The sequence below is a fragment of the Dipodomys merriami genome, unplaced genomic scaffold (assembly GCF_024711535.1).
Source record: "Dipodomys merriami isolate MVZ:Mamm:240054 unplaced genomic scaffold, mDipMer1.0.p SCAF_11, whole genome shotgun sequence".
Lineage (NCBI taxonomy): Eukaryota > Metazoa > Chordata > Mammalia > Rodentia > Heteromyidae > Dipodomys > Dipodomys merriami.
Genome location: NW_027202382.1, coordinates 11,276,413 through 11,420,591, shown reverse-complemented (window position 1 = coordinate 11,420,591; position 144,179 = coordinate 11,276,413).

Here is a 144,179-nt window from a genome sequence, read left to right as displayed (position 1 = left end):
CCTTCTACAATTTCATGAATAGACATTATTTCCTTGTATTTATTTTTATGATTAGCTATAAAAAATTCCCTAAAATGGATTTTATTTTGATTTTGTTTAAATTTATAACATAAACCCATTACTTAATTTTTTTTGAAATTGATTATTTTGTTGCATATATTATTAGCCTGTCCATTTCTGCTTTATGACTATCCAAAAGTGTATTGTGCACTTACTGATGATGAGCATTTTGCTGTAGCATAGTTTTTTATTAGTAAACAATATGGGTATTATAGTGTTTATGTTTTACATATGTGTACTTGTGTTGTAAGATACTAGGTTGCCAATATAGTTAGAATAAAATTTCTGAATTTTCTGCGATTCAAATTTATAGAGCAATACTGCTAAACTGGGCAAGGTGGGGTTATGCCTATAACCCTATCTACTCCAGAAACTGAGGCCTGAGAATTATGTTAGGAAGCCACCTTAGGCAGACAAATCTGAATCCTTTGTTTGCATAAAACCAGCAAAAAGCTGGAGGTCTGACTCAAGTGGGCTGGTGCTTGCAGTGTGCAGGAAAGTCAAGTGAAGGCAGGAGGCCCTGAATTCCTACCCCAAACCTACAAACAAGTAATACCTCCTCCCCCTCAAAATACCACATTTTCTGAGATGGATTGCTAGTTTCTATAACCTATCAGAGATCTCTAATGTTATTAATCCTCCTCATCTCCAAAAAATAACATATTAATGGTTTCCAATAAACCAAATTCTGTGATATTATGTCATTATAATCATGATATGAATTTACTGACCATTTCTGACATCTAACAAGCAATCTGTTAATTTTTTTGTTTCTCATTTACAAAATTTTCAAATAAGATTAGAGCTCAATGAATTTACCCAGGTTGAACAAATGTTCATGATCAACACTGAGAATAAAAAAAAACTAGTAGATTTAGCTGTATTTTATCCATCAAGAGTTAGCTCTATCTAGCCACCATAGATATACTTGTACTGATATGACATTATAGAAAAAGAAAACACATATCAAATAAATGTATCTCTTCTTTTTGCTCACTGTTTGTGAGTAATTCATATTTTATGTAACAGTCATCATTTGTGTTGTATGGTTTGTGATGCTTGCCCATTTGACTGCTGATAGTCAGTTGGTGTTTTTTCAGTGTTAAGTTATCATGTGATCCCTTGTTGGTGTGTATACAGAATATGATTTGCTGGATCTCATTAAAGTGAGAGCCAGCTCTGTAGATAACGACAAACATTTTCATATGATTGAGTAATATTCGGCTTTTGGTTCGCATACCGGCAGTTTAAATGATTCTGATCAAAATCACATCATGATGTTATTGTCAGTCTTTGATGTTGATTTCACCAATAGGCATGCGTTGGTATGCTAGTAACTTTACTATGCAATTCTGTTTAATGAGTTGACACTTCTTCATTTGTTGTTGAAGCTCATTTCAGCATTCTTTTTGATGGAGTGACTTTTCAAACATTTTTTCTCTATTGTGTCATTTGTGTCATCTTATTAATTAGGGACATTCCTTTAAAAAACATTTGGAATATAAATCTTTTCATAGAATATGCATCATTGTTTCCTATTTTCATTTTCACCTACATCTCTCTACCTTTTTTTCAGTGATACTGTACAGTGTTCTCATGCGATTCATAAACAGTTTGAATGATGTTTTTTCTGTTATAGAGCCAACCAAAATAGCTTTAGGACAGAGAGCAAGAGATTTATTTTTTGTTCATCCCTTTAGTGAAGAAGTAAAACTATTAGGGACTTATTTGTGATTTCTCCTCAAATTTTATTACATCTTGGAATCACATCTTTTCCCATTTTAATGTTCCAGATTGGGTCCCACTTCCCTTCTAGCTGTGCACCTGAGTGCCCACCTCAACCACTTCACAGCCACCATAATTACTTGACCACAGGTGTGTGCCACCATGTCCAGCTCCCTTTCATGGATACAGATTTTCTCTGTCTCTCCTGCCCTGACTGTCCTGCATCTGCCATCCTCCTAGTCTCTGCATCTGACAGAGCTTGGATCACAGCAAGGCAGCCACCGTGATGCCTTGAGGAAAGGGTCATCTAGAACTTTCTGCTCAGGTTGGTCACGGACTACAATCCTCTCATTCTCAGCCTCTCAGATAGCCATTGTGCCTGCTCAAAATAATCCTTAGTGAACTAAATTATTCGAACTATCAGAAGGAGGACAATTAAGGACTTCTCCTGGGTACCCCACTCACCCCACACTTCAGGTACTTCGGAGTAAATTAGCTTGGTGGAGTCTAAACACCTATCGGATACCAACTGAACTGTGCTTGACAGCAAGCTCTAGAATAGACGTCCCTAGTGTTGTTAAAGAATTATTATGCTTTACTAAGAAGCAAAATTATTATCAAGAAGCAAAATAATAGGACCCACTAATTAAGAACTCATTTTGTGATTAAGCTGGTTCTTTTAGAGATTCCAATATAATTTTCCCATTAAAAGTTCTTTTATACACTTGAAAGAGGGTGTGTTTGAAGTCCCGCTTCATACTGAAGATATAGAATTCTAGGCTTTGTTACAGTGTTTTTGAAAAGTAAAAGGAATTAACTATGGCAATGATGATTTGTGTTGTTTGCATATGAATTGCTGCACTCCAACTATTCCTATTTCATACCAATTAGACACCAGTGCAATTGTCTTCTAAATCTGTAAAGAGGAACTTTTGAGGGCTATATTTAAAGCAATGGATACTGTTCAAACAGAGATTCAGAGCCCAGGTATTAAAAAAAAATGAATTTGGAGCTCCTTTCTCCACTCTGTGTTTTATAAGGAAATCTTAGTGATAAAATTACAGTGAGAAGTCAGGCTGCATAATGTGTACTTTATATAGTCTTATAAAAATAGCCTTGAAGTGACAGGATTTATTAGGGCAATGATATTAAACTTAATCAGTTGAAGATCAATATCATTTTGTTATTGTTGTTGTTAAGTGTTTGGGAACACCTACTGCCTGCTAATTCTCCTGTAATATATTGGGAATTAGTATTTGCGCTTGTTAAAAAAGGGGATTAAAATTAAAAACAAAAAAATTATTTTAATTACTTCAAGTAAGTGTTATGAAGACCACCACAGGCTACATGCTATCAAGGGACAGAAAATAAATAGGAATGACTTCTAATAAATAAAACCAATCTAAAAATCCAAAGCAGACAAGAATTCTGAGAATTGTAGTAATTTACAGAAAAGAATAATAAGCAAGCAGAAAGTTTGTTATAATTCTTAGATATGAGTAGTAAATTAATATTAAGTGGAACAGGTTACTAAATTTGACTTTTCAGTCAAAAGTAAGTATTAGTGAGAACACAACTCAAAGTCGAATTAAAGTATTCACAATGACAAAGTATGGGGTTAGTATTAGCTAGATCTCAAGGTGTGGTGCCCCTTAGAATCACATATATCAATCAGATAGAGTTTTAATTTTGATCATCACATAATGATGAGTTCTGGAATAATCTTGTCACTTAACAGGTATAAAGTCTAAACAGAAAAAAATCTGGATGCTCTAAGTGTGAGAAGAGTCAGCAGAAAGAAGCAATAACACATATTAATGAATTTCTCAAGAAGACTGTTTAATTCAAGCCACACCAAGGATGATAAAACTCAGTTTAGAGTCCAGTATTGAAATCCAGATCTTCCAGAGTCTAATAGGAAGACAATGGAAAGAGGGTACCCTATCTACCACAATGTTCTTCCTTCTTTTCAGAAGGTGAAAATGTAGGTCTTGTGTAAATAAGGGATTGCTGGGAGCTAGGAAGGGTGAGGGGACAAGGGGCTAGATAGATATTGGATAAAACTATAAAAACTGAGGCCTGTTCAACTTCCATCTACTACATAGGAGCATGACATGTTTCTCATTTTCCCCCCATCTCTCTACTTTATCATGTTACACTAAAATAAATCTTTACTAAAAATTAAAAGAAATTTTCATTTGATCTGGAATGTTTTGTACCATTTTAGGATAATGCTGGTCTAGAATAGCATAACTGGATAGATAAGTAAATGAAAGATTACTCTGAAAAAGGAGGCTCTATAAAGCCTGCTCAGCTTTTCACCAAAGCTTGAATGGTTTCTCATTTTAAATTCTAAGGGACAAAATCTAGGGAACTCATGAAGTTTAAGGACTAGAAGAATGAAAGTTCAGGTAGAGATTCCAGGGACTAAAAGTGCCTGCCAATTTTGTAAGCTTTGTAACAAACTCTGATAAAAACTAAACCTATCTTTTGAAATTTCAGAGAAGGCTCAGTTTAGCTCCACAAATGGCTTTTTTTGGTGGTTAATTGGACATAGAGTTTCATGCTTATCTTTTGTTTGAATAATTAACCTTTACTTTAAAAAAATGCCTGGTAAAATCAGATCAAATAAATATACTTATATAGCAAATATATTAAATATAAATATGAATTTATATAACTATATATGGGTCAAATACAAATTGTATGTGTGTGTATGCGTAAAACATAATTGACATGAAGGTCAATAAAAATGTCATTTCAATTAAAAAAACACACAAAAAAACAAAAACCAGTATGATGAGCTATGGAACAAATATTATTTATTTATTTATTATTGTTAAAATTCTGTTGTTTGAACTCAGGGCTGCATGTTCTCCCTTGAATTTTTCACTCAATGCTGGCGTGGGCCACATCTCCACTTTTAGCTTTGAGTTGCTTAATTTGATATAAAAATCTCAAGGACTTTCTGCTCAGGCTGGCTTCAGAGAGACATCCTCAGCTTCATACATGCACACATACATACATACATACATTCGTACTTGCATACATGGAGGATAGATGAGAAGTGGATGGATAGATGATGCCTAGCTAGCTAGCTAAATAGATGATAAATAGATGAAACTTGAGGATTTCTGTTTGATATTTAGTAATTGTTTCCATATCTTGATAAATCTGTCTGTTAAACTATTGAATCGATTATCTGTACTTTCTCAAATCTCAAATCTCTCTCATGCAGCCGATTTAATATTGCATTTCACAATCTTTCCAAGAACAAACAACTATGTGATGAGTTTCTGGTGCTATATTTTGACACCTAGATGACACCGTTATTTTCTTAAAGATCTTGATACCTGCTGGTATGTGAAGTCATATATGCACTGGAGAATTAGGCGTTTATTACAATCTTAAACTGCCTTTATTTATGCTATTTCCATGAATTTTAAGCCACCTACTTTATTTCTCTAATTGCATCTTCATTTGTATCATTTTAGTGACAGAATGGGCTCAGGTTTAGGTTTGCAGACAGTCCAGAGCTGATGTGATACAATCGTTTTAGCAATAAGGGGTGATCTAAGCCCATATTAGTCTCAAATATCTAATTGGTTAGTTGTTCAACATGAAGTGGTGAAGTTTATAAAGGGTACTCAATCCCCATGTACCTCTTCTGAGGCTGAGGGGGGCCACAGGCCTGTTGTAGTCATTAGTCTTTGGTCAGGCTCTGTGGAATTCTAACAGCTGGGAATGGCCCGCTCTAGATTCAATGCCATACCTGTGGCTAGTCATGACTATGAGCTGGGCTCATAGCATACCAAGACCACCTCATAAGTAAAATAGGATCAAGGCCTATAGTGCTATAAATATACCTATTCTTTGGACAGATTATGGTCCTCCTTTTCAATTTGCCACATTTGATTCTGAATAAAATATATTCCAATATACTGACACCATCTGTATTTGCCCAGGCATTAGAGTTAATCCAGTGGCTCTGTCCACTATCAGACACAAAGATGTTAGACTCTGACCATTAGTAGATTTCACCAGTCTGGTTTTGAGTTCCAAGTCAGACTTTTCACTTATTATCCTGTCTGACCCCCAAGTGAGTGGAGTTTTGCTTGACATTGTGCTGCTGTCAGATGACAGTAGATGACAGTAGGGATGAAGATAATCTTTTCAGACACTGATGCTCAGCTGGTGTGAACCTAAGCCATGGCTTCCAGGACCTGCAGAGTGCCATGGACAAACCCAATTCTATGCTACAGCTGATAGTGAGGCAACAGGAAACTCATATCTGGCCCAATATGGTGCAAATATTTCCCTGGAGCCAAAGTAATTCCGAAGGTCATGTCTTCCAGCACTTGACAGGGGATGGAAGAGGAGAGCTATGTGCCCTAACATTAGGAAACAGATAGAGAGACAGTCCTTCTGCCATCTTTGGAGCAATATTAAATCCCAGAATTGGAGTATCTAGAGATCCATAGAATCCTCTTTGTATCTGGTAACTTAGCACTTTGATTCAGTGTTTCCTCTGGAAACAGAGCCTTTTAATTTCATACTTACAAATTGATAAAGTAAAGCTATTAAACAGCTGTTTTACACATGTAAGTTTTTACTTTGTGAATTTCCTCTGATTTCCTACCAGGCTCTCTGCCTAGAAGTAAAGGAGGACAACAAAATGGAGTGATATTATGTAGTCTGAGAATAGCACACACCTCCATAGTGCAGCTCTTTCTGACCTTTTTCTCCTCAGCAGGGAGTTAGTTCCAGACTGCTCTGCACACTGAAGTCACTTTTTCACTAACAGGATATCTGAAATGTGCATCCTAACAGTCTCATTGGTAAACTGTGCAGAATCCATGAAATTAATAAGAAGAATCATAATTCCATTTCCTTAAAACATTATAAAATTTATGTAATCAGAAAAAATGAATTAAGATATATAGTGAGTTGTTCTACTGAAACTTCATCAGTATAGCAATACATTTTTTTCAAATTTGTATTATATCCTGTAATCTTTTTTGTTTTGTTCATTTTGTTGTTTTTCTTCTTCTTTTTCTTTGTGTATTAGTCTTGGGGCTTTAACTCAGGGCCTGGGTGCTATCTTTTAGCTTCTTTGCTCAAAGCTAGTGCCCTAGCCACAGCTCCATATCTGGCTTTTTGATGGTTAATTGGAGGTAAGAGTCTCATAGACTTAATAGCCTGCGCTGGCTTCAAACTGATCCTCAGATCTCAGCTTCCTGAGAAGCTAGGGTTACAGGTGTGAGCCATTGGGTCCTTGCATGGCTTTAGGATGTCCTCTCTTTTATTTTTAACAAAAGAAGCCTATTCTAGTCTAGACACCCTCATATTCAATAACATGTAGTCTAGCTTCTCATCGCTATCCTCATTTTAAATTAGGGGTCAATTCTTAACTGTTCCTTACCATATGCAGGCACCCCCGAGTTTGCACTCGGCTTTCCTACCCTCTGCTTTCCTCTTTTGGATGATCGAAAGCCCATTGCACTTCAGTGATCTCAGAGTGGGGAGAGATGAGGTGAAGTACTTATTCTGGGACCTCCTTTTACCTCTGCTGCCATCTGGCAATTGGCTATATGCTATTGAAGACTATGGGTTTGCCTTGGTGCTTCACTGTTGAAAACTTCACTGCATCCACTAACCTTCATCTACGCTGCATGTCCTTCAGGATTAGATGCATTTTAAATGTCATTGCATAGTACTCCTTGCCAGCATTCATCATCAGGTTTTACCATCCTTCTGGGCTTTTACCTTGACTCACCTTCTGCTAGATATTGCCTTCATCCAACTCTCTAAGTCTCTCATCTCTTTTCTACTAGAATATAGAAAAAACAACCTCAATTTTCTGTTAACCCATTATATTCAACTGATTAATATTAGAGTTATTCAAATAGTGTGTGTATAAGTGTGTGTGTGTGTGTGTGTGTGTGTGTGTGTGTGTATGTGTGTGCGTGCATTTTTCACAAACAAAATTGGCTGGTATTTTTCATTTGGTAACTTTTTTTTAAGTATACTTATACTTGTGACTTTTGAAAGAGTAAAATATAGTCTTTTTCTGTGTGTTCTGAAATAACTTAGATATGATGGAATGTTCATACAGTACTGAAATTTAAATAGTGGCTGAAGAAATATTTGACCCTAGCGTATATATCCAAAGACCTTGATGTTCTTTTAGACTTTAGAGAGATTTCTTCCTGGCTCCAGTACCCTGACATCCTTTTTCTTAATGCAATGTTCACTCAATAAAATTGGTCATTTTTATTTAAAGTTCTTACTCTACTCATTGGAAATATAAATCCATGAGAAGCTTCATGCTAGCTTTTTAAGCCAACCAAATGGTTGGGAGCCAACCATTTGATATGTAACTCATATGGCTTGGATCTTGAATGTACTTCAGAGGTACAGTGACGTTTTACTGCACCAAGTTTTTATTGTAATTACCTACAAATTACTCTGGTGATAAGTGAGTAACATTTCATATCTTTGGGGTTGTGTTTTAGTTTTGTATCTTCTGTTTCTTTGAGATGTAAATTTGGTGAGATGTAAAGGTATTTCTTCTAGTTTCTATTTTGTAGAATAATATACCTTTCTTTTCTAGTCAACATGAGCAAACATTAGATGATATTTATAATAATATCTATGGATACAATGAATATTTAAAATGTTTGAAGTAATGTTTGAAGCTTTCTAATATGTATAGTTTTTAATATCAAAAATACATATAACTTTATTAGTTGATATATATACATATATATGATGATATTAGTATGCATTTTAATTCCAACATGGTAAGTAATTGCATTGTTGTGGGGTTTTCTTTTGTCAGTCTTATTCATAAACTAAGGATTTGTTGGATTCATGTGGATTATGGAAGTCTCTTAATTTAATGCTTCATCGAATTTTTTATTTTGAGTCAATTGTTTGCATATAGTTTTATATATCATGATGATCATTGGTATGTCTGTTGACCTTTCTTTATTGCCTAAATTTTCAGTCCTTCCTTATGATCCTTCTGCATACATTGTTTGGGTTTACTTTGAGGGTGAAACTGATTTGAATATTTGTTTGGGCTAAATTTTGATATATTCCTACACATACAACATTTATTAATTAACATTGAATATTTAGAAGAGGATTTCCTCCCTCTGTGCACCCACTTATGCTGTATTTTTGAAGCTTTTTAATCTGCTTTTCAGTTACTTTAAATCATGTTCTTAATCTTTTACAAAATACTTCAACTTGAGAGAAAAGAATTGTTGTCATCCCTACTATTATCACTTACAAAACCCGAAGCAACAGGTGATCTTTTCTCTTTGGCTATTTATGGGTTCTGACTTCTCAGTATTCCTGTATTTTAGAGGCATATTTGGCTCATTAAATCCAAGTTTTTATTTCGTCATTATAGCACAAAAAGCAACAGTTGTGTTTATTGTATTTCATAGGTATTTATTTGAAAACTTGTAGCTCTAATTATTTTTTTGCTTTATTGCATTTAGTACTGTTAAATATTATTTTACTTCTGCCCTTGATGTCTGTGAATATGTGTGTGTGTATCTATCTTTAATTATGTGATAAGCTCTATGGGAAAAACAAACACACACATTTCTTGTGTGTTTTTCAAATTCCTCACAATACTCTGCACATTGCCTCCTGGTAAATAAAACTGTTTTTTTAATATTACTAATTCTTAAAAGCTGGAGGGAAAGAAAAGTCAAGCTTCAAGTAGTTATTGAAAATTCTCATCAATCATCATTAATATTTTCCACTTCTTTTATACTTTCCTGAAAGCAAAACAAAGTTTTACATATCACAAAAAGATTGTTAACTACAAAGACTACTTCATGTCATTATGGCTATGCTAGAAAATCATATGCTGATAACATAATCAATAATTGGCATTAGAATTATAATGCTCTGATTCTAAAAACAGAAAAATAGCTGTTTGGTCTCTAAGAAACTCTAAATACTTAGCACAAGGGAGAAACTGTAGTAGCAAATTCTCTGTGAAGTACTTTTATTTATATGTGGTGATAAAAGTGTGATAAGGTAATGGAAGAACATTTTAAAACCTAAACTTACTTAAAGCATATTGGAGAATTTTGATATTTCTCAGTTGCTGATAAAATGCACAATTCACATCATCTTTGGAATTGTCATGAATCACTGGGTCATACATTTATACAATAAATTGAACTTAAAAGACACATGATGTTTAACTTTTATCCACAGGTAACTGTAAGATTTTACTTACCAAATGGCTTAGCTTTGCTAAATATGGTTGAGCACCAGTTACTATGAGACAATTTCATCCTTGATGTGCCTAAATACTGACCCATGATGTATACAGAAACTCCTCATATTTCCAAAGATTTCTATGGTAAACAATTCTTAAACACTTGACTGATTATCCTCCATTAAATTGCTTTCTCTTCTGCAACAGTACTGTATTCACACTTGCAGTGTTTGTGGTGTTCACTTGCTGTCCTTGTTGATAGTAGTGCTGTCCAAACGAGAACAAGACTTTCCACTATCCAGTCAGTAATACCTCACTAATGGAGCAGTATTGTGGAGATTGTTTATTGCAGCCCTTTTTAAAAGAATGTTTGTAGCTGTACATCTACCAGTGCCAGTTTAGCTACAGTCATCCAGTTTGGGCTTAGAGGGCTGCTGAGTCTTGTTAATGCTTTGTCAATATTTTCATCATTATTACCATCACTGTGAGAAAGTACCACTTGATTCTGTCATTGCTAAGAGGAAAAAATTATATTAAGTGAAGTAAGCCAGGCCCAAAGAAACATAGGTCCCATGGTTTCCCTTATTTGCAATATCTAGTATATGTATGAGTCAAGCAGAAAAGGTCAGATAAAGTGATGTTAGGAAAATGGACCCTAAGATATGTATTTAAATCTGTTTTTTCTTTCATGCATTTGTTTCTAATGCATTTATAAGATTATTTCTTTGTTGCTTTGTATGTCCCTCCCCCACAGTATAACCCCTACTTTCACTATATTTGATGTTGGTATAATTTGTGGAGGGGAAGGGGAAAAACAAGTCGTTTAATAAGGACACAGGAGGACCCGTTGCAACAATGAGAAGTACAAGTTGTCATGTCGAAAACGAACTTTACAACTTTGGTGGGGGCGGGGGAAGGCTGGGAAGGGATGGGAAGGGGAAACAAAGGAGGAGACTACAATGCTTGATAAGAAATGTACTTAAGGTCAGATAATGTGATGTTAGGAAAATGAACCCTTAGATATGTATTTAAATGTTTTTTTTTCTTTCATGCATTTGTTTCTAACGCATTTATAAGATTATCTCTTTGTTGCTTTGTATGTCCCTCCCCCACAGTATAACCCCTGCTTTCACTATATTTGATGTTGGTATAATTTGTGGAGGAGAAGGGGAAAAACAAGTCGTTTAAGGATACAGGTGGACCCGTTGCAACAATGAGAAGTACAAGTCATCATGTCGAAAACGAACTTTACAACTTTGGTGGTGGGGGGGGGAGGAGGCTGGGAAGGGATGTGAAGGGTAAACAAAGGAGGAGGCTGCAATGCTTGATAAGAAATGTACTCATTATCTTGCCCATGTAATTGTAACCCCTCTGTATAGTATTTTCACAATAAAAAATAAATAAATTTTAAAAAATTCGATAGAATAGTTTCCTAAATTTGGATGGAGGAATATTAGTTGTATTAGTAAAAGGCAAAAGTTATCCATAGTTCATAACCTGGACACCAGTGTAAAACATAAACTGATTGTTTCTTAAAGAACTTATTTTTTTGTCGGTAGGGGTTTGAACTCTGGGCCTGGGTGTTGTCCCTCAGCTCTCAGCTCAAGGCTAGCTTGCTTTGACTTGAGCCACAGCACCACTTCTGGTTTTCTGAGTGGTTTATTGAAGATAAGAATCTCAAGGACTTTCCTGCCTAGTCTGGCTTTGAACCGTGATTCTCAGATCTCAGCCTCCTGAATAGCCAGGATTACAAGCATGAGCCATGGGTGTCCCGATGTCTTAAGAAATTTTTTGCAATTACTTAAATAAGAATTTTATCATTAATTTTATATTTTATTTATACTTTCAGTAAATTTAATTATAATTAATGTAAAAGAATTATATTTTATTTTATATGTATCTTAACATATATAAATTAAATAATTATAAGTTATGAATATGTAAATAACTACACAAATAAAACAATATTTAAGTTGTTTTAAAACAAAAGTATTTTTTGTGATAAAAGAATTTCTGAATTTTCTATAGTAAAGCATCACTGGATAATATATCTTTGAAAAATAAGATTATTATTTGAATGCTATGGGTAATATGACGAAGTTATTCTCAATCCATTTTTTAAATTGTCTTTAATCTAAAAAATGAAGTTTCTCATATATACATTATCCATAATTTTGGATGATTTTCCCTTTTGAAATTTTGTATTTCTAATGAGGCAGGCTGGCATATTTCTGTAATCCTAGCACTCAGAAAACGGAGGTAGAAGAACCACAGGTTACATTGTACTACTTGCTTCAAAACAGGAAATGTTCGGGTGGTGGCTAGAATTAGATCATTTACCTAGCATGCCTGTGGCTCAAGGTTTGGTCCTCAGCCACCACTGTAAAGAAAAAACACTTTTTCTTTTATTTTCTGTAATTTTTCTTGATTTTGATTTTTTCTAATTCAGAGCCCAAATAAACTAGTACAACTGTTATATGTGCTTTATTCATAAAAAGCTTTTGAATTTTCTAGTATGGTCCAAGTAAAGCAAAGGATTTTTCCATCTCCTTAAAAAGAGAACTGAAAAGCAGGGCGCCAGTGGCTCATGCCTATAAACCTAGCTAGTCAAGAAGCCGAGATCTGAGGATCATGGTTCAAAGCCAGCCCAGGCAGAAAAGTCTTCCAGAGATACTTATCTCCAATTAACCATTCAAAAACCAGAAATGGCACTGTGGCTCAAGTGGTACAGCCCTAGTCTTGAGAATAAAGAGGCTCAGGGACAGTTCCCAGGCCATGAGCTCAAGCCCCATATCTGAAAAAATTGACTAACACACAGAAGGAATTTTAGCATCACTGATGTATTTAGACCTAGACTTTTCAAGTTAAAAGCAAAGCACTTTTTGTTTTTGCAAAATTCAAAGACTAGAAAGCTATTTACAATTCTTGCTCCAGATTTCAGTAATATTTGCCAATCAGATCTAAAAGGTGACAATTTGTAATAGAAAAATTTATGATTGATTGATGATATAAATCAAAAAGTCTTGGAGACCTGTCAGCATTCTTCCTGTTGATGCTTCCAATCAAGAATAGAAAACGATTAAATCCTCACAAAGTAATTGGATATCATTATGAAAATGAGGATTCTTCCCACTGTTTCATAATTGTTAAAGAGGTTTTTGATGGTGGCTTGTCACAGGCTGACACATGTTGAGGTGAAAGGCAGGGTGTTTTCTTCCTCACTGCTCCAAATGATAAAAGGCTGGTCAGCAGGGCCACATCAGACTTTGCATTGCAGGAACACAATGTAACAGCAATCCTGAACTTGTTTAGAAAGCAGCTTGTATATAGTGTGTGGAGTGAGCTTAAGTAAGTTACCCAGGAAAGTTGTGAATTGAGTAATTTGAATAACTCGCTTAGATATAGAGTATAGACACATAGGGACTATCCACACTGGGCGATGGAGGTGGCTTTTAGTGTGAAATTAGTAAGAAATGTGGCTTGATGAATGAATGGATTTAACCAGCTTTTCAGGGAAAACTAGGCTTCAAGATGACATTAAGAAATCAGCTGAAACCACTTTGGAAAGCAGTATGGAGGTTCCTCAAAAGACTTCACATAGATCTCCCCTATGATCCAGCAATCCCACTTTTGGGCATTTACCCAAATGTTTACAAACAAGACCACACTAAAGCTACCAGCACAACTATGTTTATTGCAGCATTATTTACCATAGCTAAGATATGGAACCAACCCAGATGCCCCTCAGTAGATGAATGGATCAAGAAAATGTGGTATATATACACAATGGAATTCTATGCCTCCATCAGAAAGAATGACATTTCCCCATTTGTTAGGAAATGGAAAGGCTTGGAAAAAATTATATTAAGTGAAGTAAGCCAGGCCCAAAGAAGCATAGGTCCCATGGTTTCCCTTATTTGCAATATCTAGTATAGGTATGAGTCAAGCGGAAAAGGTCAGATAATGTGATGTTAGGAAAATGAACCCTTAAATATGTATTTTAATGTTTTCGTTTCTTTCATGCATATGTTTCTAACGCATTTATAAGATTATTTCTTTGTTGCTTTGTATGTCCCTCCCCCACAGTGTAACCCCCGCTTTCACTATATTTGATGTCAGTATAACATGTGGAGGAGATGGGGGCAAACAAGTCGTTTAAGGATTCAGGTGGACCTGTTGCAACAATGAGAAGTACAAAATGTCATGTCAAAACCAGCTTTACAATGTCGGTGGGGGGGGGGGAAGGGGGGTATAATTTGGTGGGGGGAGGGGGGAGGCTGGGAAGGGAGGTGAAGGGTAAACAAAGGAGGAGGCTGCAATGCTTGGTAAGAAATGTATGCATTATCCTGCCCATGTAATTGTAGCCCCTCTGTACAGTATGTTCTCAAATAAAATAAAATAATATTAAAAAAAAAAAAAAGAAATCAGCTGAATAGAGAAAATACATCACAACTAGTGACTGGATGGCAGAAAAAAAAAATCTTGTCCATCAGACCACGAGTCATTATTTTAAGAGAAGAGCAAAAAAAAAAAAAAAAAAAAAAAAAAAAAGCAAAGAAAGGAAGCACACTGAGAGTCAATAAAGATGGTCAAGATAGCTGAAAAAATAGACAAACCAGAAAGAAAACTGAAGAAAAAAAAAGGAAATCAGTTTATGGTCACAGTCTGACCCCTGTGGACCAGACCAGGAGACAAAAGCTCCACTACAAGGTAGCCTCTACCATGGACTGGCCAACCTTGCTGAAAGACAACCTGCTCCTTCTCTAGGGTGTGGCTTAAACATCAGTATGTGGATTTGGAGAGACGGTGACTTGTCTATATATCCAGGCAGCCTGAGACAATCTTCCCTTGTCATATCTTGGGTGGCTACCATGAGCCTTCAGACTGATACCCATGGTTCTGAAAACAGGAAGCAATTACAATTTGGGGTGTTTAGAGTGGCTAAGAGAAATATGACTACAAATGGCTCGAGGAGAAGAATTGGCTTTGACATGGGCCAGCTGAGGGTAAGCTGAGAAATTAATGAAAGCAAAAAGTGCCATATTCAAGGGTAGTGGCCTGAGTTAATTTACCTAACTATCAAGAGACACAGGTTTTAACCAGCTGCCTCTGTGCTCAGATTAGATTACAGGTGCTGCAGAGACTGAGTCATTTAGGGTGTAGAAGAAAAATAAAACAGATATATAAAGAAACCAGAGGCAATCACAACTCAAAGTGCACTAAGATAGTCAGCTACAGTCTCTTATCTCTGAGTGGCAGAAGGACACAAGAGGTGGTTGGTGCTAGAGATGGAGACTTTTTGAATCAACCAAGCTGAGTCCCAGAGCCCCAATTCAGGAAACAGTGAAAGGCTCAGTGGTGAGAAGCTTCACTCAACCTGGTACGTTTTATTACCTGAGGACCAAAAGAGTTTACAATTCATCCAGAAGAAATTCACCATTATCAACCATGTTAAATTCATTTCAGCTAAATGTGTTATTTATTCGTACAAGACACTTCCCTGAAGAGTAAGATAGAGAAGTACTTGGGTGAGGTTTATTGAGGACCTAAAAGTGGCTCTGAGCAAGACTTGTCTGAAACCTTATTGGAAGATACCCCATCAGATGCAGTTAACATGAATAGTATAGTAAACATCTGAGAAACAGATCATTAAGTTAATATCGCTCGGTGGAAAAGACTTACTGCACTTCAGTCCTGATAAGGGAACTAAGTTTCAAAGGACGTAAATTAAGCTAGAGAATGTTCAATACTCTAAGACTGAAAGCCCAACTACCAGAAGCCAATTACTGTTTCAACATTTTTTCTATTAAACTTTATCTTCTCTTTTCCCCTCCAGCTATGTTCCCCCTTTGTATTAAATTAAAATTTTATTGTCTTCTAGTTTTCATTATTTTGCATGGTAAAATGCATATGATATTTGACTTAGTGATCATTGGTTTTTTCAATCCTACAGAAGTAAACATGCTTTAAACCTGGAAAGTCACTCTGGTTCTTTCTTCAGGCTCAACATATTTATATAAGAAAGATACACTCTGTTTTTGATGGTTCAAATATTTGTAGTATCATATTTGTTGTACATGCAATCTGTTAATGTCTTAGCGCAAGAAAGACTTGATTAAATATATTACAAGTGAGATATATCCTATGTTTCATGCAGAACAGAAACTATCAAAATATGATACCCTTGTTTTTAATGTTGTGGGGCTTGAACTTCTTTTTTTGGGGGGGTCGGTTGTGGGGCCTGAACTCTGGGCCTGGGCGCTGTCCCTCAGCTCTTCAGCTCAATGCTAGCACTCTACCACTTGAGCCACAGTGCCACTTCCGACTTTTTTTTTCTGCTTATGTGGTGCTGAGGAATCAAACCCAGGGCCTTAGGCATGCAAGGCAAGTTCTCTACCACTGAGCTATCTGGGTGCTGTCCCTGAATTCTTTTTTGCTCTACCACTTTGGGCCACAGTACCACTGCCAGTACCACTGCCAGTTTTCTGGCAGCTAAATACTTTCCTGCCTGGCCAGCATGACCCACAATCCTCCAATGTCTGCATCCTGAGTAGCTAGGATTATAGGAATGAGCTACCAGCAGCCTGGCTAAAATTATTATATTCTAAACTACTCAGCTAATTAAATGTTTATGTGTTTATTTCAAAACATGTTGTATAAGGTTCATCATATTGTTGGGTGAATTAACAGGGAAATTATACTGATTAACATCTGTAACATTTGCAGCAGGCATAGTTTAAAACGTAATCTTCCTACCGAGAAGACCTCTGTGCAAAGGCATGAACTACACTGAAACCCATGAGCAAGCTGCACCAAGACAGATTAATTTCCTTACCTTACCTCGGTGGGGTGACTTGGAAAAACTAACAGAAAATGCTCAAGTCTTCTAGCTTATTTTTTGTTTCCTTTATTTGAGAGTGAGACAAGAAATGGAATTCTAGTGTTTCAGAGAGGGGATTGCATTCATTAACAAGTAACTAATTAAGGTATCTAAATATGTAGTCAGTGTAGCTGTAACCTGATCTATTCTATTAATAGAACAGTTGCAGCTTCATGATCCTGAAACATTAAAATTGTTTACCAAAATCCTTGAATTTTGTCATCATTCTGACTGAAATTTCTATATGAGTACACACTTTTCAGTTTGTTAAAATATGCATTTTTATCTTTCTTTTTTTTGTAAAATCTTTTTTATTGTATGGCTATGAATACCAAAAAGGAAATCAATGAACATAGTTAATCTTATTTGTTTTTCTTTTGTTTTCAAGTTGGAAAAATTTAAGGATCATTCACCAAAAGTCACAGAAGTATCTTCAATGGTAACAAGCACAAATGACTCCACTAGTCATTTTGTTTCCACATCCTCCATGGTGAGCCTCACAAGTGGAAGTTTCTGGTTGCTTCATCTATTAAAAACCAGAGGTAAGAAACAGCTTAAGTATTAGCTTAGCATCTTTATGCTTCACGGTGAAACCATAAAAGTTCTCTTACCTTTTTGTCTCTCTAAAAGGAGCATCTCTATCTAAAAGTGGAGAAGGCTCATTCACAAACCTTCCTCTAGTGTATTATGTATTTATTGTGCTTTGAATTAGGGGTCTGCTGCTTCAACTTCAGCCTCCAGGCACCCTCATGTATTAGAGCTCTAGCAGTGGCCTTTCTCCCCACTCCCCACTTTTCTCCATCCTGGCCTCCCCCACCCTGACCTCCCCACCACACACATATATCCAGGGTTTCTTCCATTACCTTCCTTACACAAAAAAGTTGGAACTAACAGATATAGAAATAGCATTCTGGGATACAGTGGTGCCAATAATGGACTTTTAATGGCTTCCTTAGGAAAAATTCACTGGCAATACATTTCCTCACAGTTCCGCTATTCCTCAGTAAATGAAGAAACCAGGATTTGCATCTTCTGAGTTCTCATCGTGATTCGCCTTTTGCTTCTTTTCTCTCTTTTTTGGGTATCTATTTTTCAGCTTTTCGGCTGCAGGAGTAAGTAGGTAGTGATGTGTCTTCCCTTTAAGCTGCTGTTAAATCTGAGGCAAACCTGCCTCTTGAACTTGCCTTCTTTGGCTGGGGCTTCCTTCAGGTCTAAGTCTCCTCAAACGGTTTCCTCCAGTTGTGTTCATTGGTAGGCTATCTGAGCAGCTCTGCTTTTGCCACATCCCCTTCAGCTCGGGAAGGAGCCTCAGTGGAATACCTATTCTCCTAGAGGAGAGTGGACAATTTAAGGTGAAAAGACTATCAGCCACCAATGTTATCAGAGAGCTTTTTTTTTAAACTTCATTTAGGAATGGGATGACTGCAGCATTTTGAATCATGCATGTGGATATTATATTGGGCATTACTGATTGGCATTTATTACTTTATTTTCATTTTTAAAGTGTGAGTAGTTTGCTCAGGAGAATTACTCAAACACATTCCCTAACACCTTCTCAAATATGTGTTTTCTGTTCATTTAGCAAAGATCCAGAGAAGTTGTTAATAGCCACTTTACACAAGCTTTGGTGCCATGGGATTCTCTAGCCGTTATCTTCTATAGACCTAAAGACTAGGATCTTCATTAAGACCGAAACACAGATATCTGTCTATATGTCTGTCTGTCTGTCTGTCTGTCTGTCTGTCTGTCTGTCTATCTATCTATCTATCTATCTATCTATCTATCTATCTATCTACCTATCTATCTATCTACCTATCTATCTACCTATCTATCGATCTATCTATCTATCTATCTATCTATCTATCTATCTATCTATCTATCTATCTATCTATCTATCTATCTATCTATCTACCTACCTATTTATCTTCAGTAACATCCCCTTGTGTATCTATTGGGCCCATATATTATCTCACAAGTATATAACTTCTTTTTGAGCATTCTACAAAATGAGGGCCATAGGATCATTCCTTGAGCCTAACCTGAACCATACTTTCTCTGAAATCACGACGCATGTTTACTTTAAGACACAGACAGGTCAAAGCAAAGACAAAACTTGGATGCTAGATAGGAAATGTACTCATTACCTTACTCATGTAACTGTAACCTCTCTGTACAGTATTGTTACAATAAAATATATATTAAAATATAAGAGAAAAATAAATATTGGTTTGAAACAAACAAAAAAACAACTTGGCATCACTAGAAACTTACCAATCCTTTCCTCCTCTCCTTAATTTCTAAGTTAGATGGACATACCTATAACAGATTTTCATCAGAATTAAACAAAAGCAATCAATTCAACACAAGTCAAAACACAAGGTCATCTATAAGCAGAGTGATGCTCTCACATACAATATGAAAACAAACGTGCCTCAGTAATGAGCCAAAAAAACCTACCTATAAATAAAGGTCTTAAATGGTCGTTAGTCAGGTGAGTAGTGGAATGGGCAAAAGGGAAACAATGTTTGTGCTTTAATACCTGCTATGAGATTTACCTAAGGACAGGTCTCTTACATAGACTTGTGTGTAGTTTAAATGTTCTTCTGACTAAAGCAGCATGTGCAGGCTTTCTTAGCCACCAATGAAAAGAAAGTAGTAGAATTACCTTGCTCATGTAACTGTAACCCTTCTGTACAGTATCTTTATATAAAAATATATATTTAAAAAGGTCGAGCATTAGAAAATCAGCAACCCAATATGAAAACTTCCATCATTACATCAAATGGATGTGAAATGTCAAATCTTCTGTTAAATAATCATCTTTTGTCTCAAAATGAGCATAAGCTTTTGAGTAAGACAAGCCAGAGATTTTAAATCATTCTCTGCTTCAAGGCCGTTCTATGATTATGAAAGATTCATTTCATAGGTGCTAAATTCAAGCTGTCTTTCATTTTTCCTTCTGGAAAGTAAATATCTAACTCATGTAAGCATAGAGAGAAGAAGTAAATATATATCAAGTCATTGACAGTATTTTTATTTATAAACAAATACTAGTGTTTATGATTCACAAAATTGATTTCTAGTACAGACTCATTATAAGAATGAGAGGAAGCTAAGGATTTTGTGAAGTAGGTTAAGTGGGTTTCTAGTTTAAGAGTTATCTGAGCCAGGTGCTTTGGCTCTTACCCGCAATCCCATCTACTCAGGAGGCTGAAATCTGAGGATCGAGCTTCAAAGCCAGGAAAGTCCATGAGATTTCCAATCTACCAAAAAGCCAAACTTTAGAGCCATGGCTTAAGTGGTAGAATGCTAGCCTTGAAGAAGAAAGCTAAGAGAGTACTCAGACCCTGAATTAAAGCTCCAGAACTGGCACACTCACAGAAAACATAGAAAGAAATCTATCCCTTTCTTTCTGCATATGGCTAGGTACAGATACAGGAAAGCTAGCACAATAATCAGGAAGGAAATGCACCAGAAAATGTTGATAATCAGTTCTTAGATTCTGCTACCAGCAACGAAGAAGTATTAGGTATTAGATACTGTAAAACAGAGTCTTAGTTATTAGAATGGAAATTTATCTGACATAGGAAGTTTCTGTATATGGTTTTATCTATGAGATTCAAAGACATATGATATAGATTTGGAGTCAAAATGTATTACTTATCACATACACTTACCTATTCATTACAATTTAACCCCTTCCAAGTAAGAAAATGTGTAATAAGTCATTTTCCTTAGGGAAAATGATATGTTGCTGGTAAAATTTGCATTTTTTTGTATTTCATTTCTTTTTTCTTATTGTGAAAATATGTACAGAGGGGTTAAAATTACATGAGCAAGGTAATGAGTACATTTCATATCAAACACTGTTGCCTCCTCTTTGTTTCCCCTTCCCATCCCTTCCCATACTCCCCCCACCTCCTCACCCGATCAACCCCCCCCCGCCCCCACCAAAGTTGTAAAGTTTGTTTTTCGACATAATGCCTTGTAAATCTCATTGTTGCAATGGGTCCACCTGTATCCCTAGTTAAACGATTTGTTTTTCCCTTCCCCTCCACAAATTATACCAACATCAAATACAGTGAAAACAGGGGTTATACCATGGGGGAGGGACATACAAAGCAACATAGAAATCATCTTATAAATATGCTAGAAACAATTGCATGAAAGAAAAAAAAACATTTGAGTACTTGTTTTGGGGTTCATTCCCCTAACATCAACTTATCTGACCTTTTCTGTTTGACTCAGACATATGCTTGTTATTGCAAATAAGGAAAACCATGGGACCTATGTTTCTTTGGGCCTGGCTTACTTCACTTAATATAATTTTTTCCAAGTCTTTCCGTTTCCTAACAAATGGAACAATATCATTCTTTCTGATGGAGGCATAGAATTCCATTGTGTATATATACCACATTTTTTTGATCCATTCATCTACTGAGGGGCATCTGGATTGGTTCCAAATCTTAGCTATGGTAAATAATGCTCCAATAAACATATTTGTGCTGGTAGCTTTAGTATGGTCTTGTTTGTGATAATTTGGGTAAATGACCAAAAGTGCGATTTTTTTTTTTTTTTTTTTTTTTTTTGTCGGTCGTGGGGCTTGAACTCTGTCCTTCAGCTCTTCAGCTCAAGGCGAGCGCTCTACCACTTGAGCTACAGCGCCACTTCCTGTTTTCTGGTGGTTTATTGGAGATAGGAGTCTCACGGTCTCTCCTGCCCGGGCTGGCTTTGAACCGCGATCCTCAGATCTCAGCCTCCTGATTAGCTAGGATTACAGGCGTGAGCCACCAGCGCCCGGCTCAAAAGTGCGATTTTATTCCAACATTTATTCAACTTTTTTTTCTGTACATAAACAGTTCTAAGCATTATTTTTATTGTTCTTTTAAAAATTTCTTTCAAATATTGATCAAATACTACATTATATATACTGTATAATAGAATAGTATAGATAAAATGTAAATATGTAATATTAATGCATATGAAGTTTCAGCACATATTCATTGCATATGATATTATATTTAGAATGTTTCACATATTAAATCATTTGCTGTGTAAAATTCAGGTATAGGCTAGTTTCCTTTTTCTCAATGATTTACTAGTAGGAAAATATATAAATATTTTTTGAAAATATTAAGTGTTAATTCCACTGTCTGTCTTTTCCATTTCATATAAAAAGTCAACTCAACACATCAGAGGTATTACTGACTCAAATAAGCATGTAAATTAAATAAAATTGGACAGATACTGTGTGCAGAGTAATTAATGATTGCTAATATTTGAAGTATAATGACTTTTTAAATGATTGGCATAGTTGCTGTATAATTAGCTAAAATAACTTTCATTAAACCAGTAATTGGTTTGGAAACAAGGGAATTATATTAAAATCATCACGATATTTGATGTATGCATCCTCATTTCATTAAGATCAGGTTTCCAGAACAGAAGAGAAAAAAATGAAAAAAATACACCTATTAAAAAAATCCTCTACATAATCTATGTGTCTAGACACTGAATTTCTTTTTAATAGAGAAAACTCCTATTTTCAGCAAATCATTATATATGCATGCTTAGGGAAACTAAAATATCAAAGACAATCATATTTTGGTGCGATATAGTATATGTAAATATTATGCTATCACTTACCACATCACTTACCAATCTCTTCTTTTTCAAGCCTTGGCGATTTGAAAAATACTGTGTTCAAGCTACCTTTTATACCTAAATTTCAACAAGCCTTACTTAGTCATGGTTTCATTGTCATGGTATAATTGTTGCTGCATACAGTAGAAGATCACTGCATTGACCAATGCAGGATTCTTCATTCTCCCATATATAGTACTTCAGCAGGTTCTGTTCTGAGATGTATTCAGTTGGAAAAGTCTGTAAATATAAATTTTAATAGAAATGTTGAACAGAAACAGGGAACTTAATTTCCATTGCAAATGACTTTTGGCTTTACTTTTATTTTGTTGACTATGGCAACATATTTTATAATCATCATGCATATTTTTCTAACATTTGAATTCAAAGAACAATAGAAGAAATCTATAGGATACAGCGATTGTAGTACAATTTATTTGAGACTCCAGTAATCTCTTAAGTAGAATTTTTAATTGCTTTATCTTGAAGTTCTTGAGATTTCCATTATGTCAATCAGAAGGTTAAATGCTGAAAATTGTGTGAATGGCGCTATTGTTGAAAACATTCTAATGTGAAAGACAGATAGGCTGGGGCTGAGGACATAGCCCAGTGGCAGAGTACTTACCATGTGTGAGGCCCTGAGTTGGAGCCCAAGTACCAGAAAATACACAAATTACGTAAGTCGACAAAACTTTTTACAAATAAATTTCTTCAGACTTCTAAGTAATAAGAGATTAAGACTGCCCACTTTAAAGCTCAAAACAAATATGAAAACCTAAGAAACTTTAGGAGTGCAGCAAATAGAAGTGTAAGAGTATGGAGTAGCTGGGTGCTAGTAGCTCAAGCCTATAATCCTAGCTACTCAGGAGGCTGAGATCTGAGAATTGTGGTTCAAAGCTAGCCCAAGCAGGAAAGTCTATGAGACTCTTATCTCCAATTAACCACCAGAAAATTAGAAGTGGTGCTGTGGCTCAAGTGGTAGAGTGCTCCCCTTGAGCTGAAGAGCTGAGGGATAGCGCACAGCCCAGAGTTCAAAACCCACAACTGACAAAACAAAACAAAAACAAACAGTATGGAGTACATAAATAAAGCAAAACTAAAGCTAAAATAAAGCATAGACGGAAATGACCATTCCATGTGTCCACGATTTACTGAAAAGAAAAACAGTGTGTGATTCTAAAAGTACTTCAATAAAAAATTTCTATTCTTTTTGCTTTAGAGCAAGACAGTGTTGAAAATGAACTATACAACTTGTATGTCAGGACAGAAGGAAAAATAGGGAGAGAGGAAGGGAAGGGGTCTAACAATATCCAAAAAGAAATGTACTCATTACGTGACTTATGGAATGGTAACTCCTTTACAATAACAATAAAAATTCATGAAAGGAAAATATAACTTAAAATGTTTATCTCTAAAAACTAAAGCTTCTTCAGCTTTTTCAGGATAGACATAGAATCTGTCAAGCATCTAAACCTCAAGTAAATGTTTATACCAAAATTAAGTTGAAAATATTGACTGACATGATCTGTGTATTTTTACCTTCAAATATCTACCATGAGAAATGTAGCACTTAGAGAATGGGGAGATAGCGTATAGATGTTATATGCACAAAAGTCAGCTAGAAATTTACAAATACATTTACTTATTTTTAATTTAATTTTATTGTCAAAGTGATATACAGAGGGGTTACAGTTACATCCGTTAGGTAGTGAGTACATTGCTTGTCTAACATTGTTACACCCTCCCTCATTTTCACCCACTTTCCCTCACCACCAAATCCCCCCCCCAAGTTGTAAAGTTCATTTTCAACATACTGTCTTGTGAGTATCACTGTTGCATTGGTTCACCCTTTGTTCTTTGTCCCACCATTGTGTTGTTGCCCTTCCCTTCCCTAATTCAGATAAATGTATATTGAATACACAGAGCACCAAATCAAATACAGTGACAACAGGGGATAAATCACAGGGAAAAAATGAAAGAAAAAAAATACCTCTAGCATACCGATATTTAGAGTATGATGTTGATATTAAACCTCTAGTGGTTATTTTCAGGTTATTTTGGCATTTTTAATATCTGCATTCTTAAGTCAATTGAGCAGTTCATCATGCTTATTAGTGCTTTTCTTGTAGCAAAATGTACATAATTTTTTATTCTATTCATATATTTTGTTTCCTCTTTTAATAACTAATGAGTCGCTAGTTTGATGACTGTTATGTAGAAACTTTTGTATGCCATCTGAGTTCTCATACACATAAAAATGGATGAAATATAAAGAATCCTTGCTAACAACCTATTTTTATCTACAGCACAGCTTGTTAGATTTTACTTTCATTTGTAATGACATGCAATGTGGAATATCAGATTCCTTTTTTGTTGTTGAAAATGTCACCCTTTATATAATGCTTGCGGTAGTAAAACAAACACATAGTGGAATAATTAAAACTATAAACATACAATGACTTCATTAAGGTGAGTATCAGGTAGGATATACTGAAAGGTGTCGATTTCTGAGATTCCTTGATGAAGTTGTTTTATAATTTAGTACATCTTCGGGCAAGTAAAGCAAACTGGAAAGAAAGTCTTTTGTTTTCCTTGAGCAAGAGCAAGGATTTAGAAATGTCCTCTTGTGAGTGGTGAAGTAGTATAAAAAAGTACTAGAGGCCTGGTGTTAGTGGCTCAGACTTGTAATTTTAGCTACTCAGGAGGCTGAGATCTAAGGATCCTGGTTCAAAGCCAGAATAAATACAAAAGTCCTGGTGAGATTCCTTTTTTTTTTTTTTTTTTTGTACTGTACAGAGGGGTTACAGTTACATGAATAAGGTGAGATTCTTATCTCCAATTAATCACTCAAAAACCAGAAGTGGCACTGTGGCTCAAACTGTTAGAGAGCTGGCCTTGGGCAAACGAGCTCAGGGACATCGCCCAGGCCCTGAGTTCAAGCCCCACAACCACCACCACCACCACCACCAAAAACAATTATTGGCGATCTATAAGAAAAGATGGTTTGGAAAAACTGGAATTATTAAATATACTTAAGGAAAACTTCCAGATAAATGCTCATTGAATATTAGTGAATGCCAAGAAATATTTTCTAAATATTACAAAATTACCAAACTCTTAGAAAAATCTCTGAGCTGGGAATTCTCACCCTTATATTTTTAAAAGCAAAGAAACCGAGGCACAGAGTCTTTATTTCCACAGTCACATAGGATGCAAGTCAGTGCCAAGTTTAAATATCAAGAGTCTGATCATCAAGCTTTTTCTGAAAACACATCTTTATAAGGGCACTCAGATTAGAATCTTCTTCTTAGATCCCAGACAGAGGCAAGAGAGACCAACTCCTGCACACTGCCTTGCAGGCAATCAGTAATAAGTAGTTGAATCATGCATCATACAAAGATTAGACTAACTGACCTCTAAAGTTCCTTCCAATTTCAGCATTAGACAGCCCTATGAATGTTAAATTAATGAATTTCACTAGACTGCTGGGCCTAGAGCCAAAATACATTGAGAAGTTGCAATGTGGAGAGAGGCCAGTAATTGCCTGCTCTATAGACAGAAAAATGTGTTTCAAAAGTCTATTTTCAGGACAGTCCAATTACGGAGTACCACCATCACTTAGCTATCAGTGGACCCTTGGTAGCTAAAGGTATCATTTACTGTTCATCTCTGTTCCCTGGATCACCTTTTCCTGGACCGCTACCCTAGGGTATGACCATGGCAACTTTCTCTTCCCTTTAGCTGATCAATTTGATAATCCATCTCAATTTCTAGTAAAGAACAAATTACTGAAATTTCTCAGTTTTAAATTTATGCCAGTTTCTGCTTGTATCATTGGACCTATTTAAGATTGTGGAGTAATTACAACATTTAAAATATGAGTTTAATTTTATAGGTTTTAATAGCATCTCTTAATCTCGTTTTCATATACATACATATGTGTACATAAAAGAAGGTAGACATTCTCACTTTTTAGTACATTTGTGCTCATGAAAGCTCTTTCTGATGGACAACTCCTAAGCTGATGCTTTTATTTAAAAAGGTATAAGAATCTGTAAAATATTAAAATGGCACATTAAGAAAATAAAGAGAAGAATGAATGAATACCACCACTTCTTTCCATAATAAAAGTCTATGGAACTAATCACAGTACTAGATAATATTGTTAAACAAGATGACCAGGAATTAGAAGGATTTTGAGTACCACATTAGTTGGTTCAGTTTTACTCTGGTGTGTCTCATTATTAAACTTAATTAGACTTACAAACAAAAAGTCTCCTATGGTTCAAAAAGTACCTCTTGCCAAATTCCATTTGCTCATGCTTGCAATTCTAACTGCTCAGGTGGCTGCAGGAGCTGCTCAGGAGGATTGCTGTTCAAAGTCAGCCCAGGGAAGGAAAGTCCATGAGACACTTATCTCCAAATAACCATTGAAAATCCCAAGCAGACCTGTGATTCACTGACAGAGTACTTTTCTTGAGAAAAGAAAGCTGAGCGATAGCACCCAGGTTCTGAGTTCAAGCTCTAGTACTGGCACACACACACACACACACACACACACACACACACACACACACAGTGCCTCAACTTTAGAATCAGACTAGAGAGTCTATAAAGAACAGCTTGTTAACTTGTTTTGGTTATGAATAATAATCAAATGTATTTTAACATTTTTTCTAGAAAATTGTGCTGTTTATGTACTGTATGTTTTCCTCCATCCCTCTACTGGTCCTTCTTCAAAGTAAAATATCCTGTTTACTTTTGTCATTCTTGCTTGTCTTTCAGAATAGGCTTTAAAGGACATCTCTTACCAGCTGCCAGTGGCTTATACCTATGACCCTAAACTACTCAGGAGGCTGAGATATTAGGATCAAGGCTTGAAGCCAGCCTGGTCAGGAACAACTCTGAGACTCTTATATCCAGTAAACCCCTAGAAACCCTAGAACCCCTAGCCTTGAGTGTAAAAGCTCAAGGACAGTGCCCAGGCCCTGAGTTCAAGCCCCATGATCAACAGAAAAACAAAACAAAAACAAAACAAAAAACATTGCCTCAAATATGGCAGGATTTCTCTGCCCTGCCCTTTATCTGCTAGTTGACTACATACACTCCTCTGTCATAACTTCCAGTATAGTTTTATTACAACATTTTTTCATTTGTCTGTCTAAGCAACCTAAGCATAATAGCCCAAAGTCAGAGACAATTTGCTGTCATTGAAGTATAGGAGAAATGCCTATAAAAATGTAGCTATTTGTTCTTCGATGTTAAAATAGTAACCCCTTCCTTAAATTTGTTTCTAGTTACAAGCAATGACTCTTCCATAGGATGGAAATTCATACGGATGAGAAGAACATATTAAAGAATCAACCTAATTTTAGAGTGATAGGCATCTATCCCTTTAAAACGTATTTTTTTTAATTTCCAAGCACCAGATTTGATATCCTAATTTAATGTCTTGAATAACTAAGCTATAAGTTACCTGTTTTTTCAATTAAAGAAAGACAGCTCCCTTATGATGTTGTCCTCCTGAGTTAAATATAGGGATTATAATCATGATAGGTAGCTGAGTAATGACTCAATAATTTCCTTCAGACATGATGAATTCACATCCAAGAAGATGACAGTATTTCCTGGTGACTTCATCTTAGTCAGATGATAGGAATAAAGCCTAGTCATTTTTTAAAAAAAAAAGCAGGCACCGATCAACACTCATATTGACTTATTAAAAAAACAAACAACAAAACCCACAATTCAGTATTTGACACTCACATTCAGTTACACAAGCATTATACCACTAAGCTACAACCCCAGGCTCACAAACCTCTTTAGATGAAATGTCTATTACCAGCATCACATTCAGTCCATTTCCCTCTGATTCCAGTCTTAGTCACTGTGAAAAACTTTTCTGTCAGTCACATCGACTTTGATCTCCTATTGTTCAAAGTGAGGCTATTTGCATCTTCCTTTATCAACTCTAGTACAATCTAACATGAATTGGCTGAGGGGCAGCCAAGAAGTCCTGTGGTGCTCTTGCCCCAAGCACCAATCATCAAATGACAGGAACTGAGGATGTTGGTTAAAGACTTCAGCTTCTGTTATTTTAAACAGATGGTACTGTGAGCGTCCAACTCCTGCAACATCCAGGTGGAATTTGAAGTCAAGGCCTGCCACAATGGGCTTGATAATTCACCTGTACATTATTTTATTTTACATTATTTCATTCCTTCTTCTCATACCATATTTTCTTACTGTTTCACTTTATCCTTTGCTTTAGTATCCATTTTTAAGGAAATCCAATGAATACACATTCTCTAGTCATACAGAACCATTTAGCCCTGCTTAAAATTCATGATTAAGTGATAATCAATGCTAAGCAATCAATAGGAAGATACATTCTGTAAAATCATCCTGAACAAATTAATTGCATCCTGGCTTTATTACCCTCAATTCGGTTATTTTAGCTATATAACATGGGAGCACTGAAGCAAGGCTAAAGCTCGTCATGGAAGAAAGTCTTGGCACTCCTGAAAATCCTAGGAGGCAAATATTCAAATGCTTCAAGCAAAGTAACATTGATGGCATCTGCACTAAAGCATGTGTTTGCCATCACTAATAAAATTATTTCTATGTCAGGCTACCCATACATTGTGAAAAATGCCGTATCTTTACCTAAGTACACACACACACACACACACACACACACACACACACACACACACACACACACACACACACACCACACCACACTCACCCTGAAACTAACACAGGGTATATAGTTCCAAAACATACTAAGTTGTGATCATAATTGTCCAAATTTTACCTACCATTTTCCCAGTCCCTTTTGTCTAGAAAATATATGTGTCAGATACAGTTTGGGTATTTTTTGTACACCTTGGAAATGTGTATCATGAGCCAATAGTCGAAATGATGAACTTTCATCAAATAAATAGATGAATAAATAAATACAAATGAAATGCATGTCTTTATTTTGCATAGTACTTTGTATCCTTCTTAGTATTTCATGTCTTTATGTTTGAAGTTCTACAAGGTAAACTGAGTAAAGTGAGAATAAAAATTAGAAAAGAAATTGACAAATTAGCAAATTTCCATTTGTGAATGAAATTCATGTTTATTTGTTTTCCTCCATTTATATGTTTTGCCAGACCATTGAGAAATGAGCTATGTTTATGAAATAAATATTTTTCTCCAACTAAATCTTTAATTTATATGCCGTACTTCTGATACCTAAATTTCTATTAGTATTAATTATGCCTTTTTGAATATCATGGCAAAAATTCTATGAATTAAAGCAGTTAGAATATGAATAAAATGTGATCAACTCAATTAGCAAAATTATTTTTCTCATTAAAAAAAAATTAACAAAGATCATCTCAATAACTATGGACCTCCTTGTTGGAATTCCATTAAAACCAATCATGCTAAGTATGTCCCCCCAACCACAGACAATGTTTCATACATTGTTATAATAAAAAATGGAATAGAAGTAGTGATTTCAATTTGCATTTTAGATTGTCTTCTAAAAGTCTTACATTTAAATCAATTGAGTATATGATAAGGCCCCATGATTGTGATAGTTTTCTGCTAATCATTCAGTAATTTATTGAGTTCATCTGACTTTCATCATATTCTATTTAATTAGCTTATTACAGGAAAACAAAATCCTAAGCAACATGCTTCTCTTCCTGTCTGCATATAGAGACTCATGTTTAGTTTCTTAAGGCAACCTAAATACTTAAGAGAATACAAAAGAACTGTCCACAGTGGTCATGATCCTGACAATAGGGAATGCTGCTTTTGATATGTGTGTGGGGTAAGAGTTGTACTGTTAAATGAAGCATCAGTCTTTTTTTTTTTTTTTTGGGTCCGGTCGTGGGGCCTGAACTCTGGGCCTGGGCGCTGTCCCTCAGCTCTTCAGCTCAAGGCTAGCGCTCTACCACTATGAGCCACAGCGCCACTTCCGGCTTTTTTCTTTTTGCTTATGTGGTGCTGAGGTATCGAACCCAGGGCCTCGAGCATGCAAGGCAAGTGCTCTACCACTGAGCCACCTTCCCAGCCCTGAAGCATCAGTCTTAAAGAAGCAAGACTGAAGAAGAAAATCCTCATGAAACATAGTGATGCCTTTGTTAATCTCTTGGCAGTCAGATGTTTGTTTTTACTTTTATTCCACTTACATTTCTGTGGTTATAGTAGATGTAATCTGTGGTACCAGTAGATCTCCATTTCTACACAAGAGAAAAATGTTATTAGTGATTAAGCATAAAAAGTAAATTACGGTTATTGACCAATTTTTCATGCTATTTTTTTAAATGGGAATCTGACAAATAAGATAGGTTGCAAGTGAAAACGTAAAAATTTTGAATAGGTATTATTTACCCTTCAGAATAAAGAAGCAAAATACGAATAAAATAATAGTTTGGGGAAAAATTTTATTTCAGTTATTTGATGTTACCTACCGTGTATATATTTCATTTCTCCTCAAATTTTGCAACCACCAACAGCAATCCTCAGCTATTACATATCATCTGTACTTTCTCATCTGCTACTATGAAATGCTGAAGCATCCCATGGAGGCTGATGTGGCCATGGAGCTTGCAAAGCTCTGCCATCACAATTTACACATTTCTGTGTGTGCAAATTCATTGTTCATACTCATTCTGTTAATGTAGTCAGTGATATTATCACTGCTAATACTGCACTAGGGAAACAGTGGCACTATACATATTATGTTCTAGTTCACCTCTCTCACGTTTCTAATGTTTCATGTTTCTAATGAATGTCTGTAAAACGGCATCAAAGGTAAAACAGGCTTAGGTACCATTGTATTGTATTACAGTTAGACTCTGCTTCTGGCCCATCATTTGTTGAGCTAGAATCTTTCCTTTTAAATTTCCTCTAGGATGAATTCAATACAAATATTGAAATTGACATATTTGTTAAATATCAACATTAACCTTGATGTGTTTACTTTCCAATGACTTAGATAGATATAAAAATATCCTAATGATAAATGAATAAAATACAGAACCAAATAGGACCTCTTATTTCCTTTAGTATCTTGGGTCATGAAAGGTTGAAATTGAAAATCAAACGGCATGAGGTAAAATTCCAACTGAATGAACACAATAGTGTGCTTTAGAATCTTTATTCTGATATCTTAGATATTTACTCTAATTTCTCCACAATAATTTTCTGCAAAGTCCTCACTGAACTTTTCAGCTCTATAAAGGCCCTATTTGTTCACACTCAATATTGACTTTTTTCCATATTTAAGAAAGACATTGATTCCTAGGATATGCAAAAGAAATATGAACTAAATAAATGTTTACAGAAAAGACAGTTGAGAAGACAAAAAGGCAGTTGAGAAACAATCTATGGGAAACTGCATCAGCATCTCTATTTATTATGTATATAGTCCACTTACAATGTCATGAATTCACAATTGTTATGAGCTTTGCTAGTGACAATGTTATTTTTCAACCTTAATAATAAATTTACCCTTTTAATGATTATTATCCATGTCATTTGGAGAGTCATTGGAGATTTTTAATAAATGTAAGTAGAAAGCTGTTTATGATATTCCAATGCATAAATTACTGTATTTCAGAAAATTCCCCTGAAACTTTCTTGTGAAATAATGGAGTTAAAAATCATTCATTTCTTGAACCCATAAGCACTTACTATTGATGTGTTCATGAATTAATATAAAACTTGTGGGAAACAGAATGGAGAAAACTACAAAGTTGTGCAGTGGAACAACCATATGATCCAATAATCCTACCTTTGTTTACAGTTTACATCTCCAAGGAATTGAAGTTGAGATGTAGATAAGATACTTGTACTCCCATGTCCATTGCAACCTTATTCTTAAAAAGTAAGGCATAGAACCTAAGTGCTTAATATCAGATGTCATATATATATATATATATATGCACACACAATGGAATAAAATTCAACCTTAAAAAGTAATAAATTCTTTTACTTGCAATATGAATCACCTGGAGGTCATTATGCTAATGAAGCAAGTCACATACAAAAAGACAAATACTGTGTGTAACTTTATTTATCTGTGGACTGGAAACAATCGGACTTTTAAGAGTAGGGAGTGGAATGGTAATACCAGAGGCTAGACTGGTAGGGGATGAAAAGGTTTATGGGAAGTGGTTATCCATAATACAGAATATCAACCTCACTCTATGCCATCAAATAGTGACAATAACAAAAAAAATGCATTATATATTTCAGAATTGCTAACAATAAGTACTAAGTTCTTCCATATAAATAATTAAAGCTATGATATTTTAACATTAGCTTGCTTTAATCATTCTATGTCAACATTTATCAAAATATCACTTTATACTCCATAATTATACAAGTGTACAATCATTATTTGTTGATTCAAATTGATCATATAATTTCTTCTCTAAAATCTATAATACATATATGAATAACCATAAAATAGAATGTGAATTCTAAAATATTATGAAATAATATACTCATAAATCAAATTATGTCCCTGTTGATCTTTAAAATATATAATCTATTATAGAATCTATCTCTGTGAGCCTCTAAATGAGGAATTCATGATTTTAAGCAATAAAGATAAAATCCTCATGATTTATATAAATGCTAGGTAATATGTATATCTTAAATTTTAGACTACAAGCATGTACTAACATGCCAAGGAAAATATATATAAAATATATATTGAATAATTTTTATTTTGTATAAAGCAAAGATAAAGCAAAGCATATAGCAAAGCAAATAAAGTCATGTTTAGCAATTTGAGTTACATTTATCACCCTTTTTCTACTTTTATATTTAAACAATTACTTAAACATCTGTAGGCATCAATTCTATTTTAGGTACTACTGGAGATTTAAGTAATTTATAAGGTAGCTTTCATTTGGAACACTTAATTTGCATGAGCTTTAATATTTCACCTCTAGAAAGGAGAAGAGGAGCTCTATAAATCCTTCTCCAGTATAACAAGCATGTCTAGTGATGAATATGATAAATAATTCAAAGTTTTAAGATGTTATAAAATGAATAAGTTCTGGAGACCTAATGTACAGGTGATGACTATATTTTATAATTTATATTAGACATTTGAAATATGCTCGTAGTGCTTAAGTGTTCTCAACACATACATGACTACTTAGGAAAGTAACTGCAAGATGATGAGCATGCTAATCTGCTTGATCATGGTTATGATTTCACAATGCATATCCAAGTGCCATGTGATGCACCATGAGACTATACAAATTTTATTTTCAGTTACACTCAATAAAGCTAGTAAAAATACCCATGTATAGGACACTAAATTAAATTAAATCAGTGTAAAATAATTTAAGTTCATGGTATTGTAAAAAGAATACAGAGCAGTCAGCTGGGCAATTCATGGAGCCTAAAATTGAATGGGATAAGTGAATAAGGCAGCAAAAACAGTCTGGCCAAAGCCACTGCCCCCAGGGCTTTGATGCCAAAGGCTGTCCCCATATGAAGCCACGTGAGAGGTGTCAGTGGTGCTGTGGGAATGATTCAGGATTCTTTACAGAAAATAATTTAACCAGTCACGAAAATACTGAAGAGGGAGACGAGAAGAGTAATTTATAACTATATGGAGTTTATATTAGTCAGACATGGTGTGTGGTTATGGATGAGTTTAGTGGGTTTTACTTGTTCTTCCTGCTATTGACAGAAGTTGTGGAGAATGAAAACCTTCAGTTTGTTCAACTTTAAGGATCCATTATAATGTGAAGATCTTTATTTCTCCATAGTCTTCTGTAATTGAAATAAAAAAATGTCTTATTGCAATAACAATACTCGCAAGACAATATGTTGGAAATCAACTTTACAACACGGGTTGGGGGGAGGAGAAAGGGGTAGGGAAAAAGGGAGAAAAAGGAAGAAGTTGGTAACAATGTTCAACAAGAAATGTACTCATTACATAAGCAACTGTAACCCCTCTGTATATCAACTTGACAATACAATACAATCAAAAAAATTGTTTTCTTGTTCTAAATATCAGGATCAACCAAACACTTTTAGGTATGGTAATATACCTGAGACTTTTAATAAAATTCCTTAAAATACTGACTTCATGTAAATAAAGAAGAAATAAGATAGTAAATATTCCATGAAAGAATATTTATGCGTTTATAAGACAACATAAAAACCATTTCCCACCTCCGTATGTCTTGTGTCAGCATTATAGGTCATGCTAGCTCCTCCTCCTATCATTATCCACATAGTACAAACAAAATCCCCTTCTATATGGTGCTTCCTGGGACCTTAATTTCTCTTGTTACCATAAATGCGTGACACACAGACACTGATTTTTCTTTTAATATTAAGTTCACAACTTTGATAAAGGTATTAAAACTGCTGTTGTGAGAAGAAGTTATGAAACAAGTAGCACAGAAACATATAAAGCAGATTGCATAGGCTGAATAAACCTTAATGAAAGCCATATGAGTACATTGTAATATCATTTCCTGACGACCACATTCTGAAGGGTTGGGAAAAGGAGCAGAAATAAAAATAAAGCAAATCCACACATTCAGTGTCAGAGTAAACCCCTTAGGAGAATTTCCCCTGCAAAAAAAAAATAATAATAATAATCATAGCTGCTTTGAGGCTAATTTCAACATCTCTTTTCTCTGATTTTTCAATAATAGTGTGATTAGGATCATGCACTCTGATTTTAAATATAGTGTTGCATATTTCATTTCTAATTATCAATTTCAATATTTACCATCACTTTTCTAATTCGATCATATCCAAATGATAATGTTTCCCATTCAGATAAGCCAAGGCAAAAATCATTTTTATTCATCTATTTTTGTATATAGTTTACAAAAATCACTATTTTCTAATTAGAGATTTCATGTGGGATAAAAATGAAAATAATAGGCATAATTAAAACACTACTGATATAAAACTGATTCCAGGACAAACAGAATCTGAGGTCATATAGGGTTTAACAAAAATGCAAAAGAGAACACACATTAATGTCAGTCTTACCTGAGATAGGCATCTACATTTTATTTTTATCTACTATAGAGAGCTTAAGATTGCTACAAATACCCCACCATGATGTACTTTACTTAGAAGACATTCATTATACCTCTACTTGAGAGGTGAGGGTTTATCCATTCACTATACATTTACAGAGAATTAATTATGTACTTAGCACAGTAATCATTAACACACATATTAAAAAAAACAAAAACAGAAAACAAAACAAAGCAAAACCAGCCAACCTTTTGTCTGTGGCTCGTTTCTGTATTCTTAGCTATTCAGGAGCCGGAGCTCTGAAGAGCACGGTTCAAAGCTAGCTCAGGCAGGAAAGACACTGAGACTTTTATCTCCAATTAATCACAGAAAAACAGGAAGTGGAGCTTTGGCTTAAGTGGTAGAATGCTATCCCTAAACAAAAAGAAGCTCAGGGACAGCTCCCAGGCCCAGAGTTCAAGCCCCAAGACCAGCAACAAACAAACAAAAAGTAAAATGTGCTCTTCAAAGAGCTTACCATCTAGTGTAACAAGAAGTACAAATGTGAGCAAATCTACAGACTTATGTACACTAGCAACTGTGAGAAATACAAATAGGATTAAAGGAAATCCATTAACGAAGGTAAAGGATTTCTTAAATTGTTTTATATAAAAGGCACATCTTCCAACCAGCAAAGATTAAGAAAGCTGTAGGAATTAACTTGCTGAATTATCACTGTACTTGCAAATGATCACACTATTGCAAAACCTCATTTAAATTTGGCAAAGGAATTGAGTTAGGATCATGTCTAAAACTGCAATATTGAGAATCAAGCCAGAGCAAGAATTCAGTGTTACATTAGCAAAAGATGACTTGATGCTAAGATTTGAGTAAGGACTGAAAAAGATCTAAAGAAGCCTGTACCAATTTGAAAAGACAAGACCATGGGACAGAAGTACTCACAAAAATGTGATAGACTGGCAACCAAGGGCCAGGTTCAAAGTTGCCAAGTGTGGAATATGACACACTTTATGCTGGACCACAACAACCTTAGCCCTGCCCCAATTCCAACTTCCATACCTTGACATGTTATAGAACAGAAGAGTGTATATGGACTTTTTTTCATTTAAATTTCTTGTGGATCAACAAAGCAGTTTATAAATAAAAAAGTATCCTGATCAATGTCACTGCTTTCATCCTTCTCCTCCTATCCCTCTTAACTTCATCCTTTGCCTCAAATTTCTTAATTTTGTAGCACACACATTAAATTTTATGACTGTATTCTCCCCTTCTTCCTCTCCAACCTTTTCAAATATCTGTTTCCTTGTGTTGATTGTGTTGGACTGTGATTTAATATTTCTAAGGAATTATACTGTTGGAGTTCTCCCCTGAATCTACCATATTTCAATCAATGCACTTGCACACTACCCTAAAGTATTTACTTAAAATATTCATAAATTAATTTTAGTTTCCACATATGTGAAAAAAACATTCATCATTTGGCTCTTTTGGCCTGACTTACTTCATTTAACATGATTTTATACAGGCTCTTTCATCTCTTTACAAATGGTACACTATTCCTTTGAAGGAATGAGTAACATTCCATTGTATATCTATACCATATTTCCTTGATCCATTCATGCATTGAGGAACACATGGGATGATTCCATACCTTGTCTATGGTGAATAGTGCTACAATGTACATGATTGTGCCGGAGACTTTACTGTATCCCAGTCTAAACTTTTGGATAAGTGCCTAAACAGTGGAAATGTTGAGTCATTGGGTAGTTTTTGTGAGGAACCTCCATACTGCTTTCCAGAGTGGTGGGAAAAATTTCCATTTCCACCAACAGTGTACTAGGGTTCCTTTCTGCCCATCTTCGAGGCAGCATCCATGATGGTTTGTATAGTGCAGAAAACAGGCAGACATGAAAAAATCATTCTGAATAGCAGCTATAAATAGACACGTGACTATAATGTCTCAAGTAGGAGAGGTATAGAATACATTTTTAATTGTTGTACAATTAAATATCACTAAGTTTTCATTTAGAGGTCTTTCATTTAGGTCTTTATCTTGGATAATGGAAGCTATCTTGCTAAGAATCCTGTGAAGATGCAGAGACTTTTTTCATTCAGCATTCTTAAGTGTTTTTTTTTTTCTTTCTTGTTATTGTTTCTAATGTATTTATAAGGTACCATGTGATTTTTTTGGTTGCTTTGTATGTTCCTCCCCCAGGGTATAATCCCTGTTTTCACTGTATTTGATGTAGGTATAATTTGGGGAGGGGAAGGGAAAAAACAAAATGTTTAAATAGGGATATAGGTTGATGCATTGTAACAATGAGATGTACAAGATACTGTGTTTAAAAATGAACTTTACTGTTTAGGCAGGGGCGGGGAGTTTAGTTGAGGAGGTGGGAGGGATAGGATGGGAGGGGAAAAACAAAGGAGGAGGCAACAATGCTTGATAAGAAATGTACTCATTACCTGGCTCATGTAACCTTAACCCCTCTGTGCAGTATTTTCACAATAAAAAACTTATTAATAAATTCAGGCCTACATATCTGGGTCATTTTACTTTGTAAAGAGAGGTAAACTTGTTTCTAAATGACCTAGGAAAAGCATGTGAGGTGAATGATTATCTTTTGAAAACTTGGAAGTAAATAAAAAATATCAGGTGAGAAAATCTACTCTAATTAGATTTTATCCTTTGTTTTCAAAAGTGAAATGTGTAATTGGTGATCAGTGTAGGAAAAGAAAAGAGAGATGAAGAAATTCACTCATTTGTTCAAAACTCAGAATTTTTAAGTGACAATTTAATTTTTTCAACAAAGTTTATATTTTAAGAATAATTATTGGGAGATAGTTTAGATGTAGTACCATAAAAAAGTTTATAAAACTATATTTTATCCTCATATTTCCTCTTCCCTTTTTTCAGGATGTATTCAGTGAAACACTGTCAACATAGTCACTTCTTAGCAATGTATTGGCAGTTTGCTCAGATGAAACTACATTCTAGAAAGTACTTTTTAAAAGGACTGTTTTCTTCAAAAGTCTCTGATTCGTAGTAAGCTTTATTATTGTGCTGGTGGCCTTCTTATTCTTCAGTGGGATGGGGGCAAGCTGTATAGTGTCTTCTAATTGCAAGCTAGTTTGCACATTGCTTTCTGATTGTTTTTAGGCTGTCATGGACAGCATTCAAATGACATTTCTTAGATTCTATCCTCTGTCTCTGGTGTTTTAGGAAAGTATTGGGATATTTTAATGATCTTGAAATTCCCCACTTCCGCAAAGAAACTTAACAACAGACAGAATATGTGTTTGAAATCATTTTATGAAGGAATTTTTCCCATATACATATACATACATATATACTTACATATACATGCATGCATATACACATAGATACATTTGGAAATAGAAAACTTTTTACAAAAATTTTCTTTAGAACTTCATTTTTGTTATCAATTATTTGGCTCTTCAATTACAGCAGACATTAAAATACAGTAGATTTCTAAGATGAACAAAGACAAATACAATGCAGCCTTATAGATGAATATTTCCAGTCATAAGATTTGAAGGCTTATGATTCCTCCTTAAAGGAAGATAAGTAAAATTAAGGCTGAGCAAAGCATACATCCCATCCCATTTACGTTGTTTGGCTCCTTTTCTTACATTTTTTATTTCATTTTCTTTACGTTTAGTTTAGAATTAATAAAGATTTGTCATCCTTAATCTCTTTCCAATAATAAAATCTGAGATTTTTTGCTGTGAGGACCAATCTAATCATTTGCTTTTCAGTAATATGTCTAATGATAATTTAGTATTTGTGATTGACAATGTGATTTCAATTGTTTTCTCCCTGTTTTTATGCCAGCTTTACACCTAACTTAATTTGGAAAATTTATTACTCCCAATTAATTTTCCTTAGTAATACAGGGCATTAGGCTTAATACGTGTGTGTAAACCTGTTTTTTGGGCCTGCCAACATTGATTAACCGATGTCATTTTCTTGTTGTTTGGCTGACATGTTTTAAAAGATTTCAACATCTTTATTTTGGGCTCTGAGAACAGGGTAGAGATAGGGTAAATGTTTTAGGCATAACAATAACCTTGGGCCCTTCTTGTGTAAATTATAAATAGGGAGACATTTCTACGCTATAATACTACAGGGAGATGAATCATATTTTATAGGAATCAATGAGTGAATAGAAACTACTGCCTGAAAAGGCAGTAGCATCTAGAACTTGAAAGCCTCAGAATGTGAACAGACTGTAGAGGTTGATCATGTTAAACATCTTAAAAAGAATACATCCGGGCCTCCTGATGTAAAACAAAACAAAACAAAAAACATTTGTCCATCTTACATAAAATTGCTTTCACTTTGACCTTTTGCTTCCAAGAAAATTATGAGTGTAGAGAAACTGCCATGTAGTATCTTTTGGCGTGCAAGGCCTTTATTCATCTAAACAGATAAAAATCTTACAAAAAACCTTTCAACTATCTGGGGAACTTTATTAAATGACCCCCTTTTCATTTTTGCCACGTTGAGATCTACACATATTAATGTTTTCTCTCCCATGTCAACTTACTTTTATCTTAACGGACATTGAGTTGTATCATGATCTTTATAGATTCTTTATGTAGAGATTTCGATGGCAAGAGGGTTGGATTTTTAAAAAATGAAAAAGAAAAATTGTGTCAACTAGCTTTAGGTAGCTTTCCTATTGCATCATATAAATATTAATGTGCTCCTTACTTAAGTCTTGAAGATGTGTTAAATACCATACTTGTATGAGTTTGCGATGTGCGAATAAACCATGTTATGAGTCTACTGTCTACTGTCCTGAACAAAAAGGTTGCAGCTTCTAGTCTACCTTTTAACAGGTAGAGGGCTCCCTCCTGTGGGCAAGAAGCTAAAATAGTCTCCATGGCAACAGACATTCCAGACCTTGACATCAAACACTGGCTGAGAAACCCCAAGGTTATGTAGCTAAGAAGAGAGAAGAGAGAACCTGGGAAAGAGAAGATTTATGTGAAAAAAGAATGTGATGATAATGTTTTGAAGTACCAAGAGAATATTTACTAGAAAGAAAGGAACTGAAAGATCAAGTGTGTATGTATGCAGCATTTAGATACTGTAAAGAATGGAAGGGGAAGGGACAGGAGGAATATAGTAGTCTGTTGATGAAGTCTGTACAAAGTTCATGAGCATGGCACAATTACTCATTCCAATGCACGATAACAAACACTGGAAATATGAGGGAAAAATCATTGTTAGTGAAATTGCTGTATTAGACATTAAAATATTTATTCAACTTTATATAATACTTGCCAGATTATAGAAATGGTACATGACCATGTGCCATGACGTCACCTTACAGGATCCTCATCATGAAATGAAAGGTGAAGAATATTGAGTATACTGGAGGTAATAAGACTGATACTTGAGCAATAAAAAAAAACTTCAATTCTGAAGTGGCAAATTCTAATTATGCTCCTACTGTCTGTGAAGGCTATGATCAAAAATGTACTTGATTATCTAGCTAATAAATTACTAAAATGTATCAAGTAAGAGAGCCATAGTATATGAGAATGTTTGATATACTTGATGCCTAACAAGGGGGGGACTGTTACTAGTGATGAAGATTTTGTGTGGGACAGGAAATTGGGGTTCATGAAATAACAAGGGCTTAAAATAAGCAGGGACTTGTTAAAAGATACTGTCTTTGCTTCATCTTGGGCCTGTGTTAAAGCATTTGAATGTAATATGAAGAATACTTATAAAGTTCCCTTTGAAAAAGAATCTTTTATCTACTCCAAGGAAAAATATGAACAAAAGAAATGAAGGAGAAAGATGCTGAAAAAAGATGTCTGAGTACGCGTACTAGTTTGTATATGGGAGACTGTGGTATAGAAAAATGTATTTTTCCTAAGTGTATTTTGAAGGTGCATGCAGTAGGAATTGCTAGTGAATTATCTGCAAAGTATTAAGGAGAGAAGATAAGGATTATTTCAAAATTTCGAGCTTCAGACTCTTGAAAAATGGAAGTGCCCTTTACTAATACTGAGAAAAACAAATTTGAGGAAAACAGCCCTTCACTTTTCAATATATTGGATATTTTATTTAGTACGTCCCCTAAAATGAGATTCTGAGAAGAATTTGAAGCAAAGTTTATTTGTGAATGTGTTGTTGGAGAATGCATTCACTGAGAAGCAAATGCTAAGATAAAATGGGAGAAGGTAGGATAAAAAGATAAAGTGTCAGATGCATAACAGAGTTGTTCCACTCTTGATCGATGCAATACTATGAATTCAACAGCACTGGTCATCCCAAAAGCCATGGAAATAGAGCACCACAAATGGGCTATCCAGAAAGAAGGAAAGAAATATTTATCCAGGGATTCCCTGTACACAATTTTCATATTCACCTCAAGAATAGCAGAGCAAGGCCATATCTTCAGACATTGTGGAGTGGCATGAAGGCCATGTTGGTTTTTGATTCAGTGACAGTACAGCAGCTCTGTGGTGGGAAACAAGGATCTGTACTAAGGGCAGGGAGTCAAGCTATATCCAATTGTTGCAATGCGCTATTTCTTTCCTCAATGATTCATTGGATTAAGATCAAAGTAAATATTTAACCAAAGCTAAGGTAGAAAACAATTGTCTAATGCTTTAGATAAAAATAAAGCTGGGCTGACAGGTTATAGGATGAGGTATTACTTGTGATAGGAGATAACCAATAGGTCATTAATTATATGAACTAGATTTTAACTTGAGCTAATAAGTGAAAGAGTGTTAGATTTGACTCCATAAATATCAAATGGAGTGCCATGTGCTGTGTCTTCTGCCTCCTTATCTAGCTAGTAACTGTTTGTTCCGTGTTCTAAGTGTTTTTTCCCCTCTATTAATGGGTATTTTTCTAAGAGACCAATAAATACAAATGTATTTATTAACTATATATTTAATTGTTTTCCAAGTGGTTGCTAGGGGGATTAGAAACAGCATCTTAGTTTTAGAGAATGTAGTTTAGATGAACACTAAATTTAGTATGCAGACATGTCCCACTTTATGTCTGTTTCCTCTCTTATTTTGTACTACTAATGTACAAATTGCATATTTACATGGCATAAAACCTCTAACATTGTTTTATGTTTTTGTATTTGTTTTTACAAACAAGGGTATAAGTGAATACAAACAAACAATTTGTTTTGGTTTGATAAATGTCTTTATCATTAATTTAATGGGGCAATTTATTTATTGAAACAAATTTCATTAATTGTGTTGGTTTTGTTTTTTTTTACCCTGAATATTTGACTTTAATTTTTTGTGCCCTAAAGACATACCTTTAGTTTTTCATGTAAGAAGTATCTATAGAAAGATTAATTTATTTTTCTTTCTTTGTTGAGAATGTCCTAAAAATTTTTGTCTAAGTCAGATGAGTTTCAATTTCTTCTTCATTTCTGATGGAGAGTTTAGCTAGCTATAGAATTCTTAATAGACAGACTTCTAACACATCAAATGTGTCACTGAACTATCTTCCAATTTTCACACTTTTTGATGAAAATCAGCTTCTAAACAAACTTTACATATAAGTCATTTTCTCTCTAGACTTTTAAGGTTTTGTTTTTCCTTTCAATTTAATCACATGGACTATCATGTGTTTGTATATAGATGTTGTTGAATTTATTCAAGAGATGATGAACTTCTTAGCTTTGAAGGTTAATATTATTCATCCAATTTGGTAGTGATGGTTATTATCCCCTTATGTCACACTTTTCCTACTTTGCCTCTAGTATTTCTTGGTACATAGGTGTACTTGCATGGACCCACATATCTCTGGACAATCTCAGGGACTCTGTAATTGCATGAACACAGGGCCTCACCACATGCTGTACTAATTTGAACAGACTTCAAGTTTAATTTAAATGAGATACTAGAATATCTGAGCAAGGTTAGCTATAGGGATATATCTACCCTATATTTGTGGGAAATAGTGGAGTATATACATATTGCCAATATAAAGCAATGAAAGCTGCTTGAGACTCAAGCAATATAGATTACTGAGGATTAACAAGAAACACCAGATACCAATTTGAAAGAATCATTGGTTATTGAGAAAAGAAAGGAGGATGACAGACGAGCATGCTTGAAGAGAATATAGAGTATAAATGACTCTCTACCTAGAAGCTCATTAAAGAGATACATCCTGCCACGACTTGCTGAACTAGATAGAAAGGACTTCCCTTGAGACATGTACTTAGAACTCCATGTGGTATAACATAGTATTATTTCTTACTGCTACTGTGGTTCTCCAGAGGTTCCCTATGAAATGTAAATTACTACTACAATGTATGCATTATTTCATATTGTGACTACTTTCCTTCACAATTAATACCATTACATTCCTAGTGCATAACTATACACGAAAATTACACAAACTTTGAAGATGGAAAAGATAACCACAAAATTCTTCTCTTTAATCTCCATTTCTTCTAGGAAAAATTTTAAAAAAGGATTTCATATTCAAAAGTTTTAGAGCATAAAGAATATCAACTGAATTTAAGCATTCTTATTTCTAAAGCTTACTTGGGATAGTCAGAAGAGTTAGTCAAGTGAATGGCAAAACAAAAGTTTGGTTCCTTACCTAATGTGACAAGTCAAACTGCTCAACTGCCTAGAGATTGCAGAACAATGTCCACACATCGAGCTCATTCATCAAATTCTTTTACTCCAGAGCCTTTTATCTAGGGGAAAAAATTAAATTTTCTGTTTTCTCTCCCTCTTTCTCTCTTGCTCTCTCTGTCTCCCTCATAGTAAGATATTGTTGTCTTAGATGAATTTCAAAATGCAATTGCTTGATGAAATGCCCATTGTCTTGTATCAAAATGACAAGCTTTGATGAATAGTCACATTTAGAAACATTATTTAATACACATTTCTTACTTTTTCACTTGTGCCTAAGAAGTATATCATCTTGGGGTTCAGAATAGATACATAAAGTAGCTGTAGGGGAGTGATGAATAGCTTTACTCTATACAAAGCATTCAAAGCAATCTTACATCAGATGGAATTGATTTTACAAAAAAGAAAGGATAGATTTGTGAGGTGAGAATAGGAAAAGTGGGTTCTGCACATCTCCACAGAAACAGAACAGGATATATATCAAATAGATAGGTAATTAGGTAGCTTCCTATATAATTGGGTAGCCTCATATATACAAGATTAGTTGATAAATTAGTTGGTTGATTGACTTTTAAAGAATTTTCTTACATGACTGGGAGCTGGCAAGTTGAAAATTTTCAGGTTTGTTTTAGAAACTGGAGAACCAGGACATAGCTGTGGTGAAATCCTTAGAGAATTTGCTGGAAAAATTCACTGGTTGGAGAATTCCTGTCTTTTTGGTTGCTGTTTTGTTTTTCAAGCATATCTCATCACTGACAATATAAAAGATTGCAATTCTAAATTTCAAATATGGAATAAAAATTAACATTAGAGCTGGGCACTGGCACGCCTGTAATCCTAGCTACTCAGGAAGGAGACTGAGATCTTAGATTTGTGGTTCAAAGCCAGGTTCGGGGCAGGAAAGTCTATGAGACTCTTCAATTAACCACCAGAAAACCAGAAGTGGCTCTGTCGCTCAAAGTGGTAGAGTGCTAGGTTTGAGTAAAAAAGTTCAGGGACAGAGACCAGGCCCTGAGTTCAAGACCTATGAGGCATAAAAAAATAATTAATTAAAGTTAGTGAGCCACTAATATGCACAATGATTGTTTAAAAAAGATTTTCAACTGCTTGAATGTGATGTAACCACAATATGTTAAGTTGCTTTTCTGAGAGTTGTTTGACTTAAATGTAATCACATATAAAAATCTCATATGTGTTTAAGCAAGAAGCTAAATAAAATGAGTTACTACAGAAGTTTCAGAAGTTATTCCATGAATTGAACCATCACAGTAACCTTTTTTTGGTGGGAGTGAGAGGGAACAGCACTCAGATTTCAACTCAAGGCCTCACATTTGTCTGACATATGACCTATTGCTCTAGCCCTTTTTTGAACTGGATACTTTTTGTTGTTGTTATTGTTTGTTGTTAGGTAGAATCTCCATTTACACCTGGTTGGTTGTCGCTATCATGACAGGAGATTCCCACCATGACCAGCTTCTGTTGAGCAGTCAAGGACTCAGGATGACCCATTGCAACAATGATACCTACCAGACACTATATTGAAAATGAACTTTACAACTTTGGGGTGGGGAGGAGTGAGGAGGGTGGGCCAGGGAAGGGACAGTGGGAGAACAACAAAGGAAGGGGTAACAATGCTCAATAAGAAATGTACTCATTGCCTTACTCATGCAACTGTAACCCCTCTGTATAGCATCTTTACAATAAAGTATTTTTTTAAGTTTAAAAAAGCAAACAAACCAAAAAACCTACCACAGTGATGATAATTATTCAACTATTACTTTGATAGCATGTTGGAATTTTAAAACTATTCCTCTTATGAAGATACCTTTTGAAGCTCAGCATGACTTAAATACATTTTCAGTCTAGCTTTGCAGCCAGTCGAAAGTGGACATTTACCTACTCATCATTTCCTCAGATGTAGTAAAAATATGGCTAATATGTAAGAGCCAACTGCTAACATTATGGCACTGAAAAAAACCACCTTGCAACCATCTATTTTTATCATTATAAAGTATTTAACATGCATATTCCTCTTGTAATTATCATAAATTTTCCGATTTACACAGATACACAGTATTTTACTCAAATACAACTCATTAACCTCCATACTGGAAAGATTTTAGCAGGTTTTAGTCCAATTAGTTTGGGAAGTACTGATTAAACCTTGTGCAGTCCTTATTGCTTAAGTCTCTGGCCATGATGGTGAGCACTGTGAATGTGTTCTGCAAGGAGGAGTCAGTGTGTTGCTTTTCTCACACAGCCTTGACTTCTAAACTTTACTGTTACAGAATATCACGTGGGAAACAGGGGAAAACATAACAACAGTGGGACTCATCAGCTGTACCAGACATTGATCAAAATGAACTAAGCAACTCAATGACAGCAATGGGAGGGAGGGAATGAGCAGGAAAGAGGGACCAGCTGACAGTAAGGAAAGAAATGTGGAAGAAATAACTGTATTGTCAATGCTCATAGAACTCATAAACTTTATCGACCACGATAAAGACAATTTGCTCCATGAAGGTTAAAATGTGTTTGTGACTTTAACTAAGTATCACTATCCCACAATACTGTGAAATATGTGAAATTGATGTAATCACTTAATCACAATAAAAATTGCAAAAAAAATCAAAAAATATAAAAAAGAAAGAAGATACTAATCCTTTTTCTAATTATGAATAACTGAGTTTCTATAGGGTTTGTATGATTGTGAGAAGGTTTGTTTGTAAAAATGTCTGTAACAAAGAAAAAAAGAATATCATGTGGAATCAGTGTTTAAACAACAAATATTTATGTGTGAAAATTTCTTCCTAATGTTAAACCTACTTATATTTTTTTTTCAAAATTGTTTAAGGAAGATTTAGGCACGAATACAATACACACACATAACTTCAACAATGTATAATGGTCTTTAACAAAAAATAATTTGTACACATTTTGTTAATTTTAAACTTAGGTTACTTGCTATTCACATTTTTAAAAGTTCATTCTCAATTTTTTAAGAACACATAGAAACATGCCTGAGTTTTTGTATTTTTTTATTATAAAAATGCTGCACAGAGGGGTTACAGTTACATGAGCTAGGTAATGAGTAGATTTACTATTGAGCATTGTTGCTGCCTCCTTTGTTTTCCCCCTATCATCCCTTCCCTCCCACCTCCACAACTCCACTGATCCCCCACTGAAATTGTAAAGTTCTTTTCAACATAGTGTTTTGTACATCTCATTGTTACAATGGGTCAACCTGTATCCCTATTTAAGCATTTGGTTTTTCCCTTCCACTCCCTGAATTAGAAAAGTGTATATACAAGATGCAGGGCACCAGCATCAAATATAGTGAAAAAGGTTATACCATGGCTGGGGGGAACATACAAAGCAACAAAAAAAATCACGTGGTACATTATAAATACATTAGAAACAATAGCAAGAAAGAAAAAAATTATTTGTTTCCCTATCTTGGGGTTCATTTCGTTTAACATCATTTTATATGGTCGTATGTACATACCATTTGGCCTTTTCTATTTCTCTTATACATGTACTAGTTATTGAAAATAAGGGAAACCATGGGACCTATGTTTCTTTGGGTCTGGCTTACTTCACTTAATATAATTTTTTCCAAATCTTTCTATTTCCTAACAAATGTGGAGGCATAGAATTTCATTATATATATATATATATATATATATACATATATATATATATATATATCACATTTTCTTGATCCATTCATCTTAGAATCCACTTTGTTTCCTGAAAGTTAACTTTATTCCTTCACCAATTGTACCACTAGAAAGTATTGCTTCTAAATTAATACTACTAGATTTAAAATAACTCGAGACTTGGCTTTAGGAAATCTGATTGCTTATGAATTGTTTAAAACAATTGCTTTACATTTCCTATGCACACACCAACTCTGCACATTTAACCATCTACATTTGTAAGAATCATATATTATATATCAATTTTGAATGATGGATAGTTCTTCTACCCAAAAGTGCCTTCAGAATAGAGAGTGCTCAGATGGGTCTTTCTTGTCTGTCCTTCTGAACCCTTCTTGTTTTCCTTGACATGTAATGAAGACATGTGAGGAATTAGTGCTAAGTGGTAAAATCTTTTTGTCTTGAGCTGAATGCTCAGGCTGGTTCACATAATGCCAATAAAGTATTGAGTACTGTTTACAATTTTCCCTCATCCTTAATAATGTCATTCCCTTCTCTCCCCACTTTATGTCTTAGCAGAGAGAAATAAAGTAGCAGTATCGCGTTCTTTCCTTTGAAAGAGACCATTCCTGGGATTTCAATTCATTGAAGTTTGCCTAAATTCTTAGAGCTTTTATATAACAAAACATTTTTTTCTGTATTCCCTATCTTGTTTTTCCTGTTAAAATGGAGGATTCTTTTGCAATTGAGCATAGAAGCAATCTTTTTTATACATGTTTATTTGGTCTATCAGAGGTCTGTTTTTATAGTATTTGTAAATGCTAAAAACAGAGGAGTTACAGTTAGATAAGTTAGGCAAAGAGTACAGTTCCTCTTGGACAGTGTCAGCCTTTCCTTGCTCTCCCAGTTTTCCCTTCCCATCCCACTTACATTGTATAGTTCATTTTCCACCTAGTGTTGAGTATCTTTGTTGTATTTGTTTACCCTTTGTCCTTCCACTTCTATGCCATCCCTTACAATCCCAAAGACATATAGACAAACTAGATAAAAAGAAAAGAAAGCAGAAACAGAAAAAAAAAGAGAAGAAACTTCTCATTACCATTTCTTGGAGTCTTTTTGACAAGTATTATTCTGTATGATCAGATGCACATAGGCATTTACCTTTTGCTCCTCTCTTAAAACTATCTTCCTTTGGTCTCACTGTGTGTGAATGCCTAGAGACCTGTATAATTTATGATCTCTATCAAAGGTCTTTCTAGTCATGTTATTACTTTACAATAGTTTATTTCATTCTCCTTAATTTCTACCAATGGGTTTCCTCATATGCTTGAAGTAATCATCAGTAAAATGAATATAATTACATTTTAAAATACCAAAAATAGATTAATGAGACTTGGATATTATGCTTGATATATATTTTACTTGTCATTCTTATTAAATTGTCAAGTGCTAGAAAATGCATCACCTTAGTATAGATAAAGGAAAAGTGAATAGCTGTGGAAATAACCATAATGAATGACAAAATTAATATTACTAAATAAAATTGTTTAATTATTTAAATCCTACATGTCTGTGCTTCTACAAGCATCCCTTGGGATCAATGGGGAACTGGTTCCACAATGACTGTGGACCTTGCTTCAAATGACATAGGGTATGCGTATGACCACTTTCATTCTTGTGTGGGCTTTAAGTCACCTAATACAGCATGGTACTATGGACATAACTATTTTTGTATATTTTAGAGAGTTAAGTGACTAGAGAAAAGTCTATAAACATTCCATGCAAATGTCATTTACTCTCCAAATTCTTTTGAGCCTTAGTTGGTTAAATTGACAGTCACGTAGACAGGACTGAAACTGTGAAGTTTTGTGTTCCTAGAGACTCTGATCCAGTTAGGGAAGTCATTAAGTCTACCTGGAAGTTCCAGGCATGAAGCTCATCACCTGTAATACTGATTCAGCCTTGTCTTTGTAGAGCTTCAGCTGCCTCACTCAACCTCAAATCCACTTATTTATTTATTTATTTATTTATTTATTTATTTATTTATTTAGTAAGTAAGTATGAAGCTTGAACTCAGGGCCTGCGTGCACTTCCTGGACTCTTTTGCTCAAGATTATTGCCCTACCACTTTGATCCACAGCTCCACTTCCAGTTTTTGAGTGGTTAATTGAAGATTAGAATCTTATAGGGACTTTTCTTCCTGGTCTGGCTTCAAACCAAGATCCTCAGATCTTAGCTTGCTGTGTAGGTAGGATTGGTGTGAGCCACCAGTGCTCTGCTCAAATTCACTTTTATGATATACATTAAGCTCAGATATTTTTGTTGCTGTTGTTCTTTATGTTTTTATTGTGAAAATACCGTACAGAGGGGTTACAATTACTTGGGCAAAATAATGAGTACATTTCTTATCAAGCATTGTTTCCTCCTCCTTTGTTGCCCCTTCCCATCCCTTCCCATCTTCCCCTATCCAACTCCTCCATTCCTCCTCCTCGCCCCCCCCAGCCCCACCAAAGTTGTAAACTTCATTTTTCAACATAACGACTTGTACATCTCATTGTTGCAATGGGTCCACCTGTATCCCTATTTAAACGATTTTTTTCCCTTCCCCTCCACAAATTATACCAACATCAAATACAGTGAAAGCAGAGGTTATACTGTGGGGGAGGGACAGAAAAGCAACAAAGAAATAATCTTATAAATGTGTTAGAAACAATCGCAAGAAAGAAAAAAAATTTGAATCCTTATCTTGGGGTTCATTTCCCTAACATCAACTTATTTGACCTTTTCTGCTTGTCTCAGACATATACTAGTTATTGCAAATAAGGGAAACCATGGGACCTATGTTTCTTTGGGCCTGGCTTACTTCACTTAATATAATTTTTTCCAAGTCTTTCCATTTCCAAACAAATGGGGCAATGTCATTCTTTCTATATACACAATGGAATTCTATGCCTCCATCAGAAAGCTCAGATCTTTCTGTAATTCTGGCAGGTGAAAGAAGAAAGAGTTTACAACACACTGAAATCTCAATCAAGGATACAGCCATACATGGACTTCCAAGATAATTAGTATGGGATAAAAGAGACATTGGGGCAGAAAGATGAAGTGGAGTTTAGACATTATAACACTTATCCATTCAAATCAAAATACTTCATAGTCTAATAATACTTATTCTGAGATATGGGCAAATGATTCTTCAGAGCTGCTAGTCCTCAAACAAGAAAGTTCTAATCTAGAAAAGTTAAACATTTTATTCTATGTAACTGAAATTTGCCTACCCATATAGTACATCCTCCCCAATTCTTTCTCTTCCATGTGGCATATTCCATTGAAATAGAAGTGATTGTTTTGTGGATTTGCTGTGGGAGGTTCAGGAGAGATCTACATACAGAGGGCCTTCCAAATCACTTGACCGTCAAGTAGAGACAGATAATATAGGATTTTCTTAGTTTTATCTCTTTGGTATTTGTTTTTGCTAATTGAAACTACTTTGACAACCATATGAAAAAGATTGCAGAGGTAGCATAGGAAGGTCAAAAGCTATGTACATATGACCATATAAGATGATGTTAAGTGAAAAGAACCCCAAGATAAGGACACAACTTGGTTTTTCGTTCTTGCTATTGTTTTTAATGTATCTGAACCATTATATGTGATATTTTTGTTTCTCTTGTATGTTCTTCCCCCACATTATAACCCCTGTTTTCACTGTATTTGATGTCAGTGCCCTGCACCATGTATATACATTGTTCTAATTTGGGGAGGTGTAGGGAAATAACAAAATGCTGAAACAAGGATAGAGGTTGACCCATTGTAACAGTGAGATGTACAAGACATTATGTAGAAAACAAACTTTACAACTTGGGGGTGAAGGAGGGAGTTGGTGAGGTGGGGAGGGAAAGGATGGTAGGAGAAAAACAAAGGAGTTAGTAATGCTCAATAGGAAATGTACTCAATATCTTGCTCAGGTAACTAACCCCTCTGTACACTATTTTTACAATAAAAACCATTAAAAAGTCATCCTGGTTTAAGTTCAGCCTCTCAGACCAGAATTTAACATAATATGCTTTCTTTACATATGTTTGTACTCATCAGCCCTTGAGATTTTTTTTTGCCAGTTCTGGAGCTTGATTTCAGAGCTTTGGTGCTATCCCTGAGTTTTGCTCAAGGGTAGTGCTCTACCATTTGAGTCACAGCTCCACTGCCTGCTCTTTTCATAACTATTGGAGACAAGAAGCTCATGGACTTTCTTGCTTATGGTGGTTATGAACCATGATCCTCATATCTCAGCCTCCTTAGCTAGGATTAGAGGTATGAGTTCAAGTCTTGGAGATTTAAGCTACCTTTCTGCCATGGTGTTTTTTATTTATTTGTTTGTTTTGGTTGGTCAGAGGGCTTAATCTCTGCGACTGGGCACTATCCCTGAGCTACTGAACCACTTCAGGTTTTCTGATGGTTTATTGGAGATAAGAGTCTCACAGATTATCCTGCCTGGGATGGCTTTGTAATGTGATCCTTAGATCTCAGCCTTCTGAGTAGCAAGGATTACAGGCATGAGCCACCAGCACCTAACTGTCATGGTATTTTTTAATGCCTTACTCTGTCAACTTAGTACTGAAAGGCTGTTCATAGAAAAGGTAGTTCCAGTTAAAAACAATAAAAGTAGTAATAAGACCATATGTATGCTTACATTGTGTCAATTTAAAATGCATCATTATTTTCCAATTTTAAAGACAAGAAGAGGTAGTATGCAACTACATTTACAAGTAGAACTTATACAAATGATATAACCAGCAATACCAGTAAGACATTTCTTTTAAAAGGGAAAGAAAATAATGTTGGAGGTAAAGCAAACATCCATAATCGGGGGTGCTGAACTGCTGTCAGCTTTTAAATAACCATCAATTCAAAAGGTTCATGCCTGGGCTTTGTTCATCAGCATGCAGCAGGGGTGGGGTGAACAGATGGAACTCCATCTGCAGGGAATCTATATCTGTGTAGTGATGTTCTATAATGTGCTGATATATAAAAATCTATAAATAGCTCTCTAAATTAGTGCCCCTTTCACACATTTTAACTAGTTAAAATAATCTTAAATATCTCAGCTAATTGGCGAAAGAAAAAAGGTGTCTGTTCACCTTATGTTTTACGATGGTTTTTTGACAAAATATATTAAAACAATTCTTACTCTGGCTGGTCTATGAGTATGGAAGGAAACAAAAATAAATAGGAGAATCGAAAAACAGCCAAATAGTTACGTAGTTGGGTTCACAAAGTTCAAATTGTTTTCCACTGAAAACGACATCAATTGCCATGATTTAGTTTATTAAGATGCCAAAATCATGATGATGACTATTGGTTGGAAAGAAGAAAGTGTTCAACTAGTGGAGGCCATTTTTATTAAGTGTACTAAAATCTATTCTTCATCAGTACAGGAAGACCTTTTCTGTTAAAATACAATTGCTACTGTTAAAATGTAATTTTTAATAAATTCAGACAAAATAATCAGATAAACTTGGGGAGTGATGAATAAAGACTGTGTATTCTCAGGTAGTCCAAAATATTGAGTGAGCAAATCTGCAAGTACCTCCTCCTTTGAAGTCCTCTCCAAGAGTACTACCACCCCACCCCTTTCCAGGAAATGCTATTGAAGCCAAAATTAGTAAACATAACATTTCTGTCCTATTTTCTTGTGGATTATGGGACGGGTAATTGATTTAAATTATTCAGAAGTTCAATTGAAGATTAATGTGTTGCTATCAGTCAGTTACCTGGATTCCTTTTGTTCTTCTCAGATTGCATCTAGAGGAGCTGTGAAGTTCTTTTGGCCTGGAAGTCCTGGGCCACTGACTGTAAAAAGGTGAGGAGCTGAACTGTCAAGCTCTGAGAGCTACCACTTGATTTTCCAGGATGTAAGTGGCTAGTATTGCAGTTCTTGGGCCAGTTCTCAGTGGTCTGAGAATCATGGCCTTTAATGCTTGAGATCTCCCTAGATGACTTCTAAGCAACTGAGGCCAGCAGCTTTTCACCTTTAGCTCTTCACAGCTTTCGACCTTTCTCCAGCTGCAGCTCTCTGCCCTTTACCTTTTACTTTTGCTGCCTCTTCTTGTTCAGGGCACTTCTGCTAGCCTCTGCTTCCATCTAGGAATCTTTGAATCTCTTCAGCTGTTGCTCCATCTGGGCTTGCCATTGTTTTGGCTGCAGCTGGAACTACTGCTTTGTATCACCCCTGGCTACAGCTTGGCTGCCACTTCTGCAGCTTTTTCTCCTCTTTGCATTACCAGCTCAGCTCATGGTATCAACAACAAAAATCAAAGATGGTGTAGAGAAGGCCCTTCATGATAAAACCTTTTATTGGACCAGATTTTGCTACAGCACACGATAGACAGAACCAGAAGTTGTATCCCAGCTGAGTAAGCATATGGACTGACACTGCTTTTAGAGCCATTAAGTGGGTAGAGCAAGGGAGTTGTCCTCTTCACGACTGACCTTCATGCAAATGTAGAAGTGCACTCTTGGTGCTGCTAATCATGTCACTGTCCCTAATGCAAATGAAGACCGACCAGTTGTTGCACCAATCACAGGCTTTCTGCTGGGTACCAGGTGAAGTATTCCTCTTCTGGCAGGAGTGAAAATAGCTTCAAGGTCACTTAGAGTTCACAGAAGCTTGCCCTACTTAAAATGTTGCTATCCAAGGCAGGTGCAGGCTGTCTGCACATATCGTTATCCATAGTTGTACTGGTCCTCTGCAGCTGCTGGAGTGTCCTCAATGTAACTGTAAAATATCCAGTACAGCCAGGCTGCTATGGTGGCAGCCTGCCCAGTTGCCAGAAAAAGGGCTGATTGGCTAATAGCCCCCTGTTCAATGCAGCAGGGGCACCAGAGAAAAGGCTAACAGCTTTCAATTATGAAATAAAACTCATCCAGCCCTCAGCATCTTAGCTTATTGAAAGAAAAAGTAACAAAGACCTATCATGAATAGTGACTTAACATTATTTCAGAGTACATTAATAATGATAACTTCTGCCCTACAGGTTTGGGAAGAGATGGGTCCCTTAATCTTAGTTTGTATTTTAATAAAAATGTAAAACTGTCTTAGGATTTATTTAAAGCTCCCTATTAGTATGGAAGGCCAACCAGATTTTTCAATTTGTCCCCTAAAAGTAAAGTATACAGGAAGGAAAGAATAATAATATTATATAGTCATTAATAGTCAAAAATAGAAGGAAACCTAATATACCTCGGTTTCTAAATTCTATTAGAATTTACAAATATTCTAAGATGAATAATTGGGAGAAATCATATAAGAATAGAAAGATTTCAATTTGTAGTTAATTGCAAACATTTATAAAAGGAGAAAGTGTTGGAAACTAATAGGTATTTCTGTAGACTCCAATTGAAAGTAGAGTTTTAGGACCCAGAGCCAAGACCATGGATTCGACATATCATGTCTGACCACTCACTGCAGCATGTCAACTGAAGAGATGAGCGGCAGTGAAGGGCAGGGAAAAAGATTTATAACAAAGCATAGAAGAGGCAAAGAAAAACACTCAAGGTATAGACCTGAAGTTTGGGTTCAAACAGAAAAAGAATTTGGGGCAGAAAATAAGACCTATGAAAAAGTACTCTGAATTCCTGGTAAAAAAAAATATGGCCTTATGAATCATAATCTCACTCATGGATTTGGGAGGGGTTTTTGGCAAGGTTGCTATCACTTAAAGAGGAGCAATAGCATCAGGGCAAGCAAACCACTGTGGTATGGACAGTGTCTGTCCTGTGGACATTGTTGTTCATTTCCATGGGAGTGGTTTCCTCCATCCTTCATTAACAAGAGGTCATCAGCCTGACTTACCCTTCTAGAATTCCAAACAGACTACGAGGTGAACAGTGCAAAATTGAGACATGGAACATAAGTATTCCTTCTGCTGTGTGTGTGTGTGTGTGTGTGTGTGTGTGTGTGTGTGTGTGTGTGTGTGTGTGTGTGTGTGTGTGTGTGTGTGTGTGTGTGTGTGTGTGTGTGTGTGTGTGTGTGTGTTGGAGCTTGAACTCAGTCCTTCAAGTTCTTAGCTTTTAAGTTCATGGCTGGGTGCTGTAGCACTTGAACCACACTTGCAAGTCAAAGATTTTGCTGATTAATTGGAGACAAGAAGCTTGTGGAATTATCTGCCCAATCTGTCTCTGAATCTTGATTTTCAGATCTCATTCTCTTGAGTATTTAAGCTGGGATTATAGGCATGTGCTATGGGGTAACCAGGTTTTCCTCCTGTTTTTAGATCATTTCAGAAGAAATCTTTTACATTCCTGTAATAACTACCTAGGAAAATAAATGAAACATTTGTCAGTTTCTAGAATTCATTAAGTATCCCATCTCAGGAATAATGAATATTTGTTTCCCTCCTAAAAGTTTCCCTCCTAAAAGTAACCATTTGTTTGACTTTCAGTTTAATTAATTACTGTGTATTTTTACTTTTAAAACAAAATTTGTGATAATAATAGATCTCTGAAATACAAATATTTATGAAGACTTAGTACATGGGAGAAAGAGGAAGAACCAAGTCCTGAGATAAATTTCCTAAACTATCAGTAAGAAGGCCTAATCTGGCTGGAATTTTTTTCCAAAAAATAGAGTTAATCATAAAAAATAATATTTATTAAAATGAATCCCAGGAAATTGGGGCAAGACACTTTTCTTTATTGTTGGCTTCTGTTCTTTTCTTTTTGTCTTGTTTGTCTATTTGTCTTTGGGAGTTGGGGAACAGAAATGGAGGGACAAAGGATGAACAAATTCATCAGTGGTACTCACTAGATACTAAGTGGAAAATGAGTTATATAGCTTTTGGTTGGGGATCTGAGAAAAACTAGAGAAGTAATGACAAAAAGAAATGTACTCATTACCTGATTTATGTAACTGTATCTCCTCTGTATATCATCTTTATAATAACAATGCTTTAAAATGTGTAAGGAAGGCAGACATAAATGGCCAGTGTCATAAATTTCAGAGAGATAAGAAAGGAAACCAATGGCAAGAAAACAAAACAAAAAATACATAGAGCATTTAGATAATTTTTCTAAGGAAGATGTGGAAAAAGAAAACCTAAGTTGTTTATGTGGAACCCACATTGGCTCTATATAGGAAGAATGGGATCATGAGGAACAAGGAAAAGTAGATAGAGAGAAAGGCAATGAGGAGAAGTAACTACTGCTTGTGGATTGGTTGAGGTTAATAAACTATGTAAATAAGCCTCTGACTATCTGTATTCAATATACATTCAGGAATATGAAACTGCCTTTCATTGACTTTGCCCAGAGTCCTCAACCAATTACCATCCAGAGTGGGCTCCACCTTTCATCTTCGGATATATACAATGAAATTTAGAGAATATCCTATTTGTTTCTTTTATCAGTACCATCTCATTTTTTTATACATTTTAACTACTTGCTAAATCTTTCCTAAACAATTTGGTGTAAGTTTTGCTTATAATTGTATTCCACATAAGACATTGAACTACTTGATTCTTTTGCAATAAGCTCCTGTCGTTCAAAATTGCGTTTTTACCACTCTGTCATACACTTTTGTGTAGAACTAGTTCATTAAATTTGTGGCCTGCTACTTTTTTCATTAAAATAATGTAATTTTTTGGCAATTCTTTTTTTTTTTTGCCAGTCCTGGGGCTTGAACTCAGGGCCTGGACACTGTCCCTGAGCTTCTTTTGCTCAAGGTTAGCACTCTACCAATTGCGCCACAGAACCACTTCCATTTTTTTCTGTTTATGTGGTACTGAGGACTAAAACCCATGGCTTTATGCATACTAGGCAGGCACTCTACCACTAAGCCACATTCTCAGCCCTTTTGTTTTTGCCAGTTGTGGGGATGGGTGTTGTCCCTGAGCCTCTTTTTATTCAAGGCTAGAGCTCTACCATTTGAGTCACAGCTCCATATCCAACATAATGCATTTTGTCTCTGGTACTGATAATACACATTTAGATTATGGCTTTTGGATGTTTTACCTTATGAGTAAGTTAGTGTCAATAACATGATATGTACAATACTTCTGTTGCACATACGAATACATTTCTCAGGGAAATTTATGTAGAAATATAATTATTGAATTGTAGTGTATGTGTATAATAATGCAATGCAATTTCCATTCCACCTACCTAAAGTAAGTGCAATACCACTATTTAAGATTATGATCCCCCCAAAAGTGTATTTCCACTTCAGATAGTAATGTAATCACAAACTTGAGTATCTATAGTTCCCTTCTATGAATCCAAAGGGTTTCTATAATCTCATTTGGGTTTGAAAACTCCAAAAATTCTATACTTACAACTGCACTTTATTTTTCCTAGAAAGGTATATACAGTGGACATAGCATTTGGGCTCTCTAGAACTTTTCCCCATGCGATTTGAACATATCTTTACAGCATACTTATATGTTTTCCACGCATCTTAGTGTGTGGGATTCTTTATTTTGGGTCTTATTTTGGCAATATGATTGATTGAATCATTGGCCAAGAGGTTGAACTTCCACCTTAATCTGACCTAAAGCTCTAGACCTCTAATCCACTGAAGACCAATCCACAATCCAAATTGTCCTGGTTTCTCAGACTCAGGGACCTAAGAATATGAAAAACACTTCTAAGTTGTAGGAAATTACCTGTAATCCTACTCAGACAATTAACTAGCCACAGGCCAAGTTAGAAGCACATTCAAGTGGTAGAGAACCACTGTCATTCAGTTGGGCATGGGCATGTGGCAAGCTCTGAGTTCATGTTCACCAGTATGCCCCACACTTCTGCCAAAAAATATAACTGGCTCTGTTTCTCAATAGGATAGTAGGATAGTATAAGTTTGCTTAGTCTGAGTCATTTTAATGATGTTTTTAATATGGAAACAGCCAATTATCCCACCAACATTATATTCTCTTTCCCCTCACATTTACACATCTTGAATTCTTGTGAAAAATCCCACATAAATGTGTGAGTTTTCTTCTGAGTGTTATTTTCTTTTCCATTGATCAATTTATCAAATCTTGGGTTAATTCCCAATGTCTTATGAGCTGTAACTTTATGTAAAGTTTTGATAGTAGAGGAAAATAAGCTATATAGTGAGTATATGTCTAGGATAGTCCTAGAAGAAGATCAAAATAGCTCAATAGCAATGTACATATGAGCATATAAGATGATGCGAAGCAGAATGAAACCCAAGATATGGAAACGAGGTTTTTCTTTGTTGTTGTTGTTTTAATGTACTATGTGAAGTTATTTTTTTTCTTTCATTTTTCCCCTATGTTTTACCTACCCCTTATTGTCACTATATTTGATTTTTGGTAACCTGTGTACTGTATACACATTTATCTGAATTAGGGAACAGAAGGAGAGCAACAAAATTGTGAGACAAAGACAAAGGGTGAACCAATGCAACCGTGATATTCCTAAGACACTATGTTGGAAATGAATTTTACAATTTGGTTGTGCGTGGCAGAGGTAAAGTGGGAGAAAGACAAGGAAGGGGGTAACAATGTTGGACAAGAAATGTACCAATTACCTTACATATGTAACCATAACACCTCTGTACATCACCTTGACAATAAAATTAAAATTTTAAAAACTACTATTGTTTTACTTTGAAGTGTACCTGACTGTTTTGCAATTCTTACTCCTATTTTGTGTTCTAGTTTACTTTTTCTGTGCTCTGGTGCTAGTGCTTAAATTCCAGTCCAGTGCTTACTAGGCAGAGTATATACTGTTCCTATCATTAACCCATGCTTCTATCACTGTGTGCAGTAGCTATACTGAAAGAACTACTTCAATGTTTTTGACCATAGCCCTCCAACAGGCAACTTTCTCCATGACTAGTATAGAAGATATGCTACCATACCCAGCTTCTTCCATTGAATTAGAATCTCAGTGACTTTTCTTCCTGGGCTAAAAGTTGACTAGACAGGGAGCATAAGTAGTGAAGAAAAAAGAGTGAAAAAGGCAAATAAAACTCAAATGAAAGTATTCTAAAAGTATTGAAAGAAATTTTTGATTGTGAAAATACTGTACAGAGGGGTTACAATTACATGAGCAAGATAATGCGTACATCTCTTATCAAGCATTGTAGCCTCCTCCTTTGTTGGGGAGATTCTAAATAAGCAGAATAATGAATAAAACTCTTGGTTACAATAGATACAAATAACTAGCAGAGCATCAATAAGGAATATATATTCATATATATATACATATATATATATATCTAAAGATACAGAAAGGAAAAAATAACTTAAGGATTTTGATAGGAAAGCTCAATTATGTCAAGACCTTAATTGGAGGAAGTCTTCCCTTCTCCATTGTTGGTAGCCTATCATAAAGATTTTTTTGTTTTTTTACAAGGTCTAACTTATTTCTGTTAGAACCCAATTTTTACATGAAGAGATTAATACAGAAATATTTAAAGAAAATATGACTAAAGGCAAGTGAGTTCATTTTTAGTGAAAGAGACTCTATTGACCTTATCTTCTAGATTTGAATATTTAAATTAGTATGAACTAGAAATAGCTCTGATCACTGTTATTTAGTAGTATTTTCTCTGCTTTCCATGTTATTATTTATATTTAGGGTTTATTCTTTGTCTCAGTAGTTTATAACTCCAGATTCCCTCACATGTAGCAGTAATCATACTTTCTTAAGACATTGGTTAAATATCTTTTCGTACTTGCTAAGGTAATAAAATACAAAAGCATTTAAGAATTTTTTTTACCAATTAAAGCACAATAACATATATTATGAACAATGAGTTGAAGAGAAAAATCCTGTTAACTACAGATCTTTTGCAAACCTGATAATCTCATCTACTCCTTAATGCTATAAGCTTATAATTAGTATGTTTCTAATTATCTTTAAGTACCTAGGGAACTAAGGACTAAAGATGGTCAATCATTGTTTAATCATTGATTTTCACACTAGATTATAATTTTCAGAAACCCATTTCTCCTGGAATGAACTATAGGTTAACTATAGGCTCATGACCACAGCATAAAGAAAAAGCCTAAGTGTGTAGTTTAGTAATTAACATTTCATCTGTAGTTTCAGAGGTCAACAAGCCAGGATATGAGAGGGTCAAGGACCATTATGGCAAAAGGTAGTCCAAAATAGACTTGGCTAGAATCTTTTCATCAATTTTGAATGGTGTTTCCATCCAGACCATGGAGAACTCACATTGATTCAGTTGTTGAGACTTCTTTTGATTCATTCGGTGGCAGGAAACTCTGGCACGTATCTGGGCATGTTTGAAAGCCCCTTCATCTCTGCTACAATATATTATTTAAAAATGTCAAGTCTGCTTTGCTGTTCCAGGAATCTAAATGATTCAGGATGAACTGCTTATATATACAAGGCTCATTCCTTCCTATTTTTTTCAAGATAATGTATCATGACCCTGACGGTAAGGAAAATGATTACCCTATACACTCTGTACAGTACTAGTCTTCTCTTTACCATAGGTATCTATGACAAATATTAAAAATCATGAGTTCTGTTACCTGTAAACCAATGATCATTTTAGCAATAATTCATAATACTAAAAAGTGGAAAAGAACAAGTGTTCACATATAAATGAATGGTGATACGGTAGCACATTTAATGGACTATTATTTGGCTATAAAATGAAATGTAACGACTTAGAAAAGATTATATTAATTGAAGTAAGCCAGACCCAAAGAAACATAGGGGTTACATGGTTTCATTTGTAGTAATTAGAATGTGCTTATAAATCTGCAAGTAAACACAATGGACATGATACATTAAATGGGACTCTAAACATTCACACTGAGACCAAAAGAGAATTCTTAGGCTCAATAGCTATGTGCATATGACCGTATAAAATGATGCTTATCGAAGTTAGTTCCAAGAAATGGAAACAAGAGTTTTTTTCATTTTATTTTTTGTGGATTTTGTTATGTTTTTGTTTTTACAGTTTGGTTGCTGTTTTTGATTTTTGTACTTTTTGTCTTGTATGTAACTTCATTTGTTTGGGGGAGGGTAAGGGGAAGCACAGAAATGGTGAACAAATTAAAGCAGTGATACTCACCAGACACTATGTTGAAAATGCACTATACAACTTGTGGAGAAAGGGTTCAGGATAGAAAAATTGAGAGAAAACTAGGGAAGAGGTGGATACTGTTCTAAAAGAAATGCACTCATTGCCTGATGCATGTAACTGCAACCCCTCTGTGTATCACCTTTACAACAAAACTAAATTTTAAAAAATAAAAAAATAAATTGCAAGTAGAAATATTTCAATTATATTTTAAGTCTAATTTAGTATTTCAGAACTGTAAGAGAGTTTGATTAATACTTCAAAACCCATTGTTCTGCCACCATCTTAGAAAAGTTTCTTCTATCAAAATGCCTATAACCAAGGCAATTCTGGTCCTAATAGATCTAAAGCAATTGTTTTGATTGGCTACAATTTAGATTTTTTTAAAAATATTTATATCCCTTTCTTTAGAAAATTGTATCATCTTTTTAAGAGAATTGGTTACTCAAACATTTCCTTGAGTACTTTTAAGTATTATTCACATAGGTTTATTTTTGATCAAGAAATGTTGATGAGATTAAAAGCCATTTTCTTGTCTAGGTTTTAATATTGACTCAATTTTTGGTATCTTTGATATTATTATGGACCCTCAATTTTTGGGGGTATTTTGGAGCCTGGAACATTTAATGATGTGTACTAACTATTCCCTTCTTCCTTAACATCTAATATTTCACCAGCTTATTTACTGTTTCAAACATTCCTCTTTACAACATTGCATGTATTCATGATACTTCAGGATCTTATTATGTAGAGGAGAACATCTCATTCCTTTTGCTTTTCTCCATGGTAATTTTTTACTGTCTTCCTTACAGAAAGTTAAAAACAATCAAAGTTAGTGATATTGAACTTAGGGCCTTGGCTTCCTTGTGAAGCCCTCTGCCACTTGAGCTGTATATCAGCTCAAACACTTGATAGTGTGGTTTTCATGATGGCACACATTCTCTTGATATTAGAAGCTTACCTTCTCCCTATTGCCCACTCAAGGCAGTTCATACCTTATATTTTGTTAACACTTGTTAATCTAGTCTTTTCTTTTTTTTTTTGGACGATTGTGGGGTTTGAACTCTGGGCCTGGGCACTGTCCCTCAGCTCTGCAGCTCAAGGCTAGCGCTCTACCACTTGAGTCACAGCACCATTTCCGATTTTCTGGTGGTTTATTGGAGATAAGAGTCTCACAGACTTTGCTGCCTAGGCTGACTTTGAACCCCTCAGATCTCAGCCTCCTGAGTAGCTAGGATTACAGGCATGAGCCACCAGCTCCTAGCTTAATCTTATCTTTGTTTCCCCAGTCCCAGCTATTTTAATATGTTTACCATCTCTTAAATATTTTTATTAGGCATTTTTTCCACATATTTGTTCATTCACCCCTTAGTTCCACCAGGATTTCTTAATTCTCCTCCTTACTATTATAACTAAGTTTATAAGCAGTTCCCAAGAACAATATTATTTTTTCTTGAAAATAAATATTTTTAGGAAAGAATCAATTTTATTATTTTATTGAGTTTTGAACTACATAAAACTCTTAGTCTTCTTAGTAGCTTTGTTTAAAACTTATTTTATTTCCTTAGAACACGGACAGTAGAAACTATACTGATTTTTATTTTCCACACAGTCTCACATATGGCTGAGTCTACACCACCTTCAGAATATGGGCAAATATTTCTAAGTCACACATTCTAAAGCATTCTTAACCTGTCTTTGATCTTCCTAAACTTTATGCTCAGTGTCATTTCCTGAAAGTTAGAGACAGGGGAGATGAGTTACAACCTTCTCAACTAAGGATCACATAAAGCTAACCCCTCTGAGGTGCATCAACTTTGAGAAAACTCTACAAAATAGCATATGTACTTATTGCCTGAGGAACACACCCTAAGAAGTCCTTTATGAGTGTCAACCATATTTCTCTTTGCTCTCAGACATAATTTTTGTCCCTTTATCTTTTGAGTAACTTAACTTGATATTTTCAATTATATTAGGTTCCCACAAAGACCAAAGACAAATGATTAAAAAATGTTAAGACCTTTGAATTTTGGCCTGATAAGACTTTATTCTACACAAAATTCAAGTTTGTTTTCATCCAATTTATTTGTGAACTCCTTGTAGCACTGTAGATCGAAAATTTAGATCAAAGTAATTGCTTCCTCCTTGATATTCTTCTTTACCTATTTGTCCCATCTTGACCTCAACAAATACTCATTTTTAGTACTCAATTCTTTGAGATTATTAATTTTCTTTGAGTTTCCTCTTCAATTATATGCAACTGCTTTCAATCAGTAAACTCTAGAAAGTATTTGATTCTGCTTGAAATGATTTGGGTTTTGTTTTACAGGTTTTCAATAAAATATGTGGGACTATAGTCCCATTGATGCCTATGCTATGTTATCTAAAAAGCATGTTTCCACATATTCGTCAATACCTTAATTCATAAAGCTTTAAATAAAATGTACCATAATGGTATCTCATGGCATATCCCAGAAAGAAAAGGCCTAATATTGTCTCTTCCTTTACCTATTTAAGTAATTTCTTCCCAAACTGCATACATAAGGAAATAAAGAATAGTATATCTGGCAAATGGAATCATGAAGTTTTTGTTGAATTCAAGGACACAAAGCTGATTAGAATATAAGATGAAATTTTATGTGGTTAGTTACTACATATTCCTTATTTTAGGTAAAGGGGATGTGATTTGTTTTATGTGACATAATATTTCTATGATAAACTGATTACAAAATTATCAGGTCACTGTTTAAATTCATGAATATTCTCTATAGTTATTCAGATACAATCTTTCATTAGAATGTACCTACTAACAGTAAATGGCTAGGTTTGGTTTGTTTCTAGTTTTCAATGTTCTTTGGCTTACAAATACATACAAAATAAAATTGTATGTTACCAGGACTATACACATAGATCCTGAATAGTGTATCATTTGAAGTCCAAATTCTTAGAAAACTATACTAACAAAAATAAATTAAGAAACTTATTTTCTTACTGCCAGAAAACTAACCATTCAGACCTAAATATATTTAAACTTCACACAGAGATAAACTATATGCAACAATATTTTAAGGTTGACATATGAATATATGTAACTTTTAAGAGATTATTTTAATAAATAGAAACAATACTTGCTGTAATCACTACTTAAATTGATTTTTCATTACCTATATATAGTGTTTATTGAAGGATATTTTTATATTATTTTATTTCACATTCCCAGGATAACAAATAAAATAATAATATATGTTACTAAATGAGTTTGTGAATGAAAAAAAATAGTGGAGAACAGAAAATATGAGATTCTACAGAAAGGCAAAAACACAAGGATTTATGACTAGTTTTTCTGTATATAGAAATAAATTTGTCTGTATAAACTGTACAGAGTATCTTTTATATAATGAAAGATATTATAAAGAATATCAGTGTAAATAAAGAATAGTTTACTAGATTGCAATGCTTTGTAATGAAAATTGGAGCATTACACACACATTTAGTAAATGTATACAATTTATTAGTTCTGAAATAAATTCAATTTAGTTTTCATATTGACTTAACCAGTGCAGGCTTGGTTTATACAAAGACTTCATTAGTCTGACAGAGAAACACAGTAACAATATTCTTAAATTTTAAGATTAGAATTAAAACCACCCCTTTTTATTTCCAGTCAACAGTGAAGTGTAAAATGTCTTATATAAGTATTTTTTTCACCATGACAAAATTTAAAAAAAACAAATGAATATAAAATGAACTAGAATTTTTTCTTTGAAGGCAGTTAATAGCCTCATGTCTGATTTATGCACCATATGCTGATCAATAAATAATTATTTTTAAAATACTTGATAATTTCTTTTTTCTTTTCCCCATACATAGGGTTCCAGTTATTAATTTTTTAAAATGATTTTAAAATGTAATCCTTTATAAAATATAATCCTTTATAAGGGAATCTCATCAAAGTTACAAGAAACAATTCAAATTCCATTCCTATTAAATCAACACTTCAAAATGCTTTAAATTTTTTATACTCAGTAGATTACATATGAAGCTGTCATAAATCATTTAAATTATAACTCTGAGTATTATCTTTTAATTAATATTCTGGATATCAGCTTATAGAGTGCATTTTGTATAATATAATCTCTTAGAAATCTATAAGTAGTGTGAGAAGATTGAATAAGGAGAGCTAATATATTCAATATGAATCAAAGTAAGATTTTAATTCAATTATGGATATTATTTGTAGATAACTTACAAACCAAAATCTGCATTTAAAATAATAGTATCTAAAACTTTTCTTTTTGGCTTAGGTCAGTAATTCATATCAAAGCATTCTTCCTAAATATCAGCATAAATTTGGGGAAAAGGAGATAGAAAAGAAACAAAGTAAGCAGAAGCAGTTTCATATTCAAGTAAAGTTCATGTGGCAAGTATCTCAGTTTATTAAATCATTTCACAGATTTTCCCAAAGATTTTTCCAAATATTTCATATGATGTCAATTGGTTAGCTGTGCTTTTTGCTCTAGACTATAGAGCTAATCATAATGGATTTCAGTTCAGGACAGGATGCCTCAAATCTTCTGGATGAATAAAATCTATATTACAATAATAACAACCTGAAGTGTCAAAGTAGTCCCAGGACTCAGAGGAAAATATATCACTAAAATATATAAAAAATATTACAGTGTCCACATCCACATGGGAATTGTGGTTATTATCTAACTCAGAATATTACATATAATTGGTAATGGACTGAGATGGGTTATTGAACATCACTTTTTATCATGAATTTCAAGGTTGTTATACTGGTGAAATTGATGCTGTGCAATGGATGAATTACAATGTTGCTGCTGCTTTAGGCTGAACTTTGAGCAACCTTATATTACAAAGAATATGTTCTAATCCATGATCCAGTTAAGAAAAGTGACTTGGGGGTTTAATACATCTCCAATAACTACCAAGCACTACCAAGCAATACCTCAAGCTGTGATGGATTGAGTGTGAGTGTTTCTTGTCCCTGAGCTTCTTTTGTTCAAGTCTAGCACATTATCCCTTGAGCTCCAGAGTCACTTCCAATGTTTCTGGTGGTTAACTGGAGATAAGAGTCTCACAGATTTTCCTGCCCTGGTTGGCTTCAAACTGGATCCTCAGATCTTAGCCTCTTGGGTAACTAGGATTACAGAGTGAGTAACCAGTACCTGTCTTTTCCTATTTTTAAAAAGACTTCAGTTGTTTCAATATTCTATCTATCTATCTATCTATCTATCTATCTATCTATCTATCTATCTATCTATCTATCTATCTATCTATCTATCTATCTATTTATCTATCTATCTATCTATCTATCTGTCATTTATTTATATATCTATCTTATCTATCTAGTACATTGATCTTGTATCTGATATAAGATGAATATATATGGTGCATATATATATATATCATATTCACCCATCATCCTCTCCTTTCTCCTCCCCCTTGTCACCAAAAGAATCCTCATTCTTAATTATATTATTTTATTATAATTTTAGGCCTAGAAAAACTTACAGAAAATACTCGAAGCTATCTATTAAGCATAGGCAACATAGGACCTGCATTACTTAGGAAATAACAGCAAGAATTTACAAATGGAATTGCCTCAAATTAAACAGATTGTTCACATTAAAGAAAAGAATGAATGAAGAGAATAATCAGATACCTCACAAAAGGAGAGGCAATCTTAGTAAGCTGTTCATTGCACAAATATTTCATATCCAGAAAGTGGAAAGAGCAATAAAAATAAAGACCAGGAATAACAAATAATTCAATTAATTAATGGACCCATTGAAAACACTTCTTTACTTCATTTTGACAAAAAAATCATAAATAAGGATTGCTTATATTTCAGTACAATTTAGCAATTTCTACTTGGGTCAGAAAGTTCTTGTTAAGCATTGGTGGCTTGTGCATGTAATCCTATCTACTTAGGGTCTTGAGCTCTAGAGCATCACGAAAAATTTGCTCTAGTCCATCTCCAAAATAACGAACAAAACGAACAAAACTAAAAGTATGACTTGGGAGGTAAAACACCAAGATAGCAAGCCCAAGGTTTTGAGTTCAAATGCTAGTGCCACCAAAAAAATCAGTTTCTATAAAATGAGAATTGGATATGATGTTCCTGAGGCTCTTAAGTTATAAAATGAAAATGTATAAAAGAGGCAACACCTTTAAAGAGAATGATCTAGTGTGCTTTTGAAAATTAGCATTTTGCCCCATTTTGTTTTTTTAACTAGAGAAAATATAGTTTTACTATAAGACCCCAAGTGTCTATGACATCTCTCTGATTAAGAAATAGTGTCTGTACTTATCCCTTTGTGACTGATTTAAGTTAATTTGCATCTACCTTTGTCACAAAACATCCTGTGCTTGTGTTCCTCTTTAGGTGCTTGCTTGAGGAAACAAAGCTGCTATGTAAGAAGTGTGATTGTTCAGGTATGTTAAAGAAGACATATGTTGGCTCCTTTTTAAAATCACCAGGTAAATGCCTAAGAAGTACTCGTTTTGCCAGCCATGAGGGGGAGTCATTCAGAGCCCTCCCCTGTGGATTCCCTCACATGACCACAGGAAAGATCCCAAGTGATCTGTGCCATTCCTAGAGCTTTGACCTACAAAACTGGGACAACTCCCCACAGGGCAAGGGCAGTGAGAAAAATACGATATATATGTACACATATATGTAACTGATGATATAAGATGAATATTATATATAGAACATATATACACAAATGGCATGTGTGTAAGTTTCTTGGCCTGGTCCTAATAGTATCACTTGCTGATGCCAAATACTCTAATTTGATTAATGTACAATGTATAAATCACTTTGTCACAGTGCATTCCATATTGAGATTTATTTCATTAGTGAAAAATGAAAAAAAATGACAAGGATACCAAGTGAGAGGAAAGCAGGGAGATTGCTTTACAGTATTATCTCATTTAAAAACATGCTTGATCCTGCTCCCATGTATTTATACCTCTATGGCAGGTTAAATTGGAAAGGATTGGGTTCTCCAGGGAACCAGACAGTCAATACTTTCATGTTTTCAGGTGACATAGTCTCCATGCAATATAGCATGAAACTAATAATAAACTCTGTGTGTGTATGAGTAGTCACAGCCATATTCCAATTAAACACTGAGACGATAAAGTCGAACAAAAAACAGCTCTCTTCTTTTAAGATTCTAACTTGCAAACAACATTATGTATATTTGACTTTCTTCTCTATCCCCCTTCAATGAAGAGATGGTTTTCTTGGAATCTTAGCGTTACTGGATAAAATAAGACCAAATGAAAACTGTTGGGGATCAAGCGAGTCGCAAGTCAATGCAGTTAGGCAATGCAGATTCATAGGGACTATTGGAATGATATTGGATTGTCCAGACATGTCAATATATTTTTCTGTGATTTGATGAACCCCTCAGGCTAACATAAGTCAATATGCACTGGGGGGGGTAGCAAAAAAAATTAACAACCTTAAGACAATGGAACACATGATATATAAACTAATTTATTACTCAACTATCTTTATTTTACTTAAATTATGTAATCTAGTTGATACCAGGTAATACAACTTGTGGGCAGTGTTATGATTAATATTTTCAGGTATTTGAAGAAAATGTACATATAACCATCTCTAGCATTATTACTTAGTTTTAATGAACCTAACTCTCAACCAAACTCAGCTTCCCGTTGATGAGACCCATGCATTGCCTTTCCTCAGTGGTCTGGATGCTGCTGATGAGTGTGTCATAGATGGAAGGTTTTAGGATAGGGGATGTGATGATAGTTAATATCATATCCAAGTCTCTGTTGTAGTCTTATATATGTTCTCATAAACCAAAAATTTCAAGTTATCTAACTAGTAGGTCTCATAGAAGTCAACAGTAACAAATTTGCAAAAGGTATTGTTTATCCCATCAAATGGAAACCTCTAGATATAGATGTCTACCTGGCATTCAAAGTGTTACCCAGGGGAACAAAATCTACTTGTTGGACATCAATAACTCTCCTTTATAACTTCCTCTCTGAATTCCTTAATATTATACTTTTTTACTTTTTATAGCTTTTTTATTTTATGGAAAAGTTGATGAGTGGGGGTGTACAATTACATAAGTAAGGCAATTAGTACAATTGTTTTTAATCATTGTTACCCCATCCCTTATTATCTCCCACTTACTTCTCCATATTCCCCTTCCCCCCAAGTTGTAATGTTCATATCCAATAAATTTCAAATAAGTATCAATTTTGCCATGGTTCTTCTGTTGTCCTGCTCTTTCTGTGATTCCCTTTCCTTTCCACATATTGTATAATCTTATATGCAAAACACAAGGTTCAAAAAACTAAGAGAAACAAAGAAAAAATAAAACAATAGGAAAAAAGAACAAACTACACACAGGGTCTGATAAGAATCTTTTGTATATTGGAATTCATGTTGATATGCTTCATTATGTTCCTATGCACTAAGCAGTTGGGTTATTGAGGTCCCCTGTTAAGAATATTATATGCATAATCTAGTTCTTACAAATGAGGGAGATCATGCAACCTACTTTTCTTTGGGTCTGGCTTACTTCACTTAATATAATTTTTTACAAGTCTTTCCATTTCCTTACAAATGGAGCAATGCTATTCTTTCTGATGGAAACATAGAATTCCATTGGGTATATGTACCACATTTTCTTGGTCCATTCATCTACTGAGGGGCATCTGGGTTGGTTCCATATCTTAGCTATGGTGAATAATGCTGTAATGAACATTGTCATGCTGGTAACTTTAGTGTGGCTTTGCTTATGGTCATTTAGGTAAATTCCCAGAAGTGGGATTGCTGGGTCATAGGGGAGCTCTATGTGGAGTCTTTTGAGGAACCTCCATCCTGCTTTCAGAGTGGCTGAACAAGTTTACACTCCCACCAACAGTGAAGTATAGTATTACCCTTTGACCACATCCCCACCAGCATTGTTGTTAGATTTCTTGGTTATGGCCATTCTAACTGGTGTGAGGTGGAATCTCAATGTTGTTTTTATTTAAAGAAAGGTTGGATAAATGGGACTGCATTAAACTTCAGAGCTTCTGCATGTCAAAGGACATAGCTAGCAAGATATATCGAAATCCCATAGACTGGGAGAAGATCTTCACCAGCCATACAACAGCCAAGGGACTCATATCTAAAATATACATATCTACAGCTCAAGAAATTAAATTTCCCCCAAACCCAAAACAAACCCCCAAAGAAACAACCACCCCCCATCAAAAAGTGGTCTTAAAACCTTAAGAGAGATCTCTCTAAAGAGGAAATACAAATAGTCAAGAGATACATGAAAAATTGCTCAACAACTCTGGGTATAAAAGAAATGCAAATCAGAACAATATTCTCATTCGATACCCTTCCGGTTGTAGGAAGGCTTTCATATTTGTTATTTTGCTGACCAATCATGTATGCAAAACTGAAAAGCCAGAATTATTCAAAACTATTTCTTGAACTTAGGGCCAAATAACCATTTTATTTACTTATTGTTTTCCTTGGGAAATCTTCCTAATATCAAGCAACTTCTTTCCCATCCCTTTTCTTAATTTACTAACTCAGTGAACATAATTCTCTGTTGTTACCATGACAGAACATTACTGTAATAAGTTTCAGTTAGCTTATGTGTCTCTCTACTCCAGGAGTACAAAGTTTTCCTTCAATAAATATTAGAGTTTAGCTGTCTTCACTGAGACAAATTCAGCACAATTCTGTGGTTGTGAGAAGACATTGATAATATACATTTTTAAAGAAAACAAGCAAGTGAATAGATTAATATAATCCATTTTTTCAATTATGGTGAACTTATTTATCAATAAATAAAATTATTCAAGACCTTTACATTCTTTTCAAAATGCATATGTTGAAATTGTAAATGAAAGTATGGGTAAACTGGGAGATTTTCATTTAAGAAAATAATACTAGTGTGCTCCCCAGAACCAACACACACACACACACACACACACACACACACACACACACACACACACACACACACACACACACACACATCCCAAGGAAAGGACAAGTGAGACTTTAGAAAGAAGTGAGCCTTCTTAAAGTCCATTTGAATTTTATTTTTACATTTATAATAAATTGAGAGTTGTTTTTCATATGGAAAATAAAATGTCAGCATGTACACACACACACACACACACACACACACACACACACACACACACACACACACATGCACACACACATATCAACCTTTATAACCCAGAAAGAGAATTCTCACTATACACTTAACCTGATTGGAACCCTGATCCGTCCAAAAGGAAAAATACACTTCTTTATATGAAGCGAGTCTGTGCTATTTTGCTGTGGCAACTCAAGTTGCCAAATAGTCTTCTTTCAGGATATTTTAAAACAGAAAATGTCATCCAACAATAATCTTGTGGTAGGCGTTATGATTATCTGCCACATAGTCATTCCCCAGTACTGGTTTTCCTTGTCAGCTTCCAATGAAAGACCTTAAAATGCCCTTTGAAAGTCTGTTTCTAAAGTAACAATACATGACCTGTTTTTTTGGTTGTTTTTTTGTTGTTTTTTGTTTTTGTTTTTTGTAGATAAAATATAAGAGGAATCGTCTGGGACTAATAGGGGAACAACTTTGCCTGAACACTCCAAGTCCATCTTCTTTCCTGCTTTTTTACATTGCCCTATAAAAGTAGGATGTTTGAAGAGACATCACCACGAAGCAGAATATGGTTAAACAGAAGGGGCACAAAACTTGAGTTCTTGTTGGCATTCTCAGCTTCATTGTTTTGGACCACGTCCCTCGTAATGTCCTGTCATGTGTCCTAAGTCATGGAACTCCTTAGGGTTTCATCAATTTTAACTCAGGTTTTCTATCCCTGGCCCCCTGCAAAAAGCATCCTGAGAGATGAAGTGCTAAGTGAATCACTAAAGAGGGCTCTCATCTATCATCTAATTACTCTCATCCTGTAATTGGTAGGATGGGTATAGATTGGAATTTAAGGTTCTTCATCATGAGCCTTCTAGCTACTTATCCCCCAGCTATTTTCTTTCTTTTTTTTTTTGTCAGTCATGGTGCCTGAACTCTGGGCCTGGGGCTGCCCCACAGCTCTTCAGCTCAAGGTTAGTGCTCTACTACTTGAGCCACAATGCTTTTTCTGGTCATGTGGTGTTGAGGAATCGAACCCAGGGCCTCATGCATGCAAGGCACCCACTCTACCACTGAGCCAACTTACCAGCACCCCCAGCTAATTTCACACTGAGATTTTTAACTTTTCCATTTTTTTTGTCAAAGACTATCATCTTAGTGTGAGCCTTTTAGAATTGTTTTGTCAGGAAATTTGGCCTGCAAGTGGAAACTAATCACTTGTCACGGGTACATGGAAAGATAAATAAAAAATGGCAAACCTCTTTGTGTTCTGTCTCTGTTGTGCTGATTTCTAAAGAACAAAAGTTTAGCTGCTCACTTCTTATTGGTCCTCTAGTTCTTTTCCTGGGGAAAAATAAAATGAGAACAACTGTTAATCTAAATTACAGGGGAAAATGCTGAAGGAAAGAAAGTGCATTCTGCCTTTGCTTTAAGATCTGACTCAATACTCATGCATGGATCTGTTCAGAGTTTAATAAGAGAAAAAGTATTTAAGAAAAAAATGAAAGAATAACTCAAAAAATCTCAAGCACTTTTGAGAATTGCTGATCTTTCAGGCTGTTCCTTTTTTGAAAAGATCATAAGGAAAATAAGAATTTTTTCTCTTTTATTTTCCAGGACTTGCATCTAACTAACATATTATTTTCTCATATACTCACTATAATTTGCATATCAAGTAAATTTTAGAGTAACTATCAATTTCTCACTAGTTACATATCTATCATACTAGTTCATAATATATCTAACTAGTTCAATATCCATAGGTATATCATATTAATGTTTATAGTCCCTTTGCTATCTCCAGTAGTTTATTTAATCCTTAGAACTGCTATATGAAGTTCAACGTTGAAAAGGTATATCATCATTAAAATTATGATAATTATGAGGTAAACATTTGATCCTATTCAGCCTAATTTTGTCTGCCCTCTTAAAAGGCTTTGTGTGCAGCCCATTAACAAGGATGATAATCTCTTTTTTACCAATCTATAACCCATTCTCTGTAAGTACTCTTATCAACTTTCAGGCAGCAAGTAAGAGATAAAATGGTTTTGTCTTATTGGGAGGACATATTTAAGTTAAAACTTTAAAACTTATTTTGAAATTTAGATAAGCTTTTGTAACAAGTGGAGAAAAGCTGAGTTTGGTAATGGGTGCCTGTAATCCCAGCATTTTTAGCATTGAGGAAGATCTGAAGTTAGGTACTATATTAGACATTGTCTTTAAAAGATGGAAGAACACTTTGTTGATTTCAAAATGTTGATTTGAGGGTTTTTTTTATTCATTGTAGATTGTAGCCAACCAGCATGAATGTTTTATTCACTTGGAATTGAAGTATTTGAATTGAATTGTTCATTTTCATGCACTGTAAATTATAAATACATTATTGCATGAAATGCATAAATATATTTATGTGATGTAACAATTAAAAGAATAAGATCTCCACCATTCATAGATTATTTATTGGAGGCCTGGCAATTAAGGGTTCAGTTTTATATTGGTTTATATATATAGGTTTATATATAGGTTGTTTTATGTTAAATCATAGCCCTAAAATGAATAGTATTTCTTTCCATTTTAAGTGGAGTCTGAATCTAAGCATTATTGATAATTATATTAAACATTTCAAATTTTACCCCCAGAATTCCTTAGGCAATGTATTGCCTAAGAATTTAAGAACAGATTTCCTTTCACACCTCTATCCCAGGTTTTCCCCTTCAGGAATTCGTAATAGTAATGTAAATCATAATGTCACCCTCTCCCACTTAGGGACGGTGGAGAAAAAAAATGACTCAAACCAGGCAAAGCACATCTAGATATCTAAAATTTAAGGAGAGTTATCCATGGATGGAAGATTGTTTGCACCAAAGAATTTTATTATCCACACGATCAAAAGGTGTCTGAGTGTGTGTCAACTACTGCGCTGGTACTTGTTCTTCATTTTATCCTAGAAAATAAAAATTTAAGCAGAGTAAATTTATGTAGTGCATGTATTCAGAGTTGATAGAGAAATTCACCATCATTTATAGGTAAAACATCCTCAGTTAATGTGGAATACTTGAACTAGGTTATGGCATTTGAATTCAAGAAATGACATTGAGATTCCCATTAATATTTCACAACTGGAAAGTAACTGCCTCAGGGTAATCAGCAGTGAAATAGCTAATTAAATATCTCCCTATGGTCACTTTGAACCATGTGTCCATCAAGAGCAAAGCTTTGGTGACTTAGGTGACTAACTGCTGACAGAGAAGGCTAAGAATGGTCAAGTAATTCTGCAGGCAAGGAAGAGAAGTGGTGTTTCTGACACTATTAGATAATTTTAAAGCAAAAGAATAGCAAGTTCAAATCTTAAAATTCTTGCTGTAGGGCATGGACAGAAACTCAGAGTCTTTTTGTGGACTGTGCAAACAGAAACTCTACTCCTAGAGCCTTTAGGCTGAGATCACAAAAACACAAGCATAGAGACTAATTATGTGGACTGCAGAATTGAAAGCCAATCACAGTTACAGATTTTTAAAATTTCTGTTTGGAAAATTCAAACTTGGCACTAGAGCTAATTCAGCCCCAGCCTTCAGGGCAATTAGAATATGGTGTATCTGAGAGTAAGACCTGTTGGAGAACTCTGATCTCATTAATCCTTGTGAAACATCCTTTTATAGAAGGAATCCATATTTTTCATTCATGGAAAAAAAACTCTTTGTACTCACAGAGCAGTAGTCAGAACCTGGATATACAAAGATTGAAAGCAGAATTTGAAGAGGAAAGGTAAGAGACAGTCCCAGAAAGATTTATAGGAATTTACTAACCTAAGTAGTCAAAGCCTGGGAATTATTTGTAAGATTGGATTTTTGATAACACTTAGAAAAGAAAGAGGTTGAGGAATATCATTCTGGATTAAGATGGATCTATCAAAATAGTTACTTTTCAGAATTTCTTCATTGGGTAAACTAGCTCAAGGATCTAGCTGCTTTTCTGGTGTAGATAAAGGCAACCCAGATTCAATTAGATTCAATTTGCTTGTAGACTTTGACAAACCAAAAATCTCCATTAAGAAGTTGTGTCACAACTTTGAAGTTACTGGAATCTGTATAGAATCTCCTATGATCATCTGTTCTCTCATTATATTTACTTTGTTAAGCATAATGGAGAAAGAAAATCAATTGGATGGAAAAGATTGTCATCATGAACAGATACCTGACATATTTTTCATATATATTCTAGAAATAATATATCATTATTGTGATTTCTTGAAGGAAAAATATTTTGCAAACACAATGGTACATAGTAGAGTGTACTTTTCATTAAACTTCCACAAAGATAACTGGATTAATTTGTAGAACAGTGTATATTGAATAATTTTTAAAAATCTGAAACTTTTAGAGATAATTTGTGATACAAGGGTTCAGAATATCATTTGACCTCTATGTAAATACAGGGGCCAATAGAGTTCAGCTGTTAGAAAAATTCTAATTCTAACCATCTGGTGTTTTAGTTTATTTTTCTCAAATTCCTAAGAGCAATTTTCTTCTTTTTATGGGGGGGGGGGCGGTCATGGGGCTTGAACTGGGCGCTGTCACTGAGTTTTTCTGCTCAAGGCTAGTGCTCTACCATTTTAAGCCACAGCACCACTTCCAGTTTTATAGATAAGAGACTCATAGACTTTATTGCCTGGGCTGGCTTTGAACCATGATACTCATATCTCAGCCTCCTTAAGAGCTAGGATTACAGGAGTGAGCCACCAGTGCCCAGAAACAATACTTTCAGTAGGGCAACACAGGGTATGTCTATTCATGTACTATATTATAATGATTATTTCTGAAGAAATTATCAATTGGAAGTTAGAGGAGCCAAGTTTCTTATTATAATAACCTATCCTTCAAAAACCATCAAAATATTAGTGTTGCATGAAACATCTATAAGTACAAAAGAATTGGGAATTTCCAAACCATCCCTATTTAGATCTTTAATTTGACCTGTAATGAATTGTAGAAATATTGGTGTGGGTTTATTGAAATTTAATAGAAACATCTTCAATTACATTCAGCATCTCTGATCTTATCACCTTACTTAAAGTGCTGTGGTTGCTGTGGTTTTTCATATCAGTAAAGAAGTAATAAATTTTTTTCAATAAAACTAGCAGCAATCTTTTAATCTTGACAAGAAAAGTCTTCATTTTTAAGTGATTTTACAACAAATTGCCACAATCTTAGTGGCTTGGAACAACAAAATATATTATCTAAAATTATTGGAAAGGCAGAACTCTAAAATTGGAGGCATAGCCAAAAACATTCTCCTACAATCTGGAGTGTCTGATTTAGTTAGTGACTACAAATCACTCATTAGTTCTTTTTACTTGGTATTCCTATATCCTTCATAAGGACTGAGAAATGCTGCAATCAATCTGAATGGTATAGGTTTTACTCATCTCACCATTTTTAATTTAAGAACATCTACTAAGGTTTTTGCCATGGGAAAAAAATGTATCTTGAAGACTATGTAAACATATCTGGGAGATATTATTCAGGCTACCATGCCCTTTCATTCTTGTTCTGCAATCTAATTCTTGGCTATTGGTTTTCACATTCTTCCTGTGAACATAAAAATCTATGAGAATATTACTTGAGCAAGCATCATAGTGTCTTAGATTAAAAGTATAACTTGTCTTGTGTTTTGTATAGATACATGGACAATAGATGGATGGATGATAAATTATGATAGATGATTGTAATAATGATGGTGATTATGATGATAGATGATAAAGACAGGTAAGAGCTAGATATAGAGAATATATATGTCCTAGGCTTATAGGAGTTTCCCCTGTCTTTTGTTTTATTAGAAATGGTTTTATGCCTCAGAGGATAGTATTGTTAGTATTGATACTATTGATAGTATTGTTCTTAAAATATAAATATTTATATTTTCAAATAATATTTCAGAAAATTTGATCTGGAAAGAAACTTTAGGAATCATTAAACCAGTTAATTTTTCATATGCACACACACACATACATATACATATATGAGTATTTGATAACAAATATCAAATTGCCTAGCTCATATTCCACATAGCACAATTTACTTTGAAAAGAAACTTGGATTAGAAGTCTCCACAAGGTCCGTTTCCCATCCTTGTCATACAAAGACAGCTGTTAGCAACAAGTCAGAATTGTTGTAAAGCTGCAGTAATAACTGTTAATGTCTTGGAATTCTTTCTTGAGTTTCTATTCACAGTATATCGCTAAAAGGAATTCTCGATTCTCATTTTCTTGGCGGTGAGGCTGCCCGAAGGATTGCTTCACTTTCCCTCCTTTTGTTGTAGTCTTGCTGTCTGTGCTTTGACAGCAGGAACTCTCAGTAATGTGTGCTGTAGAAACATGACTGGACAAGTAAGCCAGAGGTGGAGCAGCAAATGGAAAGAAAATTCATAGACATTTAGGTAGCAATTTGTTACATTTAAACACTTACAGAAGAACATTTCCTAGAAAATATCCTTCTCTGTTTTTATATGAAAATAGAACTGCTTAAAATTTATATTTACACAATTTAGCAACATCAGCAAAAAAAGAGGTATAAATCATAATACATTTCAGGACATGCTTCATTTATGCCCTGTATTTAAAATTTTATCAAATCTCCCTCAACCTTTCCAGAATCTGTCCTATACAACAGAACACTAAAATGTAATCCTTTTCATCAAGATTTCCATTTTAATATACCTCATATAGTTACAGTAATTACTACAGAATTGGAAAGAACACACGCTTAAGGTACCCAAAGCCATTTTACAACAATTGCAGCTGGAATAGTTGAAGAGTATTTCATGCTTCTGTTCTCTCTTGAGGATAACACCTTTGTAATTTCCATATGTCATCCAGTTAACATGACAAACCAAGAAGTTGAGGATTTCGGGCACAATAACAGAGGTGAAAGAGTTTGATTGACTGGTACATTATAACTTTTATTACATACTGTGGACCCAGAATGTTATAATAATTAGCTTGTCAAGTCAATTGTTATTCTTCATTAAAATGAATATAAGGGAGCAATTAATCTCACAACTTTCACTTCATTAGGATATTCTGTTTTTGTAGTCAGTTTCAGTTCTATTTCTTGTTCTGCAGAATGTATCATTTTCTAATAGAAGGTTTCACCTTCATTATTTTGATTGTGTACTCAAAGCAGTAACATGTAAGGTTATGTAATGAGTGAATAAAAATTCTGAGTTATTTATAATTTTCCTGTGGAAATTCATTATAGATACAGGAGACCTTCTTTTGCTTCTTTTCTTCACCTTATAATGAGACTGAGTACTCCTTGAAAGTAAATCCTGTGTCTGAAAATGCTGACCTCTGCAAAAATAGACTAGGCTCAAGGAATGTCTCATAAGCACAAAAAATAGTGAACAAAAAAAGATGAAATAAGAGCTGGGGTTTTCTTACATCATGAAGATTATCAATAAAAAAACCTTACCTGTTGGTAATCAGTTCTTACTGGGAACTCTGGATTGATCAACTGCTTTTGGGGGTTGAAAACAAGCAGATAAAAGGTTATAGCTCAAATCATGATGAAAATATTGGTTCTGCCTTCTATATTCTAATGAACTAAAACAACAAGTAGATACAGATATAAATATAACTATCTGTAGTAGTGATAGAGATTAGATAGAGATTCCCATATACATAAATCATTTGTCTTTATCAATTCATCCTAGCTAGCTAGCTACCTAACTACCTAGCTAGGTATCTCTATTTCTCCTTTGGTTAACTGAAAAATAATTCCACTAACAGGAAATTAAAGACAAACTGTATGTGGCCAGCAGACCACATAAGAGAAACAATGAGCCATAGAACAATAATACAGGAATACATCATGAAAGATGCAGCAATAGGCTACACTTTAACCGTATTCAACTTTGACATATAAAATTATATAGAGGATATATTGTTATCTTCTTTGAGAATAAATCAAATGTTTTACTCTTCATAAAACGTTACTTTTAATAATATGAATATACCATGACTCCTATTTATATGAACCACCACGATGCAATACCAAAGGGAATGCTTTTGGATCAGAGATGGGAATGTTATTCATGTTCTTCATCTGAGGTTTCTACCAGCTCACCAGCCTTGACTTGCAAATGTCTTCTTTTTTTCCTTGTGTCTTTATGCAGTATCTCTTATATGTCCAGATTTGCTCTTAAGTTCAAGGCTTTGCACTTGCAAGTGAGGTGAGTCACTTACTTTTAAGTGGCACAAAATGGTAGAGTGCTCGTCTTGAGTAATAAAGCTCAGGGACAGTGCCCAAGTATGAGTTCAAGCCCCACAAATAACAAAAACAAACAAACAAACACAAAAAAGGGGAAAAGGCACAGAGAAATTGTCCAAAAAAGAGACTAGAAAGAATATAAGATATTTTATTAACCTTATTTTAAAATATTATTTAATTGTCTATAAATAGTTGCATATGGGGGTTTTAATGCAACCCATCTTAATTTTAAAAATAAAAAAACTCAAAAATTTTGTTTTATTTACATTATTTTTCATAACCATAGAGACCCAATTATAAGGTTAGTTTTTAAAATGTGAGTAATTATAGATATGGTTATAAGCCATCCTAGAAATAATCAAATAAAATTTAAAATAATATATGATTATGATTACTCAATATATTATTTGGAAATGTGATTACAATGACTTTTCTTCAAGAAAAATTCTCGAGTTTACTAAGTTTCTATATATGAAATCTTTAATTCTTTTCTTTTCCTTTTGCTCTTCTGGTCATAAAGAGTATCTCAATTTTACTAATAAATCTTAACCAGATACCAGTAGGTCATACCTGTGCCTAATGCCTGTCATCCTAGCCACTCAGAAGGCTGAGATCTGAATACTGAGGTAACAAAGGCAGCCTACCCTGCATATACACATATACACAGAGATTTTTACAGAGTTTTACCTTCCAAAGAATAAAATTAGAGCTATTAACACATAAATAATAGATCATGTTTCTCTTTAGTGTCATGCTTACTGCATGTATTGTTACTGCATAGCAATCTATCATCTATTGTAGTTGTGGGGATTGGGGGGGATGATTTTTTGTTGTTTCTTTCATGAAATTATATTCTCTTTCCTCTCAGCCTATATGATATTTTTGGTACCAGCATTTACAAAAAAGGTAATATTTGGTCATAAACTTTTTTAATAAAAGGAAATATTTTTAATTTTTTGAGAAAAATATTGCCTTAAAATAATACATAGGTATAGTTATAAAATTTTAATGGACTTGAAGTTATACACACACACACACACACACACACACACACACACACACACACACATGCATACAATGATTAAAAGACTCATAAGATCCATGTGTCTCCCTGAGAACATAAAAAGATATGGTACATTTATGTAAGACTTGCTATTACCACTGTGCTTATCTTTGCAATTTCCTCTTTATAGTAGTTGAAAATGCCAGAGGCCAACATACATGTATCAAATTCACTCATATGTTTTGTACTTTAAAGAAGCCAAAGGATGGATACGGAGAAGAAAAGAAAGTTAGTTGACTTTCAAGTCTGGGTTCTTACAGTCACAGGGCTTCACTTTAATGTCTCCCCATCCACAGTGGAGGTTACTCCTTCCAGCTATTATTAGCTATCCAATTTGATTGATATAATGTCAAAATGATAAATGAATACATATGTAGGTTGTATATGCATAGACTTTCCCCCCTAATTTTTGCTTTGTCACACAATCTCAGATTGGAAGCTGTCTTCTGTCAATCAATCACTGGGCTGCTTCTCTAGCAAAATGTGGAAATTTTCTGATAACCAAATGTAAGAAAGAGGTAGGGACAGGAGAGTCCATTGTAGGAAAAATGAGATAAATATCTATCTTACCCAATGCCCACCCACCAGCCCCTGCTAACAATTTAATTAAGTGATTCATCATAAGTATTCTATTTTATTTTGGTCAGTTGTGGGGCTTGAACTCTGGGCTTGGGCGCTATCCCTCTGCTCTTCAACTTAAAGCGAGCGTTCTACTGCTTGAGCCACAGTGCCACTTCCAGTTTTCTAGTGCTTTCTTGGAAATAAGAGTCTCATGGACTTTCCTGCCTGGGCTCGCTTTGAACCGTGATCCTCAGATCTCAGCCTCCTGAGTAGCTAGGATTACAGGCATGAGCCACCGGCGCCTGGCCATAAGTATTTCTTATAGCTTTCCCAATTGTGGTCTCTCAGAGTTCCAAAACATTTAAAGGTTACTTTTCTAATTTTAAGTTATTAGTCATTATATAGTACAAAGTCTTCAAATTTCAAGCATGATAAATTGTAATGATTCTTGACTTACTTTATATGTTACTACATCGCCCCCTACTAAATAAAGCCTTCCTGGAGGACTATCAGAACATACATTTTACTTCACAAGACAAAATATAGTATGGGTTCCCAAAACAGGATAAAATAATAAGGAATAGAAGAGCAGGGTTGAGACAACATAACCCAGGGAAGTGACGGGGAATATGCTTTTATTTGTAATGAATTACATCAGTCATAATAAGGAAATCTTTTGGCTTGGCTTATCCCAGGAACACATGGGAGACTAACTGACCAGAAAGTCTTCTGAGCACCTGTGACCATCTCTTCCCCCCTGGGCTTCTGCAGAGAGCCAAGAAACAATGTTTAACCTGCATAGTTTGTGGCCAGGACACCTGGTAGTTAAGAAGAAAGAAATTATGATGGCAAAGAATCTACTCCAATAATAACATCATTTAGACTATGAATTGGACCTACCATGTGGTCTAGTGCATAGGAACTCACAGCATTTATGACTAACTTCCCAGACATCTGTGTTACTTGGATATCAGTGGTCATGATTAGTATTCAATGTGTTCAATAATAGATCTCAAACATTTGGATGCCACCAATAGCAAAAACAGAAAATCGGTGCTTGTGGAATAATTAAGAATAGCAGCTTTATTTAAACCGTTTGTTTTTGCCCTTCCCCTCCACAAATTACACCAACATCAAATACAATGTGTACAAAAATTGTTATGTTGAAAAGGAACTTTACAACTTTGGCCGGCGGAGCGGGGAGGGAAGGGGTAGGATGGGAAGGGATGGGAAGGGGAAACAAAGGAGGAGGCAACAATGCTTGATAAAAAATGTACTCATTACCTTGCCCATGTGATTGTAACCCTTCTGTACAGTATTTTCACAATAAAAATTTAAAAAAGAATAACAGCTTCACTTAATATAATTTTTCCAAGTCTTTCCATTTCCTAACAAATGGGGCAATGCCATTCTTTCTGATGGAGGCATAGAATTCCATTGTATAAATATACCACATTTTCTTGATCCATTCATCTACTGAGGGACAGCTAGATTGGTTCCATATTTTAGCTATGGTAAATAATGCTGTGACAAACATAGTTGTGCTGGTAACTTTAGTATATAGCCTTGTTTGTGATCATTTGGGAAATGCCTAAAAGTGGGATTGCTGGGTCATAGGGGAGCTCTATGTGTAGTCTTTTGAGGAACCCCCACACTTCTTTCCAAAGTGAAGTAAGCTAGGCCCAAAGAAACTAGGTCCCATGGTTTCCCTTATTTGCAATAACTAGTGTAAGTCTAGGACAAACAGTAAAGGTCAAAAGCTATGTACATGTGACCATATAAAATGATGTTAAGTGAAATGAACCACAAGATAGGGACACAGATTTTTTTTTCTTTCTTGCTATTGTTTTTAACATATTTAAAATGTACTATGTGATTTTTTTGTTTTTCTCTTATATGTTTTTCCCCCATGGTATAACCCCTGTTTTCACTGTAATTGATGTCAGTGCCCTGCATCTTGTATATACAGTTTTCTAATTTGGGGAGGGAAAGAGAAATAACAAAATTCTGAAATAAGGATACAGGTTGACCCATTGTAACAATGAGATGTATAAGACACTATGTTGAAAACAAACTTTACAACTTAGGGGGCAGGAGGGAAAAACTGGAGAGGGAGGGAGGGAAGGGATGGTAGGGGAAAAACAAAGGAGGAGATAACAATGCTAGACAGGAAATATAATCATTACCTTGCTCATGTAACTGTAACCCCTCTGTACAGTATTTTTACTGTACAGAGTGCATCACACTCACCCTTTATATGAGTAATCTGATATTATTCTCCACTTTAGAGTGAGCTGGAGTTATCTTTGCTCTTTTGAATCCTGTTGAGTCTAGGATACCAGAAATTGCAGCAGACCTGCATGTGAAGTCTCAGATCAGGCAGAATCAGGAGCTTTGAGTCCTTCCAAAGTTGAGTCAATGCACACACATCTGGTTGCAGATTATGGGCCTCTCTGGCACTCTTCCTACATATGACACAAAAATCTAGCTTCTGTATTGTGTGTGTGTGTGTGTGTGTGTGTGTGTGTGTGTGTGTGCCTTTCTCTCACTTTAAATGAGGATAATCAGTTCAGATTCATAATGTTAAGTAATTCTTAATTTTAAATAGATAATGTTTTAATTATATGCTTTTTAACTTAGAGCTTTTTAAATGTTCTATGTGGTTTTGGAAGTTACTACTTTCTCACTTCTTGAATCATGTTTACATTTTCTGTAACAGAAACCATAATAAAACAGTAGTCAAAGCCAATGCTGCTTCTAATAGAATGAGTTACTTTTGCTGGAAATTCCTTTGCCTCTGAAATCCTTGAGGACTGTACAGTTTTCAGACAATGTCTAGTTAAAAGGATGGTCCTGGCTATATGACCAAGAAACCAGAGCATCTTGAACATATGATTAGATTTCCTCCTTTACCGTTCACAACAACAACCCCATGATATAATGTTCATGCCTGTTCAGCTCTATTTGCTATAACTAAAAACTTTCTCATAGATTACAATACATTGGCTACATACCTAAATTTTAAATGTTTTCTATAGTCTCATATTTGATGATAGCCCCTTGAATAGGGATTTTCATGTGAAACGGGCAGGGTTTATAATAAAATGCTAACCCATACATTCTTAAAGATGATTCTTGTTCCTCAATAATTTTAATGAAAAAATACACTTTGTTAATAGAATAGATCACACTAATAGTGTATGACTGACTGGTTTTGAGCTTTGAGTGTTTAAAGTCCTTTGTTACTTTTGAAGCAAGGATGTCAGAGAACCAGAGAGGTGTTAGATTGTGATGCTGGAGTCTAGCTGTCCAAATTCATATTCTGGAATGTTTCTTTTTTAGATGGAAAACACTGGGAACTATGAGAAATTTTTCATATTTTCTAGACCATGTCTTCTTCATCTGTCCAAGGACGTGGGTGGAAATGGGAAATAAGGTAATTTACTAGAGTATATGAAAGAACTTGGAATAAAAGGCTACTATTGCTGTTATGTTTGAAGAGCAAGACTATATCCTTATTATAAATTCTTTGGAATATATACTTGGCTTTTTTCTCCTTTCACTTTGAGCACACTATTGGCAAAGAAACAAGAACAAATATATTTCTTATTCAGAAAGTTTGCAAATGATAATGATAATTCTTTAGAAAAGGACATATAGTAAGTACTGTGGTATTAAGTATGGCATAGTTTTGAACATTCTCATCACTAGATGCTAAGACAATTATGAATCTAGTAGCAAAATTTAGGTTTTAATTCAAAACCAAGTTCATGAACAATCAACATATCATGTATTTTAATTTTGAAAATATTGAAATATGGCAGGCAGTATATAATTACTTTTGGTGTCTGTGTACTGTATTGAAGCTCTATTTGCATTATAATCAAACATAAAATTATAATTATTTTAATGAGCCAGTTTAAAGTCATCTGAAACCAAGACAAGTATAGATTTCTTATGAGTTTTCTATGATTTTTTTCTTCTAGTTTTTTTTTTATTGGTATGTATTTATCTTCATTTATTTTATCATTTTGACACCTTTATGCTTAAACTTCATTGGGCTAATATTTGATGTTTAGAATACAGAACAAGATCTCTAAAGTAAAGAAGCCACAAGACTGAATTCATTATTTTAGAGGTCTAGCAGGTGCTGAGAGAAAAGAAAATAGGATCCTAACTGCCTCACCTATTGATAGAAAGCAAGAAGCAGTGGCTTGGAGAAGGGAATCCCAACATCACAGACTTATATACCTCTCTTATTTATTACAGTACATCTACATTAGGCAAACCCTATCCAATTTTTATGACTTAATTGCTTTCCTCTCTTTGCATTTGTAACACCAATCTACTTTCTGTCTTTCAGCATACATCCCAGAGAACGGAAATAGAAAACCAAGTACATTATTCAGGAAGATTTCATTGTGCACTGAAGGTAAAAACCAGGCATGTATAAATGGAAACACAGTTGAAAGCCTTCCCCACTGAAATCTGGCAGGAGGTAAAGCACTTCATTAGGATTTGTAACAGCCATGGCAAACTGCTTCACACAAAGTGCTACATTTGCGAATAAGGCACAAAATTGACTGTCAAGGAGATGTAAGACCATAGCAGACTCCCAATGCATTTTGTACAAAGGGCTCTATGGAAGCATTGTACCTCTACAACTCTAAGATTTAGATTTCATAAACTGTTGGTGGAGAGTCACCATTGCATCTTCATTAGGCACTGAAATGAAGCCTGTTTGTAATGGCATCATGTAGAGGGTAGGGCTGAAACCAGGAAAGCAATGGCATTTTATTGATAAACTCTGGAAATTACTAGCTGAGGGTAATGGAGTTTCCTGAAACAATAAATGGAGGGAGTGACATGTAGATTTTGTAATGATTTTAATGTCATGTCATAGGGCAACTATGTTAAAGATATCAGAGTGCTTTTCAACATTCAGGGTCAGACACTGATTTCCATTATTGACAACTTATTGGCTTGTAATAAGGATATTTGCTTTCTGAGTGACAGAGAACTCTATAGTATTTATGTCTCTTTCTTACCCATTCTCTCCCAAACCACCTCTTGATCTACATTCAGTTCTGTGTTAGGAGTCAGAACCCTTAATAATGACCCTACTATTCACTATATAATAAATACAACGAACACTTCAGTGTTTTCTATCTAAGCAAGATATATATACACATATATGCAATTTTCTTAATAATTAGGTTGAATAATAGGTTGAAATGAAGGTTTGTCTACATACCTTTGTCTTCCCCATTTCCCATTAAGAGAAGGACATAGATTCATGTGTTTCCATTCCACCTGGCATATTAAGAAGATAGAGATATCTGTCTGCCATGCTTACCTGGGTATAAGCTTTTGGCTTTTCTGAGGTTTAAGGAATAAAAATCAAGGCCTATACCTGCTAAGCAAGCTCTGTATCAAGGAGCTATATGCCTTACCTGAAAACTCTTGACATTTTCAAATTCATTTGCTCTGAGGTGTTTGGTCTCCATTTCCCCCCATATTTCATAGGTTGTCAGAGCATCAGCTCCTCTAGGATAGGGAGATACCCAAAGTGGTGCCATGTCCATAGTTCAAATCTTTTGAATTCTGTCTGTGAGAATGATAAAATGTGGGATTTGAGGTAAAGGAAGAACTATATTTATAACATGTGTGAAATTAAAGAGGCATCTATTTAAAGTGACAGAATGTGTTCATTATAGGCAGCTTTTTAAGTTGTTTCCTTGTGATTCGGCAGCATCCTTACTGACGAGAGATCATTTGATCACCTATTACATATAAACATATGAATTGTACAGAATCATCTGACATGACAGAGATTTGGTCATTTTGCGTTTAACCAAACCCAACATGTTTCATATCACAAAAATTAGGAGCAACTGTTGAAAAGTACTTATGCAGAAATAGTAAAAGATGCCCAGAAAACAAAGCCCTAGCTTCTAGGTGCACACATGCGCACTGAAATACATTTTTTAGCCATGTGTCATTGTCTTATGTCTATTATACCAGCTAATTTGGAGGCTAAAATTGGTGAAAACGGATTCCAGGCCCAGCCCGGTAGGCCGGGGAAGGGGAGGAGTTTCAGGAAAGCCATCCTCTGTTATGAACTGGATGAGGTAGCACACACCTGCTTTCCTAGCTATTAAGAAGCCTCACCAATGCATTGTATCCAAGTGCATACCTGGGCAAGAAAGGAGACTCTATCTCAAAAATAACTACCACAAGTCAGAAATAGAGCATAGTTTAGTGTTAAGAGCTCCTGCTTACTAGTTCTGGATTTAAAACTCAGGGTCACCAAAATAAATAAATGAAAGAAAGAAAGAGGAGACTGAAGATAGATAGATAATACTGATACAGTAGGGTTTTTAGTGTGCTTTGCATACTACCATCTACTGCCTAGCAGTTGTTAATTATACCTGATACTCAAGGCAATTTTATAGGGGACATTTCTATCTGGTACAATTCTTTACCTTTGTCATGGAACAGTAGATTTTTGGGGAAGGGGGGGTGTTGAACTCTGGGCTTGGGCACTGTCTCTCAGCTCTTCAGCTCAAGGCGAACATGCTACGGTTTGAGCCACAGTGCCACTTCTGGTTTTTTAGTGGTTTATTGGAGATAAGAGTCTCACGGACTTTCTTGCCCACTCTGGCTTTAAACCATAATCCTTAAATCTCAGCCTCCTGAGTAACTAGGATTACAGGCATGAGCCACCAGCGCCCAAAGGAACAGTAGTTTTTTTGTGTGTGTAGGAAAAAACTCTAATAAAATTAAGATCTCTTTCCCACAATCTGAGGAAAAAGCAATGGCGTTTTTGAGTGTCCTTGAGCATTCTTTGCAGAAATGTGCCATGAAATATGGTCAGATGAAAGCCTGCAGACGAAATCCACCAATTCTTTCCTGTTCCTGGTTTTAATGTTATTGTGCTGTAAATATTTTTTTAGCTGATAGGAGGGAAATAAGTCAAACGCAAATGATAATTATGGAACATGCATCAGTGCACTTTGACTATTATTGGCTATCACTATGCTCACTCATTGGTTGTACATGACTATATTCACACTGCAAGAGTAGAGCTGACTAGAGAATGGCCTTCAGAACTTAAGGTTGTTGGTATATTGATATGTGGCTCCATATGGACATGTTTCCTTTCTTTTGCTCTGATTGAGAGAAGGGGAAATAAGCTTCATCCAGCTGCCCTGCTTCAATGCCTTTATATATCTATTTTACTCAACTATTTACTTGATAAAATGATCTCTTACAATGTCTTCCCATTAAGGTTCCTCCTTTGTTTGAGCTAACAGGATCAGCTCTCATCCCTTGCATGGAAAAGAACATTAACTAATATAATTGTCTAATGACTTAGTCCAAGAAATCCATTAGCTTTGCATAATTATAAAACTGAACTGACCATTTCAAGTAAATTTACCAGTGAATTAGTGAAAACAAACAAGCAAAAAGTTCATTTTGAAAAACGTGTAACACAGTGAAAAAAATTGCTTCAATTTGTTTTAAATAGATAGGTAAAAATGTTAATCGAATTTGTTATATACATGAGTTACTGTGGGATCTGAACTTATTGTTGACATTTTTAGAAAATTAATGACTAAAGTTATCAAGAATTAATTGGGGAGCTGATGATTCTTATATGAATTCTGACAGAACCACAGGGAAAAATAAATGTTAATGGTATAGGAATTCTAATCTCTGATCTGAGCTATAAGGAAAAGCTCATTTTTCAGATTTTCTAGACTTAGGACATGAATGCAAGTGACTCTTCCAAATACCCTGGATAAGATTCACTTCTTTTATATTTATTTTCCTTTTTTCTTCTTCTCTTTCTCTTTCTCTCTTCTTTTTCTATTTTTCTTCTTTTCATTTTTTCTTTCTTCCTTTGTTTTTCTTTATCTCTTCTTCTTTTTCCCCATATTTATTTCCTTTCTCCAATATTTATTCCTTTCTCCTTCCTTCCTTCCCTAATTTCATTTGTCTACAATTAGTATTCAATGGTCATATGCTATACATAGATAGATAGATAGATAGATAGATAGATAGATGGATAGAGAGAGAGAGAGAGAGAGAGAGAGAGAGAGAGAGAGAGAGAGAGAGAGATCAATTATATTCATATATAGATCAACATGAAACCTGTTTCATGTTTTCATCAGAATAATATACTTCTTGCTTATCCTTTTTTTGTGGTTCTGGGAATGGAACTATGGGCCTCAGGCATACTAGTCAGGTATTCTATGAATGAGCCCTTGGTTTCAACTAGATTAACTTCAGAGTACCAGTTCATCATTTGCTACTAGCAGGGATTCCTTCTTTTTTTCTAACATCATTTTCTTCCCAGTTCTCATTATCATGTCAAATGAGTCTCTCATTTCTTTACTTCTACATCATTAAATAGGAGGGAGTAAGATACAGAGAATAGATATTTCTCAAAGTTGACCAATCACAAGAATTATCAAACAAATCCATGATGCTTCACCAAATCTTATAAAACATGCATTTTTAAAAGATAATTAGGCAATGAGAGGGAAAGAGGGAACAACTTGCACTAAGCAAAAGAAAAGAAATGTAAATATCACCTGTTGTGGAAGAAATAATTGTATTGTAAAAACTCATAGAATTCACAAACTTTATAGACCATGATAATGACAATTTGCCTTGTGAAGGTTAAAATGTGTGACTTCAACTAAGTATCACTATTCCATAATACTTTGAAATATGTGAAATTTATGTAATCACCTAATCTCAATTTTAAAAAGAGAAGAAAAGTGAGAGAAAGGGTGGGTTAGGAGCAATGGGTGACAATGTCATCAGACACTTTGTGTTCATAGACCGTTTTGTAGAATGGGAACTTCTTTGTACAACCACTTAAAGATAATAATTTTTTAAAAAGATAATTAGGAAAAAGAACAAGAGAAGTGAGAAAAACAATAGGAATCTAATATGAAATTGCTTATTGTGTTTGGATGGATTTTCCTCTTTAATATAGGACCAATATAAACTAAATTGTTTCCTTGGTGAATAACCCTCTTAAAATACGGTGTTATATATACAGGTGAGCCACTATAGGAGGGTCCTTACCATATTTTTTACAGCAAACCCAGAGAAACTGACAAAAACATCACAAAACAATACAAAAAGCTTATCTATGAAAACAACATCCAAGAACAGGAAAGTCAGCATCTGACTTTTTCTACTTAATGATTTGGGCTTTATGTCTAAGCAGTGAAGGTAAGACATTTAGTACAGAAAATACTGACTAGTAAAAATAAGATATATATGTATATATATATATAATTTATTACCTCAACATCCTGTTAAAGAAAAGCAGTATGTTGTAGTAGTTAAGAATTCCAATTCTCATGGCTACTCATTTGTAGAAATTTTACACCTTGGCACATTTTTCTCCCCTCTGACCTAAATTCATTCACAGAATCTGCCATAGAGTGGTTCAAATTGCCACTTAGCTTGAAATCATAATGTCTCTTACCTTTTTCATTTGTTTCTTTAAACCTTTTCTAACATAAATAGTATGTTTCTCTTTCATTTTTGTTTTTGGAAATGGTCATTTTTTTTGCTAGAAAATTAATTTGAAGTTATCTTTGTTTTGCTGAATGAGTGATGGAAAGTTAAAGAGATTCAACTGGGTGTCAAATAGAGAATACCTAGAGATATGCTTACCCTTTGCCTAGTAGGCTGCAGCTCTTTTCTAAACATTTCAGATCAAGGGCTTGCATAATATTGCTTTGAGATTCTCTATTTTTTTGCAAATATTAAATGAACTCATTACAAAAAACAAGTTTTGAATCCTATGCTCTAGTCATCCATATCTCTTTTTTTGGGGGGGGGTCTTGTCATGGGCCCTGAACTCTGGGCCTGGACGCTGTCCCTCAGCTCTGATTCAGCTCAAGGCTAGCTTTCTACCACTTGAGCCACAGCGCCACTTCCGGCTTTTTATCTTTTTGCTTATGTGGTGCTGAGGAATCGAACCCAGAGCCTCATGCATGCAAGGCAACCGCTTTACCACTGAGCCACCTTCCCAGCCCCTTATCCATATCTCTTACTACAAGAATACTTTCATCTTTATTTCTTAAAAATCTCTCTTTCATATCTAAGAAACATGTTCCTTTTCATTCTTCTATAGGAAAAATTTCTATTTTGTCTTTGTCTCTATTCATTTTCATTTTCAACTAGTGCATACCTGATTAGCTTGCACGTGGTAAGCTAATCATATAATAATATGATTTTATGATGAATGATATGAACTTCTGATGCATCAAGTCAGATCATTCAGAAAAGCCTATTATTCACCTAACCAAACATAATTAGGTAAGAAAATATATAAGAATAAAAATTGGAAAGTTTCCCAGCTGCATGCATTATATCAGTCTTGATTGTTACTTATTTTTATTATATAAGGATAATAGAGGGAAAAACATGTGCTAGAGTTTCTTGAGCATAAAATTGGTGGCTATCAAGCTAATTACCTTTATTTCAGTTTGGAAGTTATGGAAATTATTTCATGCCCCAGAAGAAATCCTCAGTATTCATTCTACTCTAAGCTGGCACAAACTGTAGTTTCATTCAGATGGAAAAACATGGAAATGTACTTGTATGCTACAATTGATCTCATTTTAAGGCATCTGTAAAAATTAGGATCTGAAAATTTTATTTTTTTCTATCTTGCTTTCATCCATCCTAGACAAGTATACAGAAATAAATCATGTCATTATAGTGTACAAATCACTCAAAATTGGATTGGTCATATTAATCTTGTTCCTGATAGTGATAAACACATGAATCCTTTTTGATTGTTATTCGTGGTGACAATGCTGGGCTAAAGTAAAAATTTGGTGAAAAGTAAGGAATGGATACCCATGAATAAAGTCATGAAATCAAAAGAAGAGATTAGCAGTGGCTAAGATATCCTCTCCAGAGCCTCCATCATTTCTTTGGACCAAAGGTGAAACTGTGAATATAAGAACATTTGAAACTGTTTCACAGCAAGGTACTATAGAAATGGGATTACTGAGAGTTTGCTACAATTATCAAGACAGTCAATCAACTTAGAATTTAAATTTAGAATATCTCAAAACAAGGCTAACAATAATTCCGGACTTACTCTCACCAATTAGCATATGTTTTGCACTGATATTAATGACATACCAGTATATTCAAATGCAGGATTTGTGTTTCTTTGTGTTGGAACCTAAATAATTGAACAACATTCAGCCTTGGTTCCATTAATAGTAATTCAAGAGATGTTAGCCAAAGTATGTATCTACAATGGAAGTACTGAAATGATTCGTTAGCTTGGGGCTGATAAAATTTCATTAGGAAATGGAAAGACTTGGAAAATATTATATTAAGTGAAGTAATATATTAAGTGAAGTAAGCCAGGCCCAAAGAAACATGGGTGCTATGGTTTCCCTTATTTGCAATAACTAGTATATATCTGAGACAAGCAGAAAAGGTCAGATAAGATTATGTTAAGAGAAATGAACCCCAAGAAAAAGACACAAGTTGCTTTATATGTCCCCCCCCCACGGTATAACCCCTGTTTTCACTGTATTTGATGTTGGTATAATTTGTGGAGGGGAAGGGAAAACACAAATTGTTTAAATAGAGATACAGGTTGACCCATTGCAACAATGAGATGTACAGGATTCTATGTTGAAAAACGAACTTTACAATTTTGGCAGGAGGTGAGGGAGAGAATGTAGTTGTGGAGATAGGAGGGAAGGGATGGTAGGGGAAAAACAACGGAGGAGGCAACAATGCTTGATAAGAAATGTACTCATTACCTTGCTCATGTGATTGTAATCCCTCTGTACAGTATTTTCACAATAAAAAACATTAAAAATTCATGAAATCAAAACAATTTGTCAGCTGAATCATAGCATTTAAAACTGAACCAGTACATGTATGTGTGGATTTTCATGAAAGAATATTATGTTTCCTATATGTTTATTTGATTTATAATCCATAGAATGAAGAATTTTAGTTAATATTAAGTCCACTTTCACATTTTCACATTGGAAAAATTAGTGTCTATTGTATTTTCTTTACAACGAAGCTATTTTACCCAGCATTTATGAGCCTCTTCCTAAGTCTGTATTAATTCAGAGAAATGATACACACTTGAGTGGCCTGTTGGAGACTTACATTCAATGCAAACTTATGGAACAAAAGCTGAGAGTGCTTAAGCAAGGTTAGTTGAAGCAATCTGTTGGCTCTTCTTTCTTTCACCATTTTTCTTAGTTTTCCTTAAAATGATATAATAAAATATATGGTCAAGGACACTTCTTTTCTTCTCATTGGATTTCCTTTTAAAATCATCACACTTAGTTCTTCTAAAATGTTACATAAACAGAAAGATCATATTTGGGCAAAGATGTCTCCACCTGCCTCTAGGTGAGGGTTTGAGAATGTACTTCTGAGAACCAAACTAAATTCACACCCTCAAAACGTCTTCTTGGCCTTCATATAATTTGGTCAAGGAAGTAATATATCATTCTCCCCCTGTCCCTTTTATTGGCTTTTCTATACATTAAATGAAGTTATAAAATAGAAAATTTTGGGCAGAGAGAATCAGGTGGCAAATAGTAACCTTTCCTTTATGCATGTTTCACTGGGTCAGTGCACTTGCCATGTCATTGTTCTAATATGATCTCCACTTCCTTCTGAGAAATTACCTGTGACCATTACACATTATTGTGAGAAATAGTAAATCATGTTACCTATCTTCCAATGCCGCACCCAAAGGGGGAAAAATGCCGATTCTCTCCATCTCAGAAACCAAAGAAAATACGTTTGAGCAATCTCAGTCAATTAGATCTCTGTTTCAAAATTAAATTTCAATTCAAGGGCAGTAGCTAACTCTAAGCATCATTCAAGGAAACTGGCATGCAGACAAGATTGATCTTCCAATAAAACCATTGCTTTATTCTCTTCTCTATTCACTCATGCTCTACTGATAGAAATCTGCCACTCAACTCAATTTTTCAGTTTCTATCAGCTGCATCATGATCCTCTACTTTTTATAACAAGTTTGTACTTTGACAAGTTTGCCAGAGTTGGTTTCTGCTGTTTCTCAGCACAAGACTCAGACAATAATACATTTTCAGTCACATAAATAATGAAATGACAACATAAAAACCCTAAAAATATTCATCCCTAGAACTAACCATCAGTAGATTACAGCTATGAAAAAAAAGAATATTTTGGAAAATAAAGCTAAGTATTTGAGCTCATGTTGTTTCTATTAAAGTGCAGAAGGCAGATTCCATGGGCACAAGGATTTTGTTTGCTTTGATCTCTGTTACATCACAAGCACTTAGATAGTATCCACTTAGTCTATTGCATCCTCTGAACAAGATTTTTTTTCAGCGAACTAACAATTATCAGGAATGATTTTGACTTTTCAAATATATAATCAAAGTGATTTTTGTCACATTATAAAGTGAACTAAAATAGTATCGAACTGGCAGAAACTGGTAATTTTATTTGTGATTTTGATACAATCAAAAGTTGTCTTAGTATCTAGTGATAGATTAAATAGTTTATTCTATTTATATTCAAGTTATTTACTAATTAAAAATAAGTCCAAGACAAAGAACTTTATTTTCAAGCACAATCATTTAACATTTCAATGTAGAATCATTTGCATAAAATATGAATATTTAAATATAAATAACTAAAACATTTTAGTTAAACTGGTAATTTTTAATTAAGATATATCATAAAATAGAAAATATTGGATTGTGAATAGGCTAATTCTATAGCCTAAAGAATTCTATGTCAAGGAAAATTTTGGCTATTCACATTTCAGAATGACATAATACTTTTTCAATGACAGTGTGAGAGATATTTCTAAGATTTTACCAATTCTGTTGATAGAAATAAAAAATATTTTTATTCTTCCACATATAATAGCCACTAGTTTGTTCAAACATGTGGAGTTGAGTTAGAAGTAGTTCAACTTGTCTGAGATCTTGGATGAATATGAGGAGTAATAAAATAACAATTACAACAAAAAGCTTTATTTCAGTAAACAAATAAATCTTTAGAGAAGCTGAACACCAGCATAGAACATTTTCAACTTTAGAAGCAGCATCCCCATCCTCTACCATGCTGTAGGCTCACTGAAGTTTAAGTATTGTCCTGTTAGTGTTTATTTTCTATCCTACAAGAACATAGGCTTTATGAGAATGGAGAATTTCTCTGTAAGTCTTGCTTAGTAGATGATACCTAAAGTCTATAATGGTGACAGACAAATAATAATTACCCAAAATTATACTTGAAAGAGGGGCTGAATAATTTGACTTTAAATCTTCACAGAAACCTACTCTCTTGCCCCAAATGGTGATATATTAAATTCCTTCTCCCTGGAGAATTTTGGCACAAGCCATGAGTAACAAAACACCATTTCATACAAGGGAAATTCTCAAAACATTTCTTCCTGGTGATTATTGAGAAATGTCACTCACTTTTGCTATATGCTTTTAAATATTACAATAGACTCTAGTTTTTCACATTTAATTAGGTTCTAGCTGACACTACGGTCTTATCTCTGGCCTAATACCTAAAAATATTCCCGGGTGCCGGTGGCTCACATCTGTAATCTTAGCTACTCAGGAGGCTGAGATCTGAGGATTGCAGTTTAAAGTCTGCCCAAGCAGGAAAGTCCATAAGACTTATCTCCAATTAACCACCAGAAAACTGGAAGTGGTGCTGTGGCTCAAGTGGTAGAGTACTCTTCTTGAGCTGAAGAGCTCAGGAACAGCACCAAGGCCAAGAGTTCAAGCCCTACGTCCAAAACAAACCAAACAAACTAAAAAAAGAAACACAAAACAAAATAAAACAAAAAAAGAAATGCTTCTGAACTTTATAATGGACTTCATACATAATTAATAAACTCTTTAAAACCGTAATCTTACAAATTGTTTCAACACAGTACTACTTTGGGTAAGAAGCAAATATCCTACAATAAACATTAATATAAAAATTTCTCAATGTCATCTAGGGCACCAATGGTGCTACTTTGGAGGCTGAGATGGAAGGATTGCAATTACTCCTTCAGCAGAAATCTTGGAAGACCCATTCTAACCTCCTATCTGTGTGCAATAGTGGCCATTTGTCATCTAAGGTATATTGGAGGCTGAGAACAAGGATCACAGGCTCAAGTGAGACTGTAGACTCTTTACCAAAAACATTATCTCCAATGAAATGAATAGCCTCAGTCCCTTCACCTCCCATACATATATGTTTTTGTCTAAACTAAGGATTATTTGTTAATATTACTACTTTCCACATTTTCAACTATATTGTTAATGTAAGTATTAAAACATATTTAAAGGATAAGAGCAGTCATTTCACAATTTATGTTTAGGGTCCTAATCTAATGGTCTTTCTCAAACTAGTCCATTGTAAATAAAAAGTTTCTGCTAACATAAAAATATCAGAGTATATTTCCTGCTGCTTTGTTTCTGTTGTTATCCAGCAAGTAGCCTTTGTTGCCACAGGCAGTGAAAAATGTTAATAGTTGAAAAGGTCATTTAGTTTTCTTCTTTAACACCATGAAGTCAAATTGGATCTCAGATTTTCTTCACTTGAGAATAATCAGCTAAAGCTCATCTTTATAAGATCATTCGACAGAGCTTATGGATCACCCATGTTGAAAAGTTGTATTAATCTTTTGGTATGACTAATTATCACAGTTGAAATAAAAGCAAACCATATAGATATAAATATAGACATTCATCTATATCACAAGCATTTACAACTTCTAATTATTATTTTCCATGACTAAAACAACTAAATCATTGAAAGGTTACTTATGCCATTTTTACCTAATATTAATTCTGAACATTTTATTTTAGTATACAGGTATTTCATGTCTTAAGGATTAAATTGCTGTAAAACAAGTTCAGTAGTGCTCATTATTAGGAACTTTCATCTCATTAATTTGTTTTATGCTACTTGAAAAAACAAATAAAATACAAATCTAGTAATAGAGTTTAGGGAAACAGCAGAAGATAAATACTAATGGAATTACTAAAAAGAATTGACATGCCAGGTGCAGGTGGCTCACACCTGTAATCCTAGCAACTCAGGAGGCTGAGATACGATGATCACAGTTAGAAGCCAGCTGAGGCAGAAAAGTCCCTGTGAGTCTCTTACCTCCAACTATTCAAAAAACTGCAAGTGGAGTTGTGGCTCAAAGAGGTAAAGGGCTAGCCTTGAGCAAAAGAGCTGAGACTGCACCTAGTTCCCATGTTCATGTCCCATGACCAACTAAAACACCAACAAAAATAATGGACCTATCCAATTACCAAAGCCAATTAGAAAACCTGAAATCCATGAAAAAGGACTATCAAAAAGGAAGGTCAAAATTTTTAGATGTTGTTGAAAGTGCATTCCATAGGCAAAGTTTATCCTTTTTAAGGAAGCCTCTACTCTATTTTTATGGCTCAGCTCATTGACTCAGGACCCATCTAGATGATTTAAAGTAGTCCTCCTTATTCAAAATCCTCTAATTATCATCTTTACCAACAACTATAAAATGTCTTGATAGCAACACTGAAAATATTGTTTGAATAACTATGCTTACATAGATTCAGTCTTTGTGTTCTTACCTTCCCTTTGCCATAGCCAGCTTTACAGGTGTCAGATTTATCTGGGAAAGCAGTATCATGTATGTCAATTTTTCTATAGTAAATGCCTTAACATTTATTAACATTGTTTCTGTTTCCTTGCCTAAATAATGTTTGATGCTTATTTGAGTACCTGGCATATTTGAGTGCTGCTAATATTAAACTTTTAAAAAACTGTATGAAACTTTGAAATTGGGCAATCAGCAGACTGAAAAATATTGGAGAAGCACAGCTTAATTTTCACAGAACAAACTTTCAGTAGACTTATTTATTACAGGGGCCATCAGTGAGAATAATTAGGAAATGAGGACGACATAATGTCAAATCAGAAGAAAAGAGGTAATTATTATACTGTAACAGTGAGCTTAGCCAAATTTTTCCTGCATTTATATAAACCAAATGTATATAACATAAACTTGTATTTTTCAACTGACAAATATTTCTAAGTAAATAGGAAGGCGTGGCTTGATATTTTCTTATTAATCCTGGTTGAATGCCATATGTAAGAGAAACATTAATAAGAGAAATGTTAATTATATGAAGAAAGAAACCCAAACCCAGGGAAATACAGGTTGTATGGTTATCCCCAATTCTGGGGAACTAGAATGTGCCTATAATGTGTGTCCATGTATTGGCACACCCAGGATGGCATGCAGTTACAAATGCATTAACTGAAGTATAATAGACTATATGGAGAGCTCAAATAGTTATACTTCTCTAGAAAGACTAACAGAAAGACCAACAGAATAAGTATCAGGGAATAGGTACTTGCAAGAGAGGAGGGTGGTGCCAAGTAGACGGGGTAGAAGAGTGAAGATGGTAGAATGCCACTCTACTCTCTATACTGTATACCACAGGACTGAGAAAAATATCAAGGGGGGGGTAAAGACGATATAGATCATCTGCATAAACCAAAGAAGTCAACTTTGTGATAGCAAATATACATTGTTTTCAGTATCCGTGAATATAAGTAAGAAGAAATAATAGAAGTAATCAGAAGACAATAGATCAGGCATCTATTTGTATTTTTAGTCTTTTGAGTGTACTAAGTTGTTCATATGATTTTTGTTTTCATTATCTTGTTTCATTATATTGCAAGGAATTAATTTGCTTTTACATTGTTAAACTTGCTAGAATGAATCCTACTTTTATTACTCTTCCTGTGTATGCTGGGATTTGATTTTCTAGCATTCTGTTAAGGATTTTCATCCATATTTATAAGAGATATTGGTCTATAGTTTTTACTTTTTGATATATTGGACAGATCTTAATTTTCTACTATAAGAATGAGTCCAGAAATGGAACTTCCTGTTTTGCTTATTGAAAGAATTATAAATATAGCATAAAGAATTTAATGAAGCCTGTTGATTTATAGAAGGGATATTGGGAAGAAAAAGCAGTAAAGAATGTTATTCTTATCAAAATAAATCTATGCGCATGTGAAATATTATGATGAAACACCAGGGTACAATTAATGCACAGCAAAAAGAAATAACAGAAAGAAAACAAGGCTTTGTTGATAGAGTCAAGTACCAGTGGGAAGGTGGATGGCTAATGAAAAGGATGAATAAAGATGTATGTGGTCAAAGTAGTTTATTCGTATGTATGAAAATTGAACAAATAAACTGTTGAAATCATTTTAAGAAGAAAGCATGTAAGAAAGACCAACAGAGCAGATGAATTTGATCAGGATATATTGCATACATGTATGAAAATGCCACAATAAAATCCTCATTTGTACAAGTAAAGTATTTCAATAAAAAATAACAAATAAAAGGAAATGTTTGCAAAAGATTGGTGTAAACTATTCCTAAGATACCTGGGTGATATTGTTGTACTTGATTTATCTTAAGTCTGCCTTTCCTTCTAATGTTTTAGGATAGAATACTGGAATGTGATATTGAATGTAAGTCCATTATCAATTTTATTCTTTTTTTTTTATTTGTTCGTTCGTGTGGCCTAAACTCTGGGCTCTGGCGCTGTCCCTCAGTTCTTCAGCTCAAGGCTAGCCCTCTACCACTTGAGCCACAGCATCACTTCTGGTTTTTTTTTTTCTTATATGGTGCTGAGGAATCGAACCCAGGGCCTCATGCATGCAAGACAAGCACCCTATCACTGAGCCACCTTCTCAGCCCCAATTTTATTCTTTCTTGATACATCTTTTTTATAAATCAATATGTGAATTTCCCTTTGACAATTCTTTTCACATTTCATTGAATATTGCTATTCATTGTCTTGATTTTTATATCTTTCAAGAGTTTTCTTTTTGCCTATAGATTTATTTTGTTGTGGCTTTTTTTCTTTTTTTCCCCCTAGTATATACACATGCACACACATGCATATATATATATATATATATATATATATATATATTCACATATATACATATATACACATATACATCTATTACACTTTTTTTTACTTTTTATTTTATTTTATTTATTTTTATTGTGAAAATACCGCACATAGGGGTTACAATTACACGGGCAAGGTAATTAGTACATTTCTTATCAAGCATTATTGCCTCCTCTTTGTTTCCTGTTACCATCCTTTCCCATTTCCCCTCCTCCCCTCCCCCCCAGCCAAAGTTGTAAAGTTCCTTTTTCGACATAACCTCTTGTACATCTCATTGTTGCAATGGGTCCATTTGTATCCCTATTTAAACAATTTGATTTTTCCCTTCCCCTCCACATATTATACCAACATCAAATACAGTGAAAACCGGTTATATCGTGGGGGAGGGACATATAAAATAACAAAGAAATTATCTTAAAAAATATGTTAGACTCAATTGCAAGAAAGAAAAACCTTTGAGTCCTTATCTTGGGGTTCATTTCGCCTAACATCAAGTTAACTGACCGTTTATGCTTGTCTTAGACATATACTAGTAATTGCAAATAAGGGAAACCATGGGACCTATGTGTCTTTAGGCCTTGCTTACTTCACTTAATATAATTTTTTCCAAGTCTTTCCATTTCCTAACAAATGGGGCAATGTCATTCTTTCTGATGGAGGCATAGAATTCCATTGTGTATATATTCCACATTTTCTTTTTTTGGTCTTTTTTTTTTTATTGTGAAAATACTGTATAAAGGAGTTACAATTACATGGGCAAGATAATGAGTGCATTTCTTATCAAGCATTGTAGCTTCCTCCTTTGTTTCCCCTTCCCATCCCTTCCCATCCTCCCGCTGCCCCCCCAATCCTCCCCTCCCCCCTCCCCCGCACGAAAGTTGTAAAGTTCGTTTTCCACATAAAGACTTGTACATCGCATTGTTGCAATGGGTCCATCTGTATCCCTATTTAAACGATTTGTTTTTCCCCTTCCCGTCCACAAATTATACCGACATCAAATACAGTGAAAGTAGGAGTTATACCATGGGGGAGGGACATACAAAGCAACAAAGAAATAATCTTATAAATGTGTTAGAAACAATCGCATGAAAGAAAAAAGAAACATTTGAATATACATCTTAGGGTTCATTTCCCTAACATCACCTTATCTGAACTTTTCTGCTTGACTCAGACATATACTAGATATTGCAAATAAGGGAAACCATGGGACCTATGTTTCTTTAGGCCTGGTTTACTTCACTTAATATAATTTTTTCCAAGCCGTTTCCTAACAAATGGGGCAATGTCATTCTTTCTGATGGAGGCATAGAATTCCATTGTGTATATATACCACATTTTCTTGATCCATTCATCTACTGAGGGGCATCTGGGTTGGTTCCATATCTTAGCTATGGTAAATAATGCTGCAATAAACATAGTTGTGCTGGTAGCTTTAGTATGGTCTTGTTTGTGATCGTTTGTCATGTATGTGCATATATAAATTTGTAAGAGTAGTTATGTGCTCATATATAGTATATGTATGTTTATATATGAACTATATTTAGATTTTTAGTAAATTACAGGGCTAGAGAAAGATGATACTAACTGAATATATATATGTTTAACCTCTATCAAAAGTTACTTTACCAAAATCTATTCTGGCTAGCCTTGTCTCTTTTCCTGACCACTTCCTTCTACTCTCCTATTATTCACTGTTGAATGATTTGCTATTTTAATTAATGTTGTAATGTGTTACACAAAAGTTTAATCAATTCTGGGCTTCTCCTTTTAAAATTTAGGTTGTTATGGATGCTCTATATATAGTCTTTTGCTTTCCAGAGTGAGTGAAGAAGTTTACATGTCCCACCACCAGCCTCTGTTATTATTTACTTTCTTGATTATAGCCATTCTAAGTGGGGTGATATAGAATCTCAACGTTGTTTAGATTTGCATTTCTTTTATGGCCAGACATGTTGAACATTTCTTCATGTGATTACTGGCCTTTCTTATTTCTTCTTTGGTGAAGTCTAAGTTTTTAGCCCATTTATTAATGGGCTTGTTGTTTCTTTGGGAATTTGTTTTATTGGGGTTTAATTTTTGAGCTCTAAATATATTTTAGATATGAAGTCCCTGTCTGATACATAGATAGTAAAAACTCTTCTCCTATTCTGTAGAATTTCTTTTTATCTTGCTAGCTATGTCCTTTGCCATGCAGCAACTCTTCAGTTTGGTGCAATCCCATTTATCCAGTCTTTCTTTGATTTGTTGTGGTTCTGGATCTTTGCTTAGGAAATTTTGACTTGTGACAGGGTGCTATAATCCTTCCTGTAATATTTTTAGGGTATCTGATCTCACCTTGAGGTCTTTGATCCATTTGGAATTGGTTTTGCTTCAGGGTGCTATCTTAAGGATACAACTTTAGTTTTTTCTGCATGTGTATAGCCAATTTTGTCAACTCTCAAAGAGGCTGTCTTTCTTCCATCTTGCATTTTGTGCCTCCTTATCAGAGACTATAGGTCTGTGGAATCATTTTTGGATCTTCTATTCTATTCCATTGGTCACCAGGACTATTCTTTTGCCTAAATATAGAGCGTTCTTATGACCCAAATGACCATAAATGAACCATGTTCATTTCAGCATTATTTACCATAACTAAGATATAGAATGAACTTAGATGTCCCTCAGTGCATGAATAGATCAAGAACATGTGGTATACATACACACAATGTAATTCTATTCTTCCATCAGAAAGAATGGCATTGCACCATTTGTGAGGAAATGAAAAGACTTGGAAAAAATTATATTAAGCAAAGTAAGCCAGACCCAAACAAATAATAGGCTGCATGGTTTTCCCCATTTGTAATAACTAGAGTATGTCTATAAATCTAAAATCCAATGGATAGTAAAAGACAATTACACTTAGACATGATTAAATAGCACTCTAAGCCTTTGCACAGTGAGAAAAAAAGGAGGATACTCTTTGGAGAGGATCACTATGGCTCAATTGCTATGTACATATGACCATATAAAATGATGGTTACTGAAATGAACCTCAAGAAATTGAAACAAGAGGCTTTTTATTCTGCTCTTTGCAGTTATTTCTTTTTTCTCTTTTTTTTCCTTTTGGTTTATTACCTTGTGTGGTTTTTATTTCTATACCCTTTCTCTTGTATACAAGTTTATTTGATTTGGGGAGGGGAGAGGAATCATAGAAATGGTGGGACCAAGGGTGAACCAATTCAGCAGTGTTATCCACCAGACACTAGGTTGAAAATGAACTCTACAACCGGGGGCGGGGGGGAAGGTCCAGGAGGCGAAAATGTGGGAGAAAATGAGAGAAGGAATAATACTGTTCAAAAACAAATGTACTCACTATTTGACTTATGTAATTAACTCCTCTGTACATCACCTTTACAATAAAATTTAAAATTTAAAAAATAAAAAATAATAAAAATTTAAGCTCTATTAAAAGATTATTTCCATAAAATCTTTGCTATTATTTATTCCACAAAATCTCTTCCTTTTATATTTTTTCTTATTTTTTTCCTGCCACACAGTCATTTTACATCTTAGAATGTCCAACTTATTTTCTTTCAAGTCAGCTATTTCTTCCTTTGAGAGTGCCTGTAAGCTTGAGCTTCTTTAGATCCTGATGAAATTTTTAAAAAATATTTTAGTCTTTAACTAGTTGTACAGAAGATTTGACATTTAACAAAGCTGTTTATTAAGGGAATATATCTTGATAAATGTCACCTCTTGGAACATTAACACCCATCTTTCCCAATCCTCCTCTCACCTTACTTTTCTGAATTCTATACAATATCCATTGAATTCTTACTACATTCTCCTTCCCTCTCCTTTTCATCTGCCTACACCACTCTCCATGATCCTACTCTACTCCTTTCAACACCCATTTCTTGGTGTTCATTTTGTTGAACTTTACTTTGCCTTTCTAAGGAATTACACTATCTGAATTGTTCTTTGAATCTTTAATACTTTTGTATACACTTGCATGCCACCTTGTAAGTTTATAAGCTAATTCTAGCCAAGCTTTTGGTGGGAATATAAACTTGTTCAACCACTCTGAAAAGCAGCATGCAGGTTGCTCCAAAAACTAGGTAGAGAATTACCCTATTATCCATCAATTCCACTCCTGGGCATTTATCCAAAAGATTACAAACCACACTACAGAAAAGCCACCAGCATAACCATGTTCATTGCAGCACTACTCAGGTAACCAATGTATGGAATCAGCCTAGATGCCCATTTCAGGAATGGATCAAGAAAATATTTTACATCTACACAGTGGAATTTTACTAATCCATTTAGAAAGAAAAACCTTATACTACTTGTTAAGAAATGGAAAGACCTGGAGAAATTTTGTTTAGTTATATAAATAAATTCAGCTTTTGTGTGATGTAACTTATATACTTTTCATCACTCTAATAAACAAGTCAGACTAGATTTGGGAACAAGGCACACTTCTCTATGTGATATCTCCATATTTGATGCTGAACATTAAATAAATGTGTGGAAATCTCTGGATATTTTAAATATTATCATCTCTCGGTAAGAAACTAATTCTCAAGCCAGGGGAATGTGGTTTTCTTTTTGAAATAGATATTACTTCTTTATGAATGGAGGCTAGGCAGAAGGAGTGTCTACAATTGCTCAACTATACTACCCAAATTGAGCTGCAAAGAAAGTCAGCAAGAGGATAGTGTGAAAAAAGTAGATGAGTAGTTACTCTGCGGGAAAAAAAAATCTTTTTTGACAGGGAGCTGAAAGGAGAAGGATATTAGTGTTCTTGCCTGAGCTAATATAGAACTTTAATCTGACTAAATTGAGCTGTATAAACAAGGGAAATGTTTTTGCTCTAGGTACTACCATTTCCCACAATTATTAGTTAGTTTTTCACCATCATAAGAGATGTTCATTTTGTATTTTCTATCTCAGTTATTTCCATGGGTTCGAAGTTAATATTGTTTCATCAAAATAAAATTCAAACATTCAGTATAACCTTACACCATGAGCTTTCTAGACTATTAAATTATAGATATTTAAATTTTAGATTTCCAGCTTTGAAGTAAATATAGCACTCCCAAAATCTTTGCTTATCTTGCTTACATTATTTGCATAAATCTCAGGGAAGACTTGAAGCAACATACTGCTATTGAGATGATGCTTTATCTTTTGACTTAGGGCTCATTTTCCAGCCTGGAAATACATTTCTCCATTATCTACTTGGCCATGGTTTCATTTCCTTATTGACATTTATATTCCTACACAGCCCTTTAGTAAGACAAATACTTGTATTAAAAGAAAATGAGAATGAATGAGAGTTACTCTAATTAAATTTAGTCAAGATTTTCCTTTCCCAATCACAGAAACCACTTGAGCTTTGTGCTATATTTTAATGAAGTATGAAACAGGTCAGTACATTTGCTCTCATTTATTCTTCCAGAAATAATTTTGTAATGAAAAGGAAACATATTATGTATCTGATTCATTATTATAAGATGAGCCAAGTATACTATTTAAAAAAAATGTCATTCTACATTTCAGCTAGGCTGAAATTCCAGGATTCTCATAATTTTGTGATTTAGAAACATCAAATATGAACTAGTGAGCTCCATTTAAGCTTGTTTAGAATAATATATGCCAAACATAAAATAATCAAACTAGTTTCAATCGAGGCTTTGCCTTAATTAAATATAGTTGGTTCTTATAAAGGCTTCAGAAAACAGTATGAATATTTATCAAGCAACAAAAAATTGCCTGTACTCAAATTAGTAGTATCCCTATTTCAGAATGCATGCATATAACTCAGAGAGTTTTTAAGTGATTGAAGCTAAATCTATAATTAGAGATTAATAAAAATAATAAGAAAAATTATTTTTATGTCAATTGAATATCACTTCATTATAGTTTGAATGTCTATTTCCATAAAGACAAAATTTAAAAAATGCTGGTGAGGATGTGGAAAAAGAAAACCCTTGCAGAGTGTTGCTAGAAATGTACATTTGGAAGTCTATTAAAGAGAATAATATAGAAATTCTTTAATAGAATACAAATAGAACTACTGTGCAATCAACCAATACAACTACTCCTGTTAACTTGGAACTGGTTTCCAGACTCAGAAATAAGCTTCTGTTGTCTAACTCACTCGTTTGTTATGGTAGCCCAGCTAATTAGTCTTGTTAACTTCAGCTTTCTTTTGAGAGCAAAGACAGAGAAGTAGTTCTAGCTCTCTCTCTATAAGATGAATACTTTGTCACTGTTCCTTCTTAGTCTCCTCCTTTGCTCACTTTTCATTCTAAATGTATTCATTTCTTTCTATTTTTGATATTTTCAATTAATTTTACAAAGCTCTTCCATTCTGACATAGCTAAATATCTATACAATGTACCTAAAGCAAATTCAACCCTGCATCGCTCTCCTTCTTCCCTCTTCTCTACTTTGAAAACACTCTCAATAGTACTCATTGTTCTATTTCTCTCTCTCTCTCTCTCTCTCTCTCTCTCTCTCTCTCTCTCTCTCTCTCTATCTATCTATCTATCTATCTATCTATATCTATCTATCTATCTATCTATCTATCTATCTATCTATCTATCTATATATATATATATATATATAATATGATTTTCCTCTTCACCAGTGATATTTGGGTGAAGTTCACATTAATGAACTCATTTTAAACTTAACCATATTGTAAAATCTCTATCTCCAAACTCAACTGAATTTTGAGATACAGGGGGTTAGGATTTCATATGAATTGGGGGAAAGGGACATAATTAAAACTATAAAGTACTAAATTCAAAAGGTAGTCCATGAATCTTCACATCTATAAAGATTTTAGCAAAGATGGGCATTTTGTGCTTCAACTCAAAGTAGGATGAATAAGAGGAACACTGGTTATTTTAGTACCACATAACAGAACCCAGTGAAAGCTTGCCACAAAGCTAAATTAGATACATATAACTGGTAAGAGATAATACTTGGGAGAAGAGTATTTGATAATAGGTGCAAGGACAAATCTGATGAAACAAAAAGCCTAATGGTTCTAATTTCTATAAGTGGAAAAGGGCTTCCTGAAGCACACAGATGTGAAAAGACGACAGAGACATGGACACCTATACCAGTAAATATAACTGAGGTCCAAATTCCCCTAAAAAACTCTCAACCCCTTATTGAATATAAATTCTAATGATTATTTTATTATTATTCTAATAGTATTTGCCAGAACTAAAATGCATCAAAACCATAAGAGATATTTTTGGTACATTAATAACAAATACTGCTAATGTCCTTCTGCTTAAAATCTCCTTTTCCAAAATCACTATTCACCCTTCAATAGGTATTTTCTCATGAGAGATAATTTCAGTGATTGACAATCTGTAGAAATGTTCTAAAAATTATGACTACAGACATCTAATCCCTTATGTTTAAAAACCCATGTGCACCACAAAATTCCACAATTTGCATTGAAATTAAGAGCATTCATTTCTAGGGACAGATTACTTTGTTGATAAATTTTCTCCTGAGGTTTGTCTTAGTTCTAATTTGTTGCTCATTAGCACCTCTTTCAAAGGGCAACTACAGGAAATAAAAGAAGATAAAACAGTCTAATTTAGTCCTCCTTATAGAACCATAAAAGCATTTAATAAAGGAGTTTGTTGAATTTTATATACTAGATAAAAGTAAAAGCCTGTTTTTATAAAAAATCATCTGTTAGTAATTACATACACATGTCAAAGTATATTATACCACTGATGGTGAAACTATATTCTGAGATTTTTTTTTGGTTGGTCATGGGCCTGAACTCTGGGCCTGGGCGCTATCCCTCAACTCTTCAGCTCAAGGCAAGCGCTCTACCAGTTGAGCCACAGTGTTGCCACTTCTGGCTTTTTCTGCTTAGGTGGTGCTAAGGAATCAAACCCAGGGCCTCATGCATACAAGGCAAGCGCTCTACCACTGAGCCACCTTCCTAGACCATTACTCTGAGATTTTTGTGTTAATAGATTAATCTTAAAAAAGGAAATGAGTATAAATGGAATACTATATGTTAAAAAGTAATGAGTGGCACCAATAGACACATGAAGAAATGCTCAGCCTCTCTAGCCATAAAAGAAATGCAAATCAAAACAACATTGAGATACCACCTCACCCCAGTTAGAATGTCTATAATCAAGAACTCTAATAACAATAGATGCTGGAGGAGATGTGGACAGAAGGGAACCTTACTGCATTGTTGGTGGGAGTGTAAACTTGTTCAACCACTTTGGAAAGCAGTATGGAGGTTCCTCAAAAAACTCCACATAGAGCTCCTCTATGTCCCAGCAATCCCACTTTTGGGCATTTACCCAAATGTTCACAAACAAGACCATGCTAAAGCTACCAACACCACTATGTTTATTGCAGCCTTATTTGCCATAGCTAAGATATGGAACCAACCCAGATGCCCCTCAGTAGATGAATGGATCAAGAAAATGTGGTATATATACACAGTGGAATTCTATGTCTCCATCAGAAAGAATGACATTGCCCCATTTGTTAGGAAATGGAAAGACTTGGAAAAAATTCTATTAAGTGAAGTAAGCCAAGCCCAAAGAAACATAGGTCCCATGGTTTCCCTTAGTTACAATATCTAGTATATGTCTGAGTCAAGCAGAAAAGTTCAGATAAGTTGATGTTAGGGAAATGTAACCTAAGATATGTATTCAAATGTTTTTTTTTTCTTTCATGCGATTGTTTCTAACATATTTATAAGATGATTTCTTTGTTGCTTTGTATGTCCCTCCCCCACGGTATAGCCCCTGCTTTCACTGTATTTGATTTTGGTATAATTTGTGGAGGGGAAGAGAAAAAACAAATCGTTTAAATAGGGATACAGGTGGACCCATTGCAACAATGAGATATACAAGTCTATGTTGAAAACGAACTTTACAGCTTTGGGGAAGGGAGTGGGGGTGGAGGAAGGATGGGATGGGAAGGGGAAACAAAGGAGGAGGCTACAATGCTTGATAAGAAATGTACTTGTTATCTTACCCATGTAATTGTAACCCCTCTGTACAGTATTTTCACAATAAAAAAAGTAATGAGTGGCTTACATTTTAATAAATATTGAAAGAAAAATATGGAAAATGTTATGTTACCTCACTTTGTAATACAAAAGTAATATTTTGAGTTAAAGCTTCTGACATGTAAAGCAATTATTTTATTATTATTATTAATATTAATATTTCTCAGTGCAAAAGGGTATTCAAGATAGTTGAAAGTGGACATTATCTAAAGGGATGTAAATAACATAGAAATTATTAGTCACAGATTATATCTTTAGATCCTTTGTAGGGTACATCTGCAGCTCTGGCCATGTTGGGACTTCCAGTGCGGCCCTTTTGTAAATTATGTTCACCAATTGCGAATCGATGTGGGCCATAGATTTTTCACAGGGAACTTTCATACCTTTGTAACTGATAGACATATCTTGAATTTTGACAATACTACGTAATATGGGCCACACTTGGCGTCCCTGAAAATACTGACAAAATAACATACAAAACAAACTCATAGACAATTTGCAATATAAGTTCTGTATTTTTTTTTTGGTCAGTTGTGGGGCTTGAATTCAAGACTTGGGCACTGAAAGAGGTAAGGAGCCAGAAGGCCGCCATCAGTCAGAAACATGTGCTGGCTCCTGAGTGACCTAGGGCCAAGAGTTTCGGTTTCAAGAAAAACACTTAACATTCCAACCCACCGGTTCCTTAGAACCCAGAGCAAACTATTGACTCAGGTGTGATTCATAACCATTCATGGTCAAGTCATGGGATAAAGCTATTTTTCTGTAAAGAGCAACCAATCCTATTTGCCCAGTTTAGCTTGCTTTAAATGTTAACCCATCATGTAATTTTTTTATGTAAAAGTTCCTTAAAGTTGTTTGTTCAATACTATAAAATCTGTGCTGATTCTATGCTCAGGGCCTCTTAGTGTCACCCGTTACCAATTGGGCAGAGGACCAAGCTCCAGCTTGTAATAAACGACTCTTTGCTGATCGTGGTCTCTGGTGGTCTGTGAGGGGGCATCCGAAAACGGGGTACTTCAGGCACTGTCCCTGATCTTTGTCACTCAAGGCTAGTGCTCTACCACTTGGAGCCACAGCACCACGTCCACAATTTGCAATATATATTATATGTATTATATATGTAATATATAGGTGTACTATATTTCTTATATTTGTAATATATATTATGTGGGTGAAATATATAGATCACATTAAGTATTCTTTTATAATATATATGTCACATGTATATATAATACAAGTATACATGTCACTTTATATACATATATATATTCTTTGATCAGTTAATGGGTATTGGATTTCTTTCCATATTTCAACTAGAATGAATAAATTGCTATAAACATATGAGCATAGATATATCTTCAAACCCCTGTTTTTAATTTTGAGCATATGTACCCAATGGGATTGCTGGATCCTATGGTATAAGTACTTCAACATGTTGAAGAACTGGGGTACTGTTTTCTACAGTTATTTCAACTCACATCCTCACCAATATGTGTGAATGTTCTAAGTACTCGTATCCTCACTAACAACTTTTAATTTTTAATAAACATTTTCATAAATGTGAAGTGATATTTATTAATGGTTCATTTGCATTTCTCTAGCCATTACTAATATTGGCTACATTTTCCTGAGCTTATGGGGCATTCGTATATGTTTTCCAGACAAGTGTCTGTGCAAGTTCTTACTCCATTTTTCATCTGGCTTCTTTAGGCTTTCTTCTAGTGGAGTTAAAGGAATTGTTAGTTTTTCTGAATAGTAGTTCATATCAGATACATGAGTTTTAAATATATTATCCCATCTCATAGGTGCCTCTGTTTCCTATTGATGGCCTTTAATGCCTAGTTTTTAATTTCAATTTAGTCTTTTTTCTCTCTTATTATCTATGTCTCTACACTCACTCTGTACAGGACTGTACAGGACTATAGCTATTAACTGCTCTTTGCTGTGGATAAAAGTTAAGTTGACCAAACAATGCCTGATAATTTATTAGGAACTTCTCTCTCCTGGTAACATTCCCCTACCCACTGCTCCTGAAGTAAGCGGAACTCTTATTTCAGTCTGATGACTGCTTCTTACTAAGTCACATTTAAAAGTTCCTCCCTATCCAGATTCCTGTAGCTAATACCTATAAACCTGGCTACTCAAGAGGCTAAGATCTGGAAGATTATAGTTTGCACTCAATCCAGGAATAAAAATTCACCATTTCCAAAATAACCAATAAAATTTCAGGCTGGAAGTGAAGTCCAATTGGTGGAGCACTGCCTGTGAACATGCAATCCAATCAAGTTTGCAATTCTGAGTTCATGCCCCAATAATGGTACCTTTTACTAAGAGGGAGGGATCATTAAGATTTACTCAATGTTTAAACATGTATGTGAATCTTCATGTTCTCATTTAGAGTCAGTCCTTATAACTACTGCACATATTGCAATCCCATCTGAAATAAGAATTAAAAAAAACAACCTAATATTTAAGAAATGTTTTTATAATGACTCTACTAATTTCTTTAATTTCACTGTACAACTAATATTAAGTTAAAGGAGAACCATTTTAGTCAATTATACAAGTTAGTTTAATAAAATAGGTAATGATTTTTAATGTGTTGACAATTGCTATGAAAGTACAAGAAAAAAATTAGTCGGTAAACATAATTTAATGCTGGTTTATGAATCGAAGTTTAATAGCTCTCTTTAATTTCCCTTTAGGAATAAATTCTCAAACCCATCACTCAACATTCACCTGTTGCAAAAATCACAATCATAATAAATGTGGAAAGCCTGCAATGACAAGAATGAACTCACTTCCCTATCCATTACTTCTGGGGAAAATTTACATTCAAATAGTATTTTCATTATTTTGTTACATATCTACTAGCTGCTCCCTATCACTTGGGTTGGTAATGTTAGTACAGGGGTCATTTTAAATTCTCTGAGCAGATATATTCTCTTTAAAATGCAATTTTTAAGCGATAAAAAGGAAAATCTGTAATTATAAGCCAAAAAACCCTGAGAAATGCCTTAATATATTATTCCCAAACTGTTCACACTAAAGTTAACTATCACATTTTTGTTTTTCTGGGAACTCATAGAAAGAAAATGTATATGCAGTTTTGCATGATAAGGAGCCATTACTGACAGCTTTCCGGAAAAATGATAATAAATCATTGTTATTCCTGTATTGAAGATTTGCAGCACACAAGAAGCTGAGAAGCAAGCACTGACTAGGATTTCCCCCTTACAGCTCACAGCATCCCTTCTTGAATCTGCATTCCACTGCTGTAGAAGAAAAAAGCATAAATCTCCATAAAGTTCAAGCAAACAACCTGGGAAAAGCAAATTCACAAAATTTGTTCTAAAATCCATAAAGCCTTCAATTTTATCACTAAATACAGCATGCTAATTAATAAAGAAGCATTGAGAATAATTACAAAGATAACTCGACTGCTGTAAAAACTTTATCATTCCACTCATTAAGCAATGCAAATGATCCTGACATAGAAGTATTTGATTCAGAAATTAAACGGGACCTGTTGATATGTTTTATTATAGATTCAATACAGATTTGAGATCTGGTGTGTGGCTACTTGATCTCCAATAGAACTATTTTCCTTTACGCTTCAAAACATGAGTTTTAATTGGTAATGTTTTCAAGTTTTTATCTGAAGTATAAAGAAAGCTTACAAGCTTTTTTTATCTGTACTCAAAATTTTCAACTGTGAAGAGAATATTTTGTCTTCATATTTCCCTCTTACATTTAATGAAATAAATTAATAATAGATAATGCAATGAAATTCTTATCATTATTATTGTTCCAGCCCATCCTATTTATTTTTGATTCCTATAATAATTACCTCTTGAACTTCTTCAATCATTAAATGGACATATCGGAAAAAATGCCTTATTTTCTTCATAAGTAGATACATACTTATTGGAAGTCTTTACATATGTGAAGACTTTCAATTATGTATATTTACACATAAAGGTTACTTGAAGTCTCAGAATGTCATGACAATATAGATGTACTTATTTTGTCATCACGTGGAGAACTCAACTAAAACAGCATGGTCATTGCATAGAACTGTTTCACACACAAATTACCAAAGTTACAAATTCCCTTTAGATAGTACTCTGACATTTCCCTGTGGTTGTGATGGCCATCTAAGCCAAAAGAAATGTGTTACCCCAAAGTCACCAGATGTAATAAGTCGGAGGGCTAAACTTTAACTTTTCCATTCGTGCCACAAACTACACTAGCTTAGATGAAATTCTCAATATGTGATATCCACAAAACTGACTCCTAAAGAACACAAAATCTGACTAGAACTATAGAAATAAAGAGATATAATATTGAAAACATGTTACCACCTATCAGAGACCAGACTAAGATTATGTCAATAATAACTTTTGTTAAATAATTAGGAGGGAAACATAAAATAGCAATACTCCAGAAAACACAGAAAGAAGGTCTACTTTCCAAGTTATATCATGAGGCTAATATTACTTTATGCATGTATATATGTAAAATCATTTATAATATCTGGTTTGAATAGGCAAACTAAATTCAACAAGATATTAAAACTAAATTCAACAACATATTAAAATTTTAGTAACTCCAGAGGTTTTCTAAGGATTGTAATACAAAGCCAGATTTGGCAGAAAACCATAAGACTCTTATCTCCAATTGCCACCAAAAAACCAGAAGTGGAGCTGTGTGGTAGATGGATTGGTTGAGCAAAAACTCAGTAACAGCATCTAGGCCCTGAATTCAGCTCTAGGATCAGCATACAAAAACAGCAGTATTCACAATGGACAAATCAAGGTGGGATTTATTCCAGGAATGTAAAATTTACATAACTTCCCTAAATCAACTAATTTAATGCAACGTGAAAGTAACAAAAATTTGCAAGTATAAATACTATAAATAAAATTATAGATAGATATAATTGACAAAATTCAACTCCTATCTTGATCAGACTTCATGAAAGTGGAATCTAGAAAAATGACGTAGTGAGTATGTTCAAGGGTGAAAGACTGAATATTTTTGCCCTCCTAGGGTGAGTACTTCATCTTCAGTCAAGAACTTTCATCTGTGTTATTAAAAGAAATATTGCTGTAGGTTTTAGACAGACTAGAAAATAGTATTATCTACTTTGTAAAAAAGGCAAAATTATCTAGAGTCACAGAAAACATAACACTTTAAATAGAAAATTATAGGTTGACCCATTGTAACAATGAAATGTACAAGACACTATGTAGAAAACCAACTTTACAATTTGGGGGGCAAGGGGGTAGTCGGCAAGATGGGGAGAAAGGGATGGTAGGGGAAAAACAAAGGAAGAGGTAACAATGCTTGATAAGAAATGTAATCATTACCTTACTCATGTAAGGTAATTTACTCTGTACTCATGTACTTTGTACACTAATTTTACAATAAAAACATAAAAAATACTCATACAATCATAATGAATATACATACATTCAAAAACAAAAATATTAAAATTGTTATGCAGCAAGGATACATTAGGCAAGATTATTTTGCTTAGAAATCCTATGTATGCTCAATGATTTGCAAACAAAAGTTAAAGAATACAATTTCAGCTGGGCCACCAGTGTTTCACATCTGTAATCCTAGCTAGCTACTCAGGAGGTTAATGGTTTGAAGCCAGCCCAGACAAAAAAGTCTGTGAAACTCTTATCTCTAATTAACAATAAAATGCCAGATCGGTGCCTGAAGTAGAAGATCACTAGCCTTGAGCAAAAAAACATCAAGAATAGTGCCCAGGCCCTGAGTTCTGTACCACAGATACACATGCACACACTCACACACAATTTTATTTTTAATATCACCAAAGGAAATGAAGACATTTAGAAGTAAATTAACAATTATAAGACTAGGTCTCTGAAAAACTGTAAAAATTTCCTTACACAAATTAAAGAAGTTCTGCAAAGAAGTCCATATTCATAGACAGAAAGATTCGACATGTTTAAGGTGACATTTTTTCCATAGAAAACTATGGCTATACATTGAAATATTGACTGAATTCTCCTCCTCTTCTCCTCTTCATTTCTCTGCTTTTTACCCCTTGACCCTACTCCACTGTTTTGCAGAACTTTGATGTTGCCTTTCTAAGGAATTACACTCTTTGAGCTCTCCATTGAATCTACCATATTTTAGTTAATTTATTTGTAAGAATCCAATGTATATTTTACAAATTAAGAAGAATATAAGAAGAGGTGGGGAGGAGAGGGGAGGGATTAGTGACAGTGTTGAAAGGAGTAACATTGCTCAAGATATGTTATATTCATAAACTTGTTAAGTGGCAACTCCTTTGTACAACTACGTAAAGATAATAAGAAAAAAATAAAACCATGGAAACAATGCATACATAATAATATTACAACCATTTATCATTTTTAGAAGTTGACTGGCATATATGAAATTATCTATTAAATACAAAACATATGAAAAAGCTTCTATAGCTTAGAAAACCACAAAGCATTCTTTTCTAATTTCAACACAAACACTTGATAAAGCTGTAGATACTAAGGCAAATTATCTATATACTAGTGTATAACCAGAATACAGAACATCTATTTTAGATCAATGGAAAAAATTGGCAGTTCTATGTGCTTATGCAATTGATATATGGCAAAGATTGTCAAAAATATAAAAGAAACTCAATATTTAGATGCAAAATAATTAATTTAACTCACTTCAAAATATACACACATACAAACACACAAGCATACACAAGCACACACATTTACATTCAAAATGGACCATAGGCTAGAGAAGGTGTTTAATTTAGGAAAAAAAATAACAGGATTAGAATTTTGAGGTACTTTGTTAGAAAAAGATTTTGTACTAGCATGAGTGGAGAGAGCCAATGTAAAAAGAGAGATAGAGTGTGGATGTGATTTAAATAAATTATACATGTATATGAATGTACCTTAATAGATGCCACTGAACATTAAAAAAATAATAGAGTTGGTAAATTTGATCAAAATATGTTATATGTGGGTCTAAAAATATTACAATGAAGTCTTTTCATATACTTAACTTATACTAATAAAAGTGAATAAATATGAATACTTCTTCCATAAAGGAAAAACATGAAATATTGGGCATCATCAAAATTCAAAGGACTGTGCATTACAAAACAGCATAAAGAAAATGAAAAGATAAGTAAAACTCATGATCAAAATAGGATCTATCCCATTTACATTTACTTTATATTAAGAACTCAAGTTGGAAAAGTCACATTATCCAGATAAATCCAAGGAAGTTCTACACATAGTGCATAGCGAAGTGAAAAGTTGATAATGTGCCGGTGACTGGTGGCTCTCGCCTGTAATCTTAGCTACTCAGGAGGCTGAGATCTGAGGATCACAGTTCAAAGCCAGCCCGGGCAAGGAAAGTCCATGAGACTCTTATCTCCCATAAACCACTAGAAAACCGGAAGTGGTGCTGTGGCTCAAGTGGTACAGCGCTCACCTTGAGCTGAAGAGCTGAGGGACAGCGTCCAGGCCCAGAGTTCAAGCCCCACGACCAACAACAACAAAAAGTTGATAACATAATTAATCTAATGTTAGTAGAAAAATGAAAATATCTTTACATGTGCACAATGATGGTTACAATGAATGGTGCAGATGATACCAAACATTGACAAAGATGTGTAGAAATAGCAAACACTATATTTTGCTCTTGGGAAAGAAGGATCATAGGTCACATTGTTAAGCAATTCAATGGTTTCTTTTTCTTTTTCTTTTTTTTTTCTTTCTTTCTTTGTGTCAGTCGTGGGGCTTGAACTTTGGGCCTGGGCGCTGTCCCTCAGCTCTTCAGCTCAAGGGCAGCGCTCTGCCACTTGAGCCACAACACCACTTCCGGTTTTCTGGTGGTTCATTGGAAAAAAGAGTCTCATGGATTTTCCTGCCTGGGCTGGCTTTGAACCGCTATTCCCAGATCTCGGTCTCCTGAGTAACTAGGATTATAGGTGTGAGCCACCGGAGCCCAGCCATATTCGATGGTTTCTAAAATATTAAATATTAAATATTAAATAGCCCAACAGTGCCACCTTTAGATATCCACCCAAGAAAAATAAAAGTATATATAAGTCGTTATGTAGAATAACGAACTTTACAACTTTGGTGGGGGTTGGGATCTGGTGGGGAGAGGTGGGGGGAATATGGGAAGGGATGGGAAGGGGAAACAAAGAGGAGGCAGCAATGCTTGAAAAGAAATGTACTCGCTGGGCTGGGAAGGTGGCTCAGTGGTAGAGCGCTTGCCTTGCATGCCTGAGGCCCTGGGTTCGATTCCTCAGCACCACATAAGCAAAAAGAAAAAAGCCAAAAGTGGCGCTGTGGCTCAAGTGGTAGAGCGCTAGCCTTGAACTGAAGAGCTGAGGGACAGTACCCAGGCCCAGAGTTCAGGCCCCACTACTGGACCCCCTCCACCAAAAAAAAAAGAAAAAAAGAAAAAAAAGAAATGTACTGTTATCTTGCCCATGTAATTGTAACTCCTCTGTACGGTATTTTCACAATTAAAAAAAAAAGAAAAATAAAAAAGACAAATAACTTGCAGAATAAAGAACTAATTACAAAATAAGTTATTAAGCAGCCAGCAAACACATGAAAATATGCACAACATACATTAAATATAGAAGTACAAGTTAAAACTACGAGATCCAATTCTCACACATTAGGTTGACTAAAAACATTTCCATTTCAAGTATTAGTGGGGATGTATACCAACTAAAATGCTACTAGCAGAAATATATGTCAAGACTACTCAGAAAATGTGGTATATATACACAATGGAATTCTATGCCTCCATCAGAAAGAATGACATTGCCCCATTTGTTAGGAAATGGAAATACTTGGAAAAAATTCTATTAAGTGAAGTAAGCCAGGCCCAAGGAAACATAAGTCCCATGGTTTCCCTTATTTGCAATAAATAGTATATGTCTGAGTCAAGCAGAAAAGGTCAGATAAGTTGATGTTAGGGGAATGAACCCCAAGATAAGTATTCAAATTTTTGTTTTTGTTTTCCTTTCATGCAATTGTTTCTAACATATTTATAAGATGATTTATTTGTTACTTTGTATGTCCCTCCCCCATGGTATAACCCATGCTTTCACTGTATTTGATGTTGGTATAATTTGTGGAGGAGATGGAAAAAAACAAATTGTTTAACTAGGGATACAGGTGGACCCATTGCAATAATGAGATGTACAAGTCGTTATGTAGAAAAATGAACTTTACAACTTTGGTGGGAGGTGGGGGGAGGATTGAGTGGGGAGAGGGGAGCTATTGGAGTGAATGGGAAGGGGAAACAAAGAGGAGGCAACAATGCTTGATAAGAAATGTACTCGTTATCTTGCCCATGCAATTGTAACTCCACTGTATGGTATTCTCACAATTTAAAAAAAAAGACTACTCAGAAAAACAGTTTGAAATCTTCTTAAATTAAACATACATTTATCACAAGACCCAGACATCCTACTCTTAAGTATTTACTAGAGAGGAATGTAAACATATATCCCACCAAATAGTTACACATCAATATTCATATCAGCTTTATTCACAGAAATCAAAACCTTGAAATTACCAAAATTCCCATGTACAGTTATATCAATAAGTTATTATTATTTTAAAAATGAAAAATGTTCAACAAGTAGAAGGGAGAAACTACTTACATTCACAAAGCTATGGATTAATTTTTTATATGTTACAAAAATTAAAAAACATGCTTAGTACATTATTACATTGTAGGAAACAATGGAAAAGTTAGATTCCAACACCAGTGAAATAAATCACATCAGGTGTAACATAAGGTTAGCTATGGTGGTGATGAATTACATAATTCTGAAAGAACTTCTTAGCATAGCAAAAAATAGATATATTGATTATGATAATGATTTCTCTGGTTCATACTTTCCCAGAGTCATCAAAATTAAACTTAAGATGTATGAAAACATTGTGTATAAATGACAGCCTGATATAAAACATGAGCAGATGAAGGAAAGAAAAACAAGAATGGTTCCTTGAGTTAGAACTGAGAAAGACTATCACTTTTCAAATGTTCTTTCTTCAGGAGACTTAATTATTAAATTAAATTATTAAATTATTTATTAAATTAATTGTATATTAAATTTTTATTAAAGAATTATACAACAACTGGGCACTGTTGGCTCAATGGCTCATGTCTACAATCTTAGCTAATCAGGGGGCTGAGATCTGAGGACCAAGGTTTGATGCCAGACTGTGCAGGAAAGTTTGTGAAACTCTACAGTAAATTTTCAAAAAGGTATTAGTGGAAGTATGGCTCAAGTGGTAGAGTGATAATCTTGAGCAAAAACATTCCAAAATGCTCTCTCTCTCTCTCTCTCTGTCTTTCTTTGTGTCTTTTACTTTTTTTCTCTCTCTCAGTCATGCACACACACAAAGTCTGAAATGTATTTAATGAGTGCATAATACCTATGACCATATAAGATGATGCTAATTGAAATGAACTCCAAGATATGGAAATAAGAAGTTTTCTTCGTTGTTGTTTTTAATGTACTATACCAAGTTATTTCTTTTTTTTTTTTTTTGGTCATTCTTCAATTTTCCTCTGGGTTATGCTCTGTTGTTAATGTATTTGATTTTGGTACCCTGTGTCTTGAATATATGTTTTTCTCATCTGGGGAAGGGAAGGGGAACAACAAAACGATGAGACAAAGGACAAAGAGTGAACCAATGTAATAGCGATACTCACAAGGCAATATGTTAGTTATGAACTTTATAACTTGGGAGAGGGGTTGGGGGCAGAGAAAGTAGGTGAACAACGAGAGAAGAGGTAACAATGTTCCACAAAAAATGTCTTCATTGTCTTATGTATGTAACTCTAACCCTCTGCACCTCACTTTGACAATAAAATTAAATTAAGAAAATAATTATACTTGAGATTCTATGTTATACATTATTCAATATAGGGATCTATTTTTCTAAGAGTTACTACCACTTAATACAAATGCATGTTCAAATTCCAATACACAGATGATAATTGTACCTGAAAAAGATGTTGAAAGACTCATAGTTCAGACTTGGCAAGTGGCTGAATACAAGAAGAGTGATGATGCCACCGCCAAAGCTTTATGAAACCCATTGTTAAGAACGAATGCAATGCTCCATTGTGCCACTATAGAGGAAACCTTTTCATTTGCAGGAGCCAATTCTACCTTGCTTATATTAGGGAAACTAGCAAATGAAAAGTTTTATGACAGGTCTTTGGACTGTGAATTTAGTGTGATATCCAAGTAATAATATTCTTAGAATGGTGTTGATAATGACAAAGTCTATGAATCCTAATAAAGAAAACAATAAGCCTAAGGATATCCCCACAATCCTTCCTTCAGCGTTACTGACCTCCCTTCAATGATTAGCAGAGACATAGGTGCCCCTGATGTATTTTCTGGGTACCTAATGAATGGAATTCAGCACCAGAACATAGCCTAAGCTTCAGTCGCACTTTTATTTACTCAGTTTTGCAGCATGCATCCTCAAGCATACCTGAAACACCCCAAAGAATAAAAATAAAATACACAAAAGAGTAATAGCAGTTTTGTTGGATCTGCTCTTATTAATAAACTATTAAAACAAGATACAAAGGCACAATTCATTTTAATCTTCTTATAAATATGGATTTTCCTTTTAATTTTTAAAAACATTTTACCTTTCCCAAACTACATTCCATTAAAAATAAAAATAACCCTAAGAGAAGCAGATGCATAAAATTAATGTAATATACTTATAATGCTGAGTTTGTTTACATGTTGCCTTCTCTAAACTCTAGTGAAAATTTAAATTTTTAGATTCTTAAATATGTCAGTGTTCTTTGACTAGATTGTAAAATCATAAATTAATCTGCAATTGAAGAAAGCCCCTTCAAAATTATCAGCATACTATAGAAAACTTAAAACAGCAAGTAATAATTGTAAATGCAAAGCGGTTCATTTGTGGGTCAATGATTTCCATAATATGTGTGTAATATTAAATACCATGATGATCTCTTTAGTGAATTATTTTGGAAAGTAATTGAGCTTTTTGTATTTCTAATGACTTAAATATGCAGTTGATATACAGAAGTTAGATCAAAATCGTAAGTACCTATAGAAGCATATACAGGATCATATGCATATACATACAAATATGTTACCTAAAGTATGGTCAAACAAAAGCAAAGATTCCAATGGTGTAAGTACTTGAAATTACATAAAAAATGAGAAAGCTGTAACATGTGTTATCAGGGAAGGATAAGGTCAAGGGGAGGAGCCAGATGAATGGAGGAAGGATGTTTGGGAGAACATACTCAAAAAATTCTGTGTCCATGTGTGAAAATAGAACTAGGTAAATTAAGTGGATGGTTAGAGTTGGGTGAGTTGGAGGAGAATGATGAAAGGGTTGTTATTGATCAAGATGCATTGAACTCATAAACTGACATGTTGAATTGAAACCTCTTTAGTTACAGGGACTTAAAAATCAACAACAACAACAACAATAATAAAGACTATTTGTCAGTCACCTTGTTTCAGTCGTTACTTTAACCTTTCCCAACTGCTCTTTCATCAAATGAAAAACGAGAGTAATAGGAACTATTTTAACCCATAGAATTAGCTAAAATTATATTTTGTAAGATGTCTGAAAGCATTAGTGCACATTACAGGGGAAACTGCACTTAATATCCCAATGTATCATTCAGGGAAAATACTGTATGAAAGGTTTTGCTACAACACAACCTGCTTTCCCTATGCACAAGACTCTTTTTTTTCTATACATGACCTTGGAGTATCCTCTCTTTAATCAATTATATCTCACTGTTGTCCAGAGCTTACTCTAACATAAGCTCTTGCACAAAGTCACCAAAAAAAACATAGAAATACATGGTGGTCTCTATTTTGGAAAGTAAGAATATTGATATTTGGGCCCATTCATTTAACTCTTGCTAGATATGTTAGTGTTGCTTTTTTTTTTCTCTAAATGACCACGAACAATGCTATGTGACTATGGTGGTGAGTAATAATGAAGGAGACTGATTTCAGGAGATGGTGATTTGTCATTGAACAGCCCTCCTGTCTCCCTTTTCCCTTATTTCTGTGGTATAAGGTCTGTTAAAGGGGTACCTTATTCTCATGTGGTTTTAGTTTTAATTGCTAGTTGTGTGTAGCAGATTGCATGACACTAGACTCTAACACAAGTAATGAGATCTGTGAGAGAAAATTAACTGAAGCACAGGAAGTGTGCTTGCAGTGGTAGAAGTCAACTTGAAGTACAAAAAATATATATACAGAAGAAATAAAGCTGCTAGAACAGAGAATAAGTTTCAGGTATTGTAGAAAATGCTCACACATACATTAAATACACCTTCCCAGGGACTTTCACCATATCCTCCTTTTACCCCCTTTTGTTTAACTTAGCTCCAGTAAAAAGAATCCAAAACTAAGAAATTTATTGTGCTATTTAATTAAAATGATTGATGAAAATGTCCATCTCACACATAATTCTGTTGAAGAGCAGTGAAGAGGGAAAATAATGTACGTGAGCTGGAAGTCAAACTTATAAAAGAAGGAATGGCGTCTGTTCACTCATCCCCTCTATTAAGTTCACTTTTAAGTTCATGTATTATGCCTCATTAGCTAGGCTATAGTTCTTAGCTACCTATGCTCTTTGATGTATCAATTAAATTAAGAGTTTAAAATCTGGGCCAAAAATATAGGTAGAAGTGATAGATATCAGTTCTATTAGGAGCAATGTAAAATAGTGAATTCAGTACTTAACACCCTATTTCCTCAAGAAAATTGCATTAAAGGACTTAGGATGCCGAGGTGGCCTTGTAGACAAATATAATGACTTACAGGGCAACAAAAAACTAAATGGAAGAATATGATAGCCTTCATAACATGAGGAAGCAAGTCATTTATTAACTCTATTTTCAGCCAGAGAAAAATGAAATACAGTTTGTGTTTATATACAAATGCATTATATATATATATATATATATATATATATGTATATATATATATATATATAAATGTATATATACAGACATGTCTATATCTGGGCATATATACACATAGATATATGTGTATCCGTATCAATCAGCTTTCCATTATCATTGCAAAAATACTTAAATGACCAATTGAGAAAGGTTAAAGGAGATTTCAGTCCACAAAGCATTAACTTTGTTTCTTTTGTAATGTGGTGAGGCGTAATATACTGATGAGAATGAACACTATGGGAAAGCCACTAACAGCTGACCCAGAAGTAAAAGAGGAGCATGAAGGCCATGCCCACAAAGACTTACAGACCTGCTGACAGATTACAACTCTTATCCATCCCCACCACTACCACAACCATGCCACCTCCTTACCCCCAACCAATAGATGCATCTTGAAGATGAAGCCCTTATATATGAACCCTTGGGAGACACTGAAGTTCCAAATTATAGTTTATCCCTTTGATTTATTGTCTGTTTCACAATGTGTGTAACCATTTTCAGATAAAAGGTAAATGGTATTGTTATTATCAAAGATATATTCTGACAATTATGAGGAAAGTCACATTTCTTATAACAAGTTTATAATACCAAGAGACAAAATGAAAATTGTATAAAAACTGACTTTGAAAGCATGTACTGGCTATTGAACCAAGGATCAGACAGTGTTATCAAAACTAAAAATATCTTCTTGCCTAATTTTCATTATATGCTACAAAGTTCCACCCTATGAGCAATTCAGTCATACTCACATTACTGATTTTGATGATGGACTTCTTGACAACTTTATCAATCAATCCTTCCTATCTATCTAGCTAGCTAGCTAGCTGTGTATCTATCTATGCACAGAGGCTTGAACTCAGAATCTTGTGTTTTCATTTAGCTTATTGCTTAAGGTTGGCACTTTAGTACATGAGCCACAGATCTACCACTTGTTTTTATTTTCTGTGTGTGGTGAATTGGATATAAGAGTCTCACAGACTTTCCTTCCTAAGCTGGTTTCAAACTGTTATTCAGGGGGCTGGGAAGGTGATTCAGTGGTAGAGCTTTGCCTTGCATGCATGAGGCCCTGGGTTCGATTCCTCAGCACCACATAAGCAGAAAAAAAAGCTGGAAGTGGCGCTGTGGCTTAAGTGGTAGAGCGCTAGCCTTGAGCTGAAGAGCTGAGGGACAGTGCCCAGGCCCAGAGTTCAGGCCCCACGACCATACCCCGCCCCCCCCCCAAAAAAAAACCCTGTTATTCAGATATCTCTGTCTCCTGAGTAGCTAAAATAATGCAGTATTGGGATTTTAACCCTGTTAATTCAACTACTTAAAATAAGACATGTTTTAAAGTATGCAAATACAGTCATTATATTCAATGTATTTTATGTAAAAATTGTACTGCATAACTGGATGGTAGAGCTGGAAGGGGAAGTAATGGGGGAAACAGTGGCAGGAGCGACATAGACTAAGATGCACTGATGTACAGAATTGTAACCTCTTGTACAATTAATTATTAATCTTAAAATAAAATCATGCAAAACAAATTCTGATTTACTATTATTTTAGTCTTCATTGAATTTGTAATCTTTTCAAAAAATTGGAAAATGTTTAATGTTAGCTAGAAAATGGTAGAAGAGATTTAAAACTACCAGTGAAATTTAAAAGACAAATATAAGTAACAGTAATCGCAGATTGTACTTCGTCCTTGTTCGAGAGCATATCAGCCTATTTTTCTGTGAAGATCATCTTATAGAATGATGACATATTTGTTGTGAAGAATAACTGGGTTCAAATGTATGATTGTTTTACACCAATCTCTAAAGCATGCTATTAATTAATCTCTGGTTTATTTGTCATGCCTGATTCATTCTTTGTCATTCTTCCCTATCCATCACAAAAAGAATGATGATGTCATGAGCTTGGTAGGCAGAAAGTGCAGTCATGGTACTCTTCAAATCTCCATTCCTGCTTAGCTAGTGTGTCTCATATAAATGCTCCTTTTCTTGAACATAGATGCCAAATGAGCAGAAAATTCTTGGCATTTTCATTCTTGTGCCAGTAAGTATTCAATGTATCTTACTAAAAATTTTTAAGTCTCATACAACAGCTTTGTGTTTGATTTGCTTCTGTTAATCTTCCTAAAAGATAAGCCATTCCTATCCATAAGAAAGGTGTCTATTCCTGTGGGGGTTGCATTCTTCTTTCAGAGTTCTAGAAAAATTGATGTTCTATATATGTTTCTCAACCCTTCTAATATCATTAGTAGGTATCTGACCCTATGGGATAAGATTGATTTTAAGGATCAGTGGGAATTACATTTTTAAACCGGTAATTACAAGGAGCAATCATTGCATTATAGGGAGAAATTTTGCCTTCCATTTAAATGCCAAAAGTGATAGGAAGACAATATACTGTGCAATTAGCTGTGAACAAAAATGCCATGTAAAAAGAATATTTCATGTCAACAATATCCAGAAATGCACTATGAAATAGCTATTTGCATGCCGGAATCTTCTAGCCACTCCTAGTTAATAGGAACAGTTCTCAAAGGATTCAGAGTTTATAGCCTCACACAGAATATGTTATAAAAGATACACAAACAACTAAGCAAGAGTATTGAAGCCAGCTTGACAGTTACATTCCTCAAGATAGTATGATGACTTGTTATTCTCTCTATAAACAAATCTCTTGTGAGTTTTATTTTTATCAAACCTTCCCCCAGAGAATTTACTTGATCAATGTTTTTCCAATCCTAAAAAGTTAAGAATCTGATTATAGGCTCTAGTATGGCTCAGATAATCTGAGAGAGACAGTCTGATATCCTTAGTTGATGTGATTCGGATGCCTATGAACTCTAAGTTGTTTTCCAGAGACTGGACTTTTCAGACTAATTGAGTTTGGTTTTTGATCCTTCATTTCTAAGCTGAATGATAGTGGCTGTGTTTGTTTTGTAAAAGGAGAATACAAACACCAGTATTTCAGGCCTCTCATGAATCATAAATGAAATAGAATATGAGTCTTAGACATAGAACCATCATAGTAGTTATTATTATTATTATCATTAAAACCTTATTGATTATAATACAACAACCTTTGATGACTAAAAAGGTATAATTTTATAGCCTCAAGTGTATATTTTGGATATGAATCAGATTTTACTACAGATAAGCAGATGAATAACTGTATGAAAAATGAATGCTGTTAATGAATGCTGGGCAAACCAGCTCTGAGTGTTGTACATGTCTTCTATAACAAAATAGATTTATGAGAGAAACTGTGAATTATGAGATAATAAAGAGTTACTCTAAATTAAACGTATTTTAAATTGTTTTGTTGTAAAATTAACTTTTTATATTGAGAACATAATTTTTTCTTAAAATCCAGGCTAACATATTAAATCATTTTGATTGTCCATACTTAGGTTTTAGTAGGAGACTCTTAAAATATTCTTTATTGAGCAAAATTTATTGTGTGGATATATGAGATAAATATGTGTGTAAATATATATATATATATATTTATTTAGAATCTACATGTCCCAAAATAATTACATAGAAAAGCTCACTTTTCTTACTTTTGAGGAAAATTAAATTGATTTAGTCTACAGTAAAATATAAACTATATCTAATGGTTATATGAACTTAAGTGGAGAATATAGACTTTGAAAAAGTAGGCATTTATATAATTTTCTATTGCTCTAAGGCTTTAAATATGATTTTCTTATTGGATACATGTTTTCTTAATCCACAGCTCTATTGGTGAACAGTATACTTAGATTAATTCCTAATATTAGTTATTATAAATAATGTTGAAATACATTTATCTTTTCATCATACATCATTTGTTATCTATCATCTATGTATTTATCTAGCTTTCATCTTCTAGAAATAGAATTGCTGGATCAAATAGTTAATATGTGTATGTTGACTGATTATTTTTTGAGAAAAATAAATACTGTATCAAAATAGCAATACTGATTTCTATTCACGTCAGCAGTTCACTGAGGTTCTTTTCCTCAACATTTAGTGTCTTTGATAATATTTATAATAAGCACTCTGTAAGAACTGGATTTAATATTCAACTTTGCCATGATTATACAGAGTAAGTTTCTCTTCATTTATTAGTTGTTAATTCATATTTCTCCTTTTAAAAATGTATTTTCAGGTTCTTTGTACATTTTTTATTGAATTGTTTGTTTTCTTGCTACGGAGATGCTTAATATGTTGAATAGTTATCTCTTATTAGTTGTTTAGCTTGTGAATATTTTCTACCAATGAACAGATTGGCTTCTCAGGGTTATAATTGACTTTGTTTATAATCATATTTATCCAACATAAAACAAAGAAACAAAATAATTAAACTTATTAGTTTTTCCCACATATATCCAATAAATTCTCCTTATAGTGTCTGGTCCATGTAAAGCCAAAACATTTCCTATTTTGCATATTAACTCAGTTCCAGGTAACTGCATGGCTGAATTTTCATTTTGTTGGTTGTTTCTTATGCTGTGCAGAAGTATTGTGGCTTAAGATAATCCCATTGTGTTCTTTTGAAGCATTCTCCCTGTTTTTCTTGCTTGGATTTATTTATTTATTTACTGTTTGGAGGGGAGGTCCGGTAATGGGGCCTGAACTCTGGGCCTGGGCACTGTCCCTCAGCTCTTCAACTCAAGGCTACCTCTCTACCACTTGAGCCACAGAGCCACTTGTGGCTTTTTTCTTTTTTGCTTATGTGGTTCTGAGGAATCAAACCCAGGGCCTCAAGCATGCAAGGCAAGCTCTCTACCACTGAGCCACCTTCCCAACCACTAGGATTTTTCTAACTTACAATTAGAGGTCTTAAATTCAAGTAATATACATACACACACACACACACACACACACACACACACACACATATATTATATATATATATATGATTTTGTGTGTGTGGTTTAAGGTATGGTTCTAATTTCAATCTTTTCCATGAGGCTATATACTTTTCCCAGAAGCACTGTTAAAGAAATTTTCTTTACCTCAGATTTATAGTGTCAACATTGTCAAATGCTACTTAGCCAGATATGTGTAGCCTATTTATCGATTCTAGCATTTTGTTCCATTGCTATATGCTATTAGGTCTACTGTAGGTTGGTGACATATTTTGAAGCCATTGAGTGTGATGCTTCTAGCTTTGTTGTTAATAAACATTATTTTGACTTTTTAGGTTTGTTGTATCTTTACAAGAACTTCAGCCTTTCTTGTATAGAGTAAGATTTTACCAGAAAGAGAGACAGAGAGAGTGACAGAGAATTTTCAATTACATAGATGGAACCTGGAGGATAGTACATTGAACAAAATTAGCCAAATATAGCTCACTGAAAGCCCAAGATTGCATGAATGTTTCTCTCCTGTCTCTCCATCATGTATACATTAGAATCATATAAGATTTGAAGGGATACTTAAACTTCTTGCTGGTAATAGTATAACTGATAGTACATGATGAAATTGAAATTAGATGATGCATTTGTAAATGTAATGGTGTTTCAAATTCCTCTTTAAAATTTTCTAAGGAATTAGCCTGGCTCATGACTGAAATCCTAGTTACTCAGGTGGCTGAGGTCGAGAGACCAGATCAATGGCTGCCCAGACAAAAATGTTCATGAAAATTTAATCCTCAATTAATCACCAAAAATCTGGAAGTAGAGCTGTGGCTCAAGTGGTAGAGCAAGAGCATTGAGTAAAGCAAAACAAAACAAAACAGCTCAGGGATTGCTGAGCTCTAAGTTCACACCCTAGGACAGCCTCTGTCCCATCTCCCAATATAATATGATATAATTACATATATATATATATATCAGGTAGAAATGTATATATAATTAAGTATAAAAAGGTGAAGGGTAAGAGAGAAGAAAAGATACAATAATAACAGTGTGAATATGATGGGAATGAGTTATATGAATATATGGAAATATTACAATAAATCCTTATACTCTACAATTAATGCTAATAAATTAATTTTAAAGCATAAATAGTTAAATAAAACTATTTAAAGGTAGTCCTTAACTTCCCAAACCAACCTTGGCCATGCCTACCATACTTGCCTTTGAAGGTCACTATATGAAATGCAGTCTAATAATTAAATACATGTAAAATATCTTATATATTATTTTTACTGTTTGTTACAATGTCTGTAATTTTACTTAGAAATTTTAAGAAAAGAGAATGAAGGAAGTTGTAATATCATGTTAATTTTAGGAATAAGTCAATTCAACATTAGAGAACAACAAGTAAAATTATGAAGCAAAATGAAATACGTGAATGTACTATGACACAAAAATCAAACTGAAAACTTTTTGAAGTACATATAGTTTAAAATAAATATATACACAAATTAATGTCTTCTCAGTGATTCACATCATTTTATGGTACTTTTTTTTTGTAAACATACTATACAGAAGGGTTACAATTACATGAGCAAGGTAATGAGTACATTTCCTATCGAGCATTGTGGTCTCCTCCTTTGTTTTCCCCCTACCATCCCTTCTCTCCCACCTCCAATTACTCCCTGGATGGAATTTGGGAGACATACTTCACTCCAGATCCTTACTGGGGAACGTGCCAAGGAATATGAATGAATGGCATAGCAGATAAAAATGATCATACTTAGTGTATTATAAAGTGATAACAAAACGTCTGAAACTAGTTAGTTTCCTAACTGTTCTGGAGGCTAAGAAGTTCCAGATTACTATAACAGCAATCCACTCTCTGTGATTTCTTGTTGGTACCCTTTCTGTGCATACCTTGGAGGTATGCAGGCATGTTGTATCCTCCTAGGATAGAAGATGGGAGGGAAAAAATGGCCACCGGGTGAAGTTGTAGGCTTTCATTTTTAGTTTCTTGGTAGTACTGGGATTTGAACTCAAGTTCATCGACTTGGAACATTAGTCCCTATCATTTGAACAACTTGCGATATCTTTTATTTATATCTCAGAAAGGAAGGATTAAGGGAAAACTAGAATTTAGTGGCATTGACAGGAACTTGATGAATTTCAGGAGTTTGGAAGAGAGAACTGAAATATGGGATTGCATGAAGCTAAAAAGACAGCACAGTGAAGAACACACATAGTTACTAAGCTAAAAAGACAAAATGGGAGTTCTCCACCTCCATATCTGACAAAGTCCTAATAGCCAAAATATGCAACGAGGTTAAAAAAGGAAAACAAAACCTTAAACCCGTAAAGAATCAGTAACACAATTAGTAAATGAGCAAAACAGCTAAATAGACACTTCTCAGTGGTAAAGGAAAAAATAGCTATAGATCAATGACAAAAATGCGTAATTTTCAATAAAGAGATTCTACCACACTTCGGTTGGACTTACTACCATCAAGAATATACAAATACTAGAGTACTGGGGGGAAGAAAGGAACCCAATTACACTTTTGTTGATGTAATAGTGTAACCACTGTGGCAGAGTGTATGGAGTCTCCTCAAAAACTGAAAATAAAATGATTCTCTGATGAAGACATAGCACTCTTGGACATTGTAACCACTTGGGCTAGTGAATTGAATTATTGCTTTTATCAAATTTTCAAAGAATTTATCATAATTTTTCCAGTAGAAAAACATAGTAAGACAGAATGGTAAGCTATTAGATTCAATTAGAAATTAATACTTATGGCACCGATTGAATAAACTCATTTAAAGTTAGAAAGATGGTACTTGTTTAAAGAAAAGAACTCACTTGTATAATACTAAAATAATATGACACACATTTTTAGATCAGTCAGTAGCAAAGCTGTAATGAGAGTTTAGAACATCATAATCATAATGACAAATTCATAATCATTGATGCATAAGTTTCATATTTCACTAGTAGAGGTAATATTGGATTTAGGACTTATTTCTAGCCACATTGAATGAATGGTATGGCAAATTTTCATAAATACTTTCAGTTTACATGTGAGGAGGAAATGCAGAATAAATTACATAGCATCTATATGTATTATACGTATATATATATATATATATATATATATATATATAATGTTATCTTTGGTAAAATCAGAAACCTCACTTTAAGTTCATATCTTGAATAGGTGGGAAATTGATCAAAGAAGGATTTTCAAACTTGAATTGTCTTCTTCAGTTTTCCCAAATTATCACTGTTCTTGGCCAATGGGACCTGCTCAGTAGACAATCATTAAATAAAATTAAATGGAATAGGGACTGGGAATATGACTTAGTGGTAGAGTGCATGCTTAGCATGCATGAAGCCCTGGGTTTGATTTCTCAGTATCACATAAACAGAAAAAACTGGAAGTGGTGCCATGGCTCAAGTGGTAGAGCACTAATCTTGAGCACAAAGAGGCTCAAGGACAGTGCCCAGGCCCTGAGTTCAAACTCCAAGACCAGCAAACAAAAAACAAATAAATAAATAGAATAGAATGTTTAATACATTTATGTTTTTAAATTTCAGAGTCTGATATTTTCATTAAACAAACTGTATTTATAAAGTGTGTGTGTGTGTGTGTGTGTGTATATATATATATATATATATATTTCTTTTACACTCAACAACCTAACTATATATTTTTTTATTGTCAAGGTAATGTACAGAAGGGTTACAGTTACATACGTAAGGCAATAAGAACATTTCTTTTCAAACTTGTTACCCCTTCCTTCATTTTTCTCCTACTTTGACAACCCCTCACCCCCACCACCCCACGTTGTACAGATCATTTCCAACATATTGTCTCGTGTATGTCACTATTGCATTGGTTCCCCGCTTGTCCTTTGTCTCACCATTTTGTTGTTCCCCTTCTTTTCCCTAACTCAAATAAACATATATACAATACCAGGGTACCAGGCTCAAATACAATGACAACAGGGAATGTACCATAGGGGGAAGATCATACAAAAGAAACAAAAAAATCGCACAGTACATTAAATACATGAAAAATAAAGAAAAACTTCTTACGTCCATGTCTTAGAATTCATTTTGCCTAGCGTCATCTAATATGGTCATATGTACATAGCGAATGAGCTACTCTGATCATCTAAGATTATCCTAGATGTATACTAATTATTGCAAATAAGAGAAAGCATGGGATCTATGTTTCTTTGGGTCTGCTTACTTCACTTAATATGATTTTTTTCCAAGTCTTTCTATAAAGTATATTTTTAAATGGGCTGAACACATTACCCAAGTTTGATTGATTGATTTGGTGTGATTATTGAAGCTACTGCTAAATTTGTCACTAACCAGTTGTCATTTTTATTGCTGAGCATGACTAGTGATATTCATTGGTCTAAATGATTTACAGTATTACATACCAAACAAGATTTGACTTACATGAGGTACTAACTCTGTTTACTTTATCATAGGAAGTTAAGGATTAATATGAGATCCTTGAAGTAATTTCTTTCTTGGTTTATAGTCATTTTAAACAAAATTGTGAATTATCCAGGAACCAATCAGGTCTATAGATAATTTTAGCATAATTGCTCATTAGATCTGTAAAGGAGATACTATATTTTGCCAACATTTTGCTTAGGATGATTATCAGAAATTTAACTTTAAATTGTTTTACTTTTAAACAAATTATGCATATTAAAGACAAATTTAAAGGAAAATATATTTTTTTCTTTTTTCAATTCATACAGAGACCAAGAATTAGTTACTTTAAATAAAAAGGCAAAACCACAGCCTAGATTTCTCAGAATCAGTAATGAGCTCATTTAAAATGAATTTCTTGCTTTTATTTATTTATATTTTGTCTTTATTTTTTTCTTGCCAAGGAAACAAGGTCATTTAAACTTTACTTGATCTGTCTTCTCCTGCAGTGTGTTAGTTTATGACAAAGCTGGGGTTTATGGAGCTTTTGATCTATAGAGTTCTGTTTGATTGTGGAAAACCCAAACTCATGTTCTGAATACAGATTCAGAAGGACTTGAAATACCTGTGAGAAGATAAAAATCTAACGATTGGAAACTGTTGTAAATTTAGAACTGGGAAATACCCTTAAAGGAAAATTACCAGATTAGAAATACCAACAGAAGTGACTTCAAAGACTATGATAAAGAGAAATTAACATATGAATAAACTACTAGGAAGAACTGGTAGTAGTTTATTCTTTCTCTCTCTCTCTCTCTCTTTCTCTCTCTCTAGCTCTCTTGCTCTCTAGCTACTTTGTACTCATTATTCTAATCATGGTAAGATTCTAATACATAATTTCAGATATACTACTATCTCTAACAATCCCGGTCATTGACCATAATAATTTTTATTTCCAAAATTTTCTATTTTCTCTGGGATCTCCTAGAAGACAGTTACTCATAATTAAGTATTGGTTATTCCATCTGAGAGTTTAGAAGCTACATCTGACCTGTCTTATCTGAAATCTTCCACAGTCCTCTAGAATTTTCGTGGTAGTACTGAATGATGTGTCAGAATTACACCCTTTTGTACAACTAAGTGATGCTAATAAAATGTAGTTAAATAAAATTCTGAAAAAAACTGAATATGAAAGATAGCTTAAAAAAGATTAAGGATTTATAATAGGATTAAATATGCAAACTCCTTTTGAAGTAAGAGTTTAGAAAGAACTAGCAGTCCTAAATCTTAGTCTCTCTCAAGTTTCATTTATTTAATCTTAATTCCACTATGAATGAAACCTCTCTCACTTGTTTGTTCATTTATTGGTTTGTAAGTGAAATGCTCTGAACTTCTCCCTCTCATTATGCCTCTACTAATTACTATCTTCTTGGGATTGCTAAATACCTCTTCTCTAATGCATTTTTCAATATTTCATCTATTCTCCTTAAAAGCCCTTATTAATTTTTTATAGCCATTGTAGATTCACATGCAGTTGCAAGAAAGGATATGCATTCATTTTTTTTACTCAGTTTCCCTGTGATTACATCCCAAAACAGAATATCACATTCACAATACTGGTATTAATGCAGGTAAGACAAAATATTTTCATCATCACCAACAAGATTGGCATCAACATTTCATCATCATCAACAAAAACATTCTGGTCTTAAGGACTATAACTACACTCTTTGTAACTCATCTTCTTTTTTATCCTTGTATATTTCTATTGTTTTTCAATATTTTACATGCATTATATTATCTAATACTTACCTATCATGTATATCATATGTATCTTTAAATTTTTACTTTATGTTTTGTTTCATTTTTAACTTCTAACTTTATTGCCATGTAGACTTTGAAATCTTGACTTTGTTGTGTCTTCCCAATATTGGATTATAAGTGTGTCTCCACAGTCAGTTCTTATATTTTCTCTATTGTTATTCCACATGTTTCTCTGAAGTATCACCATGTTAATATTGTTTATTTTTCAATTACTCTTTTGAATATATGGTGTGAATATGAAGCATTTTGTTTAGCCTTCCACCATAAAGTGTTTGTTTTCTCTAGGGGTTATTAGGAATTAAGGTTAGATATTTGTTAACAAGCTTTTCTGTGAATATTCATTTGCATTTCTCTGGGATAAATACACAGGAATTTACATGTTTGGTCACTTTTCTTAATGATTTTGGTAATTGTGAGAAGTTACTGAATTATGCAATATGTCTGTATTATTTTTAATTTCTACTAACTATGTACCCAACATGGTTCTTCTCATTTATATCCTCATCAATATATATTTTCTCAATTTCAAAATACAGAAATATTTTGAGAGGTGAAAAGTAAAAGTTTATTGTGATTTTTGTGTTTCCATAAAAGGTAATAGTATTGAGTGTATTTTATACAGCTACGTTATAAAACGTGCTTGTAGTTTAAATATTTTAATTGAACTATTTATTTTTTAATATTTTGTCAGTACTTTATACACTATTGGTAAAAGTACTTTGACAAGAATTTAGCTTGCAAATGTATTTTCTATGTCTATTTTGTCATTTTTCCCAACATGCTTTTTCAAAGAAATGGTTTTAAATTTGATGGAGTTTGCAAAGTTTTTCTTTGATGAATTGTTATTTAGGTTGTATCACAGAACTTTTTCACATCAAAGATTTTCTTTACCAATGCTTGGTAAGAAATGTATGCATTATCCTGCCCATGTAATTGTAGCCCCTCTGTACAGTATGTTCTCAAATAAAATAAAATACAATTAAAAAAAAGTTTATGATTCATCTTGCAATTATTTTGTATAAGGTGAATGATACACAAGCTAAGGTTGAAAACTCAGTCTGCAGATCCCAAACTGCCTGAACTCCACATGGTGAAAAGATAAGTTTAGATTTGTGGATGTACTTTAGGGCTCTATTTTCTAATGTTGAATTTTGCAATTATACCTCTAGCAATACAACACAACGTTGATTTGTGAGCTACCATGAGTCTTGTAATTTGTGAGCTACCATGAGTCTAGTAATTTGTGAGCTACCATGAGTCTTGTAATTGAGATGAAGTTATTCCTCACACTCTATTCTTCCTCCCCAAATTAATTTTTGATATTTTTAGAAATTTTTGGTACTTTCAAATACTCATTGTGGAGTATCTGTATCCCATTTATGAAAAATTGCTAGGATTTGAGGATGGTGTTAGGTCTATTTGAGGAAAATTGATAGATTCAATTATGATAAATACTGTGAATCAGGAACACATCATTAATTTTCTTTTTTTATAAATACTGGATAGATTTTTTAACACAATATTGAAGAAAATGAAAAAGGAATATATTCAGGACTTGTCCTCAATCTAGAGGGTAAATATTTAGACTTTCATCTAACCTAATACTCATTTTAGACTTTGTTTTTATTGTGAAAATACTGTACAGAGGGGTTACAATTACATGGGCAAGATAATGAGTACATTTCTTATCAAGCATTGTAGCCTCCTCCTTTGTTTCCCCTTCCCATCCCATCCTCCCCCCACTCTCCCCCATTCAATCCTCTCTCTCTCCCTCCCCCCCCACCAAAGTTGTGAAGTTCGTTTTCGATATAAAAACTTGTACATCTCATTGTTTAAATGGGTCCACCTGTATCCCTTTTTAAACGATTTGTTTTTCCCCTTCCCCTCCACAAATTATACCGACATCAAATACAATGAAAACAGGGGTTATTCCATGGGGGAGGGTACAAAGCAACAAAAAAAATCTTATAAATGTGTTAGAAACAATCGCATGAAAGAAAAAAAAAACATTTGAATACATATAGGGTTCATTTCCCTAACATTAACTTATCTGACCTTTTCTGCTTGACTCAGACATATACTAGATATTGCAAATAAGGGAAACTATGGGACCTGTTTCTTTGGGCCTGGCTTACTTCACTTAATATAATTTTTTCCAAGTCTTTCCATTTCCTAACAAATGGGGCAAAGTCATTCTTTCTGATGGAGGCATAGAATTCCATTGTGTGTATATACCACAATTTCTTTTTTTTATTTTTTTATTTTTATTTTTTTATTGTGAAAAAACTGTACAGAGGGGTTACAATTACATGGGCAAGATAATGAGTACATTTTTTTATCAAGCATTGTAGCCTCCTCCTTTGTTTCCCCTTCCCATCCCTTCCAAGCCTCCCCCCCCAATCCTCCCTCCACCCCCTCCCCACCGAAGTTGTAAAGTTCGTTTTCGACATGACAACTTGTACTTCTCATTGTTGCAACGGGTCCACCTGTATCCTTATTTAAATGACTTGTTTTTCCCCTTCCCCTCCACAAATTATACCGACATCAAATACAGCGAAAGCAGGGGTTATTCTGTGGGGGAGGGACATACAAAGCAACAAAGAAATAATCTTATAAATGCATTAGAAACAAATGCATGAAAGAAAAAAACATTTAAATACATACCACATTTTCTTGATCTATTCATCTACTAAGGGGCATCTGGGTTGGTTCCATATCTTAGCTATAGTAAATAATGCTGCAATAAACATAGTCATGCTGGTAGCTTTAGTGTGGTCTTATTTGTGAACATTTGGGTAAATGGCCAAAAGTGGGATTGTTGGGTCATAGGGGAGCTCTACGTGGAGTCTTTTGAGGAACCTCCATACTACTTTCCAAAGTGGTTGAACAAGTTTACACTCCCACCAACAATGCACTAAGGTTCCCTTCTGTCCACATCCCCTCCAGCATCTGGTGTTATTAGAGTTCTTGATTTTTGCCATTCTAAGTGGAGTGAGGTGGTATCTCAATGTTGTTTTGATTTGCATTTCTTTTACGGCTAGGAAGGTTGAGCATTTCTTAATGTGTCTATTGGCCATCCTTCTTTCCTCTTCAGAGAAGTTTCTCTTTAAGTCTTTAGCCCACTTATTTATTGGGCAGTTGTTTTTTTTTTTGGAGATTTGTTGTTGGGGGATTTAATTTTTTGAGTTGCAGGTATATTTTAGATATGAGACCCTTGTCTGTTGTATGGTTAGTGAAGATTTCTCCCATTCCGTGGGCTTTTTATTGATCTTGCTAGCTATGTCCTTTGCCATGCAGAAGCTCTGCAATTTCATGCAATTCCACTTGTCCAACTTTTCTTTGATTTGTTGTGTTTCTGGGTCTCTATTAAGAAAATTTCGGCCTGTGCCAACAAGACCTAGGGTTTCTCCTATTCCATCCTGTAATGTTTTCAGAGTGTCTGCTTTGACTCTGAGGTCTTTGATCCATTTGGAGTTGATTCTGGTGCAGGGTGATATGTAAGGCTCTAGCTTTAGTTTTCTACAAGTAGTTAACCAATTTTGCCAGCACCATTTACTGAATAGGCTGTCTTTCTTCCATTCTATTTTTTTAGCTCCCTTATGGAAGATTAGATGGCTATAGGTCTGTAGGTTCATTATGGACTTTTATATTCAATATCAACTTTAATGTGTTTGGTACGAAATGTCCCAAAATGTATAAGTTCAAGGCTTTGGTTGCCAGCAGGCAGTTTTCTTAGGAATAAGTGTATTCCACCAAATGATTCCGGCCATGATGTTCTGCCTCACCACAGACCACAAACAAAAATCAGGTTACTATGAACTGAAAACAACCAATGTACCAAAATAAATGTAATTTTTTTAGGTATTTTGTAGCAGTGATGGCATGCCAGACCACACTGATTATTTGTATGAAAAATAAGGATACTTCTGTGACTAAACCTACTCATGGGGTTAGAATCCTTTGAAATTTATAGGAAGTTTAGAAATGTTGAAAAGCAGGATATAAAAATTATAGATGGCTAAAGTGGATATTAATTTTGTATGACCTCAAAATAATAAAAAAGCATAATACTGATAGAGATATAGACAGAAAAATTCTATCCCCTGGAGGGTTGTACTAGAAATGAAGATGGTGAAGATTTGCATGACAGGACATTTATGTTACCATCTGGGAAATAACTTGTCTTCATTTTGTTCATGCCCAGAGATTTTGTGTGAGGTGAGTTCAAAGGCAACAGAGTAATTAATTGGGTCAAGTAAATTTCAAAGGTAAGATAGCATCCAGATGGCAGCATGAGTATTTATGGCTGTTTGGAACAAAAATAAACAGAAAATATTAGACAATCTTGAAATTTGGCTATGAAGGGAAGCACTTTTTTTAGGCAAAAGGAGGGGATGGTCACTGAAGTAACAGGTGCTATTAAATAGAATCTACATGTTTTATACCAGGACAGCAGGAATGTGCTTTGGGGGTAGCATAGTAGTTAATCAGAGACAACCAATTCTAGGCCCAAAGACATAAAAATGTAAGAGACTGCTCTGGGAAGAGAGTCTTTTGGGAACTGTTCACATCGTGGCTACATAATTAAGTGCTTCACTATGTCAGCCTTCCAGACACTCAGAAACCATGACAACCAGGGTCAAGTATATTCAGTAGTTCTCAACCTGGTAGCAGATATTGGTGACATCCACTTGTCCTGGTTTTACAGGCTTACCCAAGACCAAAGTTATAGGGTTCTAGAAACTTGCATCAAGACTCCAAAAGAAATCCTTGTTAGTAGACATGGTATGACAAAGCTAGATCTTGCAGGTAGCCGCAGAGAGGACAACAAATTGAGAGTGGAGTCCAAGCTTAAATGGAGATCCAGGAAATTAGCTATGATGGCAACATGAAAAGTCAGCTGAGCGGAGCTTCAGACAGTGAGCAGAATAGTCCCAACACAAATGTCCTGTAGGCTCTGCAACTTGCAGGCCATCGAGTCAAGTGCTGAGGAGCTCACATCCTCACACAAACAACCCCAAATGTCAGATAGAAAGCTGTAGGATTTTATGTATTCCTGCTGGGTTTTGGTCTGCTTGTCCTAATCTTTCTGTTCTGTCCCTTTGTGAATGGAAACATTGAACTCAAGGCTTTGAATCTTAGAAGTAGGCAGATACACTTATGATTTTACAAGAACTGACAGCTAAGAGTTCACCTTGAATCTCAGAGGAGATGTTAAACCTGGACTTTTTATCAGTGGTAGAATTGTAGCAACTCTGGGAGATATAGCATTATGAGATGGACATGAGGCTTCAGAGGCTAGAAGTGGAAAACTGCTGTTCAGATCTAGAATGTTTCCCCAAAACAACATGCTAAAGGCTCAGTAGGAAGCTGATGGTGTTTTTGGAAGCTGGTGGAAAGTTTAGGAAGTAGGGCCTGGTTGGAGAAAACAGCTCATTGGAGGGGAGTCTTGTTTTCGACAATTCACTTCTTTTCTTTCTTCTAGCTTCCATGAGGTGATAAATTATGCTCTGCCCCTCAACATGATATACTCTACTATCACGGGCTAAAAAAGAGAAAAGAAAAGAAAGAAAAAGGAGTAAACATGGGCTACAATTATGAGACCACAATATATTTTCTCTGGTATTTTGTCATAGTGGAATTCAAACAAGACAATGTAAGAGTATTTCCTTCTCTTAATTTTCTGAAAATTTTATCTTGAAAAACTATTTTAATTGTATCATATGTATTTTGTACATTGTTTGAAATAATGACATCTTTTTTCACAGGGGAAATTATATTGTGAATTGCCTTAGTTCATTTTTTTCAAATACTGAATTAAGGAAAGGTGGAGAAACATTCTTTTAAGTAATTTGTGATAGGTCAAACAATTATGTAGATATAATCTAACCCCTTTATCCTCCTACTTTAATCTCTACTTTCTATGAGATTTTTATCTCAAAAATTTGAATTACTGAAATGTCATTACTCCATGTGGACCTGTGTAAGACCATTGCATATACATTGGTACTAGAGTATCCTTGTTACCTCTAATTGGGAGAAAATATTCATACAATATATCTCCTTGTCCAATGTGATTCTTAGTTTGGCACCTATTTTTTTTCTAACAATATTTCTCATACATTTACAAAATTTGGAGTTGAATGGTTCTGAAAATACAGAATCTTATCAAAGTAAATTCTCAGTTAAAAAATTCTAAGTTCCCATCATGTCTATTTTTGACATATCTTCTCAGTGGCCAAATACTCATTTCTATTTACATTCTGATCTCTTTGGTGCCCAAAGGTCTTTTGAAGTTAAAATGTTAACAGAAAGACTTTGATCCTACAATCAGAGGAAAATGTCAAATAATACTCTTGGGCTCTGAGTATTTGCCATATGTAATATAAATCACTGGCTCTCATTTCTATTGGGCTATGTTGTGGCAATGTTGGCTCTTGGCACCACACAGTAAATAACTTTATGTTTTTAGCACAAGCCTAGGCTACACTTTCTTTCATATTAATTATCCACATACCTAAAGGGGCATTGTTGAAGGGCATTGTTGGGCAGAACTCCTTATCCCATGGTGGCTAGGAAGGAGAAATAGGGTGAAGCAAATACACAACCTTCAAATTTTGTGTATTTCCTCATTAGGCCACACCTGTAAGAATCCATTCAGGAAGTGGCGCTGTGGCTCAAGTGGTAGTGTGCTGGCCTTGAGCTGAAGAGCTGAGGGATAGCATCCAGGACCAGAGTTCAAGCCCCAAGAAAAAAAAAAAAAAGAATACATTCAGCTACAAACTCATCAATGGATGAATCCATTCCCAAGATTGGTGTCTTCATTATCCAATAATGCTCATTAGCACCAGTAAATGGTACCTCTGCATATATGTCTCTCATAACAACATAAACCTAAGTTTATGTTAAATTTATTTTATAAAAATTAATGTAGATTAATATCTATCTTAGTGAAATATCAGTTTTTAACTATGTCCCTCACAGTCATTCAGGACCTAGCATGAAAGGAGATTTTCATTTTCAACCTTCCAAGGTTTCTTGCCATTGGGTGAAAAGTTTGAAAAGTAGATATTATGCTGTAAATGTATTTTGTGTGTGTGTGTGTATGTGTGTGTGTGTGAGTGTGTGTGTGTGTGTGTGAGTGTGTGTGTGTGTGTGTCCTAAAGCTTGAATGCAGGGACTAGATACTCTCCTTGAGTGTTTTTTCTCAAAGCTAGTACTCTATCATTTCAGCCATATCTCCACTTCTGGCTTTTTTTTGGGGGGGGGTAGTGTATTAGAGATAAGTGTCTCACAGACTTTCTTCCCTGGATGGCTTTGAACCTGGATCCTTAGATTGCAGCCTCTTGAATAACAAGGATTATAGGGCAGAGTCATTGGTACTGGGCTACAAATTACTTTGCATAGACTGTTCCTGCCAGGAGTATAAATTCCACACATTCAAATTCCATTGTTCAGAAATCCTAACCACATGCCTACATCTCAATAAAGGAGAATCATTTAGCAACAGAGCAAGCCTCAAATTTTCTTTATCCAATTGTACATGTCAGATTTCACAGTTATAAACCCACATTTTATAGGTGTATAGACAGTCTTTGAGAGGTCAAGCAAGTCAACTAATGCCAAACAAACCTAAGGCAAATGAAAATGCAACCCCAAGGTTTGAACCTGTAAAACTCACACTAGTTCAGATTTAAAATGAAATTCCAGTTTGAGTCCTTCGACCAAAGAAAAATAAAATGATCTCAAAAGGACTTTGTTGATAATTTCTAATTTCCACGAAATTGGAAGCTTTTTCTCTCATATTAATACTTGCGTGAGTCATTTCCACTAATATTTTGTCTTTGTTATTGCAGTACCATTAAGTAATTGTACAAAAGGAGTTGTCATTTACCAAAACAGTTTATGAATACAATGCATCTCATCATTGTCATCCCTTTCAGCATTCTCATCCATCCCTGACCTACTCAGTTCTTCCATTATTCTTCTTAATTTTATAGAATATACATTGTGTGTTGTTTTTTTTTTTTTTTACTGCATTTTCTCTCTCTTCTCCTCTCCATTCTTCTACTCCTTTCCACTACACCCTACCCCACACCCTTTAAATATCTACTTCCTGGTGTTTATTTTTTAGTTTTGTTGACAGGGGAAGTCATTTTTGTATACTAGAGAAATTCAAATACAGCTCAAGTCCAATTATACTCAACATGCAAAATTCTGTTGAATCTTTGTCTCAGTATTCTAGCTTCTAAAACAAATGCTTCTATTTCCTATTCATGAACATAAATTAATCATTAATCACTATTTTCTTCTAAGGATAATACTTTTTTAAATTTTAGAACAGAATTCAAACTTGGTACTTGGTGCTTCCTCTCATTGGCTATTGCTCTACCAATTGAGTCACCCCTCAAACCCCTAGGGATATACTTGTCATGTCAAGTCTGTGAGGTATTGACCTTGAATACTTTCTCTAAAAACCTCTTAGATTACATTTTAAATTTTATTCCATATTTTGAGTTTTGTCTGTTATAACATTTGAGTTTCATGTTTGTGTCATGGGTATTCAATTGTTCTATTTTTTGAATAACACTGTTCTTACTAACTTAATTGCTTTTAGACCATTTGCAAAAATCTGCTAAGCGTACTTTTGTTATGCTTCTGTATTTTCTTTTCTGTCTAAATAATCTGTGTCTGAACCTCTTCCCACTTTATTCTGTTTGGCATTTTATGATGAATTACTTGATGAACTATACAAAATGCTACAGAAAAATGTCTTGCACCTACCTGCATACATTTTTTCTGGCTGTACCAGTGATTACAATCAGATTGTCAAAAAAATTGCTAAGAAATCTGTTAATTTTATATCTTAAGTCTCA